This window comes from Lingula anatina, chromosome 7 (assembly GCF_051362555.1).
Source record: "Lingula anatina isolate TDL-2025a chromosome 7, LinAna3.0, whole genome shotgun sequence".
In the NCBI taxonomy this organism is placed as follows: domain Eukaryota; kingdom Metazoa; phylum Brachiopoda; class Lingulata; order Lingulida; family Lingulidae; genus Lingula; species Lingula anatina.
Genome location: NC_141773.1, coordinates 7,432,847 through 7,569,900, shown reverse-complemented (window position 1 = coordinate 7,569,900; position 137,054 = coordinate 7,432,847). Strand labels below are relative to the sequence as shown.

The following is a 137,054-nucleotide window of genomic DNA, read 5'->3' as shown; positions in this document are numbered from 1 at the left end:
CCCCACGTCAAGGGGGGAAGGATCGGCTTTGCATCCGCGGACCCCCACTTCAAATAATCCTGGATCCGCCCCTGTGATAAGAATACGTATCTAGCTGTACGCGTATTCGCAAACACGTATATAGACCGTGTGGTTGAGCGTATGAGCGTATGAGAACATGTTGACGTGACCCCTAGAGTCAAATATAAATGAGCCATGATCGTAAATCACCACAATTAACTAAATCATTCATTCACACCATTTTCCTCATAGACTGTCAGTGGGGTTAGTCTTTAGAGTTCGAGAAGCCAATTGTAGGAAATGAAACACTGAATGCTGTCAAGATACATTTGCGTTAAATATACGGCTCTGTGTTGGATAACGAATAGGAACACGTCTATTATTCCTATTTTCCATGTCAAAATTCAAATTACAAAATGCAAATATTTTAAAATGGAAGCATAAAAGTTGTCTCTTTGTGGGAGGATGAATAATTAACAATTTGATCAACAGTTTTTCCTTTGTATACTTATATTAAAATTGTATTTCACGGTTCACTTCATCCTTCCAAATGTTCTATAGCTATTAAACGTTCTATGTGGTACTATAACAATGAAAAGAATGCTTCACGTTAAAATTAATATGATATTACTGTCCTCTTTTTGTAATGAGCCATTTGATTGATACGAAGTAAGAAGTGAAATCATTAAAAGTCTGTAGAAGTTGCAATCTGAATCTCAAACTATGGCATAAAGGTGTGTGGTTGAAACAGCATCAACACTGCAAAGTGCAATCGACAACAGGCAGCAGTTTCTGGTGGAAAAGGACAGCGGAGACACAGAGGACGGTAGCACGTAACCACAAAAACAGCAGTTGACCCCGTATTTATCGATGAAAACGTAAACAAAGTTTGCCTGGAAATTGTTTTGTAATCCTCGTGTTTGGACTTAAGTCTTATAAGGATTTATTAGTTATAACCCCAGACAAGGGTATTTTGCTTTCGACCCCTTCAGCTTGTCTGTTTGTCTGTTCGCAACATTATGCAAAACGTTATGGGCGGATATTGATGACAATTTCAGGATAGGTCACAAATGGGCCAAGGAACAAATGTTTAAATTTTGGCGGTTATATGGATAACCATTGCAACGCACCCGGCGCCTAAGCTATACAAATTATGATAATTACGTCTCGACCTTTAATTGGTTAGGGAACGCGAACGCTCTCTGCGTCGATGCTGCGTCTTGACGTCATGCACGCATTGCATAACTTGCCGCATTGGATGGAAAATGGAAAAGTAAATACACACGAAGTTATCATTTAAAAAACAAATTTACTAGCATACTATACTGTACTATACTTTTATGCCGTTTTATGTATATATAATATTTTTCTCGAAAGCGTTTCTAGACCTTAGTGATATCAATTGTTTAAACTATTTTACAAGTAGTGTCCTTGGCTGATGTCTGAGCTGTTTTTAGTAGTTTGGTTGCACATTGCAAGTGTTTGTTTTACCATGACAAAAATCTTTTTTAAATCTTCTGTGCTACAGAGATATGAAAGTTCATATTTCGAGAGTATTTTGTATTTTTAAAAATCCATACTTCTTAAGATAAAAAGCCTCTAAAATCTCTGTTAATGACCTTGGGCATATCACGTACTCATTGCGTGATCAGTGCGTGCATGTGTCATTTTTCAGTATTTCACTCTGATCAGAGTCACTTGCCGTGGCTCAGAATTACACACCAGTGTTTGGGCAAAACTGAGCGCCATTTTACGCAACAAATCCATTTGTACCAATATACACTCAACATGTTGAACCTTACAAGCGGAAAAATCTTTGCATGCATTAATGCCTTCATCCTTTTCCATCATTCGTGACTGGCTGCTGCGATAGTATAAGAAAATGGATTCTGTTTACACTTGATTTAATAAAATAATAATAATAATAAACAAATTCAGTGATAATGATTGGAATGGTGATGGTGATGACAGCGATTGCTGTAAAGTCTTTGGGTGGCCAAAACAAGCAGAAGAAACACTTTTGAACAAGGAAAGAAAGTTTCGGGTACCAATGTTAAGATACTAACCTCTGTGTTGCTAGCTGTCATTGTTAAAGGCGTGATGGTTACGTCAGATCTTAATGTTTTTTAAGGATTTTATGTATATGGCATTAATCATCTGAATGGCTCGGAACACGCTTGGAAAGTTTCAGAGCCGTGACTGAAACTCAGGCACGCATGCCTGCTTACAGTGGAACAGACAAATCACTTATGAGTTTGTTTTTTTTTTTGTGTGTGTAAAATGGCCATCGGCGTATATTCCAAAGTTTTTAAAAGGCATACACGAAACCTCTCACGTGTACTGCAACTGCAAACAATGTGACAGCTAGGTTGCGAAACTGTGACACGTGAGATTAACTTAATTAGAACAGGACAGAGACTTGGACCAAAGCACCTATGATTACGTTAGTTTTATGGTAAGCCATTTTCACTTAACGAGAACCACTTATATTTTCCGGAAACCCCAATAAAGTTTTTTTATTATTATTAAACAAGATAACTAATTAGTCTCTTTAGGTCGCAATAAAACCTTTTCTGTTTCCTTCCCACATAAGACCCCGCCTTCAGCACGTGTACGTGCCTTGTGTTATGCTTGGCAGCAAATAACAAAAGTTCTTTTCCACAGAAGAACACGTCTGTCTTCGGAAAGGAATATTATTTAATCCATGCATCAACTTATAAGGTGTTTATATTCTATTTAAAGAAGGAGAAAACAGAATTAATTAGACACGCGAAAGGGGTTTTCTTACAGCAAATATTTGAATGCATTATTTCAATAACAAATGTTTTTAATCTCAATTGCCGAAAGAAAACTTATATGAAATGGTGGTAAATGTGTTTTAATACGTTTTAACATAAAATTTAAGTCAGTAATAAAGATTGTCGTCATTTTCAAAACATGGTCACAAGACTAAAAAGTCAAGCTTTGAGAATCAGACTATATGAAGATACTTAGACAATTAAACACCAAATGGACCACCTATCTAAAAGTATGACTGACCAAATCTTAGAATTAAAATATAATTAGATTTCATGAGTCCCTTAAGAAACAACGTGTGTGACAAATCGTCCATGAACCACGCTGCCAAAATATCTCAGACAAAACACGTAATTGTAGGTGGGATATTGTGCGGATTAACTCTTAAAACCTGGCGTGAATTATCTACCGTTCGACAGGCATCAATGTCAAAACACAAAATGAATTTCAGATTAACTTAAACAACTGGCAAATGGTTACAAAAAGCACCTAAAATATGAGTATGCTTATTCCTCAAGTTGCCCGTTCTTCATATCAAAACCACATCTCGTACATGTAGCAAAAGCATCATTTTTAACAAGAAAATATATTCTCAACTCTTAAGATGTCCGACAAATGTTTAAACACTTAGAATATGTTCAAACCCATTTATTCACAGAATTACCCCCTCCCCCCCCCCCCATGCATCCTCTTTATTCAATAGCGTTAGTCACTGATCAATACTACAGAGGCTTTCAAGGCATGTCGTGCAAACATGCATATATATAATGCGTGAAACAACTGCTTACTTGCGTGGTTGAATCTTACAGATGATTCCAATACTGCGTGATTAATCCAAAAATATCATGTTTTATAATTCACCATTAGTGATAATTATACATCATGTGTGTGCATGTGACATTTACATGTTCAGTGTATAGCAGATGTATGGTGTTATTCCTTACAAATGTATGGTACTATTCCTACAATTAAAAATAACGTGATATGGGTTAATTTTACCTCAAACAAATCAGAATTTCTTATTTTAGTCTATTTAGGTTTTCATTTTGAGATTTTACGTGATGCTTTTCTAACTGTCACTTGTTTACAACATACGAAATCTTCGAAATATGATTTCATGATTTAGGATATAAATCTATGCAGAGTTGACATTTAAAATGGATTAAATTTTTTTCTTCCTTTTTTTGAGTAATAAAAGGAAACAAATATTTCGATCGTTTTTTTATAACTTTTGATAATCTCCGTAGTGTCATCTTGGCATAAATTCTTTAACTGAGTACATCAGTGAAACAATAGATAAATACATGAGCGATTTTTATGCATAAAACAATCATTAGAACCGTTATTGGGATCTCAGTATCTTAAAACTCAGTAAACTCAGTAATGGGCCTCTTTATTGAGATATTTGAATTTATTTATTTATTTATCTCACTTTATCTGTGCTGCGTGTCAGCGCGCACTAATGTTGCCGTGTAACTCTTTTCATCACTCTGCAAAATAGATCAACTCTTTTATGTACAAAGCAACAGTTAAATGCATGAATGTGTTTTCTGTCTGTAATTGTCAACACTGGAAAATCAAAAGGTTTTTTTGATACGCATTGTGAAATGATACAGAAATTACTTAATCACTAAACTATATCTCAGACCTCTTTTGATGCAATAATTCATAGTTCACTATTGAGCACACAAACAGACAGGCCCTATCAAGGCGTGTAAATACAGTCAGATAGCGAGTCATTATTATGGGAAATTGATTAATATCGATAAGTCTTTATCTCATAACACGGCGCCTTTTCAAAGGCAACAAATAATTGATGCTAACGATGATATACGAGCACCTGATGCGGCAGGGAATAAATTCCATTTCTGATCACTTTTACGCTGAAAAAAATAAATTGATAATAATACAAACTTGATAAATCGTTGATCGGAGTATAGATTGACTTATAAGATAATGTTGGGGACATAAACTTGTTTGATCCATTGTAAGCCTCAAAGAAAAATGAGCAACAATTGTTTCGTCTTCTTTTTCTTTTCTTTTTCTTCTTTTTCCTCTTATTATCTGGATTTTTATAATTATTAGAAATAGTAGTAATGTAGTAGTAAGATAGACAGAAGGAAGAAGATTATTGTTTTGATTATTATTTTTACCTTCATTATAACTATTTCTATTCCCATAACTATGTCATTATTATTATTATTATTATTATTATTATTATTATTTAAGCATATGGTGAGAAGTTTTGTTACTTAACAGTTGTACCTTCTATAACAAAATCATTATTGTATAACTGACTGGACCATGGTAGTGAGATTTTATATTGTCGTACAAGGTTGTCAAGTAATATAGATTTTTCTTTTGAAATGACGCCAATTTGGTTATATTAACTGACTGTAATCATGTTTATTAACGGAATTAACATACGTCACTTCCTACTTATCGGTGGAACAATAATAGAATTCATTTGTTTAGGTTTCTGTTCATGATAAATATTTGTTAGGTAACTTATAATGTTAAAGACAGACAAGAACAGGAAAAATTCTTACAAAATACACATCAAAGGACTGGTTCACGTCATGTCCTGCATCCTCATTTCTTTCCAAATAATACATAAAAACATTGCAATTCTTCTCAAATGGTATTCGCATTCGATTATTCTTTGTAGAATGCTTAGACAACAAGAAAACCAAGCATGAACTAGGGAAAGAAATGTCCTCTCTCTCTCTCTCTTTCCTTGCTGACCAGATGCCTGTATATTGGCAACAGAATATAAAGATGGGTGTTTTAAAAATCTTTTGTGTGTAGATCCTCAATTTGAGGATTTCGTAATGGCGAAATCTATTTACGCCCATGTTCGTGGCTGATGTAACCATTTTGAAACACTTATTACGTAAATGTGATATTTTTATTCTACACAATTAATTCAGTTGTATATCCTGTGTATCACATCAAACGAAGCCTAATGGTTATCAGATGAACACATATGGAATTAAACTACACAACATAATTTTAATTGTAGGCCCTATAATGGAGGTATTACGTCACGATTATCCCCTTGTTCAATTCAAACCCCATGGTCGACATTTCGATTATATCCTAAATAAAAAAAAAACAAATGATTTTGACCTTCTTGCCACAATAAAAACACAGTCCAGGGCACCTTTTGAAAGAAGGACTTCGGTTTGAACATGGACGAACCTCAGGTTCAGACTGAAGGTATTTTATCAAGATACGGAAACAAATAAATATCGACTCCTATTGTGGTACACATTTAGAACTATAGATATTGATGTTAATTTTTATATCGATTTAGTATGTTGGCTTACTGTTATGCGGCACCCCGCTTCCCACTGGAGTCAGGTTAACAGTAGGTTCAGGGCGTTTGACTTTTACAATGTTGTTTTAGGATAACCAAAAGATCTTCTTCCTCGGGTGTTAATGCTGGAAAAGATCGATGCTGTCACGAGTATCTGTCAGACAAATCGGCGGAACCAAGAAGGACACAGCCTGAACCAAGCTACACTTTCTCCCTGGCTGAAGTCCATATAGTACAACCATGCACCAAATGAACAAAACGTAAGCAATAAACGAGCAATTTTTCATCACACACACAAAAAAAACAACACATTTCAGCAATTCCCCAACCTTAATAATACGAGACCCTTTACTGCTAGCTGATTTACCTCGAAATGAAATGAAATTCCTATATCTTTTTAATAATTTTTTTGTTATAAATAAATGTTGAACACATTCTTTAGGATACTGTTATCACCTTGCGCAAAAAAAGCCCTCTAATTTTGAAATGAGGTATGAGATGCACTTCGAAAACTACGAAAAGATACCGTAGCTTTATTGGTAAATAATTTATGTTTTTGTAAATATATTTAATATTTGTCAAGCAATTTATTTTTCATCCTTGGCTCTCACTCCCCTCGGCAAATCCTGGGTCCGCCACTGGGATTTCTGGGATATCTAAGGCTGCTTCTAATCCCCCATCTGCTAATAACGTTGCATCTAGTTCAGGTTTTGTCTTCGACATTTAAGAAATGCCTTCCAAAGGTTCCTTTTACAGCTAAATATAATCTGGTTCAGTTGGAGGGACTTAATTCTTCAACGTTTTAGGCGCACTCCACGATCTACAATAGCCCGTAAAAACTCAAGATAAGATATTTGCCAAAAAAAAAACTTAAAAAAAAACGACCGGAAATGCTTGAAATAGCTCCTATTACGAAATATAAACTCTTGGACTCATTAATCGATTGCATACCTTCAGTTCATGGATGCTGCGACAGTTGCAAATGCATCCTGTGTGATCGACTGGACGTCTTCTCTGTCGCATTTTCTGAAATCCCATCCTACTCGTCATCCAGTGAATCTTGGTTTCAGTCATTGTCACTATTTCAAATTATATTATGGTTAGTGTCGTCACCTTTTTTTCATTTTTACATAGTGTGAATAATATATTAACCTGTGCCTTAAAATGCTATTTAATAAAAGCGCGGAGGGAAACAATGGATGGTAATACCTTTTATCATACTAAAAAAAGCGGCAACTTGTATGTCTCTTGGAAAGGGTGCATTGCTAAGTGTTATAAATTGTGAGAAAGACGAAGGTCGTTTCCTATCTGTCCTTTGCCAGTAACAGATCAAATTTCTGAATGTATTCCGTCCCTATTTTAAATGGTGAACAGGGATCTCTTATCTCCGACGTAATTGTTGCCTCTGGTCTTAGTCAGCTTATAATTCTTGTTATTTGTTCGTTTATGTATTCATTCATTCATTGATGTATCCAATTGTTTATTTGCATTGTATGAAAAACTGATCGATGCTAAGAGATTCAATGGACATCATCAATAAGCCATACGAAAAAAAAAAAGAAAAGCAGATATGTTTTCACTGACAGGTTTTAAAAAGTATATTCAACATATTCCTTAGACCCAGACGATACTGCTAAATCAAAAAATAGATTTTGGGCATGTCCTTCGGGAGAAGAATTCTTAGGTTGTCTTAATGACCTCGATCCAAACTCTTGCCGATTTCATAACATTAGCTTAAATTTCGTACGTATCTTTCTATTTTATCGACGAGACGGCAGGCGGTAAATTGAAAGTGCGCATGCGCTCAATTATAAAAAACTCTAATGGTGCAGATATATGACAATTAGTTTCAATATGTTGGTATTTTTATTTTCCGAATGTGAAATCAGTCGAGAACAAGAGCACAGTGAAGGATATGTGATACAAAAATCTAACAAGATTTCAGGTAATTTACATGTATGGTATGTTAACATTCTATTGTTTTCTTTTTGTAACTGATCGTTTTATAGATTATATATGTAACCCTTTTGGTCGTTACCTTTTTCGTTATCATATGTCTCAAATTTGCTGTCGTTATATTTATTTTATACGTCTAGGATAGTATTCTTTATAGCTTTTAATTAGAAATTGCTTGGCATATCATAATAGCGTGATGTTATAAAACTTTTTCTTTTCTCTCTCCCTCATTTCTGTCACTGTCTGTCTAATCTGTCTAATAATTTGCGGTTATTTGTTATTAAAATCTATTAAAATGATTTATGTTTTTATACATGAACCCAAGTAATTAAAATTTGCGACCGTACATCCAGTATTCCATCTAACTCGGTGAATTGATTTTTGTCTGCTTTGATGTCTTTTGTCAAAACGCAGTGACTTTTCCAGTTGAATAAATTGCACATTAATGGTCTAGCAGAGCCTCTAACAGGCATGAAATAGCCATCAAATATCGCTCTTGTTCCAAGTGACATGCTAACGTCTATTGTGAAGATCGGATCCATCACTCATACATATTCAACAACGAACGCTTCTTTAAGCAGTTTACAATTCTTTAAAGTAATTTAGAATCCGACTTCTATGTATCTTTAAAGCAGAGGGATGAAAACAAAATGTGAATCTGAAAAACACATCAACTATTTAGGCCTACTTTTGTCCCCTTTGCCATTCTCTCTCTCTCTCTCTCTCTCTCTCTCTCTCTCTCTCTCTCTCTCGCACGCACTGTGCCTCTCTCTAACAAGGATGTTTTTGCAATTTGAATGCAATGTCATTAAATTAGATTTTCATCGATTTGCCTCCAACTGAACGTTATCTCCAGTTAATGCCGCGGCTTCCTCGGTCGCCCTATTGATCCCGACTGAACATTTTGATAGAAAAATCGTTATTCTAAACCAGCTCAGAAGTTACCCATCACATAGAGTCCAATTTCATAAACCGGTCTTTTAGTCTTATTCTACCGTTAGGACAACTCAACGGGGCAAGTATAATGGGCACCGTAATCGTGACATTGCCGTTTTCTGTTTTGGCGACAACTACAAATGGCATCTGCATTGCACCACCTTGTTCCATGTTTATAAGATGTATAGATGTAAAACAATAACTACAATGCACTTCTTATCAAGAATAGGTGAACTTACATCAGATGCAGGATAGATACTTAAAAAAATTGTAAAGTGTAACGACCATGAACAATCCAGTTTGTCATAAACAGAAACCGCACGTAACTAAATATAACCAAACCTAATGATACATTACTTCCCATGCTGTTGAGAATATACTGTAGACAGACTTTATAAAGATAACATGACATAAATGTTCAACGCAAAACGATAAACCGATGAGAGAGAAAAAAACAGACAGATGCAATTCTGTCAATATTACAGTCGTCAAAATATTGGTTTATGTCTAATTTTTTAAAGAAATGATTATTTCAAAAGAGTAACGACATTATCTAGGCAAGCATGTTTCTACTGTTGTTGAAAAATGCTACCCTGTCACTGCAAGCCGCCAACTTATGTGAGTCGCTACTTTTACATTTTTTTTTTTTTTGCGCGAGATAGATTCCACGCAACGGAGTCCAACACAGCATGTATACACGCCAAATAATGTATTTTCACATTCCACAGGAAGAAGTGGAGATCACCATATTTTTCTAATGTTAAAGATATTTCACATCTACGCTTTCCAGTTCAGCATTAGTACGTAACCGTCGAGTCCCTGGTTCCATATACATCCCTGGGAACATTTGGTAATTTCAAAAACACTGAAACTCTGGTCTGACATACTGTAGAATACACTGTATGGGAGTAAGAGATGCAATACCCAGTGGTAGTTGAAGACAGGCAAAATATTCACCTCGGTAAACCCTAATTTTTTTAATCTGGGTTATGCTGCAGAAATCTATCTAGATCATTTTCGAAGTAGCCACAACCTCTCTACAACCCCCACCCTCCCACAAAAAGAAAAAAACAGGACCCTCTGAAGAAATCTTCTTGAATAAACGCTTTGAGAGGTTTTATGTAAACTGCAATGATGTCGCATTTGCAGTATTCTTTTTAAATGTCCCTAATCAGGTTTGGTAAGATATAACGTCCTTTTTACACCGTCCAGGTAAGTGTGTACTAGTTAAGGAATAAATAAAAAACATTGAATGTTATAAAACTATGGCATTGCCGTTAGACAATTTTTTACACAATGCAATTGCCAATCTAATTGAATTGTGTGTTATAAGGCCATCACTCAGAAAATATCTGTCTGTTGTCAAGATGCCTTCATTAGGCTTTGCCTTTGATACACAAGTACATTCTAAGAACCTTAATCTTGAATGCGTGGTTTCTAAGAAAACCTTGCCGGATATACTGATAGCAGTGTTAAACCCTGTCTTCCGTTTGCATACAGATTGTCTAAAGAAAAGTAGGGGTGTTTACAATGAGTCGACCAACTTTAGCTTGATGCGGTATCAAACAAGAAAACTGATAACGTTAATTCATAGCAAATTGCAAAGCAACTAGTAAACCTTATGTTGTCACGTCTAGACCTTTACACAATGTATACATGCACATAGACACGCTACAAGTCGTTTGATTGATTACTTTTGAGCACAATTGCAGTCAGTCTTGTTAGGTGGAGCTGAATTAAGCCAGCCTATCTCTGCTGGATAGAGACCAAAGATGCTTTCTACATGGGTTCTTCTGTAATAACATACGAGTGTCGACGTACATGATATTTATGAGTTTACATCGTATTTAAAACGTGCAGACAAATCAGGTCCATAGATAAATCCCCGCTTCTATTATTTACGAATGCCAACTTTATTAAATAATAATAAAGTACAGGTGGTGTCTCTAAAACCTGGTCACGCGCTGTTTAGCACAAATACATCAATTTTGCTTCATTGTCAGTTTTTACTGATAATTCCATGAGGCTGGCTTTTATTCTTTATCAACTAAACCTTCGGTTCACCAGCCGGAAGGAAACTCCATTCAGCAATTGATTCTGCTTTCCATGAAAAAGCGCGCTTTGTTTATTAAATGACTCTGTCTTTTTATCGTCATGTGCAAATCGCCGCCCTGGCGTAAACTGTTTTGCCATAGCGCATGTAATGAGCGAAATGTCTGATAATTCCACGAGAAGCAATTTATTTGAATTACCATCAGAAAACATAACCCGCCATAGAATTTGACCATGGGCCCGCATCTGTATTCTACGCCAGCTTATTTATATCTATATCGCCGTACATTAACAGATCATTTAGAAGAACCTTAGCAGAAAGTCATGCGTTGAGAATGGTGGTGCCGAGAAGGCTGAATAAGTAGCGTTAAATATATTTTAAATTTCCCAAGGCGACATTGTTCCTGAATTGACACACAGCAAGACGTTACCACAGTTCATCGAAATGGGCTGCAAGTACGGCCCCTGTTTACAATCCCAAGCGTCTTCGCTGTGACATGGCGTTCAATGGAGTCGATTAATGAAGCGCTCGTTGGATTGGAATTTAATGTTGAGTGTTTTTGAAATTCCCTGTGAATATTGAACTGAAGGTAGTGAATTAACAACGTTCTCTATTCAAATCAGAGTTGCTTAGCTCTACGCTTCAATGTGAACCCTTGAAATAGAGGAAGCAGGAACGTCGCAAATTACATAGCAGACCACTTTAACAATCCATTATTGGGGTAAACCAGTAGATCTAAGGTAAGTTATTTATCTTTTATTCTGAGAACTTGCGCATATAGAAGGGTGATGCTTCCCCAGAGACAGAACAGATACCGCTTTTTGTCTGTATTCTTCATAGTTGATGAAAATTCGGGATAAAAGTCAGACATACCTTACGCACTGCGTGTTAATAGAAGGGGAATCTTTATATATTAGTTGATAAAATATAATTAGATACTCAGAGCAAGTTATAGGTTTCAATAGTGATAAACATGTACAGTATAACCCCGTCCCATTTCAGACATTACAGTTTCATATATCTTAAGTGCGTGAAGTTGGAAGATAATTTAACATTCGAAAGCCATTATGAATAATATCACGTCTACACATACGTAAAGGTTTGCCCGATCTACAGCGGCCTTTGACGCGAGTTTACTTGATGCTGAATGTACGCCTTTTAGGTGTGCTTTTTTTACTAACAAAAGAACCTGTTTTATTGACAAATACCACTATGAATTATTCCAAATTACTGAATCAAAATTCAATTACTTTTTGTCAATAACGCGCAGAATGGGCAAATTAGCTGCTAGAGTGACCCGCAATGACTTTGCTTACAATAATTATTTTGTATGCCCGAACTGCTTGAGCGAGCATTATTAGAAAGGCCGTTATGTAAAACTACCACGATATATAGATAATATACATTGATTAACTGGTGTGACCTGGCGCTACACTAAATAAACATTGTAGTAGCCGGTCACCAAGAACGGCTATACACAGGTGTGGGCAGTATGGTGTATGATGTGTTAGTCGACCGTGATTTACTGATTTTTGATAATGGTTAGTACATGTACGGTGTAAATGCATCTGTACTGCTAAGTAAGAGAGAACAGTACAGTACAGTGATTGTACGTTAAATCCCTATACACAATTCATATTTACATTGGTTAACTTTTCAAGTGCATATAATGTGTAAGGTGACTAAGCGTAAGTGGATACTTGTTTTTTCCTCTATCGTGGCTTCTCCCTGAAATAATATATCTGAGTCCTTAATGTTTTGATAAACAATGAATATCCCGTGCTGCTTATTTCACAAAAGTTCAAGTTAAAGTTCAGCCTGGTTTACAATGCACATTATTCCACTTTAGAATCTGCGTAAATCGTTATTTTTTCAACTTCTTTTATCAATTTTGTTATCACGTACTATTTATATGTACGTGGGAATGGCATTAAACCCTTGTTGGCCGACTTTAATAATATTGATGTTATCTTTCCATTTTCGCGCAGTAGGATAAAAGATAAATTAGCGGAGATAAGTGTTTTCTTGTTATTATAATATAACTTCTAAATATAGTACTAAATGTCCTTAAAGTCAGGGCTAAGATAAAGACAACCCTGCAAAACGTGATGAAAATAATATGGAATTCACGTAACGTGTTCTTCCACTGGCAAGGTATACGAAGTTATGCCAATTTACCAGCATTCGACGACGTAAGGCTCGGGCATTGAATGCCTTTGGTACTAAAGAACCGTGTGAAATATCATGTTAATTTAATCCAACGGGCTTTGTAACGTGACATAAACTTGACATGGACTTTACTGGCCGTATGAGAAGAAAACGGTGCTGGCTAGTTTGACCTCTGGCCAAATAATTCCCACTCCTGTGTGGTCCATTCATTGCTTTATTGTACCATAGGCACGTCATTCTAGTGCATGCAGTGTCGAAGCTCTTACATGTATATACTGGCGAAAAGACAAGACATGGCCCATATACTTACCCGGGTTCACGAATGTAGGAGAGTCTGAAATAACTGTTACAAATTATCGTTGACCATAAACAGCCGGTAGGCCGTATGGCAGAATGTGGGGCAACCTTTTTTATCTGGTTATTCCATAGAACTGGGACCCATCATTCAAGGATAAACTTATGAAAAAGAGGAGTTTCGCAGCCACTCATCGTCATGACGAGATTTTGTGGTGCTTTCCTGTAGGCGTACAATGCATCTTGTGTAAACAGGCTGCCTCCCATTGTATATCGCAGATATTTTAAGCTCACATTTTACTGGATTGGTGATATAAACTATTACATGATGCCTGTGGGATTTTATGTGCTGCAAAATACCGCGAGGTAAAAACATTACCCAAGTGACCCAAGAGTGAGGTGAGCCACTGCGATTGATTTCAACCGTGTTTGAATAGCATTTTGTCTGTTATTGCCACCGAAGTCGCCGTATGTTTTCACAGCTAAAAGGGGCGATTTTAAAGTACAGCCACGCGTTTCTTCGTTAACCTCTCGCCTGGTTTTTCCGAGTTAACGAGCTGGTTGTAAAATTGCCCTGACCTCTCTCTCTTATAGGCCTTCAAAGTCGGTGAGTATATGATTATCTTTTTCAGTTGCCGTACTGGACATTTCGTATAGCAGTGCAATTTTCTAAGAGATTCACATTGCAATTATGTGACTGTGGATTTTCTTTTTTTCACAGGCTGTCAATTTTCATGAGAACAGCACACATGACCGAAGAAAGAAATAATCCAATCCAAGATTTTTCTCAAACAGTATTAGATATGGGTAAAATTTCGAAAATTATAAGCGTTTAATTAATTTTTTCACTTGCTTCTAGGTCGCTTCTATCTTCATAGAGAGTTCTGCATAGACCTTTAGCTGTTGCAAGTGTGGTTAGTTAATACACTGCGATATATTGATATACAGACATGTTTATTCCGGTGAACAGTTAAGAGAGGAGTTTGGCTTAGCGATGCCCAGTAATTAAGCCTGCAGGTAGATGATTCAAAACACCTGTAAACGATGTCAATCACCTTGCAGAATGAAGGAAACTCTCTACATTATATTCTGCTCGCCGTGAGTCATCCCTTAATCAACAAAAAACATTTATTTTTGTGTGTGGGATTACTGCGAGATTGGAAAATTGGAAATTAGTGGCGTAATTCTGTTAAAAGAGGATCGCGCATGTGATTGCTCATGTTTTTTGTACTTGACAATCAATAATCTCGTGTTTCAATATTTTCCAGTCACTTTTTGAAAAATAAAACACACGAACATCCGTCTCATTGCTAAATTACTCTTAATCGTATTGAATATTGAGGTCTAGGGACGCAAATTATCACACATATTGCGAGAAGTCGGCATTAATACCGCGATCATCACACAATTTTTGCGGATAATCTGCTGTACTATGTATTAATTTCCCCAAGGAAATTACGGAAATTTTCTCGAATTGCTAATGGAATTGCACCCAGATTTTTTTTCAGTTGAACTTCACTCATTGGTTTCCGGCACATTTTCCATTTGTTCTCGATGGCGGGTTAGGGATAGTTGTCAATGCGATCGGTGCGTCGGTCTATACTGGGTCATCTCTCGTTCTGACATTCAAACAAATTGAGCCATCAGATCTGTAAGTGATCGAATCATGTTTCTCATTTAGAAGATGATGTGGCATAGATTGATTCATTCTATGCCAAGAGACCGTCCGTAGCACCGCGAGTTTCAGAGATTTCTGGAAGCTAACACACCAGTACCGGCGTAACGTGACAGAGAGTCCCTAATGATAAAGAGTCCGCTTCCCATCCATTTGTACAGGTAAGCCCCACCCTAGATTTTGGCCCACTTAGGTCAGGCTTCCCCTAACCATTATAACTAAATGGAGGGCGGACTTTCAGTTACACAAACCTCAGTGTCCTTACACCGTCGTGCCTTTGTTGTGTTACTAGGAACGGCAGAAGCATGATGGCAATAGAAATTGGTGCCAAGAAATCTCTGAGACTCGGGGCGATCGTTGAATGTCGTGAATGATGTCAGATACCAGCATACATGTCACTAACTAAAGATGGAAGTGAGACATTGACTTGGGTCTCTAGACAGCAAAATCGTTAATGTTTGATTTTGTCTGAATATCTTTTGAAAGAAAACCAAGCTGGATGAAGAACTGCCCAGCTAGGGCCAACCCAGCAATCTGAGAACACTGATATACATGTAGCTTTTTGTTATTAACATAAATAGAAGCTACAACTGCTTAGCACATTTTAATAATAATAGTAATAATAATTTATTGAGCATGGAAATCTTTTTACATTTAAAGGCTCTCTAACTGCTAGGTATTTTATATTATATATACATTTTAGCACTTAAAACTATTTCTTTTGATTGCGGCAGTGTCACTTTTAAGTACACTGACACTAGATCTAAACTGCATCTCCTTTTATCGTTATGTTTCGTCTAATGCGTGTAAAACAATTTACCGGTATGTCGTGAAAAGTAATGAGAGCTCGAATCAGCTAGTTATCTCAGCGGCGAGCAATTCACAGAAGTTCGTGGATTTTGATTAGTCAGTTAGTGTTAAAAGGGCACTGGTAAAGCTTTAGATCATGCGTTAAGCACAGAACTGTTACAGGTTTTGAAAATTCAGCCAAGATTCCCCACTGATATGAACAAGACTATCAGGTCGGAATGGCTTTTTTTTTGTTCCTATCATCAAGACTGCAAGTCTTTAGTTATTGCGCATGATTTTAAAAGCACATCATACATCCCAATAGTATATGCCCTCATGGAAATTGTTGCCGGATATTTTAATGTCATGAGACATCATGCGCATTAATGGAACCAAAAAATGGCCTTGATTAGATAATCGTGTGATTACAGCATGGTATTTCAGTTTACGTCATAGCAGTAAGGAGGGAAGGCAACGTGTAATCTCGTTGATTATTTCTGAAACCGTATCCGGAAAACTTTTACACTGAATATTGTTAGCACCAATATATACAGTATATAAATATACAGTATATACGACTACGTTCGATTAGTTATACCATTACATGCGCTTATGGCTTTAAACCACAGAGTATTGAGGCACTTGCACAATGCATCATTGCGCCATCATATAAATGTATATTATATGGAGGATGCAGTATTTTTATTTCCGTGTCTCATGCGTTGCAAATAATATAACATGGATATAAAACCATTGTGTATTGCAACTAAAGGAAGGCATTCATTACACAAAACAATAAACTTAAACATATCGCGATGGCTGTGATAAACACCATCCGTTCACATCAATTATATGATGCAAATGCAAGTACTAACGTCGAAGCCTAATTAACAATTTAGCTCGTTTCGTTCGTTGATCTCCTTTTGATTAGCATCTTCCGTTAGCTGTGCAGCTTTTCATTTCTCTAAATTAACTGGCGTGTAGCGGCTTTGACTAACACGTTTGCGCTTGAATCATAGTCACGTAAGATAACAGAAACTCTGCACAACTACATTAGTGATATTACAACTGTGGGGAACATAGCCAAAACATGATAAAGTTGAACTATGATTTCCAGCAAATTCAGTTCAATCTGACTGAATGATAAACCGAATTACCTAAGTCGTTCAAAACATTGCCAGCAAAGCAAGGAGTTGGAACTTTGGGTCATGAACATTGTATATATCTTCAACCAAATTAACCATCAAATGTTTCAATATTTTAAAGATCAGAAGCGAAGCTTGTTCAAAAGAAAACTTTCCTTTTTCACCGGTAGACGCCCTTTTTTATTAGCAAGACTAGTAATGAGTGCTTCGACCAGTCGGCAAGCTGAGTTATCAGCATGGGTTTCTTGAGGGGCCGGTAAGCACCAAAACTCCCACCGATTTACAAGCTCAAGAACGTGAAAAGCAAAGCCCGCAAGATTTACAGAACCACCTAGCAAAGGTCACCGATGGTGGCCAAGTGTCTGAGGGATTTATGAATATCAGTATATCTCAATATGGCGTCACAAAGGTAGGGAAAATGTTAGCTGAAGTGGTAAACATGAAAGGGTGGGGAATATCCGACACAGTAACACAGTGGATTGAAATGTTACGAAAATTAACACTGAAGGGATTGGTTTCTTATGTGAACACTAACTGGATGATGTGTGCTTATAAGTTTATATTGGAAGGAGAGGACTGAGATTTCACATTTTTTGGCATTATTCCTTGGGATCCCGTTTTGATGATAAAAGACGTTCGACTGTGCAACTAAACAAATAATGACATAAAACATCATGTTAATAATACTGGCATACTATAAAACAACAAAAATATATATTATAGGTCTCTTTATGGCTACATATCTAGAGCATTTGATGTAATATAAGTTGGATGCCGAAAAAAGATGCAAAATATTTCTCAAGAGAGCCAATTTCAAAGTGCCTCTTCATCAAATAATCTATGAGTAGTCTGAAGAGCTCTTCATGGTGTTTAAATGCGCAAAATGTCGCTATCTGTACCCCGTGCCATATAGAAGGAATTATGAAGAGAGTATAACTAATGACTATGTTATTGCATCATAAAGAAAAATAAAAGTGTATTTATAACTGTTTGAAGTGTGGCAAATGAAATATGAATAATGGATAAAGAATGGTAGCCTGGCCTTTTTTACATTTATTTCACATATATTTCACATATACCAGGTATGGATTGCATGACGAAATGCTTTCAAGTTTTCAACTTTAAATTAGTGCGCCTATATATTGTCGGCTATAAAAATAAGGAAACCGTATTGCGCAAACAGATGCCAAAATACACCTTTAATCTTCATAATCTAATAACCGCGTTCGATAAAAGAATAATACCTTCCTCTTCACGCGTTCGCTTTCTCTAAGTAACGGAAACCTGTCACCGGTAATAAGGCTTTAATATTTCAAAAGTGTAGAATGCACGAGGAGAGAGAAGCCCTAAAATTTGCCCTTAGGTTTTGCGCGTCACAACAGCTTAGTTTTTTCTTTATGAAACTTCAGACTCATTTCCGATAAAACTATCGTTCTATGTAAATCGATCCAATTCCGAAGGGACTCTCGCTGAATGCAATCAGATTAACACGCCTCCTCTTGGCGTTGGGCAGAATGCAGAAAAAATGGTGATAATGATAGAACGTTGGGAACAACAGGTGTGTTAATCTGTTCAACTGATTGCACTAAGCTAGAGTCCCTGCAGAGTTGGATCGATCTACGTGGAACGATAGTGTCATTGGAAATGAGCCCTTATTCAGTTATCTAAACCGTTGTAAGCCTTCAGCTGATGGGAACCTGCTGGACTATCCCCACCCCCCCCTACATTGGCACGTGCATGTGTAAATTGCTTTACTGCACATAATCGTGTGCGTATGGTCGTAATAATGAGAGACCGTGCAGATATCCCCGCTACGCGTCGCCACAACCGCACCAGCACAGGAAATAGAACTTCCTGTTTATAGCGTGGGCAATACGATTGTGTCATCGCTATTTATGATTAGGTTTTTTCTCTTTGTACCGCAAAAATGACAAAATATGATGAATGGCCGTTAAAGAAACTAAAAGAAGAACTGAGAAGAAGAAGAAGAGCACGGGTCAGTGGCAGGAAAAAAGATTTAATAGACCGGGCAACCGAGTTACTGGAGTTGCCTCGAACAACATGCCTACTTTTACTGATACGCCAGCTAATGGGGCACCCCACATACACACCCGTGCGCGCGCGCGCGCGCACGCACTCACACTCACCCTGGGATGGTTTTCCAAATCATTATTCAAACTATAACTGTAGCGTCTTTCGGTATTTACGTATCGGCATTTACACTTGCACCTTATCTGATTTGCTTCTTATATAGTCATATATAACACGACGTCTAGTCGATTTTTACATGCAGTTAACATTCAGTGTCATAAAATAAATGTCAGTGCAAATATTCAACCACGTTAGGGAAGTTGTTCACAATGATGTGTTTATAGTTATATCAATTTCGACAATTGTGAGCAATATGATATTTCCCTTCACTCTTTTGTGACATAAATTTTAAAATACTTTTAATGGATTATACTTTCTGATAAACATATGACTAATGAACATATTATTCGTGTCGCTGAAAAGTCTTTTCCGGCGATGATTTATTAGATTGTGTCCGCGTTAATGGTGATTACTCTTGTATTCTTTCAGTGATGTTTGGATAAGAACCCTGCGGCTATGGAACCATTCGCCATCTTGTTCACGGTGCAGGCGCTCTTTTTTCTTACCACCAATGGTAAGTACACCATACACATAAGGTAGACTAATACCCTGAGTATCCTAGCTTAACGAAGGCCGTTAGTCAAACCAACATACTCTTGTCTTCTCTGTCTCATTAAATTGTCAGTTATAGGTGGTTGTGTAGAACAGTGGCGGATTTAGAGGGGGGTCAGGGGGGTTCTGACCCCCACCCCTTCGGTGTCTGAAAAATATATCACACCAATATTCCCATTTTGAGATCAGAATTTTGACTAGCTAATAATAGTTCTAAACCGTACCAAAAGGCATGTTTGCTCTCTAAAACACCAAAAAAAAAAATTCGGGGCCCTTGAGCAGGACCAGAACACAACACCAAGGGGGTGATGGTCGGATCCTGGATCCGCCCCTGTAGAAGACTGACAACGCTAGCATTTGAAAAAACAGGGTGACTGCGACCACACGTGTAGAAAAGATTATGTTCATTGGGTAGATTGCATGATTTGTTCCATCTCTTCCAAACGAGTGGTTTCCCATTGCGCCTTTCGTAATTATCCCAAACGTCTAATAAGCTTTATACGAGAAGTGCATATTCCAAGATAGCGCCACAGTAGGCGAGTGTAAATACGAAGTTATTTTATTAAGGTTAGCAGGTGCAGTTATTACTTACATTTCCTTTTGATGAAAAAAAGCTTCTTCCGCACAATTAGGAGAAGACTGGCTCAGTCTATTCCAGTTAAGAGCCCAGCGATGCGTCATTTCCACATGGTTTCACGAACGCGTGCTTATACTTCCGTGAGGTTCATCCATCGATCTTTTCATATTTAATGAAGTATATGAAGTTCAAATAAAATCATCAGTGCTTCAAGTAATAGCTGCTGTTTCACTCTTGCAAATAGAGAAGCATTTATCATACGCTAGTGGCCCTTAGCAAAATACTAAAATGGCCATGAGCCACAAAAAAACGCAGTTTTGGGCGAGCAACACAGTATAAGCGACAATAGTAGCTCAACTGGTTCAAGTAACAAAAAAGAACATATTTTGAAAATCTGATGAACATCTGTTAGAATTATGAAAAAACTACGTAACTGGTGTATCGAAAGGGTGTGCTGACAAAAAAGGGCGAAGTGTTCAAAGGTATGAGAATTTAGACTATATAGAAAGGAGTAAGCCAGAGGCACAGTGACAGGGTCGGTGAATCTAAAAAAGAAAATTAATCTACTGTTATATGAAGACATGTGGCATTATGGTGATGATAACGTGTATTTGCCTCCTTATGTTTTAAATTCTTGTAGTATGCAGTCCCACAAATTTAAAATGCACTTTTTTCAAGACACGCAGTCGCACGCACCAACATGCTATGCGTAGTACCCATTCCACACACATATTTGTTCACGAGCACTTACACCAAAATATACACTTACATTTAAAACACGAAAACATTTAGACTTTAAAAAAGCTGTCTTTGGTAGTCTAATAATGTTTGAACGGTAAAGAAAGGAAAGACTCCCGTTCTTCCTACCCCATACCAATATTGGGTCATTGAAGAAAAGGTGGTCTGTGTAATCATCCCCAAGATTTCCAGGTGAACGCGGTATGTGCAGTATGCTGGCATTTCCGAGGATTTGTGGGACGTTAATTGGGGTGAAGACCTGTTACTTCAAACTACTTTGACTGTGCACTGCTTGAACCTCAGTGAAATATGGACATGTAGGAGGATGCGTGAGCTAGAATGAATCTTTATCGTTCGTAGATTGCATAGTGATTCAGATGATTCTACTTGTAAATGTCTTGCAATGGACACTTTTTGAATCTTTATGTTGTATCTCATCACATACAGGGTAAACACAGTTTGAATGATACAACGGCGGATCCAGGGGGTACATAGGGCCTACATGTACAGCGGACACGTGCCACCCCCCCCCCCCCCCCACCCCACGCGTTAGGTTTTGGGGTACCCCTCTCTTCCACGTTTCCGTCACAAAAACAAATTAGTAGAACGAGCGAAAAAAAGACGCAGCCAAGCAATTTTCCATCCCTATGTCCTCCATGTGATAGCGTTCATATCGCTCCCTTGGCAGAAGCATTTACTATTTTGCCGCCCCCCCTCCCCGACAAATCCTGTATCCTCCAGTGATATACACAAATTTAAACAAAAAGTCCAACCTATAGATAAATAAAAACAAATAATATAAAGACTCAAATGAAGCAAGATGAAATAAAATGAATCTGAGTCAAAGAAATATAAAATACCGCTTACGCCTAAACAGAATATGTGATAAGCTTTATCTTTAAAATTGATAAAAACTTGAAACGATTCTTCCTTATATCACCAAACATCTTCTTGATGTTATAGATCTACATAAATCTAATTAAAATATTTTGAATTTAGTACTTACCAATTGTAAGTCAATCAGTAAATTCATAAGTTTTCAAAAGTTTATATGGCTTAACATAACTGGCATTATAGTGAGTAATATACCTTCAGTTGCAGGCAGGGTTCCTGCTGAGCAGCAGCTCTACAAGGACTTGATGCAGGGCTATGAGAAGGCTGTCCGACCCGTGGTCAACTCTTCCCATACCGTCCACGTCTCTCTCAAACTGCAGATTATACAGATTGTTGATCTGGTGTGTAATTTTACTTTTTCTTATAGTCAATCAGCTCATTCAGATGAGTATGAAAATTCCGCTGCTTGGGTACCTTTTGTAATTCTGCATTGGAATAGTGATATACTGTGATTCAGTAGAGTGTATTCGTTGCAAAACCACACACACACGCACAAAAAAAAAAAAAAAAATGTATGGACGTAACCTCTGTGTCTTCTTATTTCATTACACATTTACCTGGTTTAGGACGAGAGACAACAGGTTTTAACAACAAAAGTTTCAATCGACCAGGTACGTTACTTATACAAAATCATTTTAAACTTAATTTTATTTCTGTTTGAAGTAGCTTTTTAAAGTAAAGTTAACACTTTAGACCTTTGTGGTAATATTATACACAATCGTCACAACGAAATAGCACCTGCAATGCCTCTTTTATAAAAGAACTGTGATTTATTGTTAGATTGTGTCACAATAAATTAATAGAGTAAGATGAAGCAAACAAGCGACCCAATGACGTTATACAAATGGGCGGAGCTTCACATTGTTTTCTTCCAGTATTGGGTTGACGAGCACCTCAACTGGGACCCGGATGAATATAACGGCGTGAGGAAAATCCGAGTTTCGGCACAAGAAATATGGCTACCGGATACGTTTATATATAACAAGTAAGATATGGCTCTTTTCTGAACAGAAGAACGCAATTTTCTTGAATTGATCTTTTTGAAAAGACGTGATTAAATGAGCTTTCAGGCCAACACCTGCTTTACCTAAGAGGATAACTGTGGACTTCATTTACTACAGTTAAGACCATATCTTTAAAAACCGGGTCCGATTGACTTAAACTATCTTCTCCTCCAGCTCTGTCTCATATTAAGCCCCAGATCTACACCTTGAAATGAACATCTATGTTTTACACCAACATCCTGTTTGTCTTCCAGCGCTGACCAGACCAGCGGCTTCATGAACGGGACCTTTGTCCAGGTGGACTCCAGTGGCCGAGTGTTCTGGCCAGTGCCCATGCAGTTGAAGAGCAGCTGTATGGTAAACAACAACAAAGAATCCAACAAAGTATTGCACCAATTTTTATTAACAGTAGGCGTACTCCTGTAACGTGACGCTGTCGTAACCTTTTTTTTTCAAAAATAGTCTTGATAATAGAGCACTGCCAAACGTTAGTAGACATGGTTTAGTACACGGGGGAGGGGGGGAGGGGAGGGGGGCTTAGTCTCCTTAAGAAATCAGCTGTTTATATGCTCAACAAGGATACAAGTACTTCTTGTACGCATGCGCAGTTCCAATAATATGTTTCACAAAAAAAAAAAAAAAAAAAAAAAAAAAAAAAAAAAAAAAAAAAAAAAAAACTTGCAATCTGACGCAATGGTTCTCAAGAGATTAGCTAATGAACTAGTACCGGTTCTTGAGCAGTGCAGTATGAGCAGTTTAAGGGGAAGGGGGAACTTGATGTAGAAAACGTCTTTCCTGTTCTTTATATATATAACAGTGCAAAGTGACCAGTCGGCCTGTTGGTTTACTGTCAAGTTGAATCTGAATACGTTAAAATGAGCATTTTCTTCCTGTTGAACACGATGAAGCATGTATCTTAACCCCGTTAAAAAGGTCAGACGCCCTTCAAAATTCATTTCCAGAACCTATGCATGAAGATTATAGTTTATGCCAGAGCTTTATACTCCTGCTGCCTCTTCTTCTGTGTTTACTAACGGACGATCCCTGCATCGATGGATGTATGAATTCAGAAATAAATATTATGCATGAAATTCTACTGCGTTGGTATCCAATTTCAGCGATACGTTTTCGGTTTTATATTGTGAAAGGAAATGCACATGTGCGAACAGTGAAACCCCAACAAACGCATAACGTTATTATAACGTTACAGAAATGTTTATATAACAAAATAACGTTATGGTAACGGTATAATACGTTCTGTGTTTGGTGGGACGGCTTTCAACCTTATGCAGACATGTTTTAATGCAGGAATCGTAACATACCTTTTCTTTTGTTTTTATTGCATTGTTGATTTTAATATGTATTGCATGAGATTTGAAAACGTGATAAATTTCTTGAAATTCAAAAACATTAAGTCATATCCGTATTTTTCTCTTTTGTTGTGTATAATCAAAGGCACCTTACTATAATTGTTTTAGTCCTGAAAAATATCGTCAGTAAAAGAAACATAGTTTTACTAATTATAAGGTTACTTTCATTTACCACTTTAATTTTGGACTTTGAAAAAATACTCCATCATTACTCGTTATGAAAGTGGCAAAGTTTCCTTAAATAGGTATTGTCTTTTACATTAATTGCCTACTCTTCAATTCACAATTAATGATTACTAAGCCATCAGATGTGTAGAAACTAACGTTTTATTTACTAACCTGGGTGCAACATGGAATGTTTGGCAGCACGCCTTTATACAGGAACAAATTACAGCTTCATAGGCTCTAGCTGTAAACTCAAGGTGTTTAAAACCGTCACCCGCCTTAATCATTAACACAAGGTTTGAGTTGCTTCTGACAATTTATACAATAAAAATGCATTAAATCAATACTTTACATAGAACATCAGTTAAACTTTTGAAGGGTCGGTTTTCCATCCTTTTTGTTTTGTTTTATTTTTTTTCATTTTTTCTCAAGTTTTCTTGATCCAATTCTTGATAAACTTCAGTTTAAGAATTCTAAATTCACTACACCTCTTGCAATATGGCATTTATTCATGTGAAGATTTGAAACGTTTCAAGCTGATATGGGCTTAGGCTTGCCGCAGACCAGCATACGCTTTATTCTCTCAGGGCCATGTTGCACCCGCCAAGTCCATTTTTCAAAAAGGACCTTCTACAACATCTTCGCTGTAGGGTTCCGAAAACTATTTCCAGGTGGAGGTGAACTATTTCCCCTTCGACGACCAGCTTTGCGTCATCCAGTTTGGCTCCTGGATCTACAGCGCGAAGGTGATCTCGTTCGATATCCCGGAGGACAGCTCCGGCACGGACCTCAGCACCTACGAGGACGACAGCGAGTTTATTCTGAAATCGGTAAAGGTGAAGCACTCTCAGAGCTCTGGCAACGGAGGCCGGCCCGAGGTGCACCCGGATCTGGTTTATATCCTGCACATCCAGCGGCGGTTCTTCTACTACATCTTCAATATCGTCATCCCGTGCGTCATGTTGTCGTCACTGACGTTGTTCACGTTTTGGTTGCCGGCGGCGTCAGGAGAAAAGGTGGCGCTGGGATTGTCGGTGTTTGTGGCTTTCTCCATGTTCATGCTGCGTATAGCGGAGAACGTGCCGGCAACGTCACACTCTGTACCATTGATAAGTAAGCTGAGTCATGAGTTATGTTGCTTTAATAATGTTCATGTTTACGTCTTTGTGTTTGTTTGACAAAATAATGATTTTTTTAATTATCTGAGCATTTTGATATCAAAGAAGATATTTAATGGTTAAAAATATTGGTTAAATATTGGTTTAAAAAATATTGGTTAAATGTACAGCTATGCAACTTGGTTATTGTTAACACACGGAGAGAAGAGTGACACCATGATGTATAAGCTTTAATGGTGATAGATATCATCAAACACAGTAGTCAAGAAGATATATTTTAATATAATTAAAATAAAAGTCGTGTTGCCTTGGAACTGTTCAAATTTTATTCACATTCGTTGCATTTGTGTCGTTTTCAAGGCGTCTACCTAACAACTGTGATGACCATGACGTCAGTATCGGTGATCTTGGGGGTATTAATGATTAATTTGTTTCAAAGAGGAGTCAAAGTCCGGACTGCGCCCAAATGGGTAAAAACTCTCGCACTTACTTATCTTGCGAAATTGCTCCGCATGGAAGGGGATATCCGGGACTTTCGCAGAAAGAACTTAATGAGACTCGTAAGTATACAGATTTTTCTCTAAAAGATGGCACATTTTGCACGTATCAGAATTGTATGAAATTGTGAAAAAGATACTTTTTTCGTGTGACTTGAATAAAATGTGTACCTTTGAAAACTATTTGATTATAAACCGTTAAAGCCATATGATTAATTAAAAACCAAAAAGAGAAAGTTTTACAGCGCTGTAGTTCAGAGGCCCCTATAGTGGATTGATTACTATGCGCCTGTAAAGACGGGTGGAGTGGTCGGAGCTCCTCTTTTGCATTCATTCTCACCTCTGCAGTCTCGAAACTCAAACTGACTCTTGGCCACTTGAAAGACAAGACGCATTTGATTTTTTTCATTGTATTACATCCCGATGCGTAACGTGCGAATGCAGCAATGCAATAACGAATATATTTCATTAAAGAGATCAACACTTTGTTTTTTTCAGATACAGTTATGTAAACTACGTTCACACAATCCTGGGCGAGTTATGAGCATTAAAACCCCATCTAGGCGTTCTTCGATGCGTTCGTCCGGCAACAGTTTTAAGACGACCAGTTGCAACAGTCTACACACCATTCCAAATTCTGATGCGCATGCGTGCTCCACCGGCCAATCAGAGGAGCAGCATATCGGAGGATCAGGAGCTCAAAAGACATTAGACAGGCGATATAGCAAGAAAGATGCTCAGTCACCAAATTCAGATTCAGAAGAGGACGAATCTGGGGAGGCTGTTTGGATTTTACGATCAGAACTAGAGGAATATGAAAAGAAACTGGAAGAGAAACGCGTAAGAAGACAAATGAGGAAACAGCGTCGATTGAGACAGCAGCAACAGCCAAATCAACGATCGTCCATGTATTTGAAACCATCGAGCGCTATGAGTGACATCAACGATAATACAGGCTCCGTTGAGGAGCCGCCTTCAGAAGAACACATCGTCGAAAATATCATCTCTTCTTCTGAGATGCGTTTTATGTACAAAAAGGCGTTCGGTCGACTGATGCGAAAAGAAATAGTTGTCGAGTGGCAGTGCATATCCATAGTGTTGGACCGCTTCATGTTTTGGGTTTATTTGGTTGCCACCATAGCCACTTATATCGTCATATTTGTGGTGGTGGTTTACACAAAACCAAACTTACAAGAAAAGATTTCGCAAATACACGAATATCCGAGTTCGAGATACAGAGATTTTATGGACGGTTGATAAACGTACGCGGCATTGAATCTCCATAATAATGGCTAACCTTCAACAAAGTTTATTACCATAGATCATTAAATGGCATTTACTGCTACTTCTTCCAAAAATAACAGACCTATAATTATACATGTAGATCTGTCGGTACATGAATATATTCATAGATATGAATGTGACATTCCTAAGAAATTAAAGATAATTTAGTTGAAAAATACACAAGGCTAAAAAGGAGCTGCATATGAATATAGATTTTGATGCAAGTAAAGAATACGCACCTTCATGTCTTCCTATGTACATTATTGTCCTTTGTTTGTTTAACATAAATAAAAAATAAAACTTCCGTTGAGTTTTTTATATGTTGCTTTAAACTACACGCATACAACTACTAGTACCATAGAACCATCTTGACAAGCACAGCACGGGAGCAGACTACTCTCTGTTAGAGGCCCTTCCAGCTGTTACAAAATTGGTAGGACTTCGGTCTACATTGTAACGGATATGACAGGGCCTCTCACACAGGTGGGGAGCTGGCCGGAATATCCCTTTCAGATAAAGGCGTGTCTCCATTTTCAGACGAGTCGAGCCATCTCAGACTATCTACTTACAATTACTTCGTTACCTAAAGCAAGTCATAAAGGACGCAAATATCACCTTAACTACGTTTGGGATTAGATCTGATATGTATGATGAGCAAATCACAATACATGCGCTTAGCTAAATTATGTGTCAATATAACATTGTGCATTTTACATAGAAAATTTAGATACGGGAAGCACTTCTTATTAAACTGATCGTCTGAAGAGTGACTAGAACTTTTGGTTTAAAACTGTGCTCAACTGAACGGAATTCTAAAGAAACGGATTCAGTCTGGGAGTTGGTCCTATGTACAAAGAGCTCGGCTATCTCAACAAACGCAATTCAACAAATAGTGTGCTGGTATGTGTCTCATCTAATCAAGAATACGCCATGATGAGTGAATACTTTTTCATTTCTCTAATTGAATTTGTTGCAAAGAATTATGATATTTTGCAATACATTGAATACAATGTGAATACAATGTGAATACAATGTGAATACAATACATTGAATACAATGTGATTGAATACACCGTAAGGGGGCAGCACGCACCTGTGGTATGAGGTCATAGTTTTATCTTTTGAGAAGGGTCGATGCATACATATCACTTTGAAGACAAATAACGTCATTCCTGCTAAATTTAACTTTCTCTATTAATTGTTCTGCCTTCTTTGTATTTTATTTCATACTTTAAAAATTGGTGTATTTTATAGTCTCCAAAGGGAACGTGGAAATGTGTAATAAAGGGTATAGAAAAATAATACTACTCTTCAATGAAAGGACAGTAGTTCGTATACAGACTCCTGAAGAGAAAAACAATGACCCGAAAATCAATAACTAAAACAGTAACTCTTGTGTTCTGGCAATCCCTATTCTGGCACGCGCACAAGTTCAGGTGACGCAGGTGTGTCGACAACACGGCACTTTATCATCATCGCCATACCTGTCAGGACGGAGAGCTCGGTGTGTGCGTTCACCCATGGTACCATACGGACAATACGCAGATAGAGGAGGAGGGGGAATTTACAATAATGTCCTTGTATTGGTAAAAAACACACGGTATTATATAACGTATTAGAATACATGAATTCTGTGTTACCGCGAACCGCATACAAGAAAACACTAAAAAGCCGACACTAGGGTGTTTATTGCCTGCTTTTCAAGTTAATGTTGATCATCAATTTTAGGAGCTAAAAAAGTTAATCCAGTTGGAGTTTTCCGGGTCGTTTATGCATGCACCCTTTTTTTTTAAATCATGGCTTTTAAATGATACTACGTTTATCAACCCCAGTGAATATAGCTTTATATTTCCACCAACTGAAGATAACTTTGTCCTTTTATTTAACCTACCTTTGAAGTACTATTCACCTCGTAAGTCGAGGCATAGACCCCCTTCCCAGAGATTAGATCGATCCAAACTAGATCGACCTAACTCCCTGGGGGTTCACGCTAAATAGCTGTCAGCCGAGCGGGCACGAAAAGTAATTACCCCCTTACAGCTTGTAGTAGGCGGGACGGACATTTAAGCCTGATTATCTGACAGTAATCTAGTGAGACTCCCCACGGGGATAGATCGATCTAAATGTCTGGGAATACGCCCATAGACAGTGTATAATACATGTTTTTACCGCTGCTACATCCATCACCATTTTACTACTGCGTATCTGAATTGGCTATATTTGCCTACAATCAAGAAAAACTGTGCATTAAAAACGTGGCATTAGAAGGCCGCATCGTATAATGAACACAGGGTGCATGTATTTAGTGTATACGTGTCTGCATATGTATGTGCGTGTATGACAGTGTGTACACTACAGGATGCATTGTTTCAATGACCCTCCAAACACAATATCGCCTGTTAAAGCGTGGATGCATTACAATACCAATTCTGACAGCGCTGGTCCCCCACTCCATGCGAAGATCTATACAGCTATAGCGTGCTCTTATTAATATCTTCTTCCATATAATCATATATAAATGTAAAACACAATATCCATTATGTTTGGAGGTTATTACAGATTCGCCTGGCTTGGCTATCCTGTAATAATAGTCTTACTTGATTGCAGCATTCAGCATACAATGTGTAATTCATATTACGGATAAAGAAATATTTTGTTTTCTAGAGTTTACAAATGACAGGTCATAAATGTACAGGCTATCATGACCATGTAATAAAAGAATAGATAAAAAAAGGACAGAAGAGCCTTGATTCTAATTGCACTTCACAGCATCGCAACAGCGTCTTGCCCTCTAGGCGTTACATTTAAGGTTGTTAAAAGTTGTTTAAAAGGTGTTCCAGTCCCCAAGGCCAAATACCTGAATATTTAGCATCCATACGGTTCATCTTCATTTATTACCACGTTTATGGGGACACTTGCTTGACTTATACCAGCCCCCTTCACGGATAAGGTGTTCTTCTTTTCACATAATTAATATACTTGGTTAACACTGAGGTTAGGTTAGTCAGAGGATTGGTCTGGCAAACGGCTTAGTAACTTCTTAATGTGGGATCCAGACGTGAGAGTGTTTTGATAGAAAAAAGGCCATTAAATCCAAATTAAAATGGGTTTGAAACTAGGGGCATCACTTGGAATTAAATCTGTTAAATAGCCCACTCCTCTCTGTGGTCATCAATGTTTTTGTGTCTATAATAACACGCGGCACCATCTCCTTTCATCTAAGGGGCATTAAATACTCTCAAATAATTTAAATGAAAATTTTAATTGGATTCTACATTTTAATGTGATGTGTTCTGTTTGCTCTTTAGAGATCTGTTGTCTTGATATAATCTTTTCATTCAAGTTATCTAAATTTTAATTAAAATTATTTGATACAATCCGGGCGAAGCGTCTGGTACGTCAAAACTAAGACCCACACTTAATTCTCTTTCTACCATGACAAATGTAAAATATAAACTTGAAAAAAAAAATTAAATACTTGAAGGGTCACTAAATTATCTAAATATGATGAGCCCATGTTGAGCAGTTATTAATCATGAAAATTAACTACAGGTATATGTAGCTGACCGCCAGCGCTGATCCGCGATAACAATCAAACTCGATATAATGAGAAATAACCCTTAAGTAACAAAACATATGTGTTCAACCATACACTGTCGTGACTCTCATAAGACTACATCAGGTCGTATCTTAAGTCTCCCCTACCTGTGGTCGGTGAGCTGGGATGGGACGTTTAGAAGAGATTTATTCATCTTAGACAGTCATTAGTTTTCATGGCCTTTCGTAAAGTGTTGGTATCAGCCATTTAATCGCCGTCTATCTAAGGTCTCATCTCATGATGCATGCAGAGGACGACCCACTAGCCTAGGACAGGTTTTCAGACAGGTATCCGTGTACGACGTCACTTTTATGAGGCCGAGGCAAAAAAACGACATAAAATCTGTTTGAAATTTTACGGCGTTTAGTAATCTTTCTTCAAGTTCGAAGTCAGCTACTGTAATTCTGACGTTAGATCGGTAGAATTATTCTAAAGGACTACAAAAATGCAATGCCGGTGACCAATGATATGACCATTAAATCTTTCGCGTCTGTCCGTGAAACAAAACTTTTGGCACGCGATATTCATTAGTAATTGTGATGCGTGCAGTTCATATCAGTTAGTCGCGGATCACAACACGGGGTCTGTACCACGTCGTTGGTGGCGGTGGTTCAGTTGTTTAAGTCTGCTGCTGGCGATTTCACATCTTAACACCAATGGGCGACCAGAATAACGCGTCTCTGTAGGCTCAGCTAGCCGAGGGAGAACACAGACACTAACCCCTGAAGTTTTGGTGGAAATAGCGTGACACATGCAGTGACTGATGAGATATGTACTGATGTCAATCTTTTACGCTCAATAATATTAGTCAGCGCACACTCCTTGCTTCCGAAATCAACGAAATGAGTTCGAAATCAACACCATCTTCCTCAGACGACGAAAGCAAGAAGAAGGTGCCGGACATGGGGGAGACGAACACAAACGCGGAAGAAATGTCTCCTTCTGAAGGTACAATGGATTCTCAGGGAGAAAATAAGCCAAATATTTCTGCACCTACCGACGAACAGAACACCGAGGTGTCCACTGAATCGACACCCGGGCCAGACAGTACAATGGAAGAGACAAACGACGATAATAGCTCACGGTCATCGTCGCCGGATCATGAGAAAGAACAAGAAGAGAAACATGTCGATTCCGAACATAGTGATTCAACAATAGTAGAGAACAGCGGAGAAACTGTGTCTGGAGATACAAATGACCTCCGTTCTGGTAGCCCGGCCGACAGTCCTAACGATGAGACTCAAACTGAAGCAGACGATAAAATGACGGAGGAGCCAGAGGGAGCGACGGCTGCGGTGCCTTTGGAAGCAGACGACGGTTTTGACAGACATAGCGTTAATAGTTCTGTCAAAAGTGAAGAGTCTAGGACTACAACGTCACTGACGGGGGACAATTTAGAAATGCACGACAGTGGGGTGTCTTCTGCCCACGAGGTCGAGGACAGAGTGTCAGACCAACATAAACTGGACTCTTTCAGCAATGCTTCCACTAAAAGCGTAGAATCGTCGGAAGTGTCTGTATCCCCAGTATTAGCAGACGACACGGACGATACAACGCTCAAGCGCCATGACAACAATGAAGGGGAGATTACTCCAGAGCCCGAAGCCGAGGTGACCCTACGGAAGAAAGATAAGCCAGGAGATGGTGGCGCTCGGCCGAAGGACCGAAATTCTAAGATAAGAACTAGTTTTAGAAATACTTTGAATTTCTTCCGTAAAATCCCTGAGAAGTTTCACCATAAAAAGCAACCGAAGGAACCACCTCCGCTGCCGAGGGAACTATATGCAGGAATAAGAGTCGAGGGGCTGCCGCAGCACTTTGTCACGAAATACCTCGGCAAACAACCCTGCAAGGGTCTCTTTGGCATGGATCACATACGTGAGCCAGTGGATGTCATGGTGAGAGCTGTCAATCAAATGAAAAAGGGAGAGGACTTGCCGTTGACCCAAACCACGATTAGCTCAACTGGCATTGAAGCCACGGAACATCCAAAAAATAGAGCCAAAACTTTTGAGCCCGTGTGTCACCCAATAGAAACTATCTCGTACGGTGTTCAGGATACACGCTATCCTCGCGTGTTTGCGGTCATCACTGTTGCGGACATTAAAGTAGCCAATAAAGTGACCAACTGTCATGCGTACGTTTGTAACTCGCCAATCTCTGCACGCAAAATGGCCATGACGCTCCAACTGGCTTTTAAAGAATACAAAGTAGACGTTAAAGAAAAGCAAAAAAGCTTCTATCTTCGCTCAGATCATGAATCTGAACCAATGACTGAAATAAAGTCAGATGAGGACGAGGATGAGGATAAAACGCACGAAAATGACGTCGTTGAAGAAAAAGAGGAAGAAAATACCGAAAATGTCGAAGTAAAAGAAAATGAGGACAGTGGCAACATCAACGAGCCAAGTGAGAATAAGGAAACCAAGGAAGATAGTATCGAGGAGTCTGCATCAGCTATTTAATTGTTTTTTTTACTTTAGTTACTTTTAGTTTGAAAAACAGTGTAGTTAGCTATACCTTTGCTTTGCTCGCAAATGCTTCCATTAGGTACACTGGAACCTGTGATTAAACTCCGTCGCCCATCAACTTAGAAATTATAAAGAAAGACAAATTATAAAATGTATTGTCTTTTGTGTTTCTAATCAAATTACAAAGCAAGTTCATATCAATGCTTCCTTTGTATTAAGCAGATTTGTGTCCTTTGTAGACAGGAACCGGCTCACTAAGTTAACTAGAGAGTCATTACTATGACGATTTTAACTGGAACATATTTCAGTCATATCTGATTGTTAGGTCTTGTAACAGCTCAGGCGATTTAAGCGTCCCACCTAAATGCCTGAATGTAAAGCTTGTTACAACTAATAAGCTATTATTTAACTGCAATCTGCACGCACTTGTATAAATTCCATTACCATTTAAATACATATGGCCTACCAGACATGGAATTCCCCCAGTAAGCTATATGCCATTCTTTCTTGTATATTTGTTACAATTGAATGCACAAAGTGCAATACTGTCAGTTAGCGTTGTCTAGGTGCGTTGAATGTGAACCATAACATTTAAATTACAAACTGGTTTTCATTCGTAACATTGGCGGAAAATTGTGAAATATTTTAGAGATCTACGTTAATAATCATTTGATCAATAAACTATCAAATGCGAGTAACAGTGTCTTTCATATCACTGCGTTCCCTTTGCCAACTTTATGCAAAATCACATCTAGTAAGGATATGTTTTGGATGTTTAAATCATATAATATGACAGAGAGCTGATCTGATACTTTTTGGTGAAAAATGTGACTGAGCATACTCGATGAAAGTACAGTAGGTTTCGATCCATGTTTGCCTGTCTGTCTCTATCAAGATTTTTTGCACTCAATTTTCATTTTCTGTTGTTTTCTAAAGGTGCATCATAACATTTATGATATAATAATTCATGTTGAAGTTGTTTTATTCTTCTCTCGTATACTTACCCTGAATCGAAACTTTTTTCATTCTTTTATTTTATTATTATTCATTTTTATTATCTAACATGCAGTTCCAAATTGTTTGCACGGCGTAAAGGTTCGCGTGAGAGCAAGAGTAGGGGAAAATTAATGGTACCATCGGACAAAGACCTTTGCATTTCAGGCCTACCCTACTACCAGACTTGGCACCGAATGATCCTGAATTCACCGGTAGATCAGACCACACTACCCGTTTTCAAGGTGTGTATCAGATCGCATTACACAGTATCATACCCTGAACAAATTTTGAGTAGTGATGCAATGCTTTTCAACCCCCCTGAGAATCGTCACTATCACATCGCGTACTAGGCAAGAGCGGTGTCGCGTCTGATACTGTGTAATGCGATCTGACACACACCTTGAAAACGGGTAGTGTGGTCTGATCTACCGGTGAATTCAGGATCATTCGGTGCCGAGTCTGGTAGTTGGGTAGGCCTGCATTTGCTCTGCAGAATTTTTGAAACTTTGAGGATGGGGTATTTGTAGTCTTTTCGCTTCAGTTCCTAAAGGTGTACATACATAAGGCTTCTGAAAATGTTACACAGTAATTTTTATGACTAAATACTCGGCAAAGCTGCCTTTCAATTTAGACCTTATTTTAATGTAGGTTTTTAATCTTAAAATTACCTCCTTCAAAGAACTTCTGAAATAACATGATGACTATGGCGGTTTTAAATGAATGATGATTCGTTTATATATATCAAGAAATTGTATAAAACATCGCACGGGCGGATTTAGCATTGATTTGAGAGTAGACGAAACTGTGGAAAATTAGACTAGGCGCGAAAATGATATCTTTCAGAAATACCCCCTAAAAGAGCCCAAAGAATTTCCGTGCCCGAAATGGCTTAATATACTTAAACGACCCTACAGAGCGTGTTTATTTGTGATCAGGAGCTACCACAGCAACGCATGGAATCTCAAATATTCATGTGCGGAAAAGAATTAGGCCAGGCCTGTTTTGTTTTATCATGAATGTCGAATAATCAGGCAATGTCAAAGTACATTATTTGAAATATATCCCATTTGTGACCAGGGCATTGTTAAAAAACCCAGTTTTGCAGGTATACAACAGTGAAATGTTTTTGGTTATGGACTTGGGTATGCATCGTAATATAGGGACTCGAAAACATTATCTCCAATTGGTATGTGACAGCCATACTGTCTGGCAAGTCATATTAAGTGTACGAAACCTTCCCCTCGGGTTCCTGGCCGTCAGGAAAGAAAGAAAGAAAGAAAACGGCAAGGGAAAATGTGCATATCACCATGACAAAAGGGTGAAGCTGTCCTTTATTGCAAAACTCAACTAAACTGTACTGCTGGTTTGATCCGAGGTGTGTACATACATTCTCCATGACGCATAGGAAATGTACACAGTTAACTATCTGAATGGATAACTGCTTGGCATAATGAATACTATTCGGTATGTGTCTCGTAATTTAATTCCTGCGTCACCTGTTGATTTGACGGGTGTCATAAGATCGCTTACACCATCTTAATAAAGAACCAAGTCGCCTCTCTCACATCCAATCCTTCCGACCAGTTTAGTTAAGCATAACATGGCATTTTTTTCTCGTCGCTCTCGACTTCCATCACTATAATGTCCAATGTTTTTCACTCGCTTGTCCTCAAAGTCACAATACACGTTGGACCTTTACATGGCACTGTTACATATTTTATGGAGTAAGGGCTTTTACTGTTCATACCCCAAACTTGTGGAACGAACTGCCTTAATATATAAGATCTTATAGTAATTATGACAAGTCTCTTAAAAATAATCTTTTTGTAAAGTTTAATGACTAAAATTTTTGAACTTTTCAAACAAGTTTCTACTTCAGTGCTGTAAATCTTAAAATTTTTATAACGGTATTGTAAAGTGCATTGACATATTAGAAAATGGAATGCGCTACACAAGAAATATTGAATTTCTAAGTTTCACTGATTTTCCAAGGTACATCGTTTCCAGAACTCCATAAAACATTTTAATGTATAAATTCGTTTACCAGTCTACGAGTAGCCTCTCGAAAACGAGAAACTTGTGAAAGTCGTCGTTTTTCTAAAATGTGAACATTCACATATGCACGTCACAATTTCTTCAATGCCGGATTCAAGATGTAACAATTAAGAAAGCTCATACATAAAGAAGCATTTATTTCTCAAGGTATATTCTGCACATACACGTCCACATATGCCTTATACTATACCGAGTACAGGGCGTGGCCAATAATGGATAAAACACTTACACTGGAGCAACGACCATAAAAAACACTACCGATCTTTGTGAAAGTCAAGTTTTGGCGACGCTTCTTATTCGTTAACATTCTAAAATTATCATACAAACGCCATACTCACACTTGCATTGTTCGTGATATTATCAGGGGCTCATACCTTCCACTTTAGTAGTAAGCAAGATGCCCACGTAACAGGCTTTTTGTTTGACTTTTAAAAGGCACAACTTCCGTATCATTTTGAAAACGCGGTAATTCCTAATCTGTACAATTTCTGAAACCAAGTCTTTTCAGAATCACTTTAAAAACCACATTCAAAGAACAATTGGTAAAATAAGTCCTGGTAGATAAATGCAACCTTGTTTTTCCAAATATGGCATTTCTTTTTTTTTTCTTTCATTTATCTCTCAATATTTAGTCTTGGTCAACAACAAATGACAGCTGAGCGTTAAATAAACATCGATGTAAATTATAATCACACCTAACATCATACACTTCTTGCCACTCCTGTATGGGTATCTGACCGCGATCGACTTAAACTAAACGTGCAGAGGACAATAATTCCGTCTCTCCTTCAGTCTAAAGATTCACTGAGAACACTACATTATAATACATTTTGACAAATTGTTATGCACAAATATATATACAATATAAATAAACATTCGAATTCCTAGTTCTCAAAGCATGAGCAACCAGTTCACGATTTATATTGCGACAGTGGCGACACCGAGCTCCCTGGGGTGCACGTGACCAACACGTGACGTGAGGTGTGACGGAAGCCACTGACGTTGACTAGTTAAACAGAATTACGACCTGTGCATCAAATAATATAAAATACATAACTTATTCTCCAACTAAGAGTTCACAGGCAAGTTTCTCATACGTATATCTTGTTTTTTAAACAAAATATCCTTCAAATAAAACCAGAGTTACCTGCAAAATAATGATGTTTCGACATGTAAAAAAACTTATCTTCATTTATCCCTTTTACATAACGGATACACTATATTAGCAGGCATTATATATTAGTTACACTGAATTACAATAGTTATCATGTCATTTAATTGTCAGGTTTTAAAATATGACTGGTTAGTACCCAGTAATACAACAGTTAACATATTTAACCATTTTGTTATTACGACTACATTTGTAATAACACGTACATTTAGTGACAATATTAATGTAATTACTGTAAATAGTGTAAGACATGCGCATGCACTTCCAGTAACTTCATCAAACCTGTATTTCCTTCTAAGAAAAATGCAATTTTAAGTCACAATGTCATTTAACTTAAAACGGTCACATCACTGAACGTAATTGACTCAGTGCGTCAAATAGTTTGATAAACCTGACACCCAAATTACTGTTATGTTAAAAGACTTGTACAGTAAAAAGGCGCTTTACACAGTTTCACTCTAATGTAGTTGCTATGTAACTTTCATTTCAGAAGCAACTTAAGTATCTTTCATTTAATCAATTAAAGTATAAATTTTCAACTTGTGGGTCTTGCAAATTTCTGGTGCTCTCTTTCAATGTTCATTACCCACGTTAATATAATATTCAAATAGTATTGTGAAAACCAATAGTATGAATTTTTCCCCCAGAACCTTTGTTGTAATCAGATATGTAAGGGATATAAAATCCACACAGCTGTATCAAACAGCTAACTTATTATACACAGCTTTCCACAATACAGATATATTTTGAGGATATGGCAGCAGAGACCTCTTTTCTTCAGAATATGCTCTTCAGGATTATCTGAACTTAAAATGGTCATGCAAGCCCCTTGCTGAACTTCCTTACATCAGACATGGCGATGGTCAGTCAGACGCAGCTTCTGCAGAACTAGGAGATGCAACTTTCAACGGTGAGCCTCCATTTTCTTTCTGTGATTGAGCTCGTTTTATGTAGAGGTTAAGCAGCTTCATCTGAAAAAACAATGCCAAGAGTAAGAAAAAATGTTACTCAAAGGTGTTATAAGAGAGAGAGAGAGAGAGAGAGAGAGAGAGAGAGAGAGAAAGAGAACAAACTTATATTCCACATTCTCTCATTTCAAATTTATGAAAAAATAAATTCTAAAAAGTATTTAATACAAAATTAAAAATTAACAAAATATTAAAATATATTAATATATATATATATATATATATATAATAAAAAATCCTGTTCACTACCCACCTTGCTACCATTTAACTCGGTGAGGTAAGGCCTCAGTTCTTCTCCTATGCTCATGTAGACAGCCACAAGACAGAAAACGCTAGCTTTACGCACACTACTCTCCACGTTGTCGTAACCCTTCAGTAGACCTGTCGCCACATCTGCCACCAGAGGCATCATCTCCGCCTTGCTCAGTTGTTCTATTACCTGAATGTACAGAAACAATTCTCTCTACATGGACAAGATGTACAAAATATGGCTGGCAGATGTGGATGGTTTCAGGTGAATTGATGCCCAGAAGAGGGATTCTCGTAATTGAAGGCAAAATAAAAATACCTCTGCTTCATTTAAAAATAAAAAGTAATATTTCCTTACCATAAATGAGGAACAAAATAGATGTGTAATTTCAAACCAGCAAAAAACCTGAAGTTCACATATTAGTCAGGTTAAAAAATCACATACACACCTTTGTTTCCATTTTAATGGCAGCTAAGTTGACAGGGTACTCTGAGGTCTGTACTATGGGCATCAGGACCCGCAAGCTCTGCTCTGTAGGTATGGATTTGGCTAACGTCATTGCACATTCCTCAGCTGCCCTCACAACCTGCGGATACATGATAGAATGAATGAAAACTAATTGTCACCATTCAATTTTAAAAGTAATGGCAAGTATGTTTATCTTTCCCTTTTTTTTTTTTACTAATTCATTAATTTTTGGGTAAAAAGGTTGAATAAAGTGTGGTCAATCGGTCCAATTTTCAGTTGCATTTGGCTGCCAGCAAATTCACCATAACAACCAGCTGTTATTTTAAAGGTACATACGAACCGAGCATCAGTGGAGCGTGGATTCCCAGTAACACATGTAAACCACTTCTACTAGATTCTTATATGACTCAAATAAATTCGACATGCCAAGGGATAAACTGAATAGATCACTCGATCAGCCATAAAAGACCTTTAGACTGCTCCTTTCTTTAAATTTTTGGTTGTAAATTTAACCTACTTTCGCGACCTACTTTCCTGCCCCATTGACATAAAGCTTAGAATACCAGCAGGAAAATCCGTTCAAACATCATTTTCGGGTAAAATTAAATAATGCCTTTTGGTAATTCTCTTAGTTATACTATTTGAAACTTCATGCTGGCATTTGGTTGGTTTCTGTGACCAAAAATTGATTAAGTATGCATCTTTAAGGCACAGAAATGTCTGCTGACATTTTATAAAAGTTAAAAGTGCCTACTAGGGCATGTACGGTGACTCACCTCACGTTCTGGGTCTTTGTGAGCATCTAATATCTTCAGAATGGTGAGTTCAGTATACTCCTTGAATCTGTGTGGCTGGTTCCGTACGATCTCTCTCAGTACCCGCACTGCCATTGCTCTGATGTGAAACTGAAAAGAAAAACCACACATCGATTGCAATTGGCTCCCATTCAAATGTTCTTTGAGTAACCATTAACATGATGCAATATATAACAAAATAAAATAAAACAGAAATAAATTAAAAAATACAAAAACTTTCATTCATTTCCAATCCATGTATCTATTCATCATATCTTCTTACATCAGAATCTCCCAGTGTCTCTAGTAAAAGAAGAAGAATGGTCTTAAAATGTTCCTCCCAAATCCCGACAGTTCCTTCCCTGGTCATCTTCAGGAGGTTCCACATGGCACTTTTCCTTTCTTCTTGTCTGAATAAAATACAATAGAACATGACCTGATTACAGTGGTAAGATGTGACACTTCAATACTGAGACTGGCATTTTTCACTTTTTTATGTAATACTTCATCAAAATATACATAAGAACAGAAATGATTAGTTAAAAAATTGCAATCCCTAAAATTATTTTCACCATTTTAAAAAAAATTCATAGTAATCAAAAGATAAGTTTAGAAAGTCATGAAAAATCATCTTTGTGGTATAATCACAGGAACTGTCACATTTATGGGGAAAAAGAAAAACATTTACACAAATTTGCACAAAAATCTTAAACAACTTTCTTCATAAACATGGCAGACATACCTCTTATTGTGGTTGGATAATTCTGTTAATATCTCTGTAATGGCATCGTTCTGTTCAGTAGGCAATTCTGAAAAGAACAACATCTGATTACTGGACAAATTATACCATTTTTGTTTATAATAAAAGACATTACCAAATCCGCATGAAAAACTTCAGACTGTTGAATTAATTTTTTGATAGACACAATACAAGGTAGCATAAGTGGTTCCAGGCAGATAAAAGAGAAATAACATACCAAAAGCTAGATATGATCTTAGTAAGCATATGCAAAGAAAACTGACACAAATGAAACAATTTAATTCAAGCAACAGGGAATTATGAATACACAGTAAGTTCGTTGTTGTACATGAGCACTATCCACAAAATGAATACTACAAATTTCCTTTGCAGATGAAATTTAACTATAATTTAAAATATAAACTTTAAAATTGGTTACAGAGTAAAACATGGATTTAAACCACACCCTTACTACTGACACGTACATTTGGTCAGAGAGCATGTCATACTGTTCAAGTCACAATCATGCTGGTTGTAGTCAGGGAAAAAAATCATCATGCTATTTAAGGTTGGAATTACTTGAATAAATATTCATTGCTGATTTCATATTTCTGCTCGGATCTAATGTGCATTTCCTACACACTACGTCTAAATTTAGGTCAAATAGTGCTGCATATGAGAAGCAGTATCGAGTGCAGGGGGAGATATACAAATGGGAAGTTCTACATAGCAGGAACCTTTCAAAAAGGCACCCCAAAAATATGTTGATAAAAAATTGTTTTTATTTGGGCAATCTAATTAAAACAATCTATAAATAAAAAATAATAAAGAACTATATAAAGCAAACAAATCTGGTTTGAATATTTTCCTTTTGGATTAAAATCATGCAGTTTTCTACATTTATCACACAATTGTTAGTATTACGTCAGGTGTTTTTCTTTTTTAATGAATTTTTTACATCTTTGTTTTTATATTTCATCAACCCTATATTACAGTGTTATCATATGCTGCTGAAGATCATGCCATACAGGAATATTTCATTCACTAAAAATGGACAATTGTATATGAATAATGATTTTGTTAGTAACTGCTGATATATAATATATTTTGGGGACGTATGTATTTTGCTCCAGCTGTGAAAGAAAAAAAAAATGTTCTTTTTCTTGCTGTTAATACATTAAACGGGGACTTGAAAATGTGCACCCCACCCAAACTTGTAACTTGCAACCAACTTAAAATAAAGCATAACACTGAAAGCATTTCCATAGCTGCAAATAATAGACTTCCAAGTTGACGCTCCCAAATAACCAAAATCGGCACGATAAAACAAGTGAAACCAATGTTCTCTCCACAGAAATACAGTTCCGAATTCAACATATTGTAAAAGAATACAGAAGACATGTAAGTTTATATGCATAAAGTGTAGCCACACACAAAGTAACATTTTGTTTAGAGTCCAGAAAGATATATATATAAAAAAAAAAAAAAAAAAAAATTCTTGACATGCATGCATTTTTAAGTCCCCATCTTTAATATAATAACAGTAATAAAATACAGTGATTGTTATGTCAAGCAGTTGATTATGATATGAGAAGTGATCAGTAGATGCCACACAGCCCCAGGCGAGCTGACCATGTGCCCATGATGCATTGTAAAAATGGCTTACTGTGCAGCCTGCCAGAGGCAGGGATATTGAGGCTTTGTAACAACGTAGCGAGGTGAACTGGAGAATATAACAAAAAAACACAGCAACTCAAACAGTTGCAAAGAGAGAGAGATGAAAATAAATATGGCATGATATTGTAACCCCCACATAGAAGCATTTTTATTTAATATACAGAGGCTTTATTCATTAAGGAGATATCTTGAAATGAAAATAAAGGGTTAGATATGATGCGCTCAGATGTTACATATAAGATATGCATGAATCTTACAATGAATTAATAGAATTAAGAATATAACACATAATATTGCCATTAATCCCATCCAATATATTTTCCTTGGCGATATTTTAATAGCCCCACAATGAGAGTGAGAAAAAAAAATTGGAAAAAAAACTTATGTCCAATTGAAAATAAATCACATAATAAATATAAATAACCCTTTGGGTATCAAAGAACTTAAATTCCCTAAAAATCCTCTTGCAGTCTTCATGCATCAAATAAAACAACTTTTGAGAGAGAGATCATTGTTTAAGACAATCCAAAAGGAGTTTTGACATTTAAATGCTGTGTAAATTATGCACTTCTTTTGAACGCACGCAACAAACATGCATTTGATTCAATGCAGATTTGTCAACAACACCAGTGTGTTTCTTAAAAAATGTCTTTAAAAATATCTCAAAAATAAAGAATTTAAAAGAAAGAAAGAAAGAAATATACATTTACTGTGAAGGTATGCATACTGAACACAAATTTTCTTCATGTTAACTATATGAAGAACATCATCACTGCAGGTCCTATTCAATCCCAATCAAACACAGCAGTATTAAGTGTTTGTTGTGAAATTTTACCAGTCTCAACATCACTTCAAACTGTACTTTCCTAAGTAATGTAGATGTTTCCAATCAAAATTCAGACCATGCAAACCCTCACTGAAGTAAAATGCATTTTAATGAAAAGAAAAAAAAGTTGCATAAACAAGATATGAGTTGTACAAACCTTCACTGAAACCTTCGTGTAATAATTCATTTTCAACATCAAACACAGCTTCCTCTAATGCTGCACGGTCATAGCGATTAGGAGTCTGATTCTGGAAATAAGGATAATTATATTAGTTATAATGTAGAACTAATTTTTTTCTTTGTAAAAAAAAAAAAAAAAATCAAACACATACCACATTATAGGTACATTTAAAATACAAGTAGTTACATACAAGAGCAATGAATTATGTGCAGGAAAATAAGTTTCAATTTGGGCTCAAAAGAAGCACATTAAAAAGTTGATTAATTAAACACTCACCCATACAAAAAAAATTTTGAATACATTCTGCAGATACATTCAATTTCCATATAATGCATCAAAATGCTTTTTTATTAACAAAATAATTGGCATCTTTTTCTACTTAGCACTTTCTTTTTCTCCTTACCTCCTCTTTATATATAGCAGGGTCATAATGTGTTTTCCCTTTATTGGCTTCTGGACTCTCCCCTCGCACGTCAGGCAACGAACTCTGAATACCACTATCCTGCGATGTGCTATCACGTGCTTTATGAAAGTCATCATATGGATGGTGGTCTAATTTGCTATTATAACTTAAGTTCTGAATGTCAGCAGAAGTCTTTCTTATTGAGTTATAAATATCTTCAGGGTTCATGTTTTCTGTTTCTCCTTCATAAGTAGTTCTGAAATGCAACAAACTAGATTAAATATGTTGTAAACTTTTCTATACTTCTAGTAACCGGAAAAATAAGGTGGATTTTATCATGTTAAAGCCCTTCAAGCCAGGATTTTCCTACCAAAAACTCACTTCTAACAAATTTTCCTGAGTAAACAGCATTTTTCCTGGACTTATCAACCTTTAATCATCCTTTTTCTGACACTCGCCATAACCCTGTAACAATTTTGGAAAAAGGAAAAGAACAAAACCCAATACTGACCTGGGAGAAGTTTTATACTTTGGTGACGACCTGGCAGGCGGACTGGCAACATTTCTTGGGGACAGGACTTCTGTCTCGGAGTTGGCACTCCTAAGGTGGTTGTGAAGGATCTTTGTGGCACCATCCTATGTGGGGAGAAAAAATTATAAATAATCAACAAATAATTAAACTGATAATTTACAAAATATGATGAAGTGATATCTGACAATGAGCAATTTTTCAAGAGACATTGTCCATTTGAGGAAATGAATTAAAATCCACTCAAGGATAATATCTTTCAAGGTAAAAATATGCTATAAAACAGAGATTAAAACTTTGCCGAGTACCCACAGACTATAAAGAATGTTGTCTTATTTATGGAATGTGTGGTTTACTTGGTTTTATACCACAGCAGATAACAAAGTATAATACCCAGACCCTGTATATCTCACATAAGCAGTGACATAACTTACCTGGAATGTTTTGGGTAATACTGAGAGCATAGATGAGAACTCTGGCGTATTCAGACTAAACAGCGCAATGAGGACCGACTGTGCTGCCTGGAACGAGGGGACATTTAAAAAATATATATATTTTCAATAGTTACTTCCTCCTTATTCTTAAACATAATTATATCTTCAACCAATTGTAATATTTATTACAATCCTAATAACAGGCTTTCTATTTAATTTAGTATAAAATTTATTTTCTTAAATCCCTCTCTACCCATACAAGGTTAAAACATCACTGCGCTCTGTAAGCGGCTATTTTCAACTTCCAATTTTCGTTTATTGAGAGATTAACGGGCTCTCTTTATATAATATTTAAGTCTCCTTTTGCTATCAAGTGTCATTATGAACATGATGTTTCTTACAAGATTTGGCAACTTTATGATATAACATATTTTACGATGTGAAATGATATATGCCAAGACACAAGGCTAGTATGCTATGCTCTGGTCTGTTACCCAGCATATATGTTGTGAAATGATATGATACATGACATGACACATATCATATACTATTGTGTCCTCCCCAGCCCTCACCTTCCTGACTTCAGCACTCTTTGGTTCCGTGGTCCAGGTAATGATCCTGGACACCGCCAGCCTGGTGTCACTGGTGCTGGTGAAGTCTGCAGGATCCATCAGCAACACCAGCCCCTGCAGGTACTGCAGCAGACCCGTCTTCACCTGGAAAATGTAGGGGACAACATGTGGTGAAACATGGGGGACCAGACTTACGCAGTTCATACTTCTCAGATTGGTCTTTGAAATGGGATACAGCATGAAAATCACCATGTTCATAAAGTTATAATTCAAGATAGAACTGTCTGTTAATATTCATGCAAATTTGATAAGTAAGATTTTTAAGTCGGGATATCTTAATTGAATGCCAATTTTAAAGGACCAGATGTTGCACATAGCAAACTGCATTAAATGGATAAGTAATACATATTAGAATCTTAAAATTCCGGTAGCTGTTAAGATGTTAATTATCATGGTATTGACAGTTTACCAACAGAGTTGAATAATACATGTGTAGAAGTAATTAACAGTTATCCTGATGAAAATTACATGAAATATGGTATTAAGTCGGCATTATGCTAAACATATATGGGTATAGGGTCATTAAAAAGTTACAGAGTAACTATCTATATAAGAAAGGGGTTCAGCACTGGATTATCTAGAAAAGACCACTATTCATCAACATGCAGTTCGTAAAAAATTGTCTGGGGATCAAGAAATATGTTGTTGTTGAAGCTACTGTGTATATTACCACACAGAATTACAATGAAATGAAAGTTAAAACTTAATATTTGCCTGAATCAGTCGTTAATACAAACTACATGCACTTTTGCACCTTGGTTATTTACAAAAACAAATGTTGCTACTATACATAGTATAATATCCAATCACTAAAAAAACACTATAACACCAATAATTGTAATTTGAGATCATCTATGTTAATATGAAATTCTGTTTATAACAAAAAACATTCAAAACATCAGGAGTCACGTCACAGTGAAGCAAACGTCTGACGAAGTTTACACAAATACATACAGCAGTGCTGAATTAAATAACTTGCGTAAATATACACATAAAAATTGTACAAAACTAAGTTAATAATTATTAATATCTACTCCAAAGAGCAATGTTAGGTAAAAAGAAAAACTTATGTTGTTATTTTAATTAAATGTCTATTGTTTTAAGGAAGTTGGATCGCAAATTACTAAAAGCTGACATTTGTTGTCAAAGAGTACATGCAGTTCTGGTTTTCAGAAAAAAAAATTGATGATTAGGAAAATTTAAAATACTTTTTAAAGAAACTTAAACCAAGAAACAGTTAAAAGATGGAAAATCAGCCACTTAATGCAGAATAAACTACTATTTAACTGTTCTGTTTTTGTTTAACTTTAATGTTTAATGTGCACTTATTTTTTCTCAATTATATAATTCAGATTTTTCAATTTTTTACATCAGTTTTAATACAACTTTTGTAAGTAACTGACAGTCTTTTTTTTATCAATTATATTTACTAGGTAAGTGTTGAAACTCTTTAGATACTTCATTATAAAATAGGAAATTCCTTTAATTGACAAGGACTCACTTCTTTAATCAGTTAATAAGCAAAGATATTAAGCTAAAAGGAGTTGTTTGTTTTATGGTTATCAAAAGGACTATGTAAATTTTACACACTAATATTTTCATAATTTTCCAGAATAAAAAAAAAATTCCATCTCTTCATAATGCAATTGATTTTACGACAATCATTTACATTTTTTCAGAGCTTAGATCATTAAAGAGATGTCCATTTCATATTTTATATGACAAAAAATTATTAATATCTAATGTCTCATCTTGGACATTTGTTACACTTGTGCCATCTGTGCTTCAGATTCCAACATGACTCAGCAAATATGCAAACTCAAAATGAATATGCCATAAAAAAAGTATTATTAAAAAATTACCAAAGCTTGACCATAATTGCATTGTTTTCATTATTGTAATATGGTTGCAATTAACAAAGCACATACAGATGCTCAAAGCGTTCATACAGGGGGGGCATGCAGTGGAATGACCAGGACACGGAAGCCATTTTGAACTTTCACTCAGTTCCATTATATACCTTAGGTCGATGCCTTTCACCTTTCTCATTAATATTTATTATGTGAAATTGAATTAAGCAATTATATGAGGGGGGGGGGGGGGGGAGTACAAGAAAAAAATGCATGTTTATAAAAATTTGCATCGTGCCTTAGCATTTAAACCATTTTCAGGCATGACAAATGAAATTCATTTTTTAAAGCCATTACTAAACTTCATCTGTCTCTTAAATTTCCCAAAAGATACAAAATTCATTTCAAAATGGCTTCTACATCAAGGACCCCCTGCCCAGGTCACCCCATAGGCTGCATGCTGTCAGAGATTACATGTTTGTTTTTACCTTCAGCTGAAGAGGAGGGGGAAGAGAAAAAAAATACAGACCTCGTTAGACAACATGCACTGTATGGCTTTCACAGTCATGAATATATGTCTCATTTTAAAAAAGAACTTTAAATGTAGACTATAATGTTTTCAATGCACCAATGTGTACTTAGGATGACTCATTTAAAGTCACAATAAATATCAAAACAAAGATACTATGGTATCTTCAAAGTGCCAATTTCATGGCATTATTTCAATATTGTACCATTTTATGTAAGATCCTACAGTGGCAATGACTATCTGAGATTATACAAAATTCATGTCAAATATTTTTATGTTATTCCTTGTTTTAAATGCAGTATTTCAAAACAAAATTCATTATACAATAAAAATATTTTACACATATGGCTTTAGAAAAAAAATTAATCTATGAAACATAAAACATTTAAAGTTAAAACTTCAAACTATGGGGACCTACCATCTGCTTTTAACTAACCTAGACATTTATATAAAATAATTATTAAAGCTGCACACTTTACATATTTGAGGCTAGACTACAGGGCTATATGCTGTTGTTCTGCTTCCTTCAATTTGTTGCCATTAAAACAGCATGCTGTAGAAATCATTTATAGCTACACAACATATCAGGTTATAGAATGGGCTATACAGAGTCAGCTAGTTTTGGTATTAGTCAAGATATCCTTTTCAACAACTTACCTTCAGGTTGGGTGTCTGAGTCTGATCTATGATAAATTTTGTTATGATATTAAACTGCTGGTCATAACGGAAATTGTCCCTGAAAGGATATGTAAACGGAAGAAGTGAGCTGATTTGACCTACAAGTATGTTTTTATGTTATCGCACTGCTTCATTTAAATAAACTTTACATATATCTCAGAACTTCATTTGAGAAGATATTAGGCATTCCATTAAGAAACTATAAATTGAGGACATAGAAATGTCTTCATAACAATTATCTGGTGGGAAATTCAATATTTCTCCTTTCCTTGAAAAATACTCAGTCTCCCTATTAGCACATGGCAAGAAAACTGCCACTTAAAGACATACACTGCATACCTTACGGCGTCTAATGCGCGCTGCACCTTGGTGTACACAGATCCAAGCATGTCTGCGCCAAGCTTTTGAAGAAGTCGCGTGATGAGAACAAAGAGCCAGTCATGCAGCATGTCTTTATGTACATGCACAAATTCAGCTAAGACTTCAAGAAACAAGCTAAATACCTGGAATGTAAATCATTTGTTAGTTTTTTATCCCTTTTTTTTTTTTTTTTTGGGGGGGGGTATAAAGTTGGGGTTGAGGAGTTAAAATATTGAAAAAGATCAAATAAAAGTTTATTATAAAATATTTAACAAAATTCAATTTAAACCAAAAGGGTATTATTGACAAGTATAACAAACACCAATTATCTAATCTAAAAGGTCAATTAATTCTATAGATTTTGGTACATTATTTAAAGTAGTTCTAGTAACTCTTACTAGCAATATCAATAATTTCATATCAGATTTTAATTATATTTGAATACTGATTTTAAAACATCTACTATTCAACACTCCATAATTCTACCATAATTAAGTTTGTTATTATTTGATTTACTATTGTTGTTGCTGGGACACTACTGTACCATATGTTGTAGCACTTGTCTCAAACTCTAACATTCATGTTTAACACTTAATTATACAACTAAGAAAACTAAAGAAATGTCACAAAAACAGAGGTCACGTCAAAAATAAAAGGCCAAAGGTCACTTACTTTTCCATGAGGATCATGGAACATTCTGGAAAATATGTCTGTCATTTTCTTTAACTCTACTCGACTGAAACACAAAATATGAAACTGTAAAAATAGCCAACAAAAATTAAAATTGTTCATTTAATAAGGTTGGGTAATACAGGAGTATAGAAACGACACAATTTTGACAAATACTGTGATTTGCATTTTTTTTCACACTTTGGCAATTAGCATTCTACCTTATAGTATATTAATACAAGTTCATAAGATAACTGAAACTTTGTTCCTCTAAATTCCACAAATCTTTGTAGTTGAAACATCCATGATGATGCCTGCACTATCTGCTCTACTTACTTTAGCATTCTCATCCCTTGCAGTAAATTCTGTAAATGGAGCAATGCCTCTTTTCTCTCTGCCCAGGAACCACTGGTGAGACCAGTCAGGATTTCTTGGATATCCTGGGGAAAGTAAACAGATCATCAGAAAACTGGTTGCTCAATGTCACAATACATACAGGCCAGTAGCCATCGGGTGTCTTATTCTGAAAAAGGAGACCTTTAATATGTAACCTTCATGTATGTAAATCAAATTTTACCCAGAGCGGACATTATCCGGGCAAACAAGGCAGCAAAGCTGTCAAATGTACAGACAAAAAAACAGAAAATAAAGATGCAAAATAGGTCATTTTGTCAATTTTGATGCAATAATAAATAATGCTTATAATAACACAGTCAGTTAACACTGATTTTTAATCATGCACAACAGATAACATGGTCAATAACAGGAGCAGATCCAGAGATATTTTCTGACAGTATTCCAAAGTATCTTTGTTGATCCATCCTACACTTTTGATGGTCTTCCAACAGAAAAAAATTGATACCAGTCAATGTAAACTTTAAAATCTGACCGTCATCTGAAAGACCCAGAAGGCGGCCTCAATCCACCCCTGCAATAAGATAACAGTTTCTGGACTATGAGAGTTCAAATTCACATAATGAAAATCCCAATATTTGAAAAATGTTGACAGTGCATAAAATAATATTACATAATGTTTAAAGACATAAAAACCTATGCAACTGCTTATGTGGAAATACAGAAAATCTGAAGAGCTTCAGGTGGATGGAAGTTGAAAATGCCAGTGTTTAGAAAAAAATTAAAAAGAAAACACACAAAAAAAAAAAAAAAAAATTCCAATAAAGCTGCTATTCAAACTTTTAATCTTGCTGTATTAACATGATATGAATAACCCCAATGTGTTTGAGGATAATAAGGCACTGTTATTCATCTGTAGCATTAATGTTGGCATTACAATTTTTTTTTTCTTTTGTAAACTTATTTGCAATATTAAACAAGATTTACCTGCATAATTATCACCAATTCCTAATTATGTGACACAGTTAAGAGAGCTTAACCTATAGGACTTGAATGGGAAATCTCAACGTGTGTTTTATGTAATCTTATTTAATGGGCACTTGAAAATCAATTAGGCAAGTAATTTTATAGCTCTGAATTTAGCTACTGATTATCCCAAGGGACAATTACCACCATCCATAAACAGTAGCCCCATATAGCACTCCATACAGCTGCATTGCTTACAATACAGAAAACAATCACACTGATTTCCAACACAAGCTACACTTCAGTCCTATGAAACTTTTCAGTAAGTTAGAATATCATAAGTAAAATGGTTTTTCCTTAATGGTCATCCTAGCAGCGATGTCCAAAAAAGGGTTTTTTTCATCTTTTATGCAATTTAACATAATGCTTAACAGCACAATGGCCATCAATTTTTAATAATAAAGTAAATGTATCATTGCTATTCAAAAGATGTGACTAGCAATGGTATTCAAGCCAATGGAAGTTCAAAGACTAAGTCACACCTTGAAAATGTTAATATGTGAAAATTTTAATTGTAACAAAAAACTATATAATTTCCAAGAAAGTTAACCGATATAACAGCTTTTCCAACTGAAGCTATAATTTAGTGCTATACTACATTTCTATAAGTTTGAGAAGAGTAAGTGACTTGGTTTTCCTTTAATGGTCACTATGGAGGCATTGTCTAAAATGGGGTTGTCTTAAATTTTGATGCAATATTACATAATGCATAACAGCATAATGACCATCAATTTTTAATAATAAAATAAAAATATCATGGATATTCAGAAAATTTTTTTTTTTTTTTTTTTTTTTTTTTATTGCATATCTCAAATAAGTACAGATTTCAGCAAAAAATACAAAATTTATAAATAACTAAATAAAAATCACCCTCACTCTCTCACTCACTCACTCACTCACAAAGAGACAGTCATTTGCAATATATACATATATATATATAGTTACTGTGTCATTTAATATATATGTCAACAACGATATATTGATAACCTAATAGTAAAATACTTAATAATACTTAATAAATAATATGATCTAATACAGATAAAAACAAATATGTGTTTTACTATCAAATATCGGCAGGGGAACATACGCAGATAGAAGATATCAGTCCAGGAAGAGAGGCTGCAGCTTTTTCCATTTTTCATTAAATTTATCTATTGTCATGTTTCTCAGACTTATATTTCTCTCTGCGATGTAGGCCTGTCTCCATTCTATTTTAATATTTTCTATGTTCGGGGTAATGTTTTTCATTTTAAATTTATATATAATAAATTTTGTTATGATCAGCAAACTGTTGAGCGCATTGCATTTCAAATTTGGAATTCCTAGAATTATATCAGATGCTGTTAATTGTAATACAAGTCCAGTCTTTAAATGGATCCAGTCTTGTATTTTTGCCCAAAGGGGAGCAATTACTTTGCACTCAATAAATAAGTGTTGAAGAGTTTCAGGGTGTTCGTTACAGAAGGAGCAGGTCTCTGTGTCTTTTATCCCAATTTTTCGTAAAAAATTATTTGTAGCTAAAATTCTTTTTGATACTCTAAATTGAAACCAGCGCAGTTTAGTATCTAAAGTACATTGGAAAGGAATGTTATTCAAGATTTTCCACTCTTCAGCTGTGAGAGGTTCTTTAGAAAGGAGTTCCCATTTTGACATTGCATTAGTCTTTTTCATTTCGTTTGAGTTCAAAATATTGTAAAAAGGTTTCCCCCCTTTTGTAAATTTTAATAGCCATTTAAGTTGGGTTGAAATTATAGGGAGCTCAATTTTTTCGTGTAAATTGTCTATATTCATTTGTTTTTGAAATTTTTTTACTGCGCATAGTATACTTGTGAACGTAACATAATTTATTATATTCCCGTGCCTTTCCTTGAACTGTTGGTATGTGAGGTAATTTCCCTCTGTATCGATCAAGTCATTTATGTTTCTTATACCTATTTTATTACAGGTTCTTATAAGAATAGGATTGTTTTTTATCCGTATTTTATCGTTTAGCCATAAACATTCTTTTAAAAAATGTTCTTTTGTATCAATCTTTTTATTCTTTAACAGTCTGCACCATGCATCAATGACTTGATTCCAAAAAGCATTTTTTGATCCGTTCTTAATTTTTTGCATTTCAGATATTCCCATTTCAGACCAGTGTACACCCTTACTTTCAGGGATCAGACTAAGGAAAAAGAAAGACCATTTTGAATTTTTGTGCATGATTCTCCTGAGCCATGAAATTTTTAGGGAATCAATATAGTTTCTAATATCGGGGACTTTTATACCTCCATTTGAGTACGACTGTGTCATTATATTTCGTTTTACTCTTTCAATATTTCCATTCCATATGAAATTAAAGCACATTTTTTGTATTTTGTCTACATATTTGTTTGGTATTGGCAATGTGGAAAATAAATGAGTCATTTTTGGAAGGATCAGTGATTTAAAAATTACATTTCTCCCCAAAACTGTTAGCGATCGGTGAGTCCATTTTTTCATAGTTCTTTCCATATCTTCGAGTTTCTCTCTATAATTTTTCTCAATCATTTCATGTAAATTTACTGAGAAATCTATTCTAAGGATTCTGAAAAAACGTTCATTCCAATCGAGATCCAACTCTTTACACATGCTCTCTTGTGAGTCTTTCTTGCTTCCGAACCAGTTTAATTTAGTTTTTTGATTGTTCATTTGTAGTCCAGAAAATTGGGAGAATTCATTTAGAACCTTTAGGGTATTTCTTAAACTTTTTTCAGTCCCATCCAACACAATAGTTGTGTCATCAGCATACTGGAAGATGAGAAAAGTTTGATTATGTATTGTAATGCCTTTTATGTCTATTTCATTTTTTAACATGATACTTAGTATCTCAGCACAAAGAATGAAAAGGTAAGGGGAGATGGGATCCCCCTGACGGCAACCCCGAGAAAGATTGAAGAAAGAAGAGGCAAAACCATTAACCAAGACACACGAAGAGGAGTCTTTAAGGAAGAGTTTTATCCATTTTATGATAGATTCTCCAAAGCCAAAGAATTCAAAGGTTTTTTCGATAAAACCCCAGTCGATTGAATCGAAAGCCTTAGCAAAATCGATTTGCATCAACAGACCTGGTATTTCATGTGTGTCACAGTATTCAATTAAGTCGAAAATGGTCCGTGTATTCTCACCTATGTATCTGCCCGCCATAAACCCATTTTGGTCTTCATTTATTAATATTGGTAATACTTTCTTTATTCGATTCGTTATACATGCCGAGGCAAGTTTATACACAACATTAAGTAGTGATATCGGTCTTAGGTTTTTTAACGAGTTGGTAGGCTTATTATGTTTAGGTAGAAGGACGATTATACCCCGGGTAAGAGTTATAGGTAGTTTGTCTTTTTCGTATGCCTCGTTTATACATCTTATTAAAAAACTATTCAGTTCTTTCCAAAAGAATTTGAAAAATTCGTAAGTAAACCCGTCGGTACCTGGGCTCTTTTCATTTTTCGTTTGTCTTAATACTGTATAGAGTTCAGCGTAGTTTATCTTTCCTTCGAGCGAGGATGCTTCGGCTTCGGTCAATTTTGGAGTTTCAATATTTTCCAATCGAGTTTTTATGTCTACTGATTTGTGATTTTGTTTCTTAAATAAATTTTCGTAAAAGCGTGCGGTTTCTTTGAGAATCTCATTTTGTTCAGTAAGAATATTTCCGTTATCTGTTACCAGTTTAGTTATTGACTTATTTGTAAAATTGCGATTTTCCAGTGCTAAAAAGTATTTTGATGGTTTTTCTCCGTATTCTATCCATCTTTCTTTTGATCTTATCATTATGCCTTTTACTTTTATTTTTCTTATATTTTCCAGTTTCATCTTTTCCTTATTTATCATTTCAAGAATTTCTTCTTTTTTGTCTAATTCGGCCTCATTTTTAAGATCATTCTCTAGGTCGTTTATAGTATTTTCCACTTGTTTTTCCTCTGACTCTCTTTTCTTTTTTATCCTAGCACCAAAAGCAATCGTTTTCCCCCTAATTTTCATTAAGAGAGTTTCAAGAAATAGCCCATCGCTTATAGTTAACTGTAAAGAATGTCTGTCAATATTCAGTATGTTATCTCTATTATAGGGCGCTGCTGCATACTCTAAGATAGTTTCATTGATTATCTGCTTTACCATATCGGCATACTCACTTTCATATAAGTGGGAGTTATTGAATTTCCAAAAACCTTTTCCGTGTTTAATTTTCCTTTTTAACTGTAAGTCCAGAGTTATAATGGAGTGGTCGCTCTTATAACCTGGAATAATCCGACTATCTTCGATATAATTTGTAATGGTTGTGGAAACAATAAAATAATCTAACCTTGCCTGTTTAAAAGGCGTAGGCTGCCGCCATGTATACTGTCTAACATCCTCATGCATTTCCCTCCATATGTCGTGCCAGTTATGTAATTCCATCAAGGTATAAAGTTGATTAGAGGCCTTGGGGTTATTTTTATGTTTATAGTTATATGTGTCCTTCTCTTGGTTTAATACTAAGTTAAAGTCCCCACAGATAATATGATCCTGATTTCCAAAATTCATTATTGTCTCGTGTATTTTTAAGAAAAATTCAGGTGAATCATTATTGGGACCATACAGATTTATGAGTGAAATGTCTTTTTCATCTACTATCATACTAAGAGCAATAAAGTTTCCGTTAGTGTCTTTCTGAACCTCCTTAATTTTATATTCAAAATTATTGTTAACCAATATTGCAACTCCTCTTGAATTAGAGGTTCCATGACTGAAAAAGCATTTTAAACCCCATTCAGCTGCTATATATTTTTCCATAGATAATGTACTATGAGTATCTTGTAAACAGTAGATGGAAAAGGATTTCTTCCGCAAGAAATTGAACACATCTAACCGCTTATTTCGGTCCCCAAGGCCCCTACAATTTACTGAGCATATTTTAATATTTGATTTGATCTGTGTATATCTACCAGGTTTCTGCCGCATATGTATATACGACAGAAAATAAATTTACATCGCACAGTCATATTCTAAGTGTAGGTAAAGCAATCGTACTGAGGTATCGAATCTAAGTGTTTCGTTGTTGCAAACTAATAGGGATAACTTAACTACATATATATCGGTTATACTATATAATGCATTATCAAATTCACTTCCATCCACCCACGCATACAATAGACCACTTGTACCCATTCTACCAGAATTGACATACACACCAAGACAAACTATCGAAAACACACACATACACAGGATAGTACTACTAACTAGTAATTAAAAAAAAAAAAATAATAATAATGATAATAATAATTTGATGCTAGAGCGGCTAGCTAACAGTTACCGCTCTGCTGTTTATAACTACTTTCAGTTTTACATTGATTTTTATTGTCTAAAATTTCAGTGTCCGTATAAAGTTCATTTTCAGGCTTATTGTTTTAATTTGGTGTCGATATCGTCGAATATGTCGAATGTATATCGGCGACCGTCATTTCTTATGGCAAATATTCTGCCATTGAAGTACCAGGCTGAATGTACAGCTTCTTTACCTTTTAGAATTTTGATCAACTCAGCATTTTTCTGAGTAATGTGATCGAACATTATAAAGTTACCTTTCAGTGCTTGTCTATGCTTGATAACTTTCGTTTTTTCCTCGGTGTTAACGAATTTGGCTATAACGGGTCTTGCGCCACCGCTGTTACCTGGTATTCTGTGGATTCCCAGAATTGAGGCGGGGCTTATGTCCACATTCACCTTTTCCTTCAGGATGCGGCAGAGGTCTCTCCTCAGGTCTTCTTTTGGTTTTTCCGGCCAGTTTAAAAACTTAATGTTGTTTTTCTGCGAATACTGCTGGTTGTGGTTTGCCATTCTCACAGCTGTTTTCGCCAAATGGCTGGTTTCTTTTAGGTTGTCAAGGGACTTCCTTGTGTCACTGATTTGTTTGGAGAGTTTCTCACGCAGGGATTCGTTTTCCAGATATAGAGCATCTATTTTCTCGCTCAGGAGGCTGAGTCTATCAGTCAAGTATTGTTGCATTTCTTGTTTAATATCCTCCTTCACCTCCTGCTTGATTTCATGTTTCATTTGGGCAATGATTTCCTTAACGTCAGATTTTCTTATCATTTCACTTTTAATCTCTGCTAGAGTAGCTTGGATGGATCGTAGTTCGTCTACCGTAATGTTTTCTGTTAAGTCCATGCTGTTTGATCTTGTTCTTTTCTTCTTTTGTGGTCTTTTCCCACTGGCATTGCTGTGCCGTGTATATGCGGGAGTCGAGTTGATCTGTAGTTGCAGCATTTTCTTCGGGACTTTGTCTGAGGTCCTTTGTCCGCTTTGTTCGTTTTCGCTGGGGTTATTAGATGCCATTGTGTCTATTGTTCGGGTAACAAAGGAACTATAGCTTCCGATTGCGTAACGTTGAGCACTTCTCAAATTTGACAGTTTCTTTCTGTACGTATAGATATAGGCCTATAGTTCAAATGAAAAAATCCAAATCTTCACGTTATAATGAGCGTTTTTTCTATAATGAAGTGCGTTACCTGATACAGTGTACCTTTATAGTCCACCTGTAACTTTGTTATTTCGATCAGTGTCCAAGGAGAGATTTCATCTACAGAAAACAGCAGAGCGTTTACACTAGTGTCTATAGCGTACACATGTCACGTGACTCTTTTGATATTCAGAAAATTTGATATGGAAAGGTCTTCAGGGCCATGGAAGTTCAGAGTCACAACTTCAAAATGCCAAAATGTACACAAGAGATAACTGTACTGAAATGAATTTCTTTCCACTTTCAACACTTTTTTTTACATATATCAAAATAATCAATTTACTGTCGTTTTTAAATGATCAACTAAGAAAGTTGTTGACATAGGAAAAATATCAATAGAACAATTTTAAATGTCCAATTTGTTCCATTCTGAGATTCTGAACATGGTGAATGATTGAATCTGACAAACTGTAAAGATATGAGTTTATTTCCATTTTTGGCACTTTATTACACAATGCACAATAACAGGTTTACCATCATTTTTATATAATCAACTAACAATATTGTTAAGATGCAGAAAATGTCAAAAGAACACCTTTACATTACTAATTAGTTCACAAATGAGATTGTTAACATGCCTAAGAATTAAATCCGAGGAAAAAAGACTCATATACAAAAAAAGGCACAATTTCACCAAAACTGAACCGATCAAGCTTATTTTCGAACCTCATCTGTATTTTAGAATATTTGATCACCCCTGTGAATTTCAAGACGATTGGCCAATTAATTTTCCTTGAAATGTGTTATCGGTGTTGCACATATGCTGAAATAGTGAAAAAGCAGCATAACTTCCACAAATATGGCCCGATCATGCTGATTTTCGAACTTGACCTGCGTATTAAGAATATTCATCAGTTCTGTAAGTTTCAAGCCAAAAGGTAAAACGGTTTTTCACTTATCGTGTTATCGGTGTTGCATTTATGCTGAAAAAAATGAAAAAAACGCATAACTCCCCTAAAAATGGCCCAATCATGCTGATTTTCGAACTCGACTTGTGTATTATGAATATTCATCAGTTCTGTAAGTTTCAAGTCAAAAGGTAAAATGGTTTTTCACTTATCGTGTTATCGGTGCTGCATATATGCTGAAAAAAGTGAAAAAACAGCATAAATTCCCTAAAAGTGACCCGATCATGCTGATTTTCGAACTTGACCTGCGTATTATGAATATTCATCAGTTCTGCAAGTTTCAAGTCAAAAGGTAAAATGGTTTTCCACTTATCGTGTTATCGGTAAAAGTGCACGGCGACGGCGACGACAGCGACGACGGCGACGACAGCGACGACAGACGCAGATGATGGCTATATGTACAGACACATCTGTGTCTGTACATAAAAAAGGGCGGTTCCCTATGGGCCTAAAATGTACAGATCTACATAATCCTTTTCGTGGTTGGTGTGTGTGTGTGTGTGTGTGTGTGTGTGTGTGTGTGTGTGTGTGTGTGTGTGGGGGGGGGGGGGGGGCAGAGGTAAGGTATCTTTTTTTTTAATTTTCCAAGAATTCTCAATTATTCCTTTGTAACAGTATAAAAACCTAGGTGGCCACAACATTCACTCTTAAAGCTATCACATAATGTTTTTCTTCACAAAAAGGTGATTCCACTCATATTTGCATTCATTCGCTCTTCTATTTCACACAATCTATAATAAAGTCATTTCTATGGAGAATCACATCTAACCTTAGAAGATTAATTGAAGTAAATGCATACTAGTATAAAGAACTACAAGAGCTAAATCTATACAAGGTATGTTTAAAACATGGTAACTATACCAAATATTACCTTTCTAATTGCATCTGGTAGCTGGCTCTAACAAAATTTACACATAAATTTAGAATTGTAAAATAACTTCAATTAAATACATGTTTAAATTTTGTAATTAAAGGAACTGACTGGTTGCCAATGTCAGTCTTGCTCATCCAGGACTTAACCAAGAACTATCTTAAGTTGACTGTATTACCTCATGCAGGGAGTTACATGAATATACTATATCATAGCATTAGGAACATATAGTATTTCAGTAGTGACAGAAGATAATTCCATTTATTTTTAAGAGGGGAAATTATGAAATTTTAGAAAAGATTATTCTGCTCAAATGGTTCATGCATGCAACATTTATACTGCATGAACTACTAAGTTTGAGCCTGTAGACATGAATAATGGCAAGATCATGCTAACATTACACACACATTCACAGAGAGGGAGACAGAGAGCGAGAGAGAGAGAGAGAGAAAGAGAGAGAGAGAAAGAGAGAGGGAGAGAAAGAGAGAGAAATGACAATACACTACCCTAGTCAAAATATATATAAAGAAGCCTACACAAACATCAATTAATTCAACATTGAAATCCAACCTATGGCTACACAGCTGCAAATAAACTGACGACCAAAAGCACTCCTATACAATTTTAATAAAAGGCATATTTACACTCTGAAACATGGCTATTTCTCAAGCAAAGAAAAACAGACTTCTGCTGATGTGGCTCAATCTTTCAATTTTTTAAATACATAGCACAGAGGGGTTGCAAGTACTCACATATACCCATATCCCAATTTTTCAATTATTGCAGCTCTCTGTTCATACTCAAGCTTTGCACAATTTCTTTACACATTCATTTCAGAATCTGTCAAAATATCTCACATTTTTCCACATCTTGGAATCAATTCTATCACTTCTTTTTTCCATGCAACATTAAACATAAAGCTACTTAAAGCTCTGATATATAGCTGACATTCAGACATTAAACAGTAAACATATCACTCAAATCAAACCAATCTCAAAGACTGCAATCTGTTTCTGTTTAAAAGTACCTTGCGACACATTTTCAAATCGGTAACAACCACTTATACATAATTTAAGCATCATAGATACACTTCATGCAAAATAGGTTGAATATTTTTCATTTTCTTTTTTTTTTTTTTTTAACTTCAATCATTTTCCTTTTATTTAAAATTCAATAAAATATTTACTTAAAATGACTAAATAAGCTTTCAGGTCATTTCATGATTTCTTAGATGTTAGATGAGAGGGCCAATTCTAGAGAGTATCTTAAAATTACAATGTCCTTTACCAATAATGATTAACCATACTGCATTTTCCTACCTCTGACGTCCTTCCGTACGAAGATCCGTACGACCTTTCTGAACACACACTAGAGGTCTCGCTTCCAGCATCATCAGAGTCGTAGAGGTCGTATCTCTTTCGCAGAGCGTTGCCCTTGAGAAGAGCTTCCTCGAGTGCCTGTTCAATGTCCTGCCCTGAGACGTGTTGTCCCATGGCTTGCTTGGTGGGGACACGCTGGGGGGCATGCCTACTGCCACTTAACCTCCTGTCACGACCTGAAAATACAGGGTGATGTAATAATATATATACACCCTTTTTATGTGGAAATACAGGGTGATTCAAAACACAAAAATATTCTTTACCCAGAATTACAGTGGTGTTATATGCACGAATGCTCATTTTATCTATTTTACAATGTGATCCATAATACATAATTGCAGTTTCCAGAAAATGAAGATCATGAAGTCATGGTTTTACAAAACAGGAAGCTTATGATGAAATAATCTCCTCACAACTGTATAAATGACTAGAGACACAGCATATTCTTAAAACATCATTTGTGCATAAATGCTATAAACAAACTATGATCCCTAACTTAGTGACAACTGATTTTTTACTAAACATAACCAATTACCAAAAGAAATCACACAACTTTCAACTTTCACAAATAAATTCACTTAAAATGCTGTATAATCTCTCAATGAGACCATAACCTACCATATGAGATTCTAGATGGGCTGGCCTCTCTGCTGGCACCCTGACTGCGCGGGATTCCAGAGCGGCGTGGCTTACTGGTGCCCCCGGACGCATTACTGTCCACTCTGGATGGGATGTGAGTGAGATAACTGAGGCGGGATGATGGGGAACCGGAACGACTGCTGGCTGTTAACAAATATATCATTCAAAAATCAAATTTACTGGTTATGTTTGAGATTTATCAAATTATCAATAGGAACTCTGACTAGTCTGGAGTTTCACTGCTGATGAGGGCCAGCTTTTTCATTTTCAAATGTCTACACATGTTCATTTATCAAATCTGAACTACAGAAGAGCTGCATTGAAGTTTACCATGAAGATCACAATGGTCTATATGGCCTTCTACAAAGCTGAAATATCTTAAATAAATAACCGGACATTTTTTTTAGAATTGTGAGGTAAACTTTGATCAGACTTGCTGCTGAATGTCACAGTCCAATGAAGTGGTACATAATGGAGTTTGAAAATGAAGAAGCAGGCAGACATAAGTATGTCAGGCTCAAGATACTGGTAATCAAATGTATGGTAACAAACCAAGCATGGTATCAAGGTCGAGGTCATGGTCAGATTTAAATTCACTTTCGTTTTTAATCTTAGACTTTACAGCACTTTGGTTACAAAAACATGAGGGCGAATAAAGTAGTTCTCAAGTATACCAGTGAAGATAAAAAATGGTTTATTTTGAATTAACTGCAACCGTAATCTAGATTATTCTAACTGTGGTAATATGCCTAGAAACAGGTTTCTTTGATATTTAAATGAGTTCTGTACAAATTATAAGCACTGCTTGGAGAAAATGTTAAAAATAATGAAAAAATTCAAACATATACTACAGGGTGGAAAATTGTTGAAATTGTTACGAAAGACAGTTATATCCATGTGCATAGTTTTTTTTCCTCAATTTCATCAATATTTCAGAACAAATAAAAACAATCTTCTCAAAGGGGAAGAAAACATGCATATTTTGGTTTCACTGTATACACATCAAAGCACATTGACAACTTCATGGAAATGCCCAAATGTCATGTCCTGACATGTATTTATCTTAGCATCTTAGCATACTTCAAGGCAAATATTTCAATTTTTTTTGTTACAAATAATATAAAAGTCTAAAAACAAATTTTTAAAAAATCATCAAAATGAAAAGACAAAATCCACCAAATTCAAACCACTACATTAATTCCATTTTTTTTTTTTTTTTATGGTGAAATAGTACATGTTAGCAAAAAGCAACACAGTACCAACAATATCTTATATGTTTTTTTCATCCTGAAATTCAAAATCACAATGTAACATCCAAGTGCAAAATGGCACAAATTGTGAACGCAACACATTTCTGTGGCATTAAAAGCACACAGCAAAGATCTCACAACATCAAAAGCCATAGGGGAATATTAAAAAGCCAAGTATCACAACAACTTTAATCTTTTCTCTTTTTTTCTGTCATTTAGGGCAATACAGTCAAGTAAATTGTATTAAAATTAAAAATGTAAGAAGATTACAAATGGAATCCAATTAAATTTAAAAGACTACCTTATGTCATCAAATCAGCAAGAAATTTGAAAATTAAAATGTGTAATCTATTTACTCCAGTTGAACAAAACCCTGTAGTCTGATACTTAGCCTTTATCACACTAGTTCAAAAAGCAACCTCACAAAATACAAGGTAAAAAAAAAAAAAAAAAAAAAAAAAAAGTTGACAAGAAAAAAGCCAGACTTACGCTGTGACTGGGAGACTCCAATACGCGACCTGGGTCGACTGCGATCAGGAGATTTAATGGAAGAGGAGTAGGATCCAGACCGATTGCGATCCCGCGCTGATATGCGTAAATGAAAGAGAGAGAAAAAGCCCTGGTTTAGCATTCAAAGCAGCATGCATGGGTCACGCAAGCCAGCTATAATGATAATAATCACTATAATACACAACGGCCCAAATCACTCTGTTTAAACTGAAAACATTGCAGCAAATCAATCAACAACTTAATTGGGCTCATATCATTTCAGATATTTGGGAAATTTAATGACTGTACAGATTTTAATATCTGTCCGGTTAAACGTTAAACAAAAGTATGGAAAGTCCAAGTGAGATTTCAACAGATTCTTCCATTTTTCTTGCTATGTCTGTGTGAATTAGATTCACTTGAAAGTATCAGTCCAACGCTTATTTATGGCTTTCATACTTCTAATATCATATGTGGTGTCAAGGATATTAATTTAAAAAAAAAATTAAATTTTCACTTTTTGTTTACGGCTGAGAGTTGTAGTAACCAGTGTAGCAGAACTGAAGAGGAATCTTGCTTTTAATCAGTTCACTGTGAACATGACAAGTTTCTTGTCTATTATTTGACTTTCAGGGTGAACAAGATATAATATTCGTTTCTCAAGATTGACAGAATATTATGGTGTGACATAAAACTTGAAACTGACTCATAAAACTTTCATTTATCAAACTGCTAATAGATGGCACTAGTATTGGGCATGTTTTATGCAATGGTTAGTGTAAACTTATCATGCCAGTTTATGAATTTTTTCACAACTTTTTTTTTCTAAAAACAGTAAGTACAAAATGACCTTGACCGATATTTAACTATTTTCACGCTTTTTCTTTGTTCTTTTGACTAAATCCAATAAGATGACAGATAACCAAATCAATAACTTAAATTTTAGATTACTTAAAAATTTCTATGACATTATACATAAATTATGCTTCTCCTTATGTATTTTTGCCTGGTCAAACTGAGAAGAAGCTTTACTTTTCACAAATGAAAGCTGATGCTTAGCATGAACTTGCTGCACATATCAGCCCACATTACGGAACAAAGCTATATATATATATATATATTTAATATATAACTTTGAAAGCATGCAGTTTGGGGTGTGCTGGCCACAGAAATATGCTTAAACATTGTTAAACCATCCCTTCAACATTATATGACAACATGGTTAGGACATGGTTAATTCTACTGAAACTAAAATTAGTAAATCCAATTGGTTTACAAAGGGATTTGTCATTCAAAAGCGTTAATTTTATTTCCAACAGTTATATTTATGGGTTTGTTGTGCGAATGGGGGTAAATTGATATTATCCCTTTCTTAATGCAGAAATGTGCACATGAAGATTGTCAATGATAAAATCATTATCTATTAATTTTCTATGATGTTACCTTTAATAAAGTGTTACGTTTGATGATTAGAAAGTAACAATGAGTAAAAAAAGAACCCTGAAGAAAAAATCATTTTAGTAACATGTACTTGCCTTAATACCAGTATACAAAAACTAGATAACAACTCAACATTAAATAAGTAAATAAATAAATAAATAAATAAATAAAAAACATGCATATATTCACCATTTCAAACAACCACAAATCACAAGATCTACAATTCACACAAACCCACATACATGCACGTATCACTGAATGACCATTGAACACGACCCAATTGTTTTTTTCTCTCTTTTTTTTTTTTTACCCCAAAATTTATTGGTAGTTTATTCAATCTTCTGTCGTGTTTGTTGGGATACACCTTGGATTCATCATTGTTTGGTACAATGGCATGCATCAGAGGCCCTGATATATTTTTCAATCAACATTCTGTTCAATAAGAAGTAACAAGAACTCTGACAACACAGTTAGTTTTAGCAAAATATTTAATAAACTAGCTGCTTACAGATATCATAATAGTATAGTTCTCTTTATATCACCCTCAGTTTCTAAGGGCTCATTCCCAATAAAACTATTGTTCCACCTAGATCGATCCAACTCCGGAGGAGACTCTTTCTGATTGCAATCAGTTAATATGCCTCCTCTTGTTATAGTATTTGTATAATCACCAGCTTTTCAATATTCAACTCAGGGGAGGCATATTTATCTGTTAACCTGATTGCATTCAGTACGTCCCCACGGAGTTGATCAATCCATGAACTAGAGTTTCATTTGAAATGAGCCCTAACCTTTTACAATTTAAGTTGCTATATAGATTATCTGTAAAAAAAAAAAATCCATGCCACATGTAAGATGAGTAAATGGGAAAACATTCTTAAGCAGGAAAGCTAATACAACTATGCAACTGTAAAACTGCAGCAGTTAGAACTAAGCTATAGGCAACATGTCGTCCTCATGAATAAAATGAGTTGAAAAAAGTACATTTGTGAATAAGATCTTTAATCAAACTGTCACACGCACAGTGTATTAAAAGAATGTAGAGAACAAGTGAACTAAAATGTCTTAATTGTAAAAATTGTACTCTGTAAATGATTTTAAACCTTAAAATGAATTATAAGATGTGATTTATGATCAGAAGCTTGATTTCAGACAGTGAAATAAAAAACCTAAGCAATATAAAATTTTGCTGTGTGAAAGTTGAAAACTATAAATGAATTATCCAGTTATGACTTAAAACTGTGTCTAAAAGATATGAAATGTGCAAACTATACATAATAATATATCCATAGCTGAAAACACATTACTGATGCACAGCTAAAACTGCACAGCAATCTTAGCGAAAGGTGAATAGCACCAATCAATCAGTGTCAGTTAAGACTTTCTATGGAGCATAATAAGGAAAATGGCCAATCACAGTGAAAGCAACTTCGTTAAAAGGGTTTAAATTCATCAAAAAATTCACTAGAAGTCAAGCAAACAAGCAATCAAGCCACTCACGTGCTGTGACGACAATAGTCGGCAGAATGGTGAGATTATGGCATGACTTAGCTATGTCTCGCTGCCTGCCCGGAGAGCGGCTGTCAGAACTACTGGAGTAATCTGCAGACTTCACCTGCTTCAGCGGATGTTTTCGTACATCTACATGTACACAAAAGCAGTTCTAATGTACTACGCCAAATTTCCCCAAACCAACTTACTTACTAGACTAATATGCAACTACCAGTCTAATTCCTCTATAAGACTAACATTTTAGTTTCTATCTAGCAAGTAAAACATACCAGCTAATCTAAATATAGCACTTTTATATGCAAGTGTTTCTCCTAAGTTGCTTTGTTTTCAATTCTGAGTAGCTGTTTGTCTAAAAGATCAAGGATGTTAAACCAAATATACCAAACATCCATTCATTGCAATTAACTTTCAAAAAAACAATTTTTGGATGAAAAAAGTAAGAAGCATTCAGATTTAGCCACACATGCATAAACGTTTTCAATTCTTTGTCTCTGTCCACATAAAATGACTTCAAGAGAAACAAACAGTGCTAGCAAAAAATGTATCATAATAATAATAATAATAATGATAACAATCCATATCAAAACTTGCAGTACAGAAAAAATCTTAAAGTCAACATTCTGGTTCCACAAAGATAAGATCATCATCTTCCAAGCAAAAATGGCAATTACATTTACATAGCTCTGTAAGGGAGGCAAGTAATCCTGCAAATAATTCTTCTTTTTTCTAATGTTTCCAATCAGAACTTGCTCATAAAATTTACACATCCACTGTGTTGAAGAAGACAAAAAAGTCTAGGTGATCTTCTCTTCAATAAAGAAGAAAAAGAAAAAAAAAAGCTCCTCTCAACTACATATTCAGGCAATAGCAAATTGCCTTTCAAGCTAAACAAAGAAAGCTCTAAAAATGTAGCAAAGTGCATCTTTTTTGCCTGCAGATATTGAAAAGTGTTTTTATTCTGCATGGTCAGAGTAAAGTGCATTGATCAATCCAAAATAAGAAAGTTGAACTTATCACCGTGTATCAATGATCATTCAGTTGAAAGCAATCATTTCATCCATCCTCAGCACACTACATACCATACAACCAGTTCAATTTGGAAGAACTATATTTATTTTTGTTGGCACACTCACCTTTTTTGTACTATAGAATATTCTTTTTCGATGAGGTTCAAATACTTAAATATTATAATTTTCATAATATGCTCTATGATAAAATAATATAAATTGGGTGAGTTACACTTCTTTCCAAATAAAACCAAACTTATATTTGAAAAGAACAAAATCACAAGGCCTTGTCCTAGTGTTGAAGTGAGTTCATGCCCAATTAGTTTTCCACCAGTTATTCTAAACTGTTTGTATGTGAAATGTGCTGAAATTTCCAACATCACAATGTACAAAGACACAGGAACATACCACAACCAAAAAAAAAAAAAAAAAAAAAAAAAAAAAAAAAAAAAAAAAAAAAAAAATCCCATCAATCAAACCACAGACTGAACAGACAAACTAAATAAAAACAGTACCAACATTCCAAAAAATGCAAATCCAGGGTTAGAATTTTACTATTCCTTTTTTTTTCACTTCCATCTCCATATTTCTATTGACAGCACACAAAGTAACTGCCTAAATTGATAAATTGGTTTCTACTTTTTTCCCTTTTCATTTGCATGTACATCTTCTTAATAGAAGCAGACAAAATTTCCTACTGAAACTGGTATACTGGCCAAAAAAAGGTCACGGGTGTAAAACAAGAAAATTATATCAATTTACAACCATGAAATAAATAAATTTCTATCCCTGATATTGCATAATTCAAAAACAAAAAAAAAAAAAAAAAAAAAAAAAAAAAAAAAAAAAAAAAAAAAATTACACCAATATTCTGCATGGCTATACTCACGCAGTGAGCTAGGGTTACTGGTAGTAGTCAGTCTGGCGATAGAGCTGCGGGGTTTTCCCGAGCTGCCAGCAAGGTCAACTGCGCTACTGGAGCGCACTATCCCTCCACCGCTATCTGCACCCAGGGTGCCATCTGATCCGGGGATAAAGAACAAAAGATGATAGATTGAACAAGAGAGATTAGTTATCAGGGCATGTATTGGTCAGTGCTAGGGGGTCAAAGGTCAAAACCAACCAATGAGTTGTTCTTTTAATACCTTGTGGTTAATTGGTTAGGAAATTGGAAATGTGTATTTATTCCCCTCAAATTAAATAAGTAAATTAACTAAAATACTCATGCATAAAAACTGGTTATGATTTCATCTGAGATACATAAAAGTTACTCGATATCTGGTTAGACAAACCCACTAATACTTAAAACTGATGGCTTAGATTATAAAGTATAATCATTATAGGTTGGTTAAGATAACTACTCTTCCAAAAGGTAAACGTAAATGTTCATTAATATAGAAAAAAGTTGTAGCTCTAAGAAACTCTTGTAGTATAGACTATCTACAGTTAATAAAGTATGTCCTAAATATTTGCCTCTACACTCAGTGACTAATATAAGACTTAATTTTCAGTCATTCTATTAGTGTGGACTGAGGCAGCCTGTGGAAATGTTCATGCCAACCAAACGCGAGTGCTTGTAGCGCCATCTACCAACCTGTTGTGTCACTGCGTGGACTTGTGACGCTCGGAGTGACTGATCGTTTGGCACCACTGAAAGATTATGAAACATATTATTACTCAATCATTTACTTTAAATGGAAACAATTTACCAATATAAGACTAATGGATCTGTAGATGAATACCTTTAGAAATCATTTCTGGTTTGAATTTAATAGATTCTACACTTGTGCATGAAGTCAAGTTGTAATGCTAAGCAGCAACTTGTAGTACAGTTAGAGTCATGTATTTCTCTTGAGAAACTGGACCAAAATATATATATTAAACATGAATGGTAAAATAAAATATTCTGTAAAAGATCAATACCGTATTTTGTATGCGACAGATATAACACAAAAAATCTGTTCATTACTTATTTCATATAACTTGTTTCCATTCTATTTAACCATGAAAGCAATTGGGAACAAGAAAAAGTTCCAACTACTTTGTAAATCAAGTCTGCAAGTGGCATTTCAACTAGGGGAGAAAATCTGGGGTAGGTGACATTCACTATCTTTTCTTATCTTTTATCATCCAGCTATCTCCTTACATAGGAGGAAGACTGTGCCAATTACAGAGTTAACCCTTCATAGATAGGCATGCATTGATGCAATTTTAGTATGTATACTGGGATTTCAAGTGAATATCTCACACTCAAGACTATAAATACAAATATTATCAGCATGCTTTTATTTGTTTTTATTTATCATTTTTTGCTACAGATGCATAAATGACTTGTTTACCCTGAAATAACGGTTAGAGTTTGTTACATTGGATAAATTGAACCTTAAGATGTATACAATACATTTTAGAAAGAGATCAAATATAGCTTGCTATATATGCAGAAGTAAAGCATATTTTAATACCTTCTTCCTAGTAATTTCTTAACTTAGTAATAAAGCCGTACATTTCTGAGCAAATGTGCAGTTTAAGTTATACAGCAATTCCTGTGTATCATATTATATCAGCTGTAAGAAAAAAGTAAGAAATTTGATCCACTGTGGAGTATTAATGGAAAATTGTGTACTTTCAGGAAAAAACATCATCAAAGAAAGAGAAGAGCTTTTCAAAGGAGCCTCAACACCAGAAGAAATGGGTGTACTAAAGAGCAGAAGGAAATAGCTGTGCCTGGGACAATTACACCTTCATAGTTCTCCTCCTGTATGTTATGGTACTCTTAGTAAGAGTTTGCCCTTCATGTTATAGATGCTGCAGTCTCTGATTTCTAGGACTGCTGTATGCCTAGGTACGTTCTGCAACATATCTAAAACTTGGAGCACACTTTCACAGCACTGAAATAGCTAACTTTCACAACTGGAGTAATATTATGTTCAAAATTCCCTCTTTGATGCAATATCATCATAAAATACACAGGCTGCCCCCCCCCCCCCCCTTCTCCCCATATGCATATTTTTTCAAGTGTATTCCAAGTTTCATAACTGCTAAAGCTGAACCACAAGAGCAAGAAACCCTTTGTTTTTAAAGCAAGGCTGCTTGGTGTCCACATAACATGCAGGGACTGCACTATATCTCTATGTAGCTATCCTGTCAGCTTTAAAGCTAATCAAATACACCAATACTGGGTTTCTTTTTTCTTTTCACTTCAAAAACACAGAGCTGAATTGAAGCTTGTGTAACTGATATTCATAAAGATTTAGAGAAAAATCCTGGTCCAAAAGACTTTAGAAAATGTACACTTGCACATGGAATTTTCACTTTGGAAATAAAATGTTCATCTTCTGAAATGAAAGCAGCAAATCTTTGTGAGTATCACTTAAACCTGTAGAAGTCAGGAGTGCATGTTGCAAGAAAGTTTGAGCCTCAAGCTTGTCTTGGGACATCACAAAACAAGCATTCTTTTCAAGTCACATCACAATCCAACGACATATACATCAATCTTATACGTAATGCAGAGTAGTACACACGGTTACAACCCATATAGAAATATGCTGCTATTTAAGTCCACCAAAGGCATGCGGGTTAGTCAGAGCCAAGCTACTACCAGTCATTATCTTACCCAACGGCACCAGGGGTGCGGCCCGCGCTTGGCGAGCGCCCCACTGTCCCGTATCTCCCGGCACTCGGAGACCGCGACCTAGCTTTACGCTTTGGTAACGGTAAAGTCTGACAACCTGAGCTAGAAATTACATAAGCAAGGATGACAACATTGAAGGACAACAAAGTAGACCATCTAGACTTTATTTCTACTAAAACTGAAACCCTGACCACCTGTTTGCTCATAAAATTACTAACACTAACAATAGTATTTCTCACTAGATGAAAGCGTTGGACTCAACAAAATATGATATGACTATAAAAATGTCAAACAAAAAGAGACAAATAAGCACAAATGAAGTATATAAAATTTTTGGAGGAAAGGATTGATTAGTTTGTTTACAATCTTTTGTCTCAGGCAATATATTTTCATATTATTTCAACTGGCCAACAAATGGCAATGACATTTTAAAGAAACACTGGTTACTGCAACGGGTGGTCAAGGGTATCAACACCAACATATTTCCTCTAAAATACCAACTAAACTTTTAAACTAAGAGAACTTAGAATACACCATAAAGAAAAATATCATAAATACGTTACTACAGTACACCAACTATAACATATTAAGAATCATAAATACACCATTAACTAAGGGGTATAGATATTTGAATTCCTCCACCCTTGGGGAGACAGGGTACCACTAAGCCTGATCCTCAGGGTAATAGGAAGTGATGGTCCAGATATAAGAATTCATTAAAAAAAAAAAAAAAAAAAAAAAAAAAAAAAAAAAAAACATTTGAGGAAAAAAAGATTTATATCTTTCCTTGCTGTGACAACTGTAATTCAAGAAAATTCTATGAATCTTGTAAGTTGAAGCAGTTTTTCTGGTGACATAACTCGTTTATCCTAGAAGAAATTCCCTGTAATACATATTCCCATGAATGAAACCCTGAAAACAAACAAACAAATCCAGGGATGAAACTGCCATTTAGTGAAAAAGTTGGAAAATATGGAATGTGGTCCATCTAGGGAGTCACCTAGGCACATGATATTTTTGGCTCCAAAAAAGTCACAAATCCACCGACAGACAGTTGGAAAAACCTCATCCCTGCATAAACAAATAAATAACACTGTATGAAGTTTCTGTAGATAACAACACCAGTTTAAATCAATTACCTGTAATAACTACCATCTGTTGTTCTAGGCCTCCCAACCTTGCTGACTCCACCACTGTTCAGAGAATTACTGCTGGAAGAGTTGCTTAGTTCACCTTGCAGCAATTTCTGTTTACTAGGGTCTAGAGTGTTCAACAGGGCATTGGCCTGTTCACTGAAGTGGTCCGAAAAGCCCCAAAATGCCCTGAAATTTGATTAATAATTTTTGTATAGTAAAATAACAAATTAAGTGAGAAAAACATCATCTGAAGGGTATAGTATTATGGCAAAAATGTTTCAAAAGAAAAAATCCCACCTTTAGGGCATTGCTTTATGGCAAAACCTTTCAAGAGAGAGAAAATACTCTTATAAGGTGCACCAGAAATTTTCAGTTTACCTAGTTGCTTTTGGTGACTTACTTTCTAGAATAGACCCTGGCATCAGCATCGGCATCCCCTATCCCTCTCTTGATGGCGTCTTGTAATATTGCAATGTGTTTTTCTAATGTGTGTGTTGGCCAGGTTCGTAGCATTTGTTCCAGGAATTCACAACAATACCTAGAAAGATCATACAAAAGTATACCATATAATTTCAGTTTATTAAAACAGACAGACAAAATATCAATAACAAAATAGACAATACATAAACTATTCAATGTACAACTGCATTATGCTACATAAATTCTAGGATATGTAGAACACAGTATTTTGCAACATGATGTGTTATCATCAAATATGACTTTAACAAAAAAAGATGGAGGTGAAGTAAAAGTTTAAAGTTGATCAGAGACCCAGTCTGGTCTGAGCTGGTCCAGTTCTTACCTCCTAATGGTGCTGGACTTGGATGTCATGTTGGCAGTGATGATAGGGATGAGTCGGTTGGCATGAGTATACTGAGATAAATAAAATAGAATTTATGATAAAAATTATAAATAACTAAATATCAAAAATCAATAATGATTAAAACATAAGTAAACACAAAACATTTTTCTTGGAATATCTGAGAATGAATGAAAAAAAAATGTTTTTCTTTTTTTAATGTCTTTTTATGATTTGTATTCTATTTTCAAGTAGTATAAAGAACTATCAATGGTCTTGTTTGAGCTCAATAAAATAGTGTTAATACTATTACCAGAGATGAAAACAGACCTTGTAAAAAATCTCAAAAAACATATAAGGCACACAGCTATATCAGAGGGATAGGGGCTAAAATACATCTGAAAAGATGTGAAAGATTTTCAATCTCTATATAATACATATCTCTTATATTACCTGAATGATGAATTTGATGGCAGTGATGCCAGAGGTGGCCATGATCTTCACACTGTTAGGGATGAGATTGATGAGGCTGGGCAGCAGAGACTCCGCAAAGTGGTCAAACTTATTACACAATGTCTGGGCAAGGAAACTGGAATAGTATAGCCAGTGTCTAAAGAAAGTGGGTATCCCTGATGTGGATAAAATGAAAAATTGAATGCAGTGTTTTGGACTTAAAACTCATATTAGAAGTTATAGTGTGTGTGTGTGTGTGTGTGTGTGTGTGTGTGTGTGTGTGTGAGACAGAGAGAACGAGAGAGAGAGAGATTAAATTCACATGCTCAACAACATTAAATTTATATTTGTACTTTATGTCTTGACCTGTGTCTAGCAATAAAAATATTAAACCCCATTCAACCTTTTTTACCAGCCAACATTTTACAGCAATAAAACAGTTTTACCTAATATCAATGCATCCTTCTCTGACAACTTGTGACCTCAGATCCTTTACTGTGACTATAAAACAAGGCTCCATCTGTCTGAGCAGCATAAAGAAGTCATCATAATCTACTGCTCCTGCTACTATACATGCACGCAGCTCCTTCAGCTAGAGAAAAAATATCAAGTTGGTTATTTTTTTGCTTTAAAATTATATCATTGACTAATTAAGTTACTTAATAACCAGAAAACAATCCTTGAACTTTCATTGAATGCTACAATAAGTGACCTTATCTTAAAATTAACAGTAATAGTTTACAAAGACTGATTTAGAAAAATAAGGATTTCTTTTAGAAAAGAGATAATTTACATAGATATAATTTAGACCTACAGCATGAACTCTCTTCTCCCAGTCCAGGTTACCGTCTGACAGCCTCTCTTTGATTCTCATGATGATGTCGTTTAAGTCTCGGGCAGAAAACAGCTGAAATACAGGCAATAAATAAGAGATAACTTATAGTTTCAAACTTGAGTGAAGTGACATTTTCTTCTACTTTAATGTAAACCATTAACACAGTTTTACATAAACATTATTAATTATTCAAAATATTTATACATAATTTTAACTTTTGCATGTTACAGAAAAATTTATGAAAAATGACGATGATGATAATGATTAGTTTTACTTGTAGAATTCCCATTTCTAACAAACACTTGTCGAGGTATACCTGAACTTTTGGCAGCCCTTCCTCAAAGGACCTAGTAAAAAGCTCCTCATCCACTGCTCCTGCACTGCTGCCTGTGGACCCTGGGTGAAAGAAGAACAACAATATCAGAATAAGTGGGTAAAAACTACTTCCAGTGTCCTGTCTACAGGCTGAACTTCCAGGTGTTGTGAGTGCCTCTCCACGGCAAACCACATGCTGTTACTCAATTCAGCTTGGGAGACTGCATGCATCTTCTGGTTCAGTGCAGACTCGGTCTTACTGTCTTCATAAAAAGTTAGTGGAGATTTTTCTGAACTGTATTGGAGTTTAAAATCCTCTGTTATGTTTCAAGCCTGTCCACTATAAGGAATTGGGTTATTAGCAATCAAAATTTAAACTCATTCATTTTAAGTGGGGTCGGAATAAATAATCCCAAGGGTGAGAAAACAAAATTACAAAAGGCGAAGGAAGGACGCCATTTTATTTACTGTTAACAGAGCATCTGTTAAATCACAAGATAATCTGACAAAATGGCCATCTTGCTTCGCCTCCACCCCACCCCCGATTCCTTCTTTTCAGTTTGTGTCACTCACATACAAAATGGTACAACATCAAATTATGTCACACACATCAGATGATCTACATGGTGATCCTGTCTGCACATGGACCTCCCCCATTTCATCTTGTGTCGTCCATACCAAAAAAAGCTCACACTGGCACTCTTGCATGCTGTGAGGTGTTAGTGCTAAAAACTGTGTGCTCTATCTGTGACATCTTTCAATAAACACCACATATCTGATGACAGGAGAAACCAAAATGTCAGGTAACGCTTATTATAGAACATCAGGTCCCTCAGATCTGGCTTTTTTGTGACCTTATGTGAGAAAAGTAGAGGACAAAAAACAAAAGTCTCCTTTGAGCTGCAAAGTTAGCAAATTGTCCAATATCTCTCCTTGATCTTAGGCCATGTTTTAACCACAAATCACCAAGATATTAACCTGGAGTGCCTTCAGTCTGGGGTGTTTATCCTTCTGTCATCAGAACAAGCAGTGCTGTGATCTAACTGCCAGAACAATGGAAAGAGTCAGTCTGTATACTAACAGGCAAATATACCAAACTAACAATATGGGGGAATCCAGAGATATTTTCTGATAGTCTTCCAAATTATCTTTGTTGATACATCCTCCATTTTTACCATCTTCCGACAGATAAAAATTGGATACCCGTCAATGTAAACTTGAAAATCTGACCATCTTCCGGAAGACCCAGAAGACTGCCTCAATCAGCCTCTGAACAACACCAACAGCTGTGACAGTCACTGTGCTTTGGACTGACTATCACAAAGACTGAGAAGATACAAACTGTTGCATTCATGTTCAATTGTTGCATATTGTTTATAAAAATATTTCAAATTGTACAATGGAAAATTGGTTTCAAATTTCAGTTTTATGCACCAGACTAACTCTTTCCAATATATCTGGTCAGACCACCAACATCTCTACACTACATGCTGTGCAAGAGTCTCAAGCATTTCATACACATATTCCTGTATTAATTTTCTTATATCTCACAAACACAGCCTGGCCAGTAAGCGCCACTCTATCAAAGCTACATAATGACCTGATGTATAACATCAAAGCAAACTGCATTGAACATTTTCTACAATAACACTGAAATTTACTGATTTTGAAAATTGATACCACAGTCAGACTCGCTGACCTTATTTTCTCTAGAGACAGAGACAGAACACAGAGTTTTACATTACGTAGAAAGAGACTCCTGCTACATCTAATGATATTGAGTCGTGTTTCCAATCAAGATGGGTCTACCTAACTCAGTATGATCAATATCAAAAGGCTGTTTGTTATCATGATCTACTTTCACAAATGATCTGAAGATTCAAAGTTGGGCCTACCTAAAGACCATTATTTCTGACCACTTTGATTCAAAATTTAAGTTTGAATATAGATCAAGATTTCATTCTACGTCAGATACAATTTCTTTCTTGGTTTAATACAAAGGAAACATTTCATTTGACTTGACTTCACATGTCTAATGATCCACTTGTGAAGACAAGAAGTCTACATTTAGAGCAGCTTCTGGTTTATAATTTTGAAACACACCTCAGCTTACCACTGAAGGAGTAAATTTGGTCCAAATGGAAAGCTAATAACAATCTGGGCCCCGTAACTCAGAAGCATCGCACATTGCGACCCAGAGCAAGCATCTCGGCCATATTCGCCCCATATAATACATTGTAGCCTCTATGTGAAATCACTATTCGCAATACGCAATGCTTTCGAGTTCAAAGCCCAGACATCCTCATCAAACCGGTCATACTGAGATAGTTCAACCCAATGTGAGTGGAACCACACCATCACAGTATTAGTCCATTCACCACCAAGCTCATTCACTCAAGTGCTATGTGCTCTAGTGCTGTGCAAGCTCTCAGCCATGTTTACCTGATGTGGAAGATCTGCGGGACACTTTGACAGCTAGAAGGCAAACTTTGCGGTTAGTGCTCTATGGACGTACAGATAAACTATTCATAAAACAAAAGAATGAACCTAGGGTCAAGTGACTACCCAGAGAGATTTTTGCATGTTTTGAAATAAAATTTATATAAAGAATCATGCAACTAATCTAGATAATCAATAATCAATATTACGTGACAGTTAGGAAGCAAAATATCACCAGACATGTTTACAGGTTTCTCCCACCTAATAGGTAATATAAAATAATTATGTGATAACAACTTAAACAACAGGTGTAAATTAAAACATAGGGTTATTCAAAAACATAATGTAATTTTTCTGTCTTGGTAAAAAATTTAGCTGATGAATGTATGAAGTTTTCATACATTCTTGGGCCCATTTTACAAAAAGTTTAAATAGGTAGCCTTTTAAGTTTTGTTTGGACTTGGTCTTTTCTTTGAAACGGGCTCCTGGTAGTGATATATTCTAGTCTGCAACTTTTTATTTAGACCTGAAATAACATGTGGGCAATGGTAACGATATCTGGGTGAAAAAAGGACCACACATTAAGTAAGGACATTAAGTTTGACTTAATGATTACATGTCACAAATTGTGCTTCCAGGCAGACAAGGTGGGCGATCAAAAGTACATTGAACTTAATTGCATTTCTTTAGATTTAAATATAACACATATTATCCAGTTTTAATGCAGGGAAATTCTTTTTTTTTTTCAGTTTTCACAAATCATTTCTCTCTCTGCTCCCATCCCTACCATCATGCATATACATATATATTCATTTATAATTCATAAGCCCAGCACATGCATTACATATATTAATAGATTGAAGGCACCTATTTTTTTTCCCTGGATGTGATAAAAGGTACGTGAGCTACATAGCATCATGCCGGCGTACATTTATGATTAGTATGCACAGCACAGTGTCACCGCCGAAGTAATACACGACTTACATTACTAACATCAAAGTTGGAATTCATGAAATGACATTGTGGACGAATAAATAATGCATGGCATATTGTGTGTGCTCCTCATTTACAAGTCAACTTGGATGTGTGTCAAAGTACACGTCAGGAGTTTCAATGGGACTTAAATAAGGGAGCTATACATTTGGGGCGGAATGCCTGTGTTACTATGTTAAATGATGCTTTTTATTTTCACAATGGCAGTTTATTCTATTTTATTTAGAATTAAAAGGGTGAAAAGGAACTGGTGAAAATGTCCCATTACTTTGCATGAACAAATCTGGGAACATATTTTGAAATTCTAATTTCATGTTTTGGTTCCTTTTTAACATGATTATTGAAATACTTTATCTATTTTTTTTCCAAATCATTTTCTAAATCGTCAGCAAAACCATTAATTCCTGTATGCTAAACAATTCATAATCAATCATTTTTTTTTCTTTCTGAAAGCAAAATCACCAAACAAAATTACCTGGTAAAAAGCTACATAGTTGAAAAGGATTTATTTATATTTTTTTTAATTTAGATTTTTTTCTCATAATTGCTTTTCAATGTATAAACTATTTCTTAGGTCACAGTCCTTCAAAATCCCGGGGCACCAAAATAAAAATAAATAAATAAATAAATAAATAAATGAAAGTTTCACACAACCCCTACCTCCGCTCCCTGTGGGTGGTCTTGCGGACCCCACTGATCTTCTCCCCGCGGCAGGGGCACTGCTGACCCTCTTGGGACCTGGACCTGGAGCTGCTGCCAGCGGTGCCTTGAACAGAGGCTTGGCATAGTCTGGCTCGTCCCCTCGGCTGGCTCCTGAGGCTGGAAAAGTAAAAGAGATGGATCGTAACTACTGATTGTGACCCTGCTGTGTAGAAGTTATACAATTTAGATGCATTATTAATGTAGCCTGGCGTAGTTCCCCGACTCTGAAAAGATATAAAGAACAGTCAAAAAACAAATGTTTATTTTCAAGATGCCAGTTTATTCTATTTCTATTTTATTAATGTAAGTTAATTTGTTGAAATGCTACGCCCTGACCACTCTAGAGGTAGACTTGTACCAATTGATTCTAGATCAGTTTTAGTTGTTTTTTCGTAAATGTATACCAAGTTCCTCTTTGTCATTCAATGAGTACCTAAAAATATTAACAAGTTGAAAAAGGAGGGGAAAAAAACTTCCAAGGCTGGTAAAATAATCATTCGATTCTAGATACCTAGGGATTGTAAAAATATATTCACCAAGTCAATAGAAAAGCCATAAATTCCCTTAAAATATGTAAATCTTGTCAGTGAATACCAGAATGATCATACAAAAGAATAAAGAATGACAGGCTTAGGATATCCCATTTACAGGGAAAAAAGTAATATGATCAGGGATGCTAGTGGGGTCCGGAAAGAAAACCTGAACTTTTTTTTGGCAAAGACGGGGGGGGGGGGGGGGGGGGTACAAATTGATTATGAAACAATTACTATATTTCAAATTTTATAAATATATTGCAATATATGTCATCACAACTTCATGGTAATTTTCAACAGTTGTTTCCAAGGATAATCTTGACATTGACAAGATGGAAGTGCCATCAGTACATAAACACCTACCACCCATAGTAGACAGTAATGATCCCTCACGTAAGCTTGATAATCACCAGCATGATAATGATAGTCACTAAATGTTAATCCCTTTCATTTATCATTTTCAAAGATTGGTAATGGCTTTCGTGGTAATGCCCAAGCAACAAAAATGTGTAAAGACAACTACGTGCTTTGGCATGCTTAGTTGTTTTAGCATGGTTTTTCAGAGCTTTTTTACCACTGCTTCCGTACCGGATCACGTCGTTGCACCATACACACCAAGCTTCTCCGGGGGACTTTCGCTTCCGAACATAGGTAGAAAAAAAATCGTCATTATTGTCCTTTTCCTCCAGCCAACTCCAACTAAATCTATTTTTGACAGTAATGTCGATGTTTCTAATATCGTCTGTTCCCCTCTCCGCGAAATCCATTTAGTTTGGTTTAGTTCAAAATTCCGCGCACGCGGTGTCAAAACTTTCCACATGGGTGTCGACATTAAAGCCTACATTTCCAACCAATCAAGCGCCATAAATAAATCACGTGCTACGGTTGTGACTAGATATTGTGTTGAAACGCAGCTCTGTCGCAATGGTTGAAATGCGACGTTCCTCTGACGCATCGTTCGTCCAGTCCGCGACCACGTTAAAAACGAGAATTCCGGAACAAAATATAGTACCAGAAAATTTTATAACTGGACGCAAAAAACCGGAATTCCGGTAAAAACCGGAAGACTAGCATCTCTGAATATGATAAAGATGGTCAAATGAATTGTGACACATACAGAATGAAAAAGCATGACATCTTGAAAAAATGATAAAGGGGATAAAAAGACCACGGAGATTTGTTGACATCATTTCCTTGGGTGGAAGGAAATAAAATGATAAAAGTTAGGGAAGGGGGGGAGTATATGGAAATGGTTTGTATGGCATGGAAAGGAATGGAAGAAGAGCCAGACTGACTACCTAGACTTGTACAACTGGGCCATCTTGAAATGGCAGGGGACGAGGACTCGGATATGGAGAGCTGCCTACTTGCCATGCCCATACTGACACCTGCAGCCTTCGCACCATCAGACCGAGCAGCACTGGAAAGACTCATGGCTGATTTAGAATGAGGCAGATACGTTGCACTTGGCACAGACACTGACGCCCTTCGTTTCTTAATGCTACTCATCTTCATATTACGTTCCACAAAGTCAACAGGTTCGTAATATCTACCAATATTATAGCGACTGCCATTCCAGAATGAGAGCATATTGTAGGGGTCGCCAGCTCGCAGGAGTTCCCGCCTCTCTTTGGCCGTGAGTGCTGCCCTGGGGAACAGTGGTTGCCTCCAATAGGGGGAGCTGTGGTAGCCATGATGGAACATCCTGTACCCCCAGGACGGCCAGGTCTGCGTCCCTCGGTGGGTGTAACGCCTGGTACACTGGACTAACTTATTAGCCACATGAATCTGGGTGGTCTGAACACGCTTGCTCTTCAAGCTATCCTGGTTGGGAATGGTGGACTGTACAGTTTGGGTGTCCTTACTGTATTTGGCGATTTTCTTCACTAACCCCTCAACCTGAAGTTTCTTGTGTTTCATACTCGGTTCAACCTGAACTGTGAATTCGGCCTTCTCATCATTGACTTTGAAATTCCTTCCCTCCTTTACCTCGCTGACTTCATACGATGGCCCCGCTGGTGTGGCTGGCTCTGGCTGGGGTTGACCATCCACTGCTTCTGGTTCTGTTTCAGAAGCCAAATCTGTCTGAAGACTGACCTTTTCAAAGCTCTGGACCATGCTTAAAACAGAGTGCCCGCTGTCCACTGCTGCCTCCATTTCCACTGGTTTACTCTTGTCCAGAGCCACATTTTTACTGGCTTTCTTCTTCTGAAAAACCTCCTTTGGTTGTTTCAGTTTGGAACTTTTTTTACCTTCCATCATCTAAAATGAGTTTCTTTAAACATTACATTTAAGAACCACTGAAGTTTTAAAATATAAGCTGTCCTATTACAAGAAAAGCGTCCCTATTGACAGTGTGTCAAGTTATGTCTGTTTTTCCCACCCATGGCAGCTGCAAGTAAGCCAGTTCCTTGGTAAATGCCCCATAATTGCCTGACGCCCAAGGATGGGGTAAAAATTACAGATATAATTGTTGTACCTATTTGTGACAGGGTTTTACCAGTAACAAAGACATCGACTCATATACTGTATGTTGTTAGGCAACTTATCAACCAGTGTATTTGACATTGGCATCAATTTGGTTTAACTTAGAAATACTGGGTGCACTGTACTTTTAAATCTGAAAAGATACTGCAAAGTCCTGCTCACTGAATTTTTTTTGTGTAGATGGTAATTAATGGCTGAAAGTATTATATTTAAAATCCATCATGATTATCATTAAATTCTAAAACCAATAGATTTCTTTACTGTGCAGAGTATAGAACAATCATAATGATGTTTATTACAGAAAAAAATCAGGAAACAATTTTTATCCCTGTACAAAAAAATACAAGTTAGAACCCAGAGTAAATATACACATCTACTTTTAAGAACAAAATCAAAGGAGGTCAAGCACTCAAGTAAAAATGTACTCAGGAGTGAAACTAAATGTCATTTACTATATTAGTACTGATGCTCAGACTCTCAGAACTTTGCCCAAAGTGTACTGCCAAATGGCAAAATCAAAGCATGTTTGTTCTGTCTGAGACCAAGTAGTTTCCCATCCTCACTTTACAAGCACCTCAGGGCTAGATGCTTCACCTTTCCTAAATAACTTCCATATTTGCCTTACATTTTGCAATTTAGACCAGTGCGTAAAATATAGAGACGCTAACGTACAAGGAGTCTGCTTTCAACTTCAGTTTAGATCCACAGAGACTATAACCTAGTTTGCCTGTCTAATGTTCCTAACTTCCTATTTTTTTTAAACTTTTAGTTATTAGCATTCTAATTGGTGACAACATTTTAATATCAATAACACATTTTTTTCATTAATCTTTAAAAAAGTAAAAAATAAAGATGCTAATCCAAAGTTTATGGCCCAAACAATGCCTCATACACTGTCACTCAAACAGTCACCCTCAACGCAAAGACGGAAATAACTTTTCTTTAACACCAACCCCTATGCAGCAGAACCTGGACAAGATCATACCTGTACCAAGTGACAATTACAGCTTATTAACCTCCTCACCTTCTGACCTGCAATAGGTGGGGGCACCTGTTCTAATTAGCCAAGGTCAGCTCCCCCCTGTACTTATACTGGCCAGAGATCAAAGGGCAAGAGAGCAGGTAGCATGAGAAATACCTTGGAATGGCAAGAAATCTAGTCCTCAGGTCTGTTTCACAAAAGATCCTGAGCCCGAAAATTGGTCTAAACTTTTAGTCAAAAATTTTTAGTGGACTCTGACACAAGAAAATTAATCAGAAATCACATTAGGCAAAAAAAAAATAAATAATACACCTGTTTTATAACAAGACAGGCACACTGAATATTTCAGACCACTTTTCACTTTAACTAGGTAGATCACAATGGGCTTATCCTGAAGTGAAGCAGACCAATGTTTCGGACTTAAATTTCAGACCAATTTTCGGGCTAATAACTTTTTGTGAATCCGACCCCTGGCTGCTTCAGGGCAAGTACCACTTTCTTCGCAGCATGCCAATGGAAAAAGACCTGGCCAATTAGACACAGGACACTGTTTTATGTGTTTTTTCCCTTTCTCTCAGCCACGGGAGGCTTAACGACCTGCTCTGAATACTGAACAGGGTGTACATACTTCAAACAGGTTCATACAAAGTCTGTACCTTGTATTTTTCATGTCAGGAATAAAAGCCCTTAGTAAATGACAGAATAATAAGTATAATGAGATCACAATTTTATAAAGAAGTAACTGAGAGCTCAAAGCCATATAGTCCTACAAATTCTCATGCAATTGTATGTAACACACAAAAAGATTGATTTGCATGTACAAAGACTTTTCTTCTCCAAAGTTCTTTGCTGACAAATTGAAATAAAATATTTCTCCGAGATGAATGTTTTTGTGTGTGCATGCATGACAGTGTGTGCGCACTCCCAATAATGACAGTGGGGTGAAGGGGGAAGGGGAAGAGAAAGTACCAGTTAATTAATAGTATACCTACAAATAAATCAACAGAGAGTAGATAAAGTATGTGGTCCACAGATCTCACAGGGTGGTCACATATCACTGTCACACAAAGGGAAGTCTATGCTTAGAACAAGGAGGGCATTGAGGACATAGATCTGGTCTTATCTGAAGATGTGTCCCCAGCATGTCAACTTGTTTGCCTCAATGAGAGGGTTGGTGACACTATAGACACAGAAGACAGATGGGAGGAAGCCAGAGGGCAGCATAATGTTGTATCAGACATGAGAGCTTGGCTGAACACCTGGTATGCTCACTGAAGATATATATATATGCAGACAATATTTTGGTGTAATTTAGCATGCAGGACATACCTTGTTTACAAATGTTTGAATTTTTTCACAAACGAGAGATCTGAGATTATCCTTCATGTGAGCAGTGACATGTTTGTTTACTGTCTTACCTTTGTTAATCCTCAATTTTTTTTTTTTTACTTTTTCTTGAAATTTGGATTATATGAATATCTTCCAGTTATCGATTGATTAACCAACATTTTATGTGAATTTTTTTCACAAATATACTTCTTGATTCATGTAACCGTTTTCCAGGGAAAAGATCTCAACTTGTCCAATGATGAACCTTATCATAGTCTGGCATTAATTTACTCCATCCCTTACGATACGGGATTCATCAACTCTAAACATTTTCTATAACATAATACTTATAATATTCTTTTCAAGTCTACCACTTCCTCTAGCCCCCCCCCCCCCCCCCCCCACGAAAAAAAAAAAAAAATGTCCCTATATTTTTCTCATGCCCTGGATGACCCCATTAGTCCAATTCTCAGTCCATAAGCCACCTCCCCCCCCCCCTCCTCCTGCCCTGAGACACTGCCCATTACTCTGTCATGTTGATGGCCGCTGATGCATGAATACATTGACATAATAACCCGAAATTTATTCTTTTCAATGTCACCTGTCAACTTTCATGTTTGCGTGTCAGCAAAAAGCAGACTACCACATATTTCCACATGTTCACAACAACTATTTACAGTCAGAGAAGATTTATCATAAAATGAAAAAGACTATTCAGTTTTTGCAAATGGTGTGTATTTTTCACAAATGGTGTTCTGTGTGGCAAAACATATAATCTTTGCTCATGTATAATCACAACCAAGGGCCTTGGTCAAGGTTTGCTATATATGATTTTATAAACAAGACACGGGAATGCAGACGCAAGTCAAAATAATGTTAAGATGTTACTACAAAATATCATATAAAGTACCAAGAGGAATGACTGATTCTAAGTCACTACTGCAAATAAATATGAACGAGATCAGATATATTATTTCAAATTATCTCACAGCACTTCTTCCATTACATCACACTGTACATAAAGAGTGGGAACTTCCTGTAATGTTCACACAGTTGTTATACAACATGACATACAGCGACAACTGACAGAAAGTGGTATCCACCTGTAATAGCCTTCTATCCTTCCCAGAATTGTATCTTCTAGGCAAAAATCAGCTTAATGTTATGATAATGCTGGGGGCTTACACCAAGACAAATACTGCATCTCTTACTACCTCTATATTTCTCATTCTCTTTGTTCAATTTGGTTATGCAATTTTTTATTATATGCTGTCATTTTCAGAATTACAATACCCAACACTAAATCTTGGAATTAGAATATATGGAAAGTTCTTAGAATTTGACACCTGTCCCACGCAGTACACATACCTGCCCACCCACTAATACACACGTGCACCCTCCCCCCCTCACACACACACACACACACACACACACACACACACACACACACACACACACACACACACACACACACACACACACATACTTGTCTATGTGTACCAACCGAGGACATCAGCACAACACCATACAACCGAGGACATCTTATTCCTTGGTTAAATCAAAATAAAAACATTCAATTTAGGGTAAAATCTATTCGAGTATGAATGTTATAAATTAATTTTTTATAAAAACTAATTTTTTGCTGACAAGAATTTTACATTCTAACCGAGGACACACACGGACACACACACGGACAGACACTACACATTACAACCGAGGACATGCATGCATCTACATGTAATAATGATTGTACTTTTAATGCAAAGCAAATTTTATATAGCGTTACTTTGCAGCAATTCACATTTTTATGAAATTCTTTCATATTTAAGGTAAATTCCAAAATAACACCAGAGGTGATGATTAAATGAACAGTTATACAATATTTAATGCTGGGCTTTGCCACTTTTTTAGAATTGAAGATTATGAGATAAAACATCAATTAATTTAGGAAAAGAAAGGATACTGATGAAATAAAATAAAAGACCAAAGAAATTCGTTTTCAAACATTTTATTTTCATAATGCTTATTTTCTATTTAGCACTCTTTTATTATCATGAATTTTGTATTTTGATAACACAAAGTGTCGTCCATTGGATACAGACTTGAACAGTACACAATTTTACAATTGAGGACATCATGCCAGCAGCACCCAAAATTGTGCTTTCTTCCAATTTGATGCAATATTATATAATGCTTAACAGCATAATGATCATCATTTTTTTATAATAAAATATTAGTATCATGAATATTCAGAAAATGTGACTAGCAAAGGTTTTCAGGTTCATGGAACTCCAAAGTCATACTTTGAAAATGCTAAATGTATACAAGAGAGCACTGTACTGAAATGGGTTTCTTTCCATTTTTAACTTTTTTACATAAAATAATACAGTTTACTGCCATTTCACATGATCAACTAAGAAAATTGTTGAGATGGCAAAAATATCAATATAACAAGTTTAAATGTCCTCCATTCCTCCATTCCGAACATTGTGAATGATTGAATCTGACTAACTACAATGATACGAGTTCATTTCCATTTTGGCACTTTTTTTACACAATACAAGATAACAGGTTTACCACCATTTTTATATAATCAACTAGCAATATTGTCAAGACGCAGAAATTGTCAAACAACCCATTTTACATATCTAGTAAATTCAATAATGAGACTGTTTACATGCCTGACAATCAAATCTGAGGAAAACCACTTATATACAAATAAAAGCTGAAGTCCCTCAAAACTCAACCAATCAATCTTATTTTTAAATTTGATTTGTATATAGATAACATTGATCACTCTTGTGAGTTTAATGACAACAGGCCTATCGGTTCTCCCTGAAATGTGCTTACAGTGTTACTAATATGCTTTTACTAATAATCATCAGTTCTGTGAGTTTCATGAAAACAGGCTTTAAGTTATTGGTTCTCCCTGAAATGTGCTTACAGTGTTACATAATTTATATGCTGAAAAAAAAAAAAAAAAAAAAAAAAACAGCATAACATTTGAAAGAAAAGGGCCTGGTCTTGCTGATTTTCAATCTTGACCATTCTTTTACTAATAATCATCAGTTCTGTGAGTTTCATGAAAACAGGCTTATTGGTTCTCCTTGAAATATGTTAACAGTGTTGCATGTACACTGAAAAAAGGAGAAAAAATGCAAAACTTTTGAAAATAATCACCCCATTTCCTCCATTTTGAGACACTGTATTACACAGTACATGATAACATGTTTACCATCATATTTATTTAATCAACTAGCAATGTTGTAAAGATGCAGACAATTTCAGAGAAACACTAACATATTTACATATCTAGTTAATTCAATAACGAAACTGTCAACATGCCTGACAATCAAATCTGAGGAAAACCACTTATATACAAATAAAAGCTGAAGTCCCTCAGAACTCAACCAATCTATCTTATTTTTAAATTTGATTTGTATATAGATAACATTGATCACTCTTGTGAGTTTAATGACAACAGGCCTATCGGTTCTCCCTGAATTGTGCTTACAGTGTTACTTATATGCTGAAAAAAAAACAGCATAAAATTTGAAAGAAAAGGGCCTGGTCATGCTGATTTTCAATTTTGACCATTCTTTTACTCATAATAATCAGTTCTGTGAGTTTCATGAAAACAGGCTTTAAGTTATTGGTTCTTCCTGAAATGTGCTTACAGTGTTACTTCTTTGCTTAAAAAAAAACAGCATAACATTTGAAAGAAAAGGGCCTGGTCATGCTGATTTTCAATGTTGACCATTCTTTTACTAATAATCATCAGTTCTGTGAGTTTCATGAAAACAGGCTTATTGGTTCTCCTTGAAATGTGCTTACAGTGTTACATGTATGCTGAAAAAAAAAACAGCATAACATTTGAAAGAAAAGGGCCTGGTCATGCTGGTTTTCAATCTTGATCATTCCTTTTAATTTACTAATAATCATCAGTTCTCTGAGTTTCATGAAAACAGGCCTATTGGTTCTCCTTGAAGTGTGTTTACAGTGTTGCATGTACACTGAAAAAAGGAGAGAAAAAATGCAAAACTTTTGAAAATAATCACCCCATTTCCTCCATTTTGAGACACTGTATTACACAGTACATGATAACATGTTTACCGTCATATTTATTTAATCAACTAGCAATGTTGTAAAGATGCAGAAAATTTCAGACAAACACTAACATATTTACATATCTAGTTAGTTCAATAACGAAACTGTCAACATGCCTGACAATCAAATCTGAGGAAAACCACTTATATACAAATAAAAGCTGAAGTCCCTCAAAACTCAACCAATCAATCTTATTTTTAAACTTGATTTGTATATAGATAACATTGATTACTCCTGTGAGTTTCATGAAAACAGGCTTATTGGTTCTCCCTGAAATGTGCTTACAGTGTTACTTATATGCTGAAAAAAAAAAAAAAAAACAGCATAACATTTGAAAGAAAAGGGCCTGGTCATGCTGATTTTCAATCTTGACCATTCTTTTACTTATAATCATCAGTTCTGTGAGTTTTATGAAAAGCCTACTCTGTAGTATCGAATAAAAGTACTGATGGAATAAAAGTACTGGGTGGAAAAAATCTCAAAATTTAATAAAAGTACTGATGGAATAAAAGTACTGGGTGGAAAAAATCTCGAAATTTAATAAAAGTACTGGATGGAATAAAAGTACTGGGTGGAAAAAACCTTTACACCGCTCCCCCCCCCCCCCCAAAAAAAAAAATGAAATAAATAAATAAAAGTAAAGAAGAAGAAGAGAAAGAAACAAGGCAGCAAAGCTGTCAAATGTACAGACAAAAACCTGAAAATAAAAACGCAGGAAATAGGATACTGTCAATTCTGATAAACTAATGTATTATGCTAACTGTAAATGCATAGCCAAAATCAAATTCTTATTCTGCATAACATTGGATTAGGATGAAAGTAAAATGTGTATCAAGCATTAGACTAAGTTCCCATACCTAGATCAATCTAACAGGATCAATCCAACTCCAAGGGGTTTCTCACTAAATTGCTTTCAGTTTGAGAGTCTTAGGATTCTGGCATGCCAGTTTCAGTAGGCGTGACAGACAACTAAGCCACTTACATTGATTGCAATTTAGCGAGAATTCCCATGGAGATAGATCGATCCACAGTTAGCGTGATAGGGTCTGGAAATAGTCCCTAAGGTGTCAGGCTGATAAGAGTTAAACTTTGGAAATGCCAGAATGAGGTACAGTGAAAATTAAACACAAAAAAAAATTGCTTAAACTCATTAAAAAAAAAAAAAAAAAAAAAAAAAAAAAAAAAATATATATATATATATATATATATATATATATATATATATATATATATATATATATATATATTATTATTATTATTATTATTAATTTTTTTTTTTTTTTTTTTGCTGTATGTCAATCCTAAGAATCATTCTTGTAACTTAACAAAATACAGAAAATGTTACAAAGTAAGAGTACAGGGCTCCTGGCAGATGGGAGTGATAAGTCACGACTTGAAAATGCCAGTATAGCACTCTATAAACCTGCATTGCCTCCAAAACAGAAAACAATCACACTGGTTTTCAAACACAAGCTGCACTTCTGTCTTATGAAACTTTTCAGTAAGTTTCAGTATCGTAAGTAACATGGTTTTCCCGTAACCGCTATCCTGGCAGCAGTGTCCAAAATAGGGTTTTCTTCAACTTTCATGCAATAAACCATAATACTTAACAGTATAATGACCATCAAATTTTTTATAAAAAAATAAAAGTATCATGAATATTCAGAAAATGTGATTTGGGAAGGTCTTCAAGGCCATGGAAGTTCAGAGTCACACTTTCAAAATGCCAAAATGTAAACAAGAGATAACTGTACTGAAATGATTTTCTTTCCATTTTCAACACCTTTTTTAAAACAAAATGATCAATAAACTGTCATTTTTAAATGTTCAACTAGGAAAATTGTTGACATAGGAAAACTATCAATAGAACAATTTTCAATGTCCAATTTGCTCCATTTGCAGATGCTGAACATAGTGAATGATTAAATCTGACAAACTGCAATGATGAGTTCCTTTCCATTTATGATACTTTATTACACAATGCACAATATTATAACAGGTTTACCGTCATTTTTATATAATCAACAATATTGTTAAGAAGCAGAAAATGTCAAAACAACACTTTTACATATCTTATTAGTTCCATAATGAGACTGTTAACATGCCTAAGAATTAAATCTGAAGAAATAACAATTATATACAAAAATACAGAAAATGCACAGCACTTCTGGTGGATGGGAGTAAAAAATCACATCTTGAAGATGCTAGTGTTTGAAAAATAATTTAAAAAAAAATTTAAAAAAAAAAACGTAAAAAATTCCAATAAAGCTGCTATTCAAACTTTTAATCTAGCTGTATTAACTTGATATTAATAACCCCACCAAGTTTGAGAAAAATAAAGCACTGTTATTCATCTATAGCATGTTGGCATAACACATTCTTTTTGTTGTAAATTTATTTGCAATGTTTAACACCATTTATCTGCACAATTATCACCAAATCCTAATTTTGTGACACAGTTAAGAGAGCTAAACCTATGGGACTTTACAGGGAAATCTCAAGGAGTGTTTTATGTAATCTCATTTAATGGCCAATTGAAAATTAATGAGTAGGCAAGTGACTTTATAGACTTTAATTTAATTAGTGATCACCCAAGGGACAATTTTATAGACTGCCATCCATACAGTACCATCATAAAGCACAAAGGTGTTGCATACATGCTGAAAAAAAGTGAAAAACAGCATTACTTCCCTAAAAATGACCCAATCACGCTGATTTTCAAACTTGACCTGCGTATTATGAATATTCATCAGTTCTGTAAGTTTGAAACCAAAAGGTAAAATGGTTTTCCACTTATCGTGTTATCGGTGCTGCATATATGCTGAAAAAAGTGAAAAAACAGCATAAATTCCCTATAAGTGACCCGATCATGCTGATTTTCGAACTTGACCTGCGTATTACGAATATTCATCAGTTCTGTAAGTTTCAAGCCAAAAGAAAAAACAGTTTTCCACTTATCGTGTTATCGGTAAAAGTGCACGGCGACGGCCACGACGGCGACAGCGACGGCGACGACAGACGCAGATGACGGCTATATGTACAGACACATCTGTGTCTGTACATAAAAAGCTAGCTATTGATCATTGTAAAAAAAAAAAAATTCACCAGGTAAAATTCACTCAGTATTAAAATTTATCTAAAAAACGGGATGAGTTAAATTTCATAATTGTCAGGGGCCGAAGACCCAGATATATCGCACCTAAGCCGCCTCCGAGAGCCATACGGTTCATACTAGTAAATTTATTCTCAGATATAAGGTTCGTTTTGCATACCTGTAAACTCCTAAGGGTTTATCTTACATAGAAATGTGATTTAACATCGTTTAAATCATAAATCGGCATGAAATAATTGACGTTTGAAAACAGACACAACTTCTTTGCTGCACTTGAAATGACCTCCTTAGCTATAAATATGATCCTATCACCTTGCGACATTGCATCATTCGATCGATATACATGAGTAGTTGTCACTGCTGAAGGGAAAGCACGTCTATTTATAGAAACTGAAATCAGGTGACGCATGTACTGTTGTGTTCAGAGAGCGACTTCCGCTTGACCTACTTTCCAGTGCTGTTTGTGGAACAGTAGGTAATGAGTTGAGATCTCGATTTTCTTCTCATTATACTTCAATTTAAGAAAATAAAAAGCGTGACTTGTACTTGTGTAATTTCCCACCGGTACAATAGGTATTTAATAAACATACCGGGTGGAAGATTTTTGAAAAATTAATAAGCGTACTGGGTGAAAGTGGAGCGTACCGGCGGGAAGAAATTTGGAAAATTAATTAACGTACCGGTACGTTTATTTGATACTTTTAGTTTATTTCAGAGTAATTCTTGCACCCTCAAAAGATTGTCGGTCCTAAGATCTACCGAGTGAGCCACAAATTCAGACAGTTCTTCTTTATTTAAACCACTCCAAGTCAGTTGTACTAATAAAGAAGCGTGCCGTAATATGTACAGTGCGATGATAGTTATGTAGTTACGTAACGGCCTAGGAGAGCTTAATTTGATAAAAAAAGACCTTTAGTTTAAAAATATGAACTTACTGAATATATAGACATCTGAGATATAACATTAGTTTCAGTTTAGTCTGCCCTTTACAGCACAACCGAGGACGCGAAATTTGGTCCGCCCTTTACAGCACAACCGAGGACGCGTGTGTATAGCCCGATTTCAGACAAAAAGTTGGACAGTATTTCTGATACACTCGTGGCGGGAATTTGGCCCGCGCTATACAGCATAACCGAGGACTGGCTCAGAATAGCGTCAAATTTCACCACCTAACTTGAAATGGGCCCCTTTATGCATTCCACTGCTTATGTCAACCGAGGACGTCCTCGGTTGGAGGTGTGTCCTCGGTTAGTGGGTTTCGGGCGGGTGTGTGTCCTCGGTTAGAATGCGTGCACAAGAGCACACACACACACACACACACACACACACACACTTTCTACTAGTATATGTTGCCTGTACCAGTTCATTTCCTTAGTGCAGCATGCCAGCTAAGTTAGTTCCTAGAAACTGACATTTCCTGTCTGGGGAACACAGACCTGGGTGATACTATGAATACATCTGTATTTCCAGGTAATTTCAATGACTTGGTGTGAAGAAAAAAACATACTGTACACACCACTGATACTGGTAGCAGGCAGTGCAAAACAATCATTTCAAAAACTGCTTGTGATTTCGCAATGATGTAAATTGGACGTAGCTAATATTAGCAATTATTTTTATTCAAGCAAAATGTATTGATTAATTTTAAGAACATGGCCAGTCGAGAGTGTCTCATGTTTTTTCCACATATATATATATAATAATATAATGCTGCTTATATTTTTTTAAACCTGGTACATACAGGCCTTAATTACACAGAGTCACTAAAGTGCAAAAGAGAAATACAACATGACTAAAGCACTTCTGTGGTATAACCAAATTCCTTCCATTCTTAGAAAGCGATTATCTCACTTGCTTTTTCTACTCCACCTCTCCTAATATTATCATAGAAAGCTCAGCGTTTGTACACCGCATCTCAATTTCCACAGCAAAGTATCCACTTGATGTGATTACCTCATATCTAGTATTGTTATCTACATAAAGGCCGAAGACACACGAAACCACTTAAATTCAGTCTCTTACAAATCACATCAGAGTCAAACGAGGAGGGTAAATCTAGACCAGCTTTTTGAGGAGCCCTTCCACAAATATGTGAACACAAACCTTACACCTTTACACTTCTAAAAATAGCCCTCATCCAATTTAGAGAAAATTTCCTTTGAGAAGGTAGTGACATGCATGGAGTATGGGTCATTTGATATTATCATTCAATTAATTTGATTATCTCTAATCAATTTCTGCCATTCAGTCAGTTCCAATTGAACAAATAGCTTTCTAATGGCTGTATTCAACTACGGCTGTGTCCATTTACTGACCCTACACCCGATACTTCTGTTCCAGATCAATGACCACTGTATCTAATTTCTGCTGAACAATTATCTCCATAACAAGATTATTTAAGCATCGAATTCTTCCATAGTCAGAATGTTTAACCTCATTTGATCAATCAGAAGTTAATTTCTTTCTAAGTGAACCCTAAGATAATATTATTTGACAGATACTGAAGCTTCTATACAATTCAAAATTTTTGTTTTTATTATTTTTTTCAACCTCTAACTGACTTTTTCCACCACCACATAATATACTGCATCTATAACCAACATCTCACGGGGACATCTTTTTGCTATAACATTTTCTTGGACCATACATATACCTTAATAATTTTAGCTTCATCAAAACTTTGAACTAAATCAATAAGAATTGTAGAAGAGCAAAATTTTATATTTTCATACGTAAAATTCAAATTTGTTAAGCATTTGGTTAATATGTATTATGTCAGAGAGTACCTTGTCATTTCATCAGTGCCAACAAACCACTTCACTTTAGCCTAGAATCCCCCTGGTAGCATAAGGCAGTTATTGTAAGGCCCAGTGTCAACATCAACACACACAAAATACTTCATCTGAAAGCACTGCACTAAACTAACACCAGTGGTGCTCAAGATCACCAGTTATCTTATACCTATACAAGCACCGCTTAGCCTGGTTATCATTTAATGTGGTCAGTCAACATACATTATCACTGACCACTTAGTTTGACCAGTCTACTTCTGACCACCAATGCCCGTCTCCATTATACATGAATGACTGATTTAGAATATGGTTGTGGATAAGTTATCTAAAAGGATTAACATTTTTAAATTAAAAAGAATTCTCTTTTCAAGTTATTTTTCTATATATTTTATGATTTGAATTTATTTAATACTTAAAATGTAATTTTTCATCCTCTTTTATAATTTCAAGAAAATGAAAAAAAAAATGCATTTTGCCTAGAGATTTTTTCATAAGAAATTAAAAATCTATCGACCATTACACCCATCACTTCTATAGGTGTATTTTCCACAGTCTCTGATACACAATTTAAATGATACAGGTCCCAGTGATAGCTGATCAGAAGTCATAATTCTCTACACTGACACTAATTCAATTATAACCACCTATCTGCTGGGTGCACTATGGTGATATATCCACATGATGGAGAGATACAGATAGAAATCTAGAAGAAGGTGCTATGTTAGATTCTTAACTTATGTAGTAGTACCAGAAAGAAATCCTTACTCCATTACATCTAGATGATGAAGATTATGTACAGATAGAAATATGGCTGCTTTACTTGGGACGAAGAACCAAGAACTAAGAAGAGAAACAAATCCCTATTCTAATGTTTGCCTATATGGCCCTGAAATGCTACATATTAAAAAAAAAAAAAAAAGAAAAAAAAAACTTTTGTCACCCACTTTTGTCTCTTTTTACATTAATCTTGAGAAGGGACAATAAAAAGATGGCAGATCATAATCTTTTACTTCTGATGTCATTACCTAGGAAGTAGCTGACAAATCATTTGCCAATGTGTTAAGTCTCAGTTGTTTTACAATGAAATATGAAGAAAGTCTGCGAGTGTCATCGTGCCATCAATCATTGGATTTCAGATGGTCTTACATGTGACAATGATACCCTCTTTTTCAAGTGTCACAGGACCTAAACTTAAGAGGGGAAGGGGGCAATCATTTTAATGGGGAACTCTTTAAAATGCTACGCTGAAAATAAAAAAAAACCTATCACATGTCCAAAATGAACAGGTACTACGCTGTCCTCAGGAATGTAAAAAATGATCTCCACGCCTTCCTAGCCAAGTAAACAAGAGCATCCTCTACGTCATATGGGTAATTAAATAAAAACAAATACGCAATTAAAGAACACACCTGTCCTCCTACGACAGCATTCTCACACCTGCAATGACTCAAATAAAATGTGTTTTAAACTCAATAAAAACATCTTTATCTCAATAATCATTGTCAACCAGGAACATAACCTAAAATTAGACGTCTAACTACAATATCCCTATAATCAACATAGGTCAATGTACGGAAGGGTGACTTTCCTCATTAATATTCCCTGACGCTTATATCTATTACTCCTCATACAATGTTAATACCCATTCTTGTCGCCATCAAAATGACCAGTGGTCAACGCTGGAGAGGTCAAACCTATGGTCATGCTGTAGTCCATGTTACTTATGGTCAGACTGGCAGGTGACATACTGCTACTATACAACCACATTGGCATCTTTATCAAGTAAAGAGGATATCATTAAGAGTGATGATGATAGAACTTAAACAGAATGATCTTCCTAAATTAAGCTAAGGTGGTTGTTACAGTGCTGTTAAGGGCATCATTTTGTCTAGGTCCTGCTCCAATGACATCTTCTGTGTAGACGTATCTTTATTAATAATATTCAAGAAATGTCAAAATTAATATATGATTAGGGTTAATAACTTGGATGACAGAAAATTGGACTTGCAAACACCCCTACTTTATGCAAAAAAATCTCATTCATACAAAACCAAATGCCCAATGATATTTTAGGCCAGTCGTCCGTCTCTCTCTCTCTCTCTCTCCCTCTCTCTCTCTCTCTCTCTCTCTCTCTCTCTCCACTCATCCAAATCCAAGAACTACCCAACTCTCACATTACCTAAATGGAGAACAAGATGCACATTACCTACAATACCACATTAATGGAGGTTTTATGTATGGGGGGAACCAAGCATCCCAATCTAACATGAATATTTACTTCCATTTATTTTGTATCACAATCAAGGACGTAAATCACAGCTTACGAGACCTGTAAAGTTGAAGAAAAGACCAAGTGTTGTGGTTAAGGTAAAACATGTTATAGATGACCACAACTATCTCAGTGTTGATAAATGTTCTGATAACATAAAGCCAGTATCTTTCATCTCTTTTTTAACTTCAAATATATATATTTTTTATTGACTTGAAGAAGTTTCTAATGGAGATGTAGAAAATATTAACTTTTTTAATAGTTAACCACATACTTTTCAATCAAATGCTTGAAATAAGGGGCACCTCTTTCTAAGCCTACCCCAGCAGAAATGGAAAATAGAAAACTTTGGCAATATATGCCGATACAGGAACATCAAATGTAAGACGCCACATTTCTCTCTGATAAATTTCATAACGCTCAATGAAATATTCAAAATTTGTCGGCAAACAGCTGGTTTGCATGTTTTCAAAGTAAATACCACAGCAATTTAAAAATTCATGAGTGTAAACAAACAAACAAAAACAACTATGAAACTCAATACTTCTAATATGATCACAAGACCAAAATCTTTGTTCTGAATCCATGGATAACATAACTGCTCTTTTTCCTTATCCTCCGCCCCGGGTTTATAGTATTTTTGTGTGCCCTGATAGTGTATATAACATATGGGAGGTATCACAAGGTGACTACTTGATCCCCAGGGTCATCCCCACCTGTATGTTATATGTTATGTTTTTGTTCCCTCATTTTAGCTGGCCACAATAAGCTGTGTACAGTTAAACAAGAGTTAAACACTAGACAAATGCGCACCATTCTTCAAAGGCATTTACAGGAATTGTTACATGTTTTCAAACTTTCTTTTGTGGATCGCATTACAATATTTACCCTGGCACTACAACAACACAAGAGGTTACCTACACTGCTTTGACGGCTGTGGAATGTGATGGCCCTTGCTTCGAAGTGGGAGGGTAGAATACAGGGCTCTCTCACTTGGAGATGGGAGGCTCTTCTCCTGACGCTGCTCTACCTCTTCCTCACTGAAATTCTGTAATCTCTGTGAGGCGCCAGTGGATGGCGATTCTCGCCCTTTTTGCCCACCATTTTCTGCCCTATCTGAATACGTCCTGGTCCGAGGTTTCTGTGGTCTTCGCCTCCGCTGCATTGTGCAGTACACTCCAATATTACTACGAGCTCTGAACGCTGTGTCCTCAACTTTCTCTTCCACGTCTTCCTGTATAAAGTCAAGATATGGATTATGCCTGTCTTGGACATATTCTTCAAAACTCGTCGGAGAGTCAGATAAAAATGGTGAACCAGCACATCGTCGCAACGTTTGGTGTGACCCAGGAGAAAGTGGCGATCGAGGATTACCACCACTGTCTGCCATATCTGACAAATTAATGTTCTTTTTAGAGTAAGCAGACGAGGAAGGTAGTTTGTGATGAATGTCGTTAGTATGACTAGATGAAGAAACGTAGCTGTAGACTCCGCTATCAGCTGAGGTATATTGGTCCTGGTCTCTGTAGGAGTCCTGCCGTACTCTGTCTCCTAGCTGGGCAGCAGTAGGGTGGGAATACTGCAAGTGTGCCCCAGCAGCCACGGGACTCAAAGCAGAATTTTCGCGGCTGTTTTCACGATGATGTCCGTGAGCTATATGCTCCTTCCACGACCCTGCAGAGTCATTCCTCTTTCGAGAACTGGCCCGATGTTTAGTTCCATCAGGTGTAGCAGCCCGTGTGGCCTGTGTGCTTGGAAAAAGGAACTTATTAACTGAGATTTCTGGACTATGATTCAGGACTGGCGAACGAACCATTTCCTCGGGCTGGCCGTATTCCGCCCAGAGCTGCTCCTCAGTCATGTACTGCGTCCTTTTAAAACTGTCTCTCATCACAGCAGGGGTATTATAACCCCGAGATTTCTCTGACCCCGACCTAGACATGTTACTATCCCAGCCAAATTCTACAGAGCTATTTCACCTCTCTTTCTCCCACTGGTGTTAATGTCAGCAGGCAATAGGCCGTTGCAAACTCTCACCTGGCATGCTATGGTGAAGTCAATGGGAAGGCACTTAGAGGGTTGCCCTTTTTATTATCACTCAGACAAATATTCCAGGATCTTGGTAATCCTCTCAATTATTTTTTTCCAATTTCTTTACTGGTATGCTATAGGTTACAACTCTTGGCCAAATGAATTTCAACTGATGATTATAAAAGAAGCAAAAACTATGCCTTTCCCTCTTCCTTTTTTTCCCCCCGACACAGTAGTGAACTTTTCTGTTCTTAATTTCACATAAAAACCAGTAGCTTATTTTTTAGGGAAACCACCTCCAATTAAGGTAAAGATTTATCTCCTCAACATAAATACATGTCAGCCTTGCTACATCTCTTCACTGGCAGATCTTTCAAAACAACCTCACACTGAAGGTAAGCAGGCAGATCCCCAATTATGACTGGCAGAGAAAGTATCACACAGCCTCGCTGAGGTTCTCTAGTGTTATGGTTCCAATTCTGAGTCTTGTTCACTATTAAGCTTCTTTCCTGAATTCCTGTTTATCTTCTTAGATAATAAAATTGGAAATGAGGTATCAATTCCTGATGCATCCAAGAATTTATGCAAGTTTTTCTTGTAGAGCTGCCTTTTCAGTCAATCACCTCAGGGTTTGTAGTGAACGGTCCCAATGAATCAATACAGTATCAAAACAGTGCGGCACTGCCTTATAAATGATCTATAATATATGCATACAAAAAGCCTGCAATATTATATCACTATACAGCTCCTTGTGCTGACACGAGGTTCAATCACCTTTGAAGTATTCCCCCTGTCAATCTTTATGTCACAGCAGTGTCAAAACAGTGTCAAACAGTCAGCATGCAAGTGTCAACACAACCGTCACAGTTCAGCTAAAGAGTCCACTCCTTCCGCATACGGTATTAATTCACCCTCTCACAGGGAGATGAGTATTCCAGTCATGCCAGCACGCATACCTGTATTGACAGAAATGGAAAACTGGTCCTTGGAACCTCCTCCTGCACTGCTATCTGCCTACGACTTCTGTCACACTGCCCCCTTCCCTGCTCGCCCAACTGGACAGGTGTATGGTTGTAGCTTAACTCGTTCTGCAGGTGTTATTCTTGTCAAGTGAACACTCAAAGGAGGGAACAATACCTGTAGCTTACCAGTGAAGCTGCGCTCTACGCTGACACCTCATTCAGTACTACAACAGTGATACAGTTACTGCGATACCTGCTTTCAAACACTGAGGTACTGTTAAATATCCCACAGCATACTGAGTACAGTTGTACTGGTAAATTATTTCCAAGCTGATAAAAAATGCTCTTCCAATGTTCACAGTGCAATGAACTTATTGCCTAGACATCCACTGATATCCTCAGAAACAAAGGTGGGAAGTAATGTCTCTTATACAGACTGGTTAGTTTTATGCCCTAACTCCTTTGTCTTCAGCAGCTACAGATGCCCTTATTTAAGTTCTTGGTCATCATCAAGCCAAATACCTGTTGCCTAAAGTTATATCCATTTTCAAAGACATCCTACCATCTGTCACCATAAACAATGTCCACCACTTGCGTCCACTCCTACACAAATGTCCACCAAATGACCAGTCAAATTCAACCAGGCCACTTTAGTCCAGTGCTTGTGGAGTGTTGTAGTCAGTTACACAGGGGACATACAGGACTATGGCAAACACACATTTGAAAGTAAGATATATATCTGGTTGCCATTAGCATACCTGAGGGCTTGTGACAAAGCATGGACTCCCCCAGTCACTGAAGCATGACGGAGTGAGTAGATATCTATCTGTACCAGTACATGTGTACAGTGCTACCTTGGAGCTGGTTGCCCAGCAAGTTACTAAACATCACACACTGATAAAAAGAAATTCAATTCCCAACTGTCTTGTGGTGAACATTTGTGTCTCTATTGCAGCTACAGTTTGCAGCTATCCTGTTGATTATATATATGCAAAATCCTAAAACTGTGAAGTCAACAGCTATGTATTTCAGCTATAATATATTTTAGTGGATAAAAGTAACCTAATGCTCCTATTTGGTTGAAGGGAAGATGATATTTCACAGCAGCAGTCAAACTGGTTAGAGTATTTGCCCAACTGACAAAATATATTTGTATTCACATGACCATTCCGCATTGAAAATGAATCCACATAAGGGATGTTTCATATCTGTTACAGCTTTATTCAGTCTCCATTCGAACATAAATCATATCACTTCATTTTATGTCACATGTATATAATCCCTGTTCATCTTATGTAAGTATTCTTAATGGTCTTCCTTTGAGTTTGGTGATTTGTGGCAGGCTTTACATGGTATTCAAGACAGTAAGATGGTCTTGATTTCTCTTCATACTGGAAATGATCTATGTACCTTCAAGTTCTCCTTTTTTCTTTATCCTATCTTCCAGCAGTTAGAGTGGACAGATATTGTCACCTCTGGCAATGACACAGCAATCTGGCAAACGCCAAGTTGACACTGGCTATCTTAATGCAACCTGCGCTGTTTGATAACACTGTCATGATCTCCTGACACGTGCTAGTCTATGTGCTAGTCCACCTCTGTCACATTCACCGTGACATGTTTGGTGACAGGTGACACTGTGACATTAAAGTTATCATGTACACTGACACCAGACCTTGCCCTCCTTAAAGCATTGATACCCTGATATTTCAGTTTTGTCACCCAACAAGGTCATATTTACTATCACAGTGTTATCACTAATGACAGCTATCACAATATAAACACTGCATTAAGACAGTGTTCTTCTGCATACCCAATGCCAGCGAGCCGATCCGGTATCTCAACACATGGGCAAAATAATATTGTTTTTTCTAGATGATTGATCAACTGTCCATACTTTCTCCAGCCTGATTGGAAACCAGATCCATAAAATTATTGATCCAGGTAGCGAGGTCTACAGTGGTCCTGCTATAGCAATGGAGTTGGGATGTAATAACTGCAGGCTCTATCCAATACAGTATATATAATATAATATCTCTGGTCCCTGTGGAGGCCAATACCTGGTAGTGTTTACCTGTATTTCCTGTGCACTTAGGTGTTAACTGATCAGACAGGTGAACAGGTTTAATGAGGGGAGGAGGGGGAGGGAGAGCCCAGTTTAGAAAATGGTCAATTTATCTTCACACTTTTTCTTTTGTTTTTCTATACCATTTTGTCTGGAGGTTGAAACACTTATCACAGAATGCTGAACTAGTTCAAGAATCCCTCACTTTGAGTACATCTCAACAACATTGCTATTGACTCTTCACAGCCATGTGAATATCTCTCTTGCTGTGCTGAGAACGTTCTCTGCCAGAGCCCGAGGCATTATAACCACTGGTTTGTGTTGTACCATATAACATTACTGTCTGTAGTCTCATTTCAGATGTCAGTACACAAAAATATATATAGCTGAACTCGTAACACTTCCTGTGAGAACTTACACCATTCCAGTCACTGCTGTTGGCTAAGGCTTACACTTTCTTTATGTTGTCCAACTACTTGGTTACTGCCATCTTCATTGTAATACTATCATTAGAGTATTTCTTCCATCATATCAAATAAGGCTCCGAGTCTGTGCACGTACTATTGGATATTTTTTCCTCATATAGTAACCCATTCATCCACGTAAGAAGAAATGTTTTTCTCCACAATTTCCCAAGATAATTAGCAGTCCCATTTACACTTCCTAATCACATCTCTGATTTGCCATTTCCTAGGAGCCAACTTCCGAGAAAGTAGGATAAATTTCACCGCGTAGTTACCGGTCTGTAGTCAGATTCCTGATAGAGCCATCTTGCCTTTACTCCCAGACTTCACAAGATCCGGTGAAAGGGCCTCAGTAAAAGCTTTGTACTTCACGAAATCAGGTGAATTTCTCACAAATTTCACGTCAAAACAGTCTGTCTGCTACCTGTATATAACTCTCTCTCTCTCTGCACCCTGACACTGCTGGTGATGACAGCCTGCGGCAGGTTACACATTAAACAAACATCTGTTCAGCTCGCAATTATCAAAACTTAAGAGGGGAACTGCAGGGTAAAATCCACTTTTTTTAAAAGCAACTGGAAAACTGTTTATAAGTGTGAGGGTGGGGATATATATACTTCTGAAGCTGTCAGAATCAGTATGGAACACATGAAACTGATTTAAAGCCTCCTCCTGATCGAAATTTGCGTAACCATATTATAACCAAGCAAACACGATGGAAAAACAATTCAAAATGGCTGCGTGATCAGCAGCACATTTTAACCCTCCATGTTTGATGTCACTTTGTTGACTCGTTTCCAGCTCATTTGTTATGGGTTTCCATGGTGATTTGATACATTTGGCTTTAGTTTAGTAATGAAGGTACAAATTCCTCACATAACAAACTTAACTGATGAAGTCTAAGGTAATAAAGTGCTTGAAAATATATGACAGGCACTAACGCAACACATTTATATATTTACATATGTGTCACAGAAAAATAAGTAAATAAAAATTTGCTTCAAACCAAAATATGGCAAAGTGTATGTTTTTCTTTTTTTTTTTCTATGACTTGTACTATAATTTATTTAGTATTTTCCCCCCAAGTAACTGGTCTAAACAAGCTATCTACACCAGCCAGATGGCTATGCATCCTCTGCCTTCAATGAGCACTGTGTGATTTATAGCTCCATTCAAACATTTCACAACTTCTCAATGTCAAAACTCCTACATTCTCAATACTCAGATAAATTCACCTTTAAGATTAAGGCACCACCAAATGTAGTGAGTCAACAGAAAAATGCTCAGGTTAAAACAGAAATAACTTTTACATGGGCACTGACATTAGAAAACATTCTTAACTGAATATTAAATTATTTGAACGTGTACAGAGGTAGAATACCATCCTTTGCCAACACTGAATGGAAAAGTCTTTACTCACTGCATTACACATACACAACTAACAGATGAATAGGGAGAGCCCGATTCAGTTACCACAGTGAGCCCGACCTCTCCCCACCTCTCAAGTCAGAGGTACTTAAAGGTGAAAAATCAACATAAAAGTGGAAATCAGAATCTGGGTCTGGACATAATGAAGCATTCACTCTCTGATCCAGTGTCAACTTCTTTCCTATTGGATTACACCCTATTATCCCCATTCAATGGCAGTAAAGCACCAGAAAGGGCAGCGGGGAAGCCATACAATTTATTTTTTTATAAAAGAAAGAAACTTTACGCTTAGGAATGCTGCCGGAATCAAATACAAAGCCATGTAAATAGATGCCAGGCTCAAACTGGAGTGAAATCTAATATAGGAAAAACTGCATTCAAACCTTTATACCTGAAGAACCTCTGGATTTGAAACCGGATTATACTAAAGGGCATTTAATGCTATACACTATGGCCAAATCCTCCCAAAGCATTCACCCTTAGTTTTTCTAATTCGCTGATGTCATTCTATCATTGTGCTGGGGACGTAAGGAAGAAGATAATGTGGTCTGTATTATGTCAGCGGCTGCGAGTAAACAAATGATTTTTCTCTCAGGGTGATCCCTCTTAACTTATTCCACTAGGCAGTTCTCTATGGTAGGCTGCAGTGGATAATCCCACATAAACCACACACAGAGTCACATAAATATGTTAATTACTTTTTTTCTATCTAGAAATGAATGCAAGTTTTGCTTTCTATATATATTTATCTTTTTCCTCATCATCATTATCTTAATACTTGTAATTTCACTGAATTCAAGAATCCTCTGAAGCAGCTAATTATTATTTTTTCTTTATATTATGTTTTATTTAATTTTATTTATTTATTTATTTATTTATTTATTTGTAAACAATTAAAAAATCTTTTGAAAAAATTGAAAACACTTAAATATATCTGGAACCAAAATTGAAACTTTCATGGAACAAAAACAGGCTGGATTCTGCCCATTTGCCCTCCAGATCACGGGTGCATTGACCGTTTCACCTGACCACTGATCCAGATCAGTCCACCCTTACCCCAGTATGACAACTATCTCAAGGTATCTGACACAGGTGAAGAACACATTATTTACAACAACAACAACAACAACCTCGTTGAAACTTCCATTTTTCTCCCTTATATCTGTTTTATTTAGTTCCCAAATCTCTATAATAGGTTCATTATTTCACAGGGCCAGTTGTAATTCTTTGCCATCTTTTTAATGACATTTGTTTCTAATATTTTTTATCAGTTATAGTTGGCTTCTAGTGTTGGGTTTAACGTGACCAGTGGTCATATCACTGAGTACACAGATGTCACTCAGATCATCCAGTCAAACTAATTCCCAGCACATTTGGGTCCATTTTCCCAGTCTTAACAATCAGTGTGCACGAAGCACCATCTCCAATAACAGGGCAAGCCAAGTTCAGATGTTCTGATAACACTAAAAGGTTTGCTGTCCACCATCCAGTGACTTCATCTACCTTGTTAACATGAATTGATGAGGCCATCAATGTCTTACATACACGCATTAGAATTAAGTTGGCTGTAATGTGCACTGTAGAAGAACAGGCATATTGGAATATAGTACTGATAGTGGATGATAGACTACATACTGACCACCATGGCATGATATAAAATTACAGATATTGCTGACAATTTTGAAAAATCATCTCAAAAAAAAAAAATAATAATAATAACAATAATAAAAATAATAATAATAATAATGTAAAAATGTGTTGGCCAAGAAATGACATTCAACTGATTGATTGCTCCATATGAAATATGAATATTACATTTTATCAGCCAAAAACATTTCACTGTTATACAAGGAATTGTGTCACAACATCTACTACAAACTATGAGACAAAATGGCAACTTGACATAAAGATGTGTAATTCAGGCCTAACATATTCATTGAGGCTACTGTAATATTTGTATGTCTTCTAATGCATTTGTGAGACAATGAATGTGTGAATGTGCATCTCTGTTTATATGCTTACATATGTATAAAAATGCATAAAATGCCACAATGCAGGTATCTCATTAAAAGTGTATATGAACACATACCAAGAGACATATCTGAATGAGTGTATTTATCCCCATTCACCATTCTTTTATATGAACTCAGTGTTTGCTTTTAAGTTGCACTGTAGAGCAAAAGGGGTTGAAGGTCACCGTTTTCGTTTAAGAGAGAAAACAGTGCGTGTAAACACCTATAACAAACATAGAATTGTGTAATAGTTTGAGGCCATCATAGTTTAGGGAGAGTCTGAAAGCTGAAAACATACATGACATACACAAACTCTAAAACAATGTAATTCTACAAATACAACAAAAAAATATTTAAAAATAGAAAAATATGAATTTGTTCCAAATGAAAAAATTGCCTATTTTATCCAATGTCTAAATATATATTTTACACTGATGGACAGCTGATATATTAGTGTCTTTTGTGAAGTGCTGCCACCTATTGTTATGAAAAGACTGACCCATAATGTGCTGCCACCAACAGTCTGTGATTGACATCATTACAAGAAGAAACTGTAACCATTGTTATTTAGCTCTTATGGCTCAGAAAAGCATGAATATGTTGGGGTGATTTTACTATGCATCTAGCAATAAACTAATAAATAAAAGGTATCAAAATATTCAATCAAAAAGCCCTCATAATATAAAGTTATCCCTATTGCACTGCTCAAAGCAAGAAATGTAATTATAATGCCTTCTGCCATTTAGGTATCATGTGCTCTGTAATCATATTAGTTTAAAAAAAAAAATTAAGAGAGTATGTTTACCAAAAATCATAGAAAAAAAATAGGTGAATTTCCCAACAAACAGGTGTTTGGAAAGGAGACATCCCCAGGTCTGCTTTTTTATATTCACATATTTACTTAGTAAAATATATGCAAGTTGAGGCATTAGTGGTGGTATAGCCCAGTTTTTACCTAGAGCCTCACCATTCCCATAGTGAGGCGGGAATTGCCAGTCTGATGACAGGTCTAGCGAAAGAAAAAAGCAAATATGAAACACTTTGCTGATATAAAACTGTCAATACAAACAACAATTACACCATGTTTAAAGAAAAAATATAGTAAGTGCCATATCATACAACATAAAACAGTCGACTTGAAATGTTGCAGATCAAAAAGAAAATAAATGAACCAGCAATAATATATTGTAACAGCAATATATTGTCCCCATAGGTCATAACAGTCAGAGAACTCACTGGACCCTGGCTGAAACAATGTCCAGTCACTGAACATGTTTATACAATTTTGGTGGGCCCTGGCTTCAATTTTTCTGGCATTTTGGTAAGGAGCTAGTGGTTTACATTGCACATGGGAATAGATCACACTGCATTTATACGTCATTGTTTACATACATGCAAAAACACTATTACTAGCACAGGAAAAGAACTGTAAGAAGTTTAAAATCTGACAACTTGACTACACTGAATTGAAAGCATTGATATGATACCAAGACAAGGCAGCAAAGCTGTCAAATGTACAGACAAAAAGCAGGAAATAACTATGCACAAAATAGGCTACTGTTTATTCTGATGCAAAAGTACATTATGTTAAACTGTAAATTCAACATCAAATTTTAATTATGCTCAACAGGTAATACCAATGAAAGTAAAATGTGTAACAAGCATAAGGCTTCAGGCCCATGAGAGTTCAAGTTCACACTTTGAAAATGTATAACTTCCAGAAAAAGAAGCCAATTAGACTGCTTTTCCAACTCAGGCTGCATGCCAATTTTCGAACTTGACCTCCATTTTAGTAAGATCGATTACTCCTGAGAGTTTCACGACAACAGGCCTATCGGTTTTCCTTGAAATGTGTTTACAGTGTTGCATATATGTTGAAAAGTGAAAGAAAAAAGCATAACTTCTACAATAATGGCCCGATCATCCTGATTTTCGAACTTGACCTGCATTTTATGAATATTCATCAGCTCTTTAAATATAAAGCCCAAAAGTAAAACTGCCTTCCACTTATCGTGTTTACAATGAAAGTGCAAGGTGCCGGCAACAGCGATGACGGCGACGACAGACGCAGGTGATGGCAATATGTACAGACACATCTGTACATATTTACTGTACTGTTTGAGAACAGTAAGTGACATGGTTTTTCTTAAATGGTCATCATGGGAGCAGTGCCCAAAATAGTTTTTTTTCAAATTTTGATGCAATATTACATAATGTTTAACAGCATAATGACCATCAATTTTTAATAATAAAATATTAGTATCATGGATATTCAGAAAATGTGACTAGCAAAGGTCTTTAGGCCCATGGAACTTCAAAGCCACAACTTGAAAATGCCAAAATGTAAACAAGACAGCACTGTTCTGAAATGGGTTTATTTCCATTTTTAACAATTTTTAACATAAAACAAAATTAACAGTTAACTGCCATTTTTATATGATCAACTAAGAAAATTGATGAGATGGGAAAAATATCAATAGAATAGTGTCAAATGTCCAATTTCCTCCATTCTGAGATTCTGAACATAGTGAATGATTCAATCTGACAAACTGCAATGATATGAGTTTATTTCCATTTTTTAAAACTTTATTACACAATACACAATAACAAGTTTAACATCATTTTTACAAAATCAACTAACAATGTAGTAAAGATGCAGGAAATGTCAAAAAAAACACTTTTACATATCTTATTAATTAAATAATGAAACTGTTAACATGCCTAAGAATTGAATCTAAGGAAATGTAAAAAACAGCATAACTTCTAAAATAATGGCCTGATTATGCTGATTTTTGAACTTGACTTGCGTTTTAGCAGGATTGACCACTCCTGTGAGTTTAATGACAATTGGCCTATCTGTTTTTCTTATATTGTGTTTACAGTGTTGCATATATGCTGAAAAAAGAAAAAAAGCATAACTACTAAAATAGTGGCCCGATCATGCCAATTTTCTAACTTGACCTGCGTTTTAGTAAGATCAATTTTTCCTGTGAGTTTCATGACAACAGGCCTATCGGTTTTCGTTGAAATGTGTTTACAGTGTTGCATATATGCTGAAAAGTGAAAAAACAGCATAACTTCTACAATAATGGCCCGATCATGCTGATTTTCGAACTTGACCTGCATTTTATGAATATTCATCAGCTCTGTAAATATAAAGCCAAAAAGTAAAACTGCCTTCCACTTATCGTGTTTACAAGGAAAGTGCACGGCGCCGACGGCGACGGCGACGACAGACGCAGGTGATGGCAATATGTACAGACACATCTATATATATTTACTGTACTGTTTGAGAACAGTAAGTGACATGGTTTTTCTTAAATGGTCATCATGGGAGCAGTGCCCAAAATAGGTTTTTTTCAAATTTTGATGCAATATTACATAATGTTTAACAGCATGATGACCATCAATTTTTAATAATAAAATATTAGTATCATGGATATTCAGAAAATGTGACTAGCAAAGGTCTTCAGGCCCATGGAACTTCAAAGTCACAACTTGAAAATGCCAAAATGTAAACAAGACAGCACTGTTCTGAAATGTTTTTTTTTTCCATTTTTAACAATTTTTAACATAAAACAAAATTAACAGTTTACTGCCATTTTTATATGATCAACTAAGAAAATTGATGAGATGGGAAAAATATCAACAGAGCAGTGTTAAATGTCCAATTTCTTCCATTCTGAGATTCTGAACATAGTGAATAATTCAATCTGACAAACTGCAATGATATGAATTTATTTCCATTTTTGAAACTTTATTACACAATACACGATAACAAGTTTACCATCATTTTTACAAAATCAACTAACAATGTTGTAAAGATGCAGGAAATGTCAAACAAACACTTTTACGTATCTTATTAGTTTAATAATGAGACTGTTAACATGCCTAAGAATTGAATCTGAGGAAATGTGAAAAATATGCTGAAAAGTGAAAAAACAGCATAACTTCTACAATAATGGCCCGATCATGCTGATTTTCGAACTTGACCTGCGTTTTATGAATATTCATCAGCTCTGTAAATATAAAGCCAAAAAGTAAAACTGCCCTCCACTTATCGTGTTTACAAGGAAAGTGCACGGCGCCGGCATCGGCATCGGCATCGGCATCGGCATCGCCATCGCCATCGGCGACGACAGACGCAGGTGATGGCAATATGTACAGACACATCTGTGTCTGTACATAAAAATGGTATCCCCAATGACAACTTTTTTTTTCTATCCTCAATTTTTCCAACCACTCTCCAATTGGAAGTTAAAAAGCCAACACGTCTTATGTAAGTGGTGCTTTATTACTTAAAACATCTACTATCCCAACTGAATTCCATATAGAAACAGCAAGAAAGTAGGTCCTTCTTGCTATGTACAAAAACTAGTACTGATGAACTAGATTGTGTTCACAATCAGCACAACCATTGTGCCAGGTGAGACCAACACAATCAGCACAACCATTGTGCTAGGTGAGACCAACACAATCAGCACAACCAGGCAATCTTACCTGTAGATCCAGCACTATCTGTCCTCATTCTCCCCAAACTTCTGGCCTTATCAAACTTGTCCATGACAGTGTGCAGTAGCTGCGGCGAGAGACCTTTCTTGGAGATGTCCATTCGCACCCTCTCCCCTACGTTACAGTATATGTCCACTAGGGTGTTCATTGCCTGGTCCGACACCTTTTATGAAAAGATACCCATCATTTCATGATCTCAGGCTTAAAACTTAAGTTTTTACCAATTTTTCTTTTCTTTTCTGCTTTTTGTTAATGAGGACTAAAAAATGAAACTGTTGTCACTTTGTGTGTTCATTGGCCAATAACTACATATAGTATAGCACCATGCATTTCTTGTTTAAATTCCCTAGATAGCTTATCTCAACATAATTTTTTTTCTTCACGAACTATAAAATTAGAAAGGTATTTTTCAATTTCCTTCAAACACAAGTTTCATATTAACTAATAAAATCATATCTCTTCACCAAAGTTTATTTTTTCTGCAGCAGAAGTGACCTACCTGTCTGTTGGGGTCATCTAATAATTTCACAATTGCGCCCACTAATTTGGACAGAGACAGACACTTGGCTCCATACCTGTAACAGAACACACTGATATAATACCTACAGTTTATCTATTTGAAATATTACACAGTTGAAGGAAATTATGTGCAGCATAAAAGTTATAATGATAATAAAAACACTCAGAAAAGTGTACTAGTAAATATCCTTTAAATTTAATAGTAACTGTATATTTCTAGATCACAAACTGAAAGTTACTCAATTTAGTTTAATTCTAAGTGAATAAAATTTTTTAAACATGAATATGGGGGCAATGATCACTTCAATATTTCTCAAAGATTCATTCCTACATCAAAATAACCCTCTGCTACCATTGGGATGGTAACAAAAGAAAGCAATGTTCATCAAACTGCACTTAGATTAGCCTGATTTCAGAGCACAAAGGCTGGACCAATAAACTAAAGAATATTGCACCAGTATCCTAAGTATCCTAAGTATCTAGATTCCTCAATAAAGGAAAAACAGTTTTCCACTTATCGTGTTTTTGCTGAAAGTGCAAAGCAATGACGACGGCGATGACAAAAACAGGCAGCAGCTATATGTACAGACACATAAAAAGGTATGATCTTAAAAGGTCCTGCCTGATTTGTCCCATACTCACATTTCAATGGTTTGCTGCAGACAGATGAGTGTTTCCTCCCGGACCCGCCACAATTTATGTGAGAATCCTGTCATGAGACGGTCCCATACAGACTAAAACAGAAAATTACCAATTTGATAATAATAATAATAATAATAATAATAATAATATTTTACTGAGCAATAAATGTATGTTCTTTTATTTATAATGTGGTAACACAATCATAAATAATCCTTTTACAGAATGTGTTTTCTATATTACATAATAGATGGTTGTCTGTCGTGATGATAAAATTACATTATTTATTGCACTCATTGTGAGAGGTTACTGTTACACATTATGATGCAAATATGCATCTCAGCCCTCTTATAACAATATATAGATCAATTATTTCACAAAGCTTCATATATAATTCTAAAAGATAACAAATAATGGGTACATAATTTTTCCGTAGTCTTAGAGATTTAGAGAGACTTATCTTGCCTTAAGTGTGCACTATATTTCTGGTGATAAATTGTTTCGCCTTTTGTAACATTATTCTTTACACCTAGAGCAGGTGTCTCACAAGGAATTTCATGTAAAACTAGTTTCGACAAAAACATTCTCTCAGGTATGTTCTGATATCTGTCTGTTACATTTCAGAATACTAATTACTTACAATATGTCCAATGATGCATTTTCTCAAGAGAGAGACTGTACAATAAATTGTTTCAATGAACATCTATTATGAGAAACTGCCTTATTTTGTTCCGCCCTCTATTTTTCAGTGAAGTTTTTAGAGAAGACAGCTATTTTTGAAGAAATTGGATACATATAGATTTATATGCTAAATTCTGAATTTTGCTTATAGAGTATTTCTACTCCTGGGCTATCATATACCCCAGAGATATATCCTACAGTCAAAGTATCTATCTCACTTCAGCATACCAATACTTCATTAAGAGCGCATTCTCAACGAATTAAGCCAGGCTTTACAAAGCCGGTGACCTAAAAATGGCGGACGTACATGAAAGAAAAACCGCCTAATCTTTTAATAGTCTCTCCGCCTCTCACACGCCTCCCCACACGTCGTCCCTGCGGGGTACAGTAATTAAATCTCGGCTCCGAACATTAATATTTCCGTGAATATCTCTGGTGATATTATCTCCGTAGATAGTCGATTCATTGCTGCTCTACGGGCCAAATTATTCCTTTTTCGTCTCTGTTTTCAAAGATAATAGAACAGAAGAGCTTTTTTCCTTCGATCGCCTTCAGCTGCCATGCTTTCTTCACCACGAGTTTAACTGATGAGCATGCGCACTTAATATTTCTCAGGTAGCTTCCGCATGTCGAACGGAGCCGAGATTTAATTACTGTACCCCGCAGGGACGACGTGTGGGGAGGCGGAGAGACTATTAAAAGATTAGACGGTTTTTCTTTCATGTACGTCCGCCATTTTTAGGTCACCGGCTTTGTAAAGCCTGGCTTAATTCGATGAGAATGCGCTCTAAGTATGCCACGGACACAGGAGAGAATGTGAGATGTCCTGCAGCTACTCTAGAAAGGTCACTAAAACAGTGCTAATTTCCACCCACATCATTTCCACCCACATCATCAGCTTGACAGTATACTTCTTGTATAAAGTCCTATCCCATTTGAAGCTATTAGTAGGAGTGGAAGTTGTTCTAGATGTCATAGCATGGAGCAAAGAACATTTCTTGATATTACAATCATAAACAAGGCATGATGTGAAACCATTTCTAAATCTGCAAAATCACACATATTAAATATATTTGTCTAGGTCAGTAATAGACAGTCGTTCCCATCTGTCACCGCTTTCCAGCCACATCACAAAGACAGTGTTATTTGGAGTGTCACCTATGGCAAGCAGTCAGGAAACAGGTCTAAGGGAGGAGTTAACATTTAATACTGATATTACAGTTCCTGACAGCAGGTGTATAAAAACTTTACATCACCCTCAGGTCTGGGAGCTCACTGACTGTGCTCTGTTTGAGTCATGTAGACAATAACTGTAGCCTGTCAGGTTTCTTTTTTCCTGACTTAAGTTAGTATTTTAATGACTTACCACTTAGAGTTATTCTTGAGTAAGGTCATAGACAAATTATTGAATACAGTGCTTACTTCATATGAAGTACGATCAGAATTTTTTTTTTATTTGCATAGTTCAGCATTTCAATAGAGCAAATAATCCAACTGTTTGACTTTTTCCTAAAAAAAAAGAAAGAGACCAACTGTTTGTTACATTCCAACTCAGAAACATATAGTACACAGTAAACTCTCCAAATATTCCTTTGTTATATCTCAAATTTGATATTTGAGGTAAGCTAAAACTCATAAACAATGCCAAGCTTCAACCTAAGTGTAAATAGAACAAATATTTCCAGTTCTTAAGTTGATAAGTTGTTAACTGTACAAGACATGGCGACACTGACCGGGTCATCCTCTGGAAAACACCTGATCTAAGAGATGTCTACCACTCACAGGGAATTAGGTCAACATCTTGGATGATGAGAGACTTCATCACATCATTTCAATCTTTAGAGAGAGAATCTCTGATCTGTGCACGTGTGTGTGTGTGTGTGTGTGTGTGTGTGTGTGTGTGTGTGTGTGTGTGTGTCAGTGTTGCACACGCACACGTATGTGTGTGTGTGTGTATGTCCATGTTGCATACGCAAGTGTCTTAGTGAAAGCAAATACATGTGTGTGCGTCTTAGGATCATGCATGCATGTCATGTGTGCATGCCACAAGTAATCTACTAGTAAACTAATAACCTTGTGTTACATCACACCTAAAGCTAATAGTAAGGAATCACGCCAACTTCACAGGGACTTGATATGTAACTAACAGCTACCATTCTTATATCTGTGCTGGAAATATAGCTATTTTGGCCCAGTTATTCTGGGGGAGAATGCTCTTCCAAATATCATGGCATTTATGTTTGTGAGATGTGTAAGACAGGTACAGGGATATGGCATGTAAGGTTGCTGGTGTTTCTTAGTGTAGTGATGAGGCAAACTACACCTATATCACATCTTTTTCGCATATAAACTGGTCATGATAAAGACAGATATGTGATACTGTAGATACACCATAAGCGTGTGAGGTATATGTGAAGTACAGGAATGCAAAGCATGAGCATCTTGCCGATTGTCCATGTATCTGAATCATACCATGCTGAATGTTACACATGTCACACTCATGCATGGCTTGCTCTCGACATCCTCCACGGCACAACTGGCCATATATAAATTGTGGCATAAACTGAGTGCTTGGAACAAGCTTCAGACAAGGGGAAATGACTGCATGTGATTATGACTAATGGATGACTGGCCTGAAGACTTATAGTTTTCCTCTTGCAGCCCCACCAAAATGTTAGCCCTGTAAATCATAATTAACCTGGCCAACACAGATTTTTTCTTTTCAAACCTCAAAACATTCTCAACTGCCCTCTGGATCCAACTTGTTCCTCAATCTTGTCCTATGTATCAGAAATGTTAACTGAGAAGGTTTCCAAGCTCCTGCTCTCTGGTTTCTGTGCAAACAGGTGGTCAGAAAATAAAACTGACCAAGTGGACAATGCACTGGTCAAGCTTACCTGTGGTGTGTTGATGTGCATCAGCTTCAGTAGCACCGACTGTGACAAGTTCCTGACCTGGATAAAACAAAAACACAAACTACAGTGATAGACAGTATTAAAATTGTACATTAATATTCCTTAAAGGAGAGATTGCAAATACTGAAGTCAATATGCAATTGATTAATAGAGGTTTGATGTTTATTAAAATTAACTTTGTGTATTTCCTTTTATTTTCTTTTTCTTTTTGGGCCAGTGATGACCACTGCCCATGTCATGTTTCCAATTAGCATGCATATATGGAGGTAAGAAAATGCCTTCCACTGGGGCAGCTTGTTCTACGACTGTTCGAAACTATCAATTTAGCCCCAGGTTCACCATTCTCTACTAAAATTTAATACAATTCTCAGGTTGTTGGGTTGGAAGCAATTCCCCACAAGGATTTCCCTACAAATATGTAACTCTCAGCAGGCTATCACAACAATGAAGGTCACTCTGTATGAGTAGTTTAGGTTGTCAAACCAATATACTACACAAGAGCAATCTAAATATCTCTGAAAATCGATGTCTGCAGGATCTGGCATAAATTTTAGCACATTTCAAATTTCATTCAAGTTAACAAAATTCTGTAGTATAATGAGATTTTAAAAGTATCAATGCATCTTTTAATTTCTTATAATTCATTTTTGAAATAATTTATTACATTATCCTTTTGTAAAATGTGTGCTGCTTTCTTTATATCTCAGAACTGAGACTGATATCAAATTTATGTTATCCTGATGGCCATTAAACATAATTATTAGTATCAAATACTGCTCCTAGAGGGCAACCATGGATCAGCAAGGCAAGACAAGCCCATCTACTTACCTCATCGTGATTGTCTCCTAATCTGTTTACTGCATTGGACAATACTGAAATAACAACAGAGCAATGATAAGCCAGGTGATAATACTGTGTCACTTATTTATAGAGCATAATGTATAAAGATATCAAAACTTCAGAAGCCAGTTGATTAAATCATTGTTGTGAAATGCATTTGCCAGAATGAAAAGGAGTTGAAACTTGAAATGCACTTACAAAATAACAATGAAAGAAAAGAAAACAACAAGTTTGTACTTGCAAAATATTTTTTAAAAATGTATAAAAGTGGCAGTTTAGGCAATAAAAGTTTAAGTTTCACATTAATTCCACCAAAACACAAGACAATCGGACAAAAACATAAGAAATTACATTTGTTCATGACCTCAATCTTGTAATTAATAGCACTGGTACAGGCCCCAACTGTGAGTGTATGTGATATAATATCAAATATGAAGAAAAACACCATTATTTTCAGGCCCAGAAAAGCATTCTAACCCTGTAGACAGTGTAATCAAAAACAAATTTGTCTCTACCAAGTTTTTGTTTGCTGTCACAATATTATGATCTATGGTCTAAAAAACTGTCATGAACCATATGCTATAATATCAATAAGAACCATTATCTGATTTATTATTAATCACCATTAAATCATCACTAATTAATTAAAGCAATGATGATATACTATAAATAAAGGGATGTTGACTTGATGAAGGATGAAACTGGGAATTTGTATAGAAACCAGGAATTACTAGGAAAAATAAAGCGTTGCTTTGTTGGCATGTGGAATAACCTTTTGAGAAATGTTAAACAAACAAAATTTTTTTTAAATTAAATTTGAAGGTGTGAGGGTTTAAGTGATTTTTAAATTATGAACGAGTATAAAAAAAGGTTAAATATCTCGCTTAGTCACTGGCATAGATCCACCAGCAGATTAGATTACAATAAATACAATCTATTTTAGCCGAGTTAAAAGTGCAAATTGAGAAGATACAGAAATGACAGTTAAAAAGCAATTATGTGTCTATTTAGTGTAAATCATTCATCACAACAAATAACATATGATTTCATATCTCCACAAATAATTTATGTCAAGTGAACTACTGACACTTAAAAATGATTTAATAAAAACAATCACTTTTCTATAATTTTGGTCATGTTCAAGCCCCAGCCAGGCAAGTACTGCTAGAGGCATGCTGTAGTTACTAGTACTAATATCCAACTGTTACTGCATGCCAACACATAAAAAATGTTCACAACTGATCTAACTCAGACCAGAAAAATTCAGCAGTCAACATATGAGGCACGTAAACAATTAATCCAGCTTAGAAGAGATAATATTCAAACGTTAATACAAGTGGGGTTCACATCTTGATTTAACTTAAACCAGAAATAGTCAATCTGATGTTGTTGGCCAAATAAAGCACAGAATCTCATACAAAACACTACACAGAGATTTTTATCATTCAAAATGTATGTCTTAATTAAGTGTGGGGAAATTATTTACTTTTACATATTTTTGAAAATTAGGATTCGCACTATGTGAACTTCTTATAAAACATCTGATTTATCAAGCATTGAACTAAGCTAAATTTCTGAAGCCCAACATCAGCAATGCTAATATCTGACCTAAACAGTAGACCAAGGGTGGGGGTCACTGAAGCCTGGCTATATGGGTTAACATATCTCCCCTGACATAGTGAGGCAGGAATAATATGTTTCTGATAGCTATCTGTGGACAATTTATGACAACAACAGTAAATACATGAGATAGTGACCTCAGCAATAAAGGTATTTGTTGACAGGCCCATCACAAAGTTCATGGCTCACACACATATTCTGCTCTAAAGATTACGGTAAAGGATTGAAATTTTCAAATTCCTAACTTATTGCAACATAATACTTCCTTATAAGTTATTATTAAAACAATGTCATCTGCATTACATATATACATGTGATTTAAAAGAAGAACACACAGTCCTGTGAACTTTACTTACCTGTCATTGTGTGGCTTTTAAAGCGCTCCCCCATCCGATCTATTAAAAGTGAAAGTACTTCTAAACCATTACCAGATATCTGAAAAAGATAACAAAATAACATATTGTATACTGGTTCATGAAGCTAACGAGTCTGACTGTAGCTATTCAAATAGTCTTCACTTAACCCCCCCCCCCCTCCCCATTACTTCCCTTCAATTATTTCATAGTGCATCTTCACCCAAAATGACCACATGCCACCCTAAAATGACCTCACAAAACCTCTTAGCTTAAATTACACCCCACCCCCTAAAATACTTCTTAGTTTCATTCAGACTCAGTTATCTCCAACATGTGATGAGTGTCTTGTTTATATTATAACAAGTTCACTATCAGAAAACGTCAATAAGCAGAGCCATAGCATGTACAGTAGTGTTTTCCCCAAGTGTACCTCACTGTACAGTAGAAATAAAAAGAGATACAACAGGCTAGCTGGCTAGATGTTATTACAAACCTCTCACAGCTTTTACAGATACTCAGCATTCTGATATATATATATATATATATATATATATATATATATATATATATATATATATATATATATATATATATATATATATATAAACCCAAAAAAAGTTCAATATTTTTCCTTTTTTCTCTTGGGGAGGGGGTATCTTTATTGTATTTTCCTCACTTTTTGTCTTCTTTACACCACTTGTTCAGTACTATAATCCTATCTTTCCATTGACTCCCTGGCCTGAACTGAACACAGACTACAGATCTCATATATTGATATCAACATTTCTGATCAGCTATCTGAGCACAGACATCTAAACCTAATGCTGCTATATGTGTACTAGGTCTGGGCTGCTTATCTGCTCAATGTTCAGCTGTGCAGACACAGACACAGCCATGCAAAGTCATGCCAAATAAGCTATGGTAAATACTCATTACTTTTGAATAAGCCAAATTGATATTCTCCAACAGAATATTTTCGTTTGTAAAATTTTTGACTCAGAAAATATTCAAAGTCGTGTATGGCTTCAACAAACATTTCAGTGAATAAATAACAATGGGGGATCTTGATTTAAAGAAAAAATACTGGCCAATTCATGAATGGGATATTTGAAATGATCAGGAAATTACTGTAGCAGACAGCAGGAAACCAGACCTGATGCACAAGCATGCTCTGAACAATGCTGTCCACCAGATAATAAGGAATCCCTGATGCTGCAGAAGTCTATTGAAAGGAACATGAGATTGTGCAGTGGAAGGCCAACCATGGGACTCTGACAGCCAATGTTTGTGTTCACATCATTACCTCAGGTGTAAAGTTACCTAGATGAGAACAGGTGGTAGAGGAAGAGGCAGGTAGATGGATCGATGGAGGCAGACCAAATACTATAAGTTGTATTATAGGAAAAACAGTGGGGCTTGATGTATTAGGCTGACTTCTGAAACCTCTCTCTCCCCCCCCCCCTCTCTCTCTCTCTCTCTCTCTCTCTCTCTCTCTCTTTCTCTGCCACAGTGCATGCAAATGCTAAAGAATGTTACTGTGTATGTTCACATGCTAGCATGTGCATGAAAGGGAGAGAGAGATTTTCACTGTAGACATTAACTTTCCCTGCACATATGCACATACACCACAACACCTTGGAAACCATAACGATGACCACAATATTATAAATAAAAATGACATCAGATAATATAGCCTTAAGACTGCACACTGTAATTAGTAACACCTTTCCTTTTGGGTGTAATAATTCATCTCGAGTTTCCAACAGGTGCCTGACACACTGAGGAGATAATATGCAGCTTGAGACAGTCACTAACTGGAGATCCGATGTCTTTCTACATGGACAATCAACATTAACAATGCTATGAGAGGCACTGCTGGAATGCTGGAACGTCATTATCATGATTATACAGAGAAATTCAATTAGCAGTTTCCTAGATGATCCCATGGTTGTTTTAAAGCTAGCCAAAGGCTGCTCTAACAGAGAATGGAGGGAAATTAAGTCTAGACATTTGGGAAAACAATTCACAATACACATTCAATAGTATTGAGTGAAATTCAGCTTTGCCTGTTTGGAATTGTACAAATACATAGTATGCATATCATAGGACAATATAAAACAAATTAAATAACCTTTTTATTTTTACAATTTTAATATTGAGAGAGAGAGAGAGAGAGAGAGAGACAGAGGGGGGGAGCTTACCTTATAGTTACTACTGTTCATCCATGCCACCAAACCATCCACAAACTCGTCCATATTCTCACACTGCAATGATGACCGCGGCTCACTTAAGTATCCAACGAGTCCATTGTACGCATCCAGGCGCTTGTGCGTGTCATTTGTGACCACGTTGGCCATGAAATCATCCAAACTAGACGCCATTTTGACTAGATCTGCTGTGCCTCAGTCTCCTATAGCTGTGTTACGGTAAATTGGGTGTGACTGGTTATTTAAGGTGGTCTACCAAATACAAGTGCCACCTCTGAGACACAGGATGGTGACTTAATTTAAAGTGCCACCCCTGGTTTCAAGGATCTCTGTATTCCTAGTCCACGAGCATGGTCCTTTTTTTAGCCTGAAACATACAAGACAGCCACATTAAAATATATACAGACATTGCAGAATCCTTGTTTTGAAGCCTTGCTCTTTCTTTATGCCAGTTTTTTAGGTTTCGGTGGCTGTCATCATCCAAGATGAATAATGACATATAAAACATTGTATGGGGAATACCGCTGAAGTACTGCCAAGACTGCAAAATGATGCATCTTTCTTCCTAAGCTGAAATATGGGGAAAAAAATGCATCAATCAGCTAAAAACCTACCATGTGCTAATGGCTTCTACTAGTACATACATGTTTTGTAGACACATGAATTTACATATGTAATTAACTCTCATATTTTCAATGGTCTTATACATGCAATTATTTCATATTAAAACAGGTTTTATTGTTGTGCTGCTATTTCAATAGAATCAACAGTGCAAAAAATATATATTTTTATAGTTGTTATTGCATTGCAAAAATGCATTCCACCCAAAAGGATATATAGGTTACATATTATACAAATGATATAAAACACTGAAACAAAGACAAATCATACAACAAATTATCTCAATCTTGTTATATCAAAACTTAAAATCACCAGCATAGTCTCCACATGCAATGCCAGACTTGCCAATTTGTCAATAATAACATACACCAATATGTTTTCACATAATCCTAATACATCTGTCTCTCCATTCAAACACAGACACTTTCAATACAAGCCGAAGGCAGGCACATGGCATTTGTCTGACTCTGTGCAATTTCTTCCCAGAAGTCTAAAAAAAATCAATGTTTACATCATTCATCTTGCTTTCTCATTCATACTACAGCAGTTGTAGCTCCATGTCATTAAGAAATGGTTTTCACCTGCGTTAAGTTGGTATAATATAACACTTTTGTTGTCAGTAAGTGATAATGCACTACAATCACAAACATCAAGTAAATTACAACACTTGTGACATTGTCCATGTTGTTAAGTTTTAGTTCTCAGAAAGAACTGACGAGTTTTGCACTGTAACCGCAATTATAGCCAGTTTTCTAGTGTACATTCTAGAAGACTTCTACAAGTACACTCATTTTTTGCACACACTACTTATCTCTTTTTATAAATTTTCTGTTATTTAAAAAAGAGAAAAAAGACTATGGCTACTAAATCTTGCTCCACACAGAAACTAATTTCTACCCTGATTTCAAGTAAACAACTGCAACTCAACTCAGTGTGTGAAGTAGCTAAAGAATAAAGAATACTAAATTTCCACACAAACAATACAAATGTCCGCCTTGCAGAACAGTGATGCAACTGCTGTTGTAATATTTCATAACAAAAAACTCTGCCACAGTAGCAGTTCTTGTATTAGAACTGCCAAGCATAATCAATGATCCCAAATTCCTATATGGCTGCTACATATGAGAACTATTTGCACTACAGAAGAAAGGCAATTACAGAGAGCAAATGTATTAATGGCTCGACAACCAAACTGTGATAAGCAAATGATCATTGGAAAGATACAGCATACACTATAGGATCAGTGGCTATCACCAAATCTACTAACGAGATTATGCAAATGAATCTAAATTGCTAATGTATGTGTTTCAGGATGCTGGTCAATTACTGTGACTTGGATGTAAAATGTTGGATGCAGATGATGTACTGTAAGCACTGCGCAATGAGACAAACCATATTTCTGCTGCATGGCAAGTATTTTGACATAAACTCGCCACATATGTCCTTCAGTTTCTTTTAATATCAATTTCAGACCATATTAACATGCACATATAAGGAAATGAGAATAAATTCAATATTTCCCCTTGATATGTCTGATTTTAATATGTAATAGAGGTAAAATATTCCATACAGCTGTGCACAATAAGAGCAGAGAAATGAGATGAAACAAGTTTTTTTTTATGAATTTTTAATTTCAATAACATTTTAGATAGTGGGATCCAATTCTCACTTTAAATTCCACACTACCTAACATTGTGACAGATATAAATTGGCCTCTTAATTAAGTATTAACTGAGAAGCACCTTCATAAATTACCTCCATATTCTGCCTTGATACAGATAGCACTCCAATTACCTGCCTTGTGAAATATAAAACAAGCCAATAAATGTAAATAAATTGTTATAGACATCTGTTATGTGAACCACAAAAGAAGGTCATAAGTAAATGTACGATATGACAAACATCAGAGTGATTGTGTCCCATCATACATTGTCCATCTTGGGTTACTTTACTGGACAGTGGTCAGCTACACAATGGACTGACTAGTTACTGAGGGTAATGTGGTAAGGGGATAGGGGCTGATTTCAATGGTGTCCCACACACATGGTATCAACAGTTGAATATGTCTGCTATTCTCTACCTGATAGGACTTACTTCTTACATTTTTACTGTGTATGAGTGTGTGTGAGAGAGAGAGAGAGAAAGAGAGAGAGAGAGAGAGAAAGTAAATGCCTATAGGTAGCGGCAAGTACATGTACCTCCATATTTGTATATATAGATGTGAATCTGCTTGGCAAACTAGTGAACCAGACTGTCAATTTCTGTCAGGATTATAAATGTCAGAATTATCAACAGAATTATAATACTAGTAAGTTCTCAAGTGTCTCATTAGGTTTAGCATTACATGTGTTTTTCAGTCAATTTTGTACGACAGTATACAGGTCTATGAGCACATTACCATGCAAGTTGACCATCTCATACTAACCTGTAAGTGGCAGCTTTCATAGGTGAACGCTACACAATACTAACTGCATCAACAGATTTTTATTATGATTCTGAAGAGACTTCTATACAATAATGCTTTGGTGTAAAAAGCCATGGCTAAAGCAAATACTTCATGACCTGCCTCGTGTTCAAAAGTACGTACCCGTCTGATGTACCTAGTTTTATGTACAGGAGTGGCATCCAGCTTACATTTTAATTTTTAAGCTATATGGGATAGTTGCGAGACATAATGTTTTTTTTTAAACAAAGGTAATCTTTTCTTTTACTAGTACATCACCTGATGATTTTTCTGTACTAAAAAAGAAAAAAGTTCTGAAAAATTGCTAGCTTTTGTTGATCATTTTGTGTATAAACTATGATAACAGATGAAATTATGATAAATTAATGTCAAAAGCAACCTTATTTAAATAAATTAATGTTGTATACAAACTAGATCATCAGTATAGCCATTAGTTAATCTACAGACCCTATACTAGTATACACCCAGGAAATGCAGTTACAGTGACATGTTTTATAACAAACAGAGCATACAGTTCACCTTCACAAGTATACTAGTATATACCGTAATTACTAGTAAATTCCCAATGCCTCAAATTCTAGAAATGAGAAATGCCATATTTCTTACTGTTTCAACATTTGTCATCTTAGACTTAGTTGTAAACTCAGTTAAAAAAAACACCTGGGTTTGGTCTGGATTTTGAAAAACAGTCCAAATTATTTTATTCCCAAGACAGGCCATTCAGGTTCCATATGCTAAACAACAAATAAATCTAAAAATTGACCAACCAAAATTGGAATGGGGAATCCTAAAAAAGGCCAGACAGTTGCTTTAAATCGTTAACATCCTGCATAAAAATATAATTTCACCAACTTGAAGCCAACAAAAATTTCAAAACCTCGCAATAAACATTTGATCAATCATTAATGAACAAAACATATTTTTGTGGCAACTAATACTAGTAATTAATTTAGCTCAAATTTACAGAGCAATTACCATACTAGTAACTATCAGATAGAAGCATGTAGTTTACCAAATAGTTGGTGTTATTCCAGGTAAACAGGAGTTATCCCAAACCTTCAGGATTTCTGAGATCAATCTGGGGAAAGGCCAACTTCATGTTAAGTAGAAGTTGCATACAGACCCACATCAAACGGCAAGTGCTACACATGGAGGTTGAGATATGTTAAATCTTATCAAATTGGAAATACTCATCACTACTTCCTGTCTACAGCTAGAGCCTACGTAATATGTGTTAACATATTATAGCTATCTGAATTATGTTAGTTGACGTTAGTCAGCATGCTGGCAGAGTAACTTTCTTCATATGGCTGATTACTGTTGTCATTGGTAACTATTTTCAACATACACAGCACTATTTTTATCCACAAACATAAACATAAGCACACGCAAAAAATAAGTAAATGATAAAATAGGCTGAATAGACCTAAATATTTTCCTTAAAGGAAAATAATAATTAGAGTAACTATTATTATTTTTTTTTTTGTAATGTGAGAAGATAGACCATAAACAATGGTCTTAAATATGCATTGTCAAAATAATCTGATAATAAAGCATGCCTACATTTAGAGTCAGCTTTATGTTCACATGTAAAGAGAAAAGAAACAAATATATATCATTATACAATGTACTCAGTAAGTACCTCACAGCCTGCAGACATAATATTTCTCAATTTCTCATTTTGAACAGGATAAAATTTATAGTAATGGCAATATGCCATGGGCCCTGGTTTCCTAGGCCTGATTCAGCTGCCAAGTGCTAGTACTGGGTGAAGTCAGCTCACCTGAGCCCTCAGTTGCCGTGAGAAAACAGCAGTGAGCAGCTCACACTTGCTGTACTGACTGAGCCCACAGACAGCCATGAGAAAACAGCAGTGAGCAGCTCACACTTGCTGTACTGACTGAGCCCACAGACAGCCATGAGATAACAGCAGTGAGCAGCTCACACTTGCTATACTGACAGAGCCCACAGACAGCCATGAGATAACAGCAGTGAGCAGCTCACACTTGCTGTACTGACTGAGCCCACAGACAGCCATGAGATTACAGCAGTGAGCAGCTCACACTTGCTGTACTGACTGAGCCCACAGACAGCCATGAGATAACAGCAGTGAGCAGCTCACACTTGCTGTACTGACAGAGCCCACAGACAGCCATGAGATAACAGCAGTGAGCAGCTCACACTTGCTGTACTGACAGAGCCCACAGACATTAATGTACTTGTAAACAGTCTGGGCTGAGATGAACTGATCACTGTGAATGTATGGACTACCTTTTTACAGTTCTAATCAACTGTAGGAAGTAAATAAATAATTCAAAAAATAATAGTTTTTTCATTGGCTTTGCCAGCTAAAAATGAAATTAAAACCATTTATTTTGCTTCAAATAGACATAACATCTGCTACATAATTAAACTGTTTACCGTGACTTAAGAAAATGGAAAACATTTTGCCCAGTTTATCATCCATTTGAGGTTATTCTCATTTGGCCAAAGGAGTAGGACCAAGATGTATATAAATGGGTTCTATATCAGTCCACCAGTGCTGGACATATTGCTTACTGTTCCATTTGTTTAAAAAATATAAAAGTTAACCTGGCAATTTTCTGATGTAAAGTACTTCTCACATGAACATATATGCATGCAATACAATGGAAATTGGCAGTGGCATGCAGTCACTTCAGGCTGTGACTTGCTATGTCAAATACTAAACATTCCACTTTGCACTTAAACACCTTTCCTTGATCATAAGGTATAAGGGGATTAAAACTCAAATGAATCAATGCAAGCATATCTCTTATCAAACAATGATTCACAAAAAAAAGAGGGCACACTAAAGTGCTACTAAAGATCTGAAAAACCTCAGTTTAGGAGTACATTAATGATGGTTTGAGAAAGTTTTACTTGATACTAATTTAACTGAACCATCTTCAATGCACTCCAATAGTAAACGTGCCAATGGAACTTGTATATCAATTGTATACAAAGACACTTACAAAATCTATGCACAAATTCAGCAGAGCCAACTGTGCCAATTGCTGTTAAGCCACACACTAATCAATACATACATAAGCAGCATGAATACAAACGAAAGCCCTCCATATATATGATCATATGCAGGGAGTGTATATGGCCATTTCTCCTGAAATAAAGTGACAGATGTCAACATGGAAGGTATGAGTAGGCAATTTTCTCCACTAAGAACTATACTTTATCAATAATCTGTACTTGTACACATTGCAGGGTCCAAACACGCATGTTATTCCCTTTTGCTAATTTTTAAGCAAGTATGTTTGTCTTTAAATAAAGTGGCCATGTCCAGTGTATAAGATCTAATTGGGTAGTAGTAACTCCCTTTTTGCTACAAGCGTACTCTGCCAGTAAAGACTGTATTGCTGAACTATTATACCCTGCAATGTGAGGTGCCTTATATGTACACCACTTCGGTTAAAAAGAACTGAAATAAATGAAGCACTTTAGTTCTATGAGGCCAAGATATACAGCAAATAAACCTAGCAGTTTTAACCCATGAAATTATAGTACAGTATCTGGTTCAGAACAAAGAAAATGCAATGTATACAGAAGATCTAAACAAAATACCCAAATTAACTAATTGACTGAATCTTAATACGTATCAATATCCCCATGATCAACGCCCAAGTAGCAACACTTGGACAAAAATCTTCATCCTTAAAAATTAGGTGTTTGGCAACTGAAAAGTATTACCACAATTCTCTTTGAAATCTTTTTGTCATCATTTCTATGTAGTTACAAAAAGTCTTCTTTAATCTTCCTGTAATTTGATTGAGTTAAGAAGAGAAAAAGAAGAAACCCAAAGAAGCAATGTTCCTCACACAAAAATGAAAATAATCAAACAATAGTATTAAATTACTAACTAGTAATGGGGTAAAAACAGACATAACTTTAACCACCCAAGCAATGATGTTAAACTAGTTTCTGCATCATTGAGAGAATGATCAAAATCCTACAAGCTGTTAGCATCAATGGCAATGAAGTGACAATGTCAGAGATAATGGTTATAAAATAATATGATTATAAAATTCACCACAGCATCGTTGTCAGTATCTCTGTCAATGCAAAGTAAAGGATGTAAAGCAAAATGGAAAAAAAAAAAACCATAACAGGAACTTCAGGTGTCTATTCCAATGCAGATAAATTTTGCTTAATTGGATATGCAAAACCGGTACTTTTTTCATTAGAGCTGACAGCGATTTAAACATATGCAGTGTCAGATAGCCGCCCTGTGCGGTGTAAAACTAGTGATGCGATGCCGACAAAAACACTTGCTGCAAAACCCAACTTGAAAGCGTCTGTACACACTTTACTACTTACAGTGGTAGTTCCGAATTTTTCTTTGCTTGAGGATACTGCAACAATTATTTTGGGTCCAGCTATTCGGGCAAACGCAATTTTTCCAACACTCCTTTACTGCACAAAGATCAATCAGTGTTCGCCATCTTGGACTTTCAAATGCATGATATCATTTTCTCGCGAGATTTCACGTGAATAATTAAAAAAGCCAATATATTTCACTTTGTACGTTTCTGTTTGATGTTTATGGCCGTAAAGAACTTTTGGTATTTCTGTTTATCGAAACAAACAACCATTTCCTTTTTATTTGCAACCTCAAGTGAATTCAGGTGATTTTTATTTCGCATTTGGAGAAAAAAAGGCCCATTTAAATACGAATTCGCGCCATTTTGGGACAAACACGTGAAAATGGCGGACAAGGAGGAACAACAAGATGAGCCAACTATCGCTCAAGATATTGTTGTCACCAAATATAAAATGGCAGGTGACATGGCTAACGGTGAGTGAGGTCATTTGCCAAAGCATACTCAAACGAAAAGGATAAAATCACTCCAGTACTCTCTGAAAATGTACCTCAACCGGGCACCATGTGGCAACGTTGTGCAATCTCAATGAATGAACAGCTGGTTGTAACTAGTTTCTTTTTATTTTCTCAATAAAAGTTAAAAAACAGATTAGTATACCTCGTCCAGTTGTTTTTATAGTGAGCCGTTCTTTTCACGAGTGTTGTCAGTGCTGGAGTTAACATTGGCAAGGCAAAAGCCAGTGAAGGCAAACATGACCATGCTGGATTTTAAAGATAAAAGTCGATTAAACTTCTTTAATCGTTTCGATTTATTAGAATATAATGATTTTCATGGGTATGGGAATGCTTTAGAAAATGCCTTAGGGTTTTTCTCTTTTTTGAATATATAAACATTCACACCAAGTTCATCAAAAGGGCACCGACTACTGTTTAGTTAGTACTAAATAAGTTACTGTACTATTACTGGCAGGTTCAGTTGCATGTGGAATGTTAGTACCATGTGCTTTCAAACTGAATCATCAAGTTTGGTAGACTCTGCTTAGATACTTTCGGGTCGGTCAAATTCTTTGAAGGTTCAAGCTAAGCACAAGTTTCAACTTTTGTCGAAGGAAAATTCTGCACTACAATTTGTTCATGTTAAACAATTAAAACGGGAATATTCTTCTGTATGCAGATCTAATCACCCTGAGGATTTTATTATTTTATTTCTCAATCATTATGTTGATTTTTATGTAAGGGTAATCTGTTTTGCAATTTTTCTCTAACTCGATAAATTAGAATTATATAAGTTGAATAGAAATAATAACAACATTTCCATGCTTTCTTTTTCAGATATCTTAAAGCAAGTGGTGGAAAAATGTGTAGCCGGAGCCAAAATAGTAGAGATCTGTGAGTTTGGGGATAAGCTAATGCTGGAAGAAACAGGCAAAGTATTCAAGAAGAACAAGGAGATGAAGAAAGGTACAAATAGCCTCACATAAGTGTGAAGTTTGTGTAGGTTTTTCATAGTTTTCTCATTTTTGTGTATTTTACTTCCCAATGAATGACCAATTATATATCTCCCATTTTGAAAAGTATGTTTTAAAGAAAAACACTGAGCATGTCAAAATACATTTTAATACTAACTTGTATTTGTGTGATTCCCCAAAGAAATTGACCATTTAAAGTTATCAAAAAAGAAGTTAAAAATGTTGACTTCTCTTTGCAGGTATTGCCTTTCCATGCTGTCTATCTGTCAACAACTGCATCTGTCACTTCTCTCCTCTCAAAAGTGACCCAGACGTGGAACTGAAGGACGGGGATTTGGTAAAAATGTATGTCTCTTTCCCCGCAGACTGAAAGTTCTGTAACACTTTTCATCTGAAGAATTTTAATTGAAATGTGAAAAATCCACTAACCATTGAAGTCAAAACCAGCTACTTCACAAATTTACACAAATTTTACTGCCATGAATTCTGTTTTACTGGCAACTGGTAAGAGGTTGATAGTTTATGTTACTGACTAACACTTTCTGATATGTAATAGCATCACACTGAATTAGTAGATGCTGCTCTGGAAATAATATATCCTTTGCTCTAAACTTATTACCTGTGAAGAAAAGTTTCAAGTTAGATCCTATTTGAGGGTTGATTTTGCTGCTCAGTGCAATACGTTGCAAGTTTTTGCAGTATTATAAAGAATATTTTAAACAATATTTAGTGGGGGAAAAAACTGTGTGCAACTGACACATATCATTTTATGTTTGCTACAGCATGTGGTTCAGTAAATCGCAAATAGAAAAGAATGAGTTGAAGCCTTATGTAGTATGATTTTATAATTCCAGTGACATGGGCGTCCACATTGATGGCTTCTCTGCTATGGTAGCTCACACACTGGTCGTAGGAGCTACTGTGGTAAGAAAATACTGGTTTCCCTGCATCAAATGGAACTTTCATGTTATGACACTTGTAAATTGGCAATTTATGTGTGAATAAGATTCTAACTGTATTTTGGCATCTGAAATATTTTGATTAATTATTTTATGTTAAATGTGCATGGTCAATAAATGTATCTTGTGTAGCTGCACAAATTATGTAACACTATCAAGTCTGTAAGGTTTATAAATAATGGGGTTGAATGACTCCTTCCAAAAGTTAACAACAATTTGATCATTCAGCAGGTGAAATTTTCTTACCATTTAATCTTTTCATCAGAACTCTGAATATCGATAGATTTGAAATGTTGAGGATTTTTACTTAACTACGGCTTTGACTTCCTCAGGAGAACAAAGTGAAGGGACGTAAAGCAGACGCCATATTAGCAGCGTACTGGGGAGTAGAGGCAGCACTGAGGCTAGTTAAACCAGGGGAGGAGGTAAGTGGATTTCTTGACCCACTCACTGGAGAGGAAAACTGAACCCTAGGCCCTATTCCCATCAACCTATCGTACTAGTTCTTTATTTAAAATGTGGGTTTAGTCTGAATATCCCATAATGAAAAATATTGTCTTTCTAAAATGCTTGCCGGAGAGGGGAGGGCACACAAGTTATATCTACAAGTATCACTATTTATTATATTCAAGTTAAAGAATCCAAACACTGAATAAATGCGAAACGTAGCATTACGTGTTAGCATTGCTTCAAGTCACCCTTTGATTCTTCCCCAAAATGTGACAAGTTATTCATGAGTCCTTTTCTTGTTTCAGAACTACACAGTAACTGAAGCTATTCAGAAAGTAGCGGAGTCATTCAAATGTAAGCCAATAGAGGGCATGCTGTCCTACCAGATACAACATCACAGAATTGACGGAGACAAGGCCATCATCCAGAACCCAAATGAAGCGCAAAGGTGGGTTATGAAGACCCAGTCTGTGTCAAAAAAAATAATAGTAAAATAAATAACCCTTAAAAGCCTACTACCTTAATTGGGCTCCAGTTAAAACAAAAACATAAGGATATTTGCATTTGTCCATTAGAGAGCTGTAACACTATTCCTGATGGGGTAAGATGATTACATGGGACCATGTAACATTGGTAACGAAAATGTTAGCCACAGGAACTGGCAAAATTTTTTTTCGGTTTAAGGACCTACTGGCCTAATGGGGATGTCCTAGCTAGTACAGTGGCAAGTAACAGAATAAAGTAACAGAATTTTAATGTCCTGGTTTTAGTTCTACTGGCATTTGGTGTGGTGCCATTATAAACTGCATTAAGTTCGTGATAAATCGGTTATATAGCTGTTAAAAACATTCAGTGTTAGCAGTATGGGTTCTCTGTTACTGAAATGAAGGGACTTGTGAAAGTGCAGCTGACAGTCGTAACCTACTTCAGGGACGGATTTAGGGCGTCTTCTGGGTCTTCCGGAAGACGGTCAGATTTTCAAGTTTACATTGACGGGTATCTAATATTTTCTGTTGGAAGACGGTCAAAAATGGAGGATGGATTAACAAAGATAATTTGGAAGACTGCCAGAAAACATCTCTGGATCCGCCCCTGTACTTATTGTTTCTTTGTATCATATTTTAGATCATATAAATGAATGGTGACACCTGAAATATGTTTGATATTGTGAACACCAGGACATAGAAGTAGCATGGTTTGGCCATTCATGTTTGTGGCATTTGACAGAAGCAAATCTTTTGTGGTGGTGTTGAGCTTGTGTGGTAATTTTGTTCATTTTTCCAGGAAAGAACATGAAAAATGTGAATTTGAAGTCCATGAAGTGTATGCAATTGATGTACTAGTGAGCACAGGAGAGGGCAAGGTGAGTGGGGGACAGGAGTTCTATTGAAATACATGGATACATCTAGCATTTGTGTTCTTTTTAACACAAGACAAAAGTTGATGCACTAAAGAAAGACAAATTGGTGATTATTGAGTTTTCAAATTCATTATTATGCCAAGGGTTTTGAGGAAAAAAAAGGTGTTTCTCATTGACTTCTACTTATTTAAAAGCTACATTTGAACTGAGTGTGGTGGAGCATGGATTCCAAGTAACGCATATAAACCACTTCTGCTAGTTCTTATATGAAGTTGACACGGGATAAACCAAATTAATCAATCAATCAGCCATAACAGAGATTTAAACTGCACCTTCGAATTTTTGGTTTTACTTTGACGTCTGAACTACTTATCTGCCATGTGTATATTTTATAGCACAGAACGCAAGCAGAAAAAATTGTTCAGATATGACACAAAATCCTTTGGTATTTCTCTAAATAATGCTCTTTAAAGCTATATGTAGGTATTCGGTCAGAGCTTGTGGCAAAAGGAAAAATGACTTCAGATGCACCTTTAATAATAGGATTAAAATGACCAGAAGTTTAAAATCTTATGGCTGCCCTTATCTACTTTCTTGTCTGGAAAAAGAGAACTTGAATGTGTTAGGCTTATGTATGTAAGAAATTGAATTTTGCGTCTGGACTAAGCTGTTTACTGTTGAATTAAGTGCTACTTGCAAATGTGTTTCAGGGCCGAGAAATGGATGCCAGGACCACTGTGTATAAGAAAAAAGATCTCATATATCAGCTGAAGATGAAGGCATCAAGACGTGAGTACCTCCTCGTGTATTTTGCAAGCTTTCTCATTTAAATATTGTTCCAATTTGTTTCTTGACATGTATTTCTAGCAGTGGCGTGAACTCTTGGAATATGTACCTCCAGAATTAAAATGTAGCGAGTAAGTTTTTGACAATTAACTGTCTCTTGCTAAATTAAACCCATCTTTAAGCATACGCCTCAATCACCACTTGTGGTTTAATGATTCCAAAGTTAAAGAAAGAAAAAGAAAAGATATTAATTTAACAGGATTAATTTTCTTTGGATAAGGAATATTTCCTGGGTTAAAATGATAAGAAAACCCAAGTGTCTGTTTCTAATTTCAGAATTTTTTAGTGAAGTACAGACAAAATTTAGCAACATGCCTTTCACTTTGAGGTAAGTTTGATTAACTGAAAGTTTTATGCATTAAATTCAAGTACAAAAAATACAAAGAAAATAGAATGAACTTTGCAGAACATTTGAAGTTAAAATATGAATTGAGTGAAAAAGTCAATCTTCATGAAGACTGCCAATATTTAAAAAAAAGTATTTTAATTGGTAGTGTGGGTAAAAACACTTCCAAATTTGCTGAATTGAAGGTGTTTATTACCAATTTCAAATGAAGTTGAAAGTGTTGTAAGCAGTAGGTTTTAACTGTAAAAGTTCATTTCAGCTTCCTGTCTTTCAAGTCAGTGTTTATTGGTTTTGCAGAGAAATATTTTGTCAAGAAACCAGTTGTTATGTTTTTTCTAAGTGCAAAATCATGTTCTTGGTAAAAGAAATCATTTTCAATTGGATAAAAATTTCCAGAGCATTTGAGGATGAGAAGAAAGCCAAGATGGGAGTGGTTGAGTGTGTAAAGCATGGCCTGGTCGAGTCCTACAATGTCCTCTTTGATAGGGAAAGTGAGTATCTCTGCTGAAATGTCCTCTTTGATAAGGAAAATATCTCTGCTACATTTTTTTTTTTATACTGAAAGTATCTTTGCTACAATGTCCTCCCTGAAAGGGAAAGTAAGTTTGTCTGTTACAATGCTTATTTGATAGGAAAAGTAAGTATCTCTACTGCAATGTCCTCTTTAACAGGGAAAGTATCTCATCTGCAACATTCCTTTCGATAGGGAAAGTTTCTCTGCTACAATGTTCTCTGTGGAGAGCATATCTGATACATTCTCTTTGATACTGGAAGTATGTCTGCTAAAATTATGTCTTTGATTAGGAAAGTATCTCTGTTACAAGATTCTCAAAATCAGAAATTCTGATTTCCCCAATTTTAAAATTCTCCTCAATAGTTCTGAACAAAGATTTCAGTTTTTCTGCTGGCAACATAACATATCTTAAATACAGACAAAAAAGAAATGTTTTAGAAAAGGAATGTTATCTTTATTGATTCCTAAATCGCATATGAGTAGGCTTATCCATACTTGACTGCAAAGCATTTATATATTGTGTTAAAAAGAATAAAATTATATTGGCATATGCTTAAATATTTTTTTCCTAGCATATCTTTGAGGAAAGCTTGTTTTGTCTTGCTAGTGTTCAAATTTTATAATGATCACTTTGCCTCGTTTACAAATACCTTTTTATGATTTTCTGATATTTTAATGATAGTAATACAGTTACTTTGGACAAATTATTAGTGAAAAAGTTAGGTTTCGCTCTTGTCACATCAGGCTGAATACCCATAGGCTGTTGGGTGTTGGTAGATCCATGAACGATTCTCAGATTCTCAATGTTGTATTTTTTTTTTCTAAAAAGTGGACCTTTTACCATGAGACCTTCATTACCTTGGTCAAATTTAACCTGCCAAAAAAAAAAAAAAATTCAGGCCTGCAACAACCTGCAAGAATTAAGGCTGTTGGGTTGATAACTTTTTTTGCCAGAAATGTTAAATTCTTTGTAGGTTTAGTGTACTAGTACAAATGGGAAAATGTGGCCTTGAAACTCTGTACACACCAAGATGCTTACAGAGAATAAAAATAAAACTCTAATGATGTTATTAGCACGTCCTGCCTATAGTCATTAACTGCGAGCTGTTAATCTCTGCGTCATTAGTGTTAACAACACTTTCTTTGGCCAGAGTCCAGTTTTGCAACATGGTCTGAAGATAGTAATCATATTGTTGTCTTATATGTAAACTTATTGAATTTTGAAGCTCCTACCTGTAATTATCTTTTCCTGTTGTCGTGTACATATGCCAATATTATCAGGAAACAGCTTTTCAGCAGACACTATCAAAATGAAAATCACTTTGTTGGTTCACCAGTGGCTTTCTTCCTCAAGGCCCCAGTCCTCAAATAGTGGCCAGCTTTTTTTTATTATGTTATTTATATAATGGGAGGGGGGTTGATTATTATCAGCATTTCAAGTTTTAGATATTTGGTAAATCTTTTGTGTCTTTCATCGATAACTGGACATACAATTTTCAAAAGCCTATGGCTGCCCATTCTTGGTAGTGAATATTTGTCAGATCACCTAAAAGTTGTGTTATCCACAGATTTCAACCTTAATCTCATATTGTTTAAAAATCTACCTAAATAGATAAAATTTACATTGGTCTGGTATTGTTATTATTAATAATTTATGCATTTTTTCCACCTGCCAGATGAGTACGTAGCCCAGTTTAAGTTCACTGTGCTGTTGATGCCCAACGGGACCTTGAAGATCACAGGGCTGCCGTTTGACCCAGACGTCTACGAGTCTGAGCATCAGGTGGAGGATGAGAAGATTAAGGTAAGGTGGTACATGGGGATGTCTCCATCTTTTCATTGGGGATAAATTTATCAATCTCATGGATACGTAATTTTGGAATCATTGAAAATATTTTTAGTAGCAATTGTGGTGCTGTTGCTGTATAGAAGGGAACTATAGGGTAGTCTGCTTTTCACTTTTGTTGCTACCATTTGAAAGAAATGTTCTTATTTTTAAAAAAATGACTTAAGATACAGTATCTGTAAAATTAAGAATTTTCCCCATTGAAAAGATGTAGTGATTAACATTGTTACTTTGTTTCTCAACAGCATGTTGGGAAATTGCCATTTTTAATAGACTGGCTTGTACATATTAGTTCTTCAAGGGCTTATTATTCACGATAAATCTGTTGTTTTACATAGAAACTCTGCAGGGAACTTCACTGGAAGCACTCGGATTGACATGCCTCCTGGTGTTTAATAGAATGCTGAAAAGCTTTTGATTACAAGAATACAGAAGAAACGAGGAGGCGTGTTAATCTGATTGCATTCCTCAAGAGTCCCCACAGATCTGTTTTGATAGCTATGTTTTAGCATTATTACATTCCTTCTTAATAAAACCAAAGGCACAGATGCAAAACAACAAATAAGGTATTTATTGTCACTCTGTTGATCTATATATTCCAAAATATGGTGGAAAAAGGCATCAAAATATCATCTTTTCTATGAATTGTTGTTTGTTTCTGTTTATTGTCTGTGATAATTGAAGTATTTTGGCAAGTATGGTAGCGTATCATGTTGGTGGCATGTGTGTGTGTTTTGTATTTAGTCTGTGAAAACTGAAGTATTTTGGCAAGTATGGTAGTGTATGCAACACTTGTTATGGGCACGAGGGCAGCTGGACCGGCTGAAGGGAACATTGGGAGAGGTAAAACAATTCACTAAATGAACTTCCCCTTCATGTTTAAATTTGCCATTATCATTTTCCCTGTAAAATTGCGCTTCAGGCTCTTCTCTCCACCTCCGCCAACCGCAAGGCAGCTAAGAAGAAGAAAAAGAAGGCAGAGAAAGCCATTTCAGAGGGAGCAACTGGTGCTGCTGATGCAGCACAGGCAGCGGAATCCTGAACCAATAACTTCAAATCAAGTATCAAGTCATCATCACGGGGAATAAGTGTTTCCCTATGATATGGACATATAATGTTGATGAATATGACAGCTTCAGACTTAGAAGCAGAATAAACATTGGAATTGAGCAGTACACACAGTGTTAATACAGCAGAGCAAAGGCAGAGATTGGTTGTATTGGGATGTGTTTGACACGCATACAGAGAACCCTAAGTTGGGGACCATCATTTAAGTCAGGGAAAACAAGCAATTGGCTGTGTCCTTTTTGTATCTTAGGTGGAAGTGATACCTGAATTAGGAATACATGTCCTGGTCTTTCAGTATGAAATTGGTGAACAGTATCTATATTTAAATGTATACATATATCTAGATAGATATAGATTTGCTATTTGTATAGGGTAAGGATTACCGCAAGTTTTAATATTTTCACTTATGATAATTTGCTGCTTCAGAAAAGCAAAATAAAGGATGTGGAATTAGGTTTTAAATTTTAATTTTACATAATTTTGAATGTGAGCTTTTTTTTTTTCCTTCTTAATTTTATTTGAGGTTCTTCAGAGAGAAAAATGGTGATCTGGAGGGAAAATGTTATCCAGAATGTTTTTTTTTTTTTTTTTAAATAGAAAATGATGAAAAGCATGACATTTGTATTTGTTGATGCGTTTTTCTAGAAAATTAAGTTGTTGGATCTGCATTGGACATTTAATTATATGATTTGCCTAAGCACAGTTTTATGTTGGTGATAATTATACGAGTGAATTGTTAATCAGTTGATTTTGTTGCCGATGGCAACCTGAGTAACATGAGTTATCTGCTATTGTCCATTAGTGTTAAGATCACTCGATTCTTTTTATTTTTTTAAATTTTATTTGCTGTTCACGATACTGCCTCCCCTAGTACTCTTAGCCAGTAGCAATGTAAAATTTATTTTCAAGGACACAGCCAATAAGGTTAAGAAATAGAAAAGATAAACACGTCTCACAACTAGCGCCAAAATTACTCAAAAAAAGATGCCATTTAAATGGCAATATTCTATTTTTACAACCTTCTGCTGACAGTGTGTATTTATTATTCCTTCAAATAAACATTGAATGAACAAGAAATTGATTTATTATTCCTTCAAATAAACATTGAATGAACAAGAAATTGATTTTCTTCAATTTGTTATAGTACCACGAGCATGAGCGATGGGGTACCATTACCCTCTACCAAGGCCGCAATTATGATTATGGACGTTTTTTTTTTTTTTTTTTTTTTTTTTTTTTTTTTTTTTTTGCTGAGAACCGAAATGGCTGTCCTCTTATCTATAGAAATATCTGTGGAAAATCAATCTGTCGCCCTGGTAGAGGGTAGGGTACCATATGATTTTACCTCCCAACTGAGCCGTACGCCGCGACATCCTCCTGGCGGTGGAATACAAGCCTCCGTTACCGCATCATAGCCTCATCGACTTGAAGGACCTATAGA

General features: G+C 35.9%; 4 protein-coding genes across 18 annotated transcripts; 3 read left to right on the top strand and 1 right to left on the bottom strand.

Moving 5' to 3' along the window:
• Nucleotides 1-11,238: 11,238 nt before the first annotated feature.
• Nucleotides 11,239-27,782, top strand: LOC106164865 (neuronal acetylcholine receptor subunit alpha-10). 7 transcript variants are annotated; one of them, XM_087018259.1, is made up of 10 exons: nucleotides 11,239-11,800; nucleotides 14,245-14,330; nucleotides 19,713-19,797; nucleotides 22,246-22,385; nucleotides 22,611-22,655; nucleotides 22,920-23,029; nucleotides 23,303-23,432; nucleotides 25,234-25,696; nucleotides 26,062-26,261; nucleotides 26,697-27,782. In XM_087018259.1, the coding sequence occupies exons 3-10, from the start codon at nucleotides 19,740-19,742 to the stop codon at nucleotides 27,453-27,455; spliced, it is 1,905 nt and encodes a 634-aa protein (XP_086874385.1). In that variant the 5' UTR covers nucleotides 11,239-11,800; nucleotides 14,245-14,330; nucleotides 19,713-19,739; the 3' UTR covers nucleotides 27,456-27,782. The 7 variants fall into 7 exon arrangements, with proteins under 7 accessions (XP_086874385.1, XP_086874384.1, XP_086874388.1 ...); XM_087018258.1 differs by lacking the exon at nucleotides 14,245-14,330 and having other exon boundaries at nucleotides 11,240-11,800; XM_087018262.1 differs by lacking the exon at nucleotides 14,245-14,330 and having other exon boundaries at nucleotides 11,241-11,800; nucleotides 25,255-25,696.
• A 3,763-nt stretch (nucleotides 27,783-31,545) lies between these two features.
• Nucleotides 31,546-34,244, top strand: LOC106154026 (uncharacterized). Its single transcript, XM_013528239.3, has one exon. It carries the CDS (start codon nucleotides 31,922-31,924, stop codon nucleotides 33,542-33,544), a length of 1,623 nt encoding a protein of 540 aa, XP_013383693.2. The 5' UTR covers nucleotides 31,546-31,921; the 3' UTR covers nucleotides 33,545-34,244.
• Nucleotides 34,245-36,721: 2,477 nt separating this feature from the next.
• On the bottom strand, nucleotides 36,722-126,922 carry LOC106154031 (CLIP-associating protein 1-B). 9 transcript variants are annotated; one of them, XM_087017930.1, is made up of 40 exons: nucleotides 126,752-126,922; nucleotides 119,311-119,683; nucleotides 117,110-117,188; nucleotides 115,122-115,165; nucleotides 114,276-114,332; nucleotides 110,701-110,792; nucleotides 110,039-110,114; nucleotides 109,528-109,702; nucleotides 105,983-106,036; nucleotides 78,413-78,571; nucleotides 76,763-76,795; nucleotides 74,322-74,401; nucleotides 73,985-74,077; nucleotides 73,617-73,762; nucleotides 73,171-73,306; nucleotides 72,721-72,791; nucleotides 72,319-72,456; nucleotides 71,922-72,104; nucleotides 70,765-70,884; nucleotides 68,746-68,801; nucleotides 68,041-68,172; nucleotides 63,193-63,288; nucleotides 61,433-61,597; nucleotides 60,755-60,990; nucleotides 50,096-50,199; nucleotides 49,763-49,826; nucleotides 49,070-49,233; nucleotides 48,710-48,788; nucleotides 45,614-45,757; nucleotides 45,042-45,128; nucleotides 44,590-44,714; nucleotides 44,079-44,334; nucleotides 43,652-43,742; nucleotides 42,658-42,714; nucleotides 40,995-41,061; nucleotides 40,536-40,662; nucleotides 40,235-40,363; nucleotides 39,439-39,576; nucleotides 38,994-39,179; nucleotides 36,722-38,743 (listed from the first exon to the last, which is right to left on the bottom strand). In XM_087017930.1, exons 2-40 carry the CDS (start codon nucleotides 119,488-119,490, stop codon nucleotides 38,636-38,638), a joined length of 4,527 nt encoding a protein of 1,508 aa, XP_086874056.1. In that variant the 5' UTR covers nucleotides 119,491-119,683; nucleotides 126,752-126,922; the 3' UTR covers nucleotides 36,722-38,635. The 9 variants fall into 9 exon arrangements, with proteins under 9 accessions (XP_086874056.1, XP_086874057.1, XP_086874058.1 ...); XM_087017931.1 differs by lacking the exon at nucleotides 105,983-106,036; XM_087017932.1 differs by lacking the exons at nucleotides 76,763-76,795; nucleotides 105,983-106,036.
• Nucleotides 126,923-126,960: 38 nt separating this feature from the next.
• LOC106159464 (proliferation-associated protein 2G4) lies at nucleotides 126,961-136,690 on the top strand. The gene is made up of 12 exons (XM_087017933.1): nucleotides 126,961-127,229; nucleotides 128,088-128,216; nucleotides 128,464-128,569; nucleotides 129,079-129,148; nucleotides 129,516-129,608; nucleotides 129,939-130,081; nucleotides 130,918-130,996; nucleotides 131,704-131,782; nucleotides 132,116-132,167; nucleotides 132,582-132,676; nucleotides 134,376-134,503; nucleotides 135,468-136,690. Exons 1-12 carry the CDS (start codon nucleotides 127,139-127,141, stop codon nucleotides 135,585-135,587), a joined length of 1,185 nt encoding a protein of 394 aa, XP_086874059.1. The 5' UTR covers nucleotides 126,961-127,138; the 3' UTR covers nucleotides 135,588-136,690.
• The last annotated feature ends 364 nt before the right edge of the window (nucleotides 136,691-137,054 follow it).

Excerpts from the sequence above, each read along its gene's own strand:
- LOC106164865 (XM_087018259.1), top strand. The coding sequence starts at position 19,740 with ATGGAACCATTCGCCATCTTGTTCACGGTGCAGGCGCTCTTTTTTCTT. Across the intron at positions 19,798-22,245 it reads CTTTTTTCTTACCACCAATG|TTGCAGGCAGGGTTCCTGCT; the intron begins GTAAGTACACCA and ends ATATACCTTCAG. Across the intron at positions 22,386-22,610 it reads TTATACAGATTGTTGATCTG|GACGAGAGACAACAGGTTTT; the intron begins GTGTGTAATTTT and ends TACCTGGTTTAG.
- LOC106154026 (XM_013528239.3), top strand. The coding sequence starts at position 31,922 with ATGAGTTCGAAATCAACACCATCTTCCTCAGACGACGAAAGCAAGAAG.
- LOC106154031 (XM_087017924.1), bottom strand. The coding sequence starts at position 98,007 with ATGTCTAGGTCGGGGTCAGAGAAATCTCGGGGTTATAATACCCCTGCT. Across the intron at positions 78,572-96,986 it reads TCCACAGCCGTCAAAGCAGT|CCTCAGGAGCCAGCCGAGGG; the intron begins GTAGGTAACCTC and ends TTACTTTTCCAG. Across the intron at positions 41,062-42,657 it reads TGCCTCTGGCAGGCTGCACA|AATTGCCTACTGAACAGAAC; the intron begins GTAAGCCATTTT and ends TGTTCTTTTCAG.
- LOC106159464 (XM_087017933.1), top strand. The coding sequence starts at position 127,139 with ATGGCGGACAAGGAGGAACAACAAGATGAGCCAACTATCGCTCAAGAT. Across the intron at positions 129,149-129,515 it reads TGGTCGTAGGAGCTACTGTG|GAGAACAAAGTGAAGGGACG; the intron begins GTAAGAAAATAC and ends TGACTTCCTCAG. Across the intron at positions 130,997-131,703 it reads TGAGCACAGGAGAGGGCAAG|GGCCGAGAAATGGATGCCAG; the intron begins GTGAGTGGGGGA and ends AATGTGTTTCAG.